Here is a 110911-nt window from a genome sequence, read left to right on the forward strand (position 1 = left end):
AACAAAGCAATCTTGCTATGCTACATATTTAACCAATGACTTGCAGGAACTCTCACAGTGTGAGAAGCACCACCAGGACCTGTGGGAGCAACTTATTCCAGCCTGTATCTAATCAGTCACTGGTGCTGGGAAGCACTCAAGGGAGCAGTTCACTGCTAGTAGGTTTAAACAGGATTCCAACAGGAACAGAAGCTGGCTGGCTGCAGGAGAGTTGTTTTTAATCGCAAGAGGTTTTCTCTGAGATCACACTGTCACTGCAAGGCTGCCTGACCTTCAGGCATGTACAGCAGTTTACTGTATTTGTTTGCTGAATGAGCAAACTGACCTTGCATTTACTTTGGGATTACATTTTGCTTGAGAGATTAACTGGGGAGCTGTGGCCTTCTTTATCCTGGCCTGAAAAGAGGTAAAATTGACTATATCACACAACTTTGGACCACAACTTTGGGAAAAAAAGTGAATCTATATTCAAAGTTTTTGCTCAAAATTTTGTGTTAATTTTACTATCATGACTCAGTGTGTTTAATTCATCAACTACCTGCTTGGTAGCTGAGTTATCTCCTTGACAAGGTAACCTTACCCTAATCCAAAGATGAACTGGGAACAAGAAATACATGCTCAGGTCCCATTTACTCCAGCCTACAATTTCAGCTCAAGTCCACTATAATGAACAGTGTACCAGACAGCTGGCAACACTTACCTGAAAGATGGCTGGCATAGGGATAGAAAAACTTCAAGCTGTAGCAGGATCATCTCAAATGCATTAGGTGAGGTTTTTACAGGGACAGACACTTTGTCATGCTCATGAAGGTGGATACCTCCAAATTCCAGACGTGGAAGGCACTAGTACATTAAGGGGTGCTTCTTTCCTAACAGGTAACAGGAAGCCTCTATCAGGTGCTGGTTGAGATGAGGCTGGAATGCTAATTCCACATTTATTAACCACCAGTGCTTGCTTAAACAACTTTTTACTTGCTCCTCTTCTCCCTCTCCCTTTATTCTTTCAGCTGGATTAGTTCCCCCATTCCATTTACATGTGGCTGTATAAGCAGCAGAGTAATGTGCCAAAAAAACCTCCTGCAGTAAGAAACAAGACAGGGACAGTAAGAAATGTCAGGTGAAAGAATGGAGCACAGACTCTACAGAGCAGTGTAAGTGGTGTTGCTGGACATGGCCACACGCATAAAAATTAGATTCCCAGAGTTTTGGGGGGGGAAAGAAAAAAAGTAAAAATGTTTTAAAATCTGATCTATGTGTGGTATAATTTTACACTCGCATCTGACTTTACAAATACTGAATAGCAACTATTAACAAGTTAAATACAGCTAAATGCCTTGTTACATAACATGTAACTTAATTTTCTAGTATCAATTTTAATTTATCAATTTAGAGATTATGTATCTTGCATTATTTTTTGTTGATTTTTAAAAAAACAGTAAAACTGTACATCTGCTTCATACATTCACTTCCTAGACAGATCAACACTTTTCCCTTAAGCATTTGGCATCAACTACCTGTCAAAAATAGTATGATTAATAAGACAGGCCTTGAGGTTTCTTTAATATGGCAGTTCCTGAATTTCTGTGTGCTACGCTACAGACGAACCACATTCCACCTTAAAAAAAAATCAAAGTTAACTATTCAAAAAAGTGTCAAAACAATATTCCAATTTATTTTTTCATTATTTCCTAATTTTTTGTTAGGTAAAATTTTCAATTTTTGAGTTTTCAGGATGGCAAATATTTTAACCTGTAAAAAATGCTAAAAGATTATAAATACTATTTCTTCTCTAGCTGTAAGAGTGATTGACAGATATGAGTGAAATCAAAGAGGTTTGGGTAAAAGTATTAGATAAACTCCTGAAAATTGAATTCACAAATTCCTAATTCAGTTTAAATTTCTTCCCTTGACAGATACAAAATTCAATCCTGGAACTGGAAAGCAAAAGTAAAGACCATGGAGAAATGTCTTATACCTTTCCAGATCACAGTGTTCAGATTACTGAACATTTTCAGTCCCAGTGTCACTGTGGAAGAGTAAGTCAATTCACAGAGAAATAGTCTTATGTCCCAGTTTGAAAGGAAAACCAAAAGAAAAAAATAGTGAACAAATAAGAATCATGTAAGAAAATTTACAGAATAAATTAGCTTAATTGCAGGGGATACAAATAATCAAATGCAAGAAATACATTTTGTTACAGATTGTAAAGGAGATGATTTAGCGTAAAAGAGAACAAAACCCCCAACCATTGGCCATCTACCATATTCTACTGGATCCCCAAGTGAAGCTCTACTGCCTGATGTGCGACAGGATACCAAATGATTGTTTAGATATAAATTAAGGGCTGAATATATTTGGGAAATGCTTCCTTAAATCTCTAACTTCCTGCTTGCCTTAGTACTTTATTGTTACTCATCTACAGAAAAGGTAAAGACAATATGCTGAAAAATATTCAAGAAGGAGTGCATTGTATGCATTGATTACATTAGTGGAGAAAGTAGCTTTGAAAAACTCAGGTAATGTTTGTTGAGCCTCTATGTCCATCTGACAAGTGTCTTCACAGACACATATATTTTCATATATTTTCAGTCCTTGAGACCAATGCTGTTTCAAAGAATAATACTGGCTATTCAAACATGGATAATTCCAAAATACAGGTCTTCATTCAAATTAAAATAGCTATTGATATGGTATGAATTTAGGTGACTTCTAGGTTAGGTTGTACAGATTTTATAAGTGCCTACATTTCAATGTACATTTCAATCCAGATAAAAACAATGAACGAATGTTGCTGAATGTTGCTAGTGTTAAGGGGAAAAAAAAAAAAAAAAAAGAAAAAAAAAAAAAGAGAAAGGCAGCCTTCCCACCAAGCTCAAAAATGGAAAATCCATCTCGTGCTGTCCATCTGGGACCAGAGAGATGGTATTATTGCAGGTTTGTCACGTTTATTTCCACTTGGATTGCTCCATCAAAGTGCTAATTCCAGTATTTGTCACCAGATGGCACTGCAACGACACGATCCCGGAACCTCTCCTCCTGCTCCCTCAGTAGCGCCATGATCTCCTCCGCAGGCAGGCACAAAGAACGCATCGCTACTTCAGGTTGCATTAGGCCCTTCCTCCTCCACTCCCTTACGTTTACCCCATCAGGCCTGCTGGCACAGCTGTGACAGTTTTTAATATTCCTAGCCAACTTGGTAAGTAAAGCTCGGTAGTGGAGGCCCATACCTGCCTAAAGTAAATTTGCCCGGATATTGCCATGAGCAATACTGAAGGCAAACGCTGTCTCTAATGGCAAGAGATGAAGGTCCCACATGTGTCAGGTCATGCACAGAGGTTTGCTTCAGTTCCCTGGCCTTGCAGTTCTGAGTAGGATCCCAGCCTCAGGCTGCCAGCTTATCTGCCTGTCTCATTCCCTACTTTTTCAGTGCACAATTTTGTGTTTTCCCTTGTTTCCTTTCTCCTCTCAAACTGAGCATCCTGTTCCATGCCCTAATTTGCCTCTCAGTTCTAGTGCTCCCTAATACATTCTGTCATGGCCAATCTCTGCAGCTGGAATTACAAGTACTGATTCTGTGACTCAACGCAGATTTTAGGAAGTAAAAGGAAATAAACCTGGGAGTGCAGAGATGTATTGAGCACTAAGCTACAGCTGTCTTTTGAGAAGTCAGTTTCAGCACTGTCACAGCTGTCATCACTGGAGTGCTGGCATCTGACCAGTCACATTGAAGTTGTGCAAAGTTAGCTACAAATAGTACTAGATCTTTATTTGCACATCAAGATGTGTAGCATTTTCAAGTTTGCAGCATAAAAAGCTCTCAAGGCTTCCTTTTAGAGGTCTGATGCATTCCTGGTATTCAGCAGGCTGCTGATATTTGGTAGGAAAGTAATGCTATGATACCGAAAATTAAAGGCTAGGACAGTTCCTTCTGACAGTCTAATATGACATAACCTGTCTCTGTAGCAGACAAAATGAAAAATACTGCTGATTTTCACCCCTATTTTTTTTTTTGCTAATAAATGTTCTTCTCAATAGGGCAATAGTGATTGTACTAGACTCATGCATATGCAGAATATTATAGATATGCTAGTAAATTTAAATGTAAAACCATCTGTGAGATGATAGTCCAAAACAATAAATGAGCAAGAAACAGTACATGTAAAGACAGAAATGAAATGAAATGAAATTAAATTAAATTAAAAGACAGGAAAGTAAATATAATGACATTAAATGAAATTGAAAAACCCCAAAATTCCTAAATGAAGTGAAAACAATTAAATGGAATTGGAATTACAGGAATGAGCCGAAACTTCACAACAAGATTTGTCATTGATATCTAGAGATTTCATTTATTTTCATAAAATGAATGATTTTCATCACGTCAGGGTACCAAGATTGCTCACTTCTCACTTTTTGAATGCGGGCCAGCCACGGTGTGTGGATCTCAGCAGCAGCGACAGGCGGGGTTCAGGTTAGGGCTCAGAGAGCTGCAGAGCCTACAGCTGCTGGGACAGGGACACTCAAAAAGGCAGTGCAAGGGCATCACGGCAGGGTGGCAGCATTGCTGACTCAACACTTTTTAGTCTGTGCCGCCTGTGGAGATGAGGATCTCAGCCACAGTGCCAAGCTGCCATCAGGGTTAGGGCTGCTGTTAGGGCTAGGATTGAGAGAGTAAGAAAGCCGACAGCTTCAGGAACACAGGCTGGAGAAGTTCTGCCAGGCCTGTTCCGGCACGGCCCCACCAATGCTGCTCTTACATCTTTCTAATCTGGACCACCCGCAGTGATGGGCATCTCAGCTCCTGCAACCAGACACCATCAGGATTGGAGTTAGGGTTGAGAGACAAGAGCCTCCAGCTCCAGGAACACTGGGATGGAAAACACATGCCAAGAGGATCAGGCAGAGCCACATTTCTGCCTCAACAACTTTTAGCTTAGGGCCATGGACGGGGATGGGCACCTCAGCTGCAGCCCCAAGCTTGTTAAAAGGTTTGTGTGAAAAAAAAATAAAAAAGAAAAAAAAAGAAAATTCTGAAACAAAGTATTAACAAATAAATAGAATACAATGAAATGAAGTGCAAATGAGCCAGAATGTCATTAAATTATATTGCTTGAAATCTTGAGATTTCATTTCCTTTCATGAAATGAAGGATTTTCATTTCATGAAAAGAAATTAAATGAGAAATCAAGGAATGATGGGAAATTAAAAGACAGGAAAGGAAATCTAATGACATGAAATGGAATTGAAAAAACAAAAAATTCTGAAATTAGGTGAAAACAATTAACTGGAATGGAAAGAAAGGTAGTGCAATGAAATAGATTGAAACTTGTCACAATGATTTTCATTGAAATCTTGAGATTTCATTTCCTTTCATGAAATTAAGAAGTCATGACTGCTTTAAGGTCTTAAAATAAATTCCAAGTCAAAATAAATTTTGTTAGACAAAATCAGGGCTGTCTGTTGTGGCCTTTTGAATGCCAAGTTGAGTATATTCAGGCTTCCATAAAACCCCTCAAGACAGAATGAATGTAAATTACCATGTGATTATAACTGTTTCTCCCCCACTCTTCTGAAATCACTTCCATGTAGTTCAACTACATTCAAAATATTAATTATAACAATACCAGACTAAGGAAGAGTGGCTGGAATAGCCTAGGATACCTCTTTCAATGATATGAATTTGACTTAGTAAGCCATAAAGATTTCAGTGGATGTTTATAGCTAAAGGAAAACATTGGAACAAGAACATTAAGAGACCCTTTTTTTTCCTTTCAAAATATTTTTTGGTTAACTGGTGTCCGTGGCAAGGTGTAGAAGTCACCAAGCCACCAAGACTCTGGGCACTTGGGGAGATAAACTGTCTGGGGCTTTTCTAATAGTGAGTAAATTATTGTGAAGTGATGTGTAAATGAAGGTGAGGAAGTGACTGAACAGAGCAGATATAAGGTTCTTTTTGCATGTTACCTTTAAATGTTTGACTGTAATGCATGTGCAAATAGCTCCTTCTCAAAAAAGCAAAACCAAGTGCAAGCATTATGGTTATACTGTGAATCTGACTAATTAAGATAATGTATGGATTCACAAGCACATTAAGTACGTATATTTTTTCAGATATATTTCCTTGTTTCTGGAAGGTGGAATTTTATTGCTCTATTTTAGTGAACTATAATTTTTTTTTATTGAGGTATTGCTATAGTTAAGGAAAAGTAAGAATAGTATGGAATTTGTAAACAGTCCTTTCTCTTCCTATTGACATTTGTATAGTACACAGGTGTTGGGAACTCTCCATGTGTGGAGACACAAGGCTTGACTCCATGTTTCTCAGGAGGCTGGTCTATTATATTATGATATATATTATATTAAAATACTACATTAAAACTATACTAAAAGAACAGAGAGAAAAATCAGAAGGCTTGAAAGAACAAGAATAGAATGCATAACAAAATCTTGTGACTGCTAACAGCCTTAACACAGGTGGCTGTGATTGGTCATCAATTGAAAACAATCCACATGGACCAATGGAAGATGTGCCTGTTGCATTCCACAGCAGCAGATAGTTATTGTTTACATTTCTTTCCTGAGGCTCCTCAGGAGAAAAATCCTAGCAAAAAGATTTTTCAGAAAATATCATAACTACACACAGGAAATTGTGGTTGCAATTTAAATGGTTGCAGCTTTTACTACTAACCTGATTTGGAAATCTCTATTTGAAAACCATGACAATTTTATTATACCACATTGCTAAAAACAGCCAGACTACCTTGCGTCTCCTTTTTTCCATCTACTGATGAGTACACATCTACAGTGTATAGTCACATAATTTCTAACATATATTTCACTCCCTTTTCATGCTTTATTTATAAAGTTATTGGTTTGGTGTAAGGTGGTTCCTTTTTTAAACACTTGTGTCTTAACACTTGCTCTTGAATCCTAAATATACTTCAAAGAATTGTTCTTTGGACAGTCAAGATGATTAGGCTTTAAGGATTCCACACTGCCCTTCCTCTATCATCTGTATTTTCTGAATTTCAGAGGTTAAAATCTGCATTTAGCTCGATGCCCTAAACCCACAAGTCTGCTTCAGATAGAGGTGGACTGAGAAAGCTGGGAGCTTGTGTCTTCTCAAGGTCCTTGAACAAGCTCAGAGATAGGAAGAAAGGGACAGATCTTTGTTTTACCTCAAGTGGTACAACAAGACAGAGGAACTTAAAATATTCTTCAATAGACAAAGTAACCCCCAAGCAACACATTCATGCCTGTTGTAGAATTATTTTGTTCTTGAATATCATGCTTGACATTGCTTTTTCCAAACAACAGTTATGCCACACACTAGCTGAAGTAACTACTGACCTCATAAGATGGTCTGGACTTTTTCAGTGCTAGAGTTCTATTAATGAAACAAATAATTCTGAGAAACCATGCACTAGTTTTACTACTGGCCGAAGCACACGAACCAAGCCAAGCAGCTAAAAATCTGGTGGGAGAGCAAACCACAGTCTGGTGCTGCAGATGAGGGACATCCACAGTCTTTGCTAGAAGAAGGCATGCCTGAGGAAGGAAACATTTGACTTCACACGTCTCAGAAGAAAGTTGCCCCCTTTATAATGAAAGCTGTTGCTCTGTAAGAAGTTGTCCTGGAAGGAGTGTAACAAGGCCTCTCTTCATTCAGATGTCTCCCACATCTGCCTCGGTGAATGCTTTTTGTGCCCTGTCTGTCCACAGGTACTCCACTGCTGCACAGCAGTGCCCGGACAGCCCTTCCTGGCCTGGATCAGCCCTGGTGTGGCAGCAGGAGCAGGGCAGTGACCGCCCCCCTGTACTCAGCACTGCTGAGGCCACACCTCAAGTGCTGTGTCAAGTTTTGGGCCTCTCAATTCAGGAATTACACTGAGAAGCTGAAACTAGTCCAGAGAAGAGCAATGGAGCTGGAGAAAGGTCTGGAGAGCAAGTCTTGTGAGGTGTGGCTGAGGGAGCTGGGGTTGTTTATCCTGGAGGAAAGAAGTCTTGGGAGAAACCTCATCACTCTGCAAGTGCCTGAAAGGAGGGTGCAGCCAGGTTGGGGTTGGCCTCTTCTCCCAGGCAACAGGTCATAGGACAAGAGGACATGGCCTTGAGCTGCATCAGAGCAGGTTTACGTTGGACATCAGGAAAAATCTCTTCACAGAAAGGGGAATTAGACATTGGAATGGGCTGCCCAGCATGGTGATGGAATTTTTTTCCCTGGAGGTATTTGAGGAAAGACTGGACGTGGCACTCAGTGCCGTGGTCTGGGTGACATGGCGGCGTTCAGCCACAGGTTGGATTCGATGACCACAAGAGGTGTTTTCCAACCTGATGGATTATGTGGTTCTGTGGCTCCCTCAGCTGTCCCCGCTGCCACCGCCTCAGCGTCTCTTGTGTCACGCCTGCCTCCCTCTCTCTCCCGCAGCGACCAGACACCCCCAGGGCATCCCGCCCGGCCGCCTTTCCCTCGGGAGAGACCCCAGCAAGGGGCTCCTCTGCCTGGGGACGGGCTGAGGAGACCACTGCTCTAACACAACACAGGGCAGCCGCGAACACACATCTGTCTTTAGTGGGGGAAAGACGGCTCTCCGTGGGCCCGGGGCAGGTCCGACCGTGCACCGGAGCTGAGGGGGAGGAGCGGCGGCGGCGGGGCCGTGAGGGGGAGCGGGGCCGGGGCGGGGCTTCCCGCGGGGACGGCTCAACTCGCCGGGGTTGGCGGCGGCGCCATTTTGAATTGGCTGAGGGTCGGAGGCGGCGGCTGCCGAGCAGGGTTCCGTGTCCCCCGAGGGAGAACCCGCGAGGAAGGAGCGGATATGGCCGCGAATAGGAACTTGAAGCAAGTGCGGATCGAAAACAGCTCCCCAGCGGTGCCGATGGGCATGGTGGGGGGCGGCGGCGGCGGTAACCTGAAAGGTTTGCGCGGCCTAGAAGCGGAGAGTGAGGCGGCGGCGGCCATGGCTCTGGTGCCGAGCAAAGAAGGTGGCGGAGATGAGGAGCCGGAGGTTGGGTTCACCATCGATATCAAGAGCTTTCTCAAACCTGGCGAGAAGAGCTACACGCAGCGTTGTCGGCTGTTCGTGGGGAATCTGCCTACTGATATCACCGAGGAGGATTTCAAGCGCCTTTTCGAGCGCTACGGGGAGCCCAGCGAGGTCTTCATCAATCGGGACCGTGGCTTCGGCTTCATCCGCCTGGTGAGGATCCGGGCGGGCCCCTGGGGCTGCCCCGTCACCCTGGGGATGGCTCTGAAAGCGAGAGGCTTCGGTCCCTTGCCCCCCACCCCCTTCACCTCCATTGCGGCGGGTGTAAAAATAAGCAGCATCTGCCACTCTTCCTCCTCGCTGGTAGCGCAGGTCCCCCCGCCTCTTCTTCCTTCTCTCCCCTCCCCGTTCGCCTCTACACATCAAAGCCAGACCCCTGCATTCAGAGTAGTCCTCCCAGCCCCTGGCGTTTCGGTCCCCGCCTCACCCCATGGCACTTATTACGGTTCATTTTAAAGAATGGGCAGGATTGTTTCGAAATACAGCTGCTCGCACGTCGTGAACACGGAACGTAAAATCACGGAGTTGAAAAGGTTGCGGTCCGCGGATTGTTTAAATTACTTTTGCCCAGATAAGGCTAGATTTTTAGGGGTAATGCAGTATTTGGTTAAACATACTCGAGTTAAGCATGCAAAAACCGAATAATTCGAAAAGTTTATGATACTGTATTTAAATGGTAATTTAGTATGCGAGATTCGTTTTCACGATTGCTGTGCTTAAAATGCACAGATTTGTATCATTCTGGGAATAGCTTTAGAGTGCTTTAGGTGTCTAATCTTATTTTTCCATATATTTTACTGCTTAGGGTTTTGGGTTTTGTTGGGGTTTTTTTTGGTTTTTTTTTTTTGGTTGTCATCTTAAAATACTTGTGCCATTCTGCCATGCATCTTTTACCCTGAGAATTTCCCAGCCTGAAATAGCAATTTTATGGAGGAAGCGAGATATTCTTACATCTCGTTACTCATTTTTGTGTGTAATAGAAATTAGATAGAGCTTTCTGTGTGAACTTTCCTTTTCCATTGCGTTTAGGGAATATATATATATATATATATATATATATATATTTTAAGAGCTTTCCTAGCCAGTTGAACTGTGTAGAAATATATAAAGAATTTTTTTAAATGTCAGGGATTGCAGGTATCTAACCTGGTGAAGATTTTTGTAGTGAGAAAAAAGGTAGTTGTTGATTTACACTCTCTCACGAATGTGGGTGCAGAAAGCCCAATAATGTGAGACGAATGAATAGAAGAGCAAAGAAGGTAATTTCACCATTTGTTGATGAAACTTGAGTTGGACATCCATTGAGAGCAAATGCGATATTTTTACTTATTTAAAAGCAAAACAAAAACCCAACCCAAAATACCTTAGATCCACCGTTTCCTGCTGCGCGGAGCCAGAGATGCAGAATATAAACATTTGAGTAGGTAAACGTGAAAGTATCAACTTTCCAACTCTACTCAAGACCTTTATAGAGCAGTGGCATCATAGTGAAAATCTGTTAAATCCTCTAATGTGCAAGAAAAAAATTTGCATCTGTGTTGTTTTTAGAATAAACAGTAAGGGGTAATGAATGCCAATTTTTCAATCAGAGGACAGAGACTTTGTTGGTTTGTTTGCTGGGTTTTTTGTTGTTGGTTGGTTTTTTGATTGGAGGAAACAAGTTGAATGATCCTGGTGCCAATATGCTCAAGTGAAGGAAAACAACTTGGCTACTTTTCGGCGGGGGGGGGGGGGGGGGCACACAAAAGTGGTACTTGCTGTCTTTGAAAATAAAAGCTATAAAATATTTAATATCTTTGTAAAGGAATCTAGGACCTTGGCTGAAATAGCAAAGGCAGAACTTGATGGTACTATTTTGAAGAGCAGACCACTTCGAATTCGATTTGCTACCCATGGAGCTGCCTTAACGGTGAAGAATCTGTCGCCTGTGGTTTCCAATGAGCTGCTGGAACAAGCGTTCTCGCAATTCGGGCCAGTGGAAAGAGCGGTTGTTGTAGTAGATGATCGCGGCAGAGCCACAGGGAAAGGTTTTGTAGAGTTTGCAGCAAAACCTCCAGCACGGAAAGCTCTGGAAAGATGCAATGATGGGGCATTCTTGCTTACAACGTAAGTTCACAGGTTTTTGTTTGAAGTTGTCAGTATATCTTCCCAATGTGAGCAAAAATTGCATTCATGGTATTCCCTAGTTCTTATTTTGTTTGAAATTCTGAAAGCCACGAGGTTAGAAATTTAACTGTTTTGCATGAATACCACAAATACTCTTGGGTTTTTTTTTAAAGAAAACCATATTTCTCTGCTTACTGTTTATAAGACTTCTTATTACCATATGAGAGTCTAAGAGCAAAATTCTAGTTTTTTCCTTGTTCATATGTAATACTAGTTTTCCTTCTCTATATAATAAGGCATTTTCTTTTGAGACTTTATTCATTGGTTGCACTCTTGCTGATCCCAGTTAACAAAGTGAGAAAATAATATTCCTATTCCTTTGTTTCTTAACAAATCAGTGCACGACATTGCTGATATTTCTGTAGACTAAAGAAAGTGTTTATACCCCAAAAATTACCTGTGGCTTGTAAGGCCAGGATTTTCTCACTGTTTCAAAATGAGGACAGATTCTGAAGAGATTTATACTAGTGATGTTTGGAAAACAATCTATTTCAAGGACAAGCAAGCTTGCAAATAGCAGCACTTCTCTTGCATCTCCTATTTCTGTACTTGCCAAAGAGAGTTGTTAATTGCTGCACTTTACGCAGTCACAAGTGACATTTTTAAATGCTTTCTTAAAAACGGTGTGAAATGATACATATTTATGATTTCTTTTTATTTCTGTGATTCTCATTGGGAAAATAAGGCTGTGATTTCACAGCATGAAAACTTGCTGCTGTTGAATTGGGCTTGGAGTTCTTTTCCTGCCCTGGCTGTGCTATTCTTGAGCTTCATGACACTTCCATAAGCCACTTGTGCTTGCTAAAACAACAGAAAAACATTCATTTGTATCAGGGTCCATTGCAGTCTGTTCAAGCACGGGAAGGTGCTTGCTGATGTCAAGTCCAGCAGAGAATAAGGCAGGACAAAATGTTGCCAGGAGGAGCTGGCAGGTGAGTAAGGGGTCTTTAACTCCCAAATCTTATGTGCTACTGAACTGATTTGATGGTTACATAGTAAATTTAATCTGAGTACATCTTTACTGTTAGCGGGAGGTGCCAGCAATTTGTTCTTATTCCTTGGGTTTTCTTGGCATTAGTAACTGAATGGAAGCGTGGTGAGCCAAACAAGGGAAGTAATGTAGTTCAAGTGTTACATTAGTGCTATTCTTGGCATGAGAGATGAGCAGGGAAAAAGAAGGTGAGATATGAGGGGAGGGTATTCTTGTTTTGCCAGCTGGATAGATCAGTTGAATTGAAATGACCATTTAACCATATCCTGAGTGAATAAAAAGCACTTGATCGTTTTCTTGTTTACGTGACATGTTCCCTTATGCACAGTTGCAAAGACAATTAGCATGAATCTGCTGCCATCTACTTTGATGTTTTGCTTCAAAGTCTAAAGTTTTACTTTTTCGTAACTGAAAACTCTTTGCCTAAATAGAACATGTTTCAGTTCCTGTGTAAATATATCAAAACTAGTCATTCAAAACATTAGTGTTTTAACATTGTTGTTTTACATCATAACTTGTTAGCACCACAGTTTAGTTGCGTTTGAGTAGCAGAGCTGTCAGCAATTTTTCTGATGCAGATGGCATCAGAAAAAACAGTTGCTGAGTTGTGGCCTTTGATTCCAGACTTCATCTTTTTAATGCGAACTTGATGCACAGAGTAAAATATATTGGGGTTCATTGGTTTTGATTGGTGGTGGTTTTTTTTTTTTCCTGGTGAGGGACTGGGGCAGTAGGGGAAGATCTGCAAAGTGAAATAAAGGCATGGAATACAATAAACGAGTGCTGCTGTTTTGAAAATCATGTCTTTAGTGCTATGTGTTTTGTAAGCTCTGCTCCCAACACTGATGCAAAGAGCTTTTTATACAATTCACAGTTTTTACACTGCTCTCTTTGGCTCATGCTTGCCTCTCGTTACTACATATCAAGGAAGCTGTTTTCAGCTTTTCAGTTAGGATTCTAATTCGTGAATTGTAGTTGTTCAAAGAATGGATTTTAAATAACTTAAAACAGAAATGTTTTTCTATTTATTGTTGTAATATTAATACCAAATTATCGAGCTGTTTTCAGTTCTAGAGTCACTTGTAGAACTAAGTTGTAAATGTCAGTAGAAATAAGAATAGGTTGTGCTGCTCTGTTTTGGGTTTGTTGCTTTCCCAGTACCATCACAGCCTCTGTGGTGCCTCACTGATAAGAACAGAAATGTAGTTCCTTCCTATATATGTTGTAATTAGTGGTAGATGGTTATAGTATTTTAAAAAAGCAAACACAGCTGTGTCAAGTAAGTTGTTTCTAGGCAGAATAGCTGGATTTGGGCATAAAACCAATTATTTTCCGAAGGTGATTCTTAAGATTGGGATTCATTGGAATTCTGTGATTTAAGACAAGACACGGGAATTACATGTTAGCTTTCTGGAGTGTTTTTTCAAAATGCTGAAATAAGTTGTAACTGCTTCTTTAATGATTCACTTATTAAATTGAAAATGTTTTCCAGAACACCTCGACCTGTTGTTGTAGAACCAATGGAGCAATTTGATGATGAGGATGGACTCCCTGAGAAGCTAATGCAAAAAACACAACAGTACCACAAGTAAGTTGTGGTTAGCCTTTCTTTATAAAACATTATTACATACTTAGTTACCTTTGTAAATATGCACTGATTTTTACTTTTGAATTTGTGTGGCAGGAAGTAGGGCTTTTGTATGTTGTGCAGTTTTGTGTCAAAGGATTAAACAGGACCTTCCCAAATTTCCTAATCATGGTTAAATTGAGACTTGGCTTGTTAGTTTAACATTCTGTGCATTTAGTGTAGTAGAGAGATTCTTGGCCTACACTGCCGTCAATAGGAGCTTGTTGCCAGCAAACTATAGTCTTTTATGGATTAGGGATGTGGTCTAAACCTATAGAGATTTTGAATACCCACAGATCTTTGTGTTCTCTGAATAGCCCCTTAACTGTTTGCAGTCTCCCTGGCATGTAAATCTTTGCAGTTTCCACAGCTGAGGTAAAACTTTGAGCATGACATGAGAAAGTGAATAATGAGATAAAAGTCCCCTAATCTGAAAATACTACTTTTTAATATTGTAATTTGCCATTCATGTTGCTTGAATCGAAAATGTTTATTTTTATAAGAGTGTAGAATACCACTTCTTAAAAATTTGTCACTGTTAGGTACAATATTAGTGTTAGAATGGGAAATGTGGGCTCATTTTAATGGTTACAGATTCTGGCTAATATTCTGGGCTGTCTAGTAAGCATTGATACTTATTTAAATAACTGGTTTAGTGAATTGACTGCTTGATTTAGAAGGCTGAATACTGTTAATCTAGTGTTGCACCTTAGTATTTTGTACTGATGTCAATACAAATTTTTATCTTAAATAAATTGAATCTTTATTTGGGCAATTTTTGGAAAATTGTCTTTTTACTTATCTTAATTTCTGATTTAAGCTTTGCCTGGTTTAGAATGCAGCTGACAGGTTGATAGAAAGTGAGATCTACGTTTGAAGTGACTGTGTATACGTTCTGTGGCTGTTACAACTGTTGATCTAAATGTGTCCTTCTGTACATTTTTACTGCACAATTTTCATTAGGGAAAGAGAACAGCCTCCCCGCTTTGCTCAGCCTGGAACATTTGAGTTTGAATATGCTTCACGGTGGAAAGCTCTTGATGAGATGGAAAAGCAGCAGCGTGAGCAGGTTGACAGGAACATTAGAGAAGCCAAAGAGAAACTTGAGGCAGAAATGGAAGCAGCTAGACATGAGCATCAGCTAATGCTGATGAGGCAAGGTAAAAGCAGATCATCTACCAGTATTAAATTTGTTTTGTCACAGATTTGGGGTTTTTTTTTGTGTAGCATATTGAGCTATATACTTGGACATTTTGCTGGTCACCATTTAATTAAATGCATTTAACTGAGAAAAAGGAAGGAATACTTCTCTGTGCACATATTCCTTGATGATGTGTAGAAATTCATTAGTAATCTGATGAAGAGGTGATTATCTAACTCTGTTTTCTTTGCCTCCTAAATTTATCTTTAGAAAAAAGTTTACTTAGCCTGTTTTTCCTGAATAGGCACATGTGCTCCCATTGTGGAGCCATGCTGTTTTTATAAGGTCTTGTACAGAGCAGAAGGTCTTATGCAGAAGATAATAACATAAAAGCATACCTATATAATAAGATGAAAAGCATAAGGTCTTATACAGAGTGTAATAACGTAGAAGATGTTTTGCAATGCCAGATAGTTGCTGCAGCACCTGGAATAGCAACTGTTTCTTGGTTACTTTTCCAAGAATGATGTTGAAGCAAGTTTCCTTGTAAGCACAGGTGTATATTAGAGGTGAGGAATGCACATGTTAATATGATCCAAGAATGCTGCTGACAATACACAGTACAGCCCTCCCTCGGACACACATTGTAATTTTGTGGGTATGCGTGACTGAGATTTGTAAAGGTGCTTCAGTGCTTAAGATACAGGCTGGATAAATCTACTGTTGATTTATCTAATTGTTAATATTTAACAGTACTACTAGTCCAGTTCCAGGACTCATGCTCTTTAATTTCCTTTGGATTTATTCGCCTGTTGCCTGGACTTGAGGGCAAGATTAGAGATTACTTTGTCTTAAATTCATGTCTTAATTATGTGTTAAACTGAGACAAGATTACAGTGGCCTCTTCATTAAGATAGAAAAAATGATAAAACATGGTAAAACATCTTTGGTGTGTTTTTGGCTATTAGGGTTTCTTTTAAGGACAACATGAAGGAAAAGATATTCTGCTTTTTGAATATTTGTTAAATACTAGTTTTGTATTAAAAAAGAGAGAATTATTCCTTCTGTTAGAGAGCCACTAAAACATGAAAGCATGTGGTGCTACTATTCCAGTGAGAAAATATGTTTCTTTTAGTGTAGGAGGAGGGCTTTTCCCCCTCACAGGTTGGTTAGCAGAGTACCTCTTTGGTACCAGGTAACTCAGAATTTTGTTAAGCTAGTTAGGTTTCTCCTTAGTTACCTGCCAACATTTAATTTTCAGAGCTCTAGAGATTAGTATGTATTCCTTCTGTTTAATCTTCTTGATTCTTCAGCTTCAGTATGCATGAAAATAAAGTGTTTTTTCACTTGTATTTATTTTCAAAGACATCTTCTTCTTGTTGCTCTGAACAGTGTGGGTCTAAGTCCGTGTCGTGCCAAGAATATTGATTATATTAATTGCATCACAGGATTGCAATCCTGTCATTGCATCACAGAAAGATGCAATGACGTTTCTAAGGCACCAGAACCTAGAATTAGTAGTTTTGTATCCCTGGTGCATGAAGTCAAATTTAAAGATGTGTTGAAGTCATTATGAAATAGGAAATAAAATGGAAAATATCATGTTTTAGTTGTGTAGGAGTTAAAAAGATGACAGGAAGGATGAGCTTACTGGTCCATATACTCTAGCAGGTGAAGGTTGTGTTGAAACTGCTCCACAAGATCTAGCAGGACTGGAACTCTACAACATGTTGGTTTGTGTACTCAGGTTTTGGTGGTGTGGTATTAATTCTGAAGGTAGATTTAATTCTTTTGATATGTGTAATTTTTCACTTTGAAGTGTCGTATTTTGACAGACTGAGTCAGAAGTAATTTGTAAAGCAGAATACGTGTTTCCATGTGTAAGTAAATTGCGTGGTATTTCTAATCTATATACTGGTGGTGCATCAAACATTTGTAAATATTCTCTCATAATGATGGTTAAATAGGTTATGAAAATACTGGGAAACGTGACTGAATTTAACCAGAAGCTTAATTTTTATATGAATTATATGGAAGCTTGGCATTTATTTTCCATCTTGAGTATTTTCCATCTATAGAAATATCAGCAGCTAAAATCGCTTAAAGTCTTTGTGGAGTTGATATTCCAGCTTGTAGGAATTACTTCTGATGTGAGAGAACCTTCATCTTCTGCTTTTTGCTGTGTAGAAGGTTGAAGGTAAAATTAAGCCCTTGCTCTTTTATAAGCACAAGAAAGTGCAGAGGCTAATAATAATGCTCTCTGTTTGTTTTCTTTTTTACCCACAGCTGCTTTAGTGCAGATTTTTTTCTGCTCAGAGAAAGGACCTGTCAATCAAGAATTACCATCATTACAGGTCTTTCAATATCAATGGCTCTTGTGCAGAGTTTGAACCTCCAGATCTGTGTTTTCATCCGGCTTAGTAAGGCTTTCTGCCAAGATTTGGCAGCTGTCAAATGATACTGAATCATAATTTGCTATGTTAAACTAACAATTTCAGGAAAGGCAATAAACTATGCTATGGAGAAAAATTAGGAGAACAATGAGAAAAGTAGAGTGCACAAAGGACAGTAAATTATAGTGGTAGAGAGAAAGTAGGAAATCCTGGTCCTGTGTGCACAAGAAATAGGGAACACTGTATAAATTTGGAAGACCAAAGAACTGAAAAGGAAGCATATTTTCCCATAGTGGACAGTGTTGTGTACAAGTTTGAGGAAACTGATTTGCATAACTAAAAAGATATTTTAATTAGTGTAGTGAAGAAATGTGTAGAGAAAATGTGCAGAACAGTTGAACTAAAGCATGAAAGGCATGTAATGGATAGGATGGGAAAATGTAACTTGTGGTATCTGTAAATAGTATCATGTGGCCAATATCCTATGTTAAAAAATAAAAAAAAAACCTGCTTTCTAACAAATGGTAAAATTATTATTCATTGAAGACAGCATAGATTTCCTGGCAGAAATCAATAATGTGACTGGTCAGCAAAAGTAATTACTGTGAGTTATGCTGTACTTCTTAAGGGCATTTTAAGTGCTTCATAGGAGGCTATGGCTGTGCCTTTTATGTGGGGTTAAAAGACTAGTAATTTGTAAGTTGCAGTAAGCAGAGTCATGATAGATCTTCATGGAGGTTCAGACTTCCTTCATGCACCTGAAGTTCTTATGACTTCTCTTGTTCTGATGTGTGCCATGCAGGGGCCTGCAGTAGGTAGTGGAGAACATAAAAGTCCATACATTTTGTGATGGTTTTCTTAGTAGTGTGACTTCAGCAGTATGCAGCGTTGTGAGAAAATTGATGCCCTGTCCTAGATGCAAAACCAGGATGTGATTTAAGGGATTGAGAGAGTTTTTTTTCCTTTGAGAACTCAAAGCTTCTGTTCCCACAGCCTGCTCTAGGGGCTTTGCCCATTTTGTATCTTTCTATGTCTGTATGCCACGGATCCAGTGTTTTTTTCAAGTACTAGACTTAGCTTTATGGAAAGAGATGAGTTAAATGCATTGAAAATTTGGTTTAAAAACTTGGATGTTAGCACTATAATCTGATGGTAATAACAATTTTTTTGTTGTCACATGATTGATTGACAGCTTTTCTATTTAAATGCACTTTTAATCCTGTTAGATCTCATGCGTCGTCAGGAAGAATTGAGGCGTTTGGAAGAGCTTCGAAACCAAGAACTTCAAAAACGCAAGCAGATCCAATTGAGGTATTTTGTCTTCTACTGTGCAGAGGTGTGGCGTGCAGCCTTGTAGGCTTGCATGAATTTAGATATGTTAGCTAAACTTCTCACAAGCATCATGTGTGATGTTTCTGATAATATCATACAATATAAAATATTGGTTTTGAGTGTTGCTTGATTTTTTTTCACTTCAACTCTGCTAATTTTGTTGTAAATTTATGAGATTTCTAATTAGCATAGAAATGTCTTAGCCTATTTTTTTGTTTCATATTTATTTTAACATGACCAGAGCATTGGTGTAATAGATAGGAACTTGCTTCTAAATTTTATGGGCAGGTGATCTGCATGTAGAATCATAGCATTGCAATCTTATAGTCTGACATTGGATTTTGGAAGTTTTTCACTTGATATTCTAGTATGCTGAGAACAATTTTTCTTTTAGGATTTGATTCATGCAAATAATTGTTTTAATGCCTCTTCCAAAGCTTAAGAAAATAGACATGGTCTCATCATACTGATTTATACTTTTTGTTAAATATCATAATAAATGTCAATAAGATAAAAAGAACAGAACAAACACATCTCAGAATTAAAAGTTGTGTCTTTTGGCACTGTTGAAATGTTTTAATCCATAGTGGCTTCTTAAAAACTGGTATATTTTAACCTGCTTACTGATCTATAGCTGAAAGAGCAGGTATAGAATGTATTGGTATTGAAATTACTTGTATTCCAGTAAAAAAAATAAAACAAACCAAAACTTCAAAAGTACTCAAACTCATCAAGCTGAGTAGATTAGTGCCTTTTACTGTGTAAAAAATAAATAATGGCCAGTTTTGTTTATGTGCTTGATCTTATCTCTGAAGCTGAGTGCAAGCCTGAACAGGTCAAGAGACTAAGCTGACATAATTTTGAAAAATATCCTAGGCATGAAGAAGAGCACAGACGTCGGGAAGAAGAGATGCTACGCCAGAGGGAACAGGAGGAGTTGCGACGACAGCAGGAGGGAGGATTTAAGCCAAATTTCATGGACAATGTAAGTACAATTCTATGGTGAAAGTCCAAATCACAAAAGAATTTTTTCATTACATTATTTTTATACTAGTTATTGAATTGCCATCTTCTTTTTGGCTGTTTTTGCTTCAGTATTTCACTGTTCCCCTGAGTGAATTGCTACATATTCAGTAGTGTAGTTACTCTTTTGTATGATGACATCACTCTTAATTTTCCAACAAGCTAGTGATGTAACACCTCCATCAAATGAAGGTGTTCAGATACTAATTTTTTTTTTCACTTGGGAATTGAAATGTTTCAGTAAAATAGTTTTTCTAAGTGGAAGGTGATAGGAATCACCCATCCTGATGTGCCTTACTCTGCCTGAAGGTATAAATTTTAAACCAGTTCATTCTGCTAAGCTTGTTTGAATTACTGGTTTTGGTTTATGCTTAACTTACTAAGCAAGTTTTCAGAAACAAAAAGGGCAATATTAATTTCATATGGAGCTTAAAATCACTCCCCCTATTGACCCTGTGTAAAACTAGATGAGAACATCCAAATCATTACAAAGGAGACTGAAAGATTTTAATGGTGAGGGAACATTTGTCCTTGCTGTAATCTGTACATTATTTATATTAGTAATTTAGGTGTGCTCTTCCTCTGAAGACTCATCCTGCAGGACTAACAAAATGGTGCTATCAGAGGAGTCAGATTCTAAATTTTTTTGGTCAAAGGGTATGACTTTTTTTCTACCAACCAGATCAGTTCAGTGAATGCAAACTGTGTTGCAAATGCTTCAGTTTCTCTTGAATCGGATGCGTTTTACTATTACAGCTATTCCTAGTGAGGAAATAATGAATAAGCAATTCACACAATTGCTCTTTTACATTATTAAAACAGCTGTAGTCTGCAGAAGGGGATTTTGCTCCCCTTGATAGGTGTGACTTCATACATCAATCAGAAATGAACTGCTGGTTTCTCAGCTACTTTCTGTGAAAGAAAAACCTGGTTTACATTCTATACCATGAAATTTTCTGTAAGGTTGCAAAGAATTTATTATGTATGTTCTGAGACATCCTGAGAGATGTTAGAAAATAAATTATTTCCTGTTCTCAGCAGGGCATTTTCCCCCTCGTCTGCTCCTTAGTGTTTTTAGTAAAGATGGGGAGGAAGCAAAATAGTTCCTTTGATTTTATTAAGAGGTGTAATTTGTTTTTGCTCACTGTGTTTTGAGGGACTCACATCCAAAAGCAGATGCTAATTTATTTCCATATGTTCTCACTGTAAAAGAAAACTGCTTTCAGTACCTCTTTTCTTCAGAGAAATGAAGACCAAGGATTCAGAACTCATGCTGTCCTTTAGCGTGTTCCAAATATTATAAAACATAACTGGGGAAATAGCATGTAATAGTCGTCTCATGTAATTTAGAAATAGCACTTACTGATGACTTGTGTAGTGCCAAATGTGAAATGTCATATCACTGTAACATCCTAATGTAGCATCTTTTGGGGTTGCCTGACTTTCTGACCCTGTAAGCTACTTGTCAAAACCTCCTGGCTCCTCTGTGAGACCCATGCTTCTTGCTGCAGAGAGCTGCAGTAACAGCAAGCTGGGGAGCCAACCCACAGCCCTGGGATGGCAGTATCTCCCTCAGATTCCATTGCTGTTTGGAAGTTGTGGCCTGTATTCTGCAGCTTGGTGTGGGGAAAACTAGATAATGTTGGCCACCGCAGCATTTACTGGTTTATTCATATATCTGTCTTGAGATAAGAGTATTTAGTCTCTGTGCTTAAATTGCTTACCACAGTTTGTCCATCCTTGTTGCCTATCTACATTTTTAGATTCAAAACACTATATGAATAGAAACTGTTAAAGTTCTTGTGCTGGACTTGGCAAAAATGTAGGATAAAAAGGGAAGAAGAGTGGTTCAAATGGAAACCACTTAATCACTATGCATAATTTTTATGGCTTTTATACATCAGATTTTTTGGAGGTGAAGGGTGGAAGACTGCTTTGGAAGGCCGTAGCTTTCCCACTCTCATGCGTTACTGAAATTGTTTGTTCATCTGGACCTAATTAATACACTGCAAGAATATATAGATGTAGTTTTGCAGTAACAGCCATACCAAAAGATTTTTAACTTGTATATAACTCATATGAAATCAAAGTGTTGTACAATGATACATGAAAAAATGTGTTCTCAAGAATAGTCTTTAGTATTCTGGTTATGTCTTGACTTAGGTCTTACTTCTAATGCTCTTGAAACTTTAAAAGAGGAAAAATTGAAACAAAATAGCAAGTGATGTGTTTGCTTTCTTTAGCAACAGTTTCTAATCAGGGCAGCTGTGTGACTAAGCATGCCTATCATTTTATAGATGCTTGTTTTAAGATGTTTTTAGATAACTAGTTGTATAGTGTGGGAATTTAAAAAGCCTTGCATTTTCAAGCAGAGGAAAACTGTAAGCCTTTTCTGGAGATTGCAAAATAACACATGAAATCTGATTTCAACTTAGAATTTCTTATACAACTAATTAGTTTTTATTTGTTCTTACTAATGCTCATTTACTGTGAACATATTCCATCTTGCACTTACTTCTACTCTCAGATTACTACTGTACATGTACTGAGAAAGTTATTATCTATTTTCAGAGGTTAGAGTTGACTCTTGATGAGAATTGCTTTTTTTGATACTGTTGGATAGTTTTTTTACCATATCAGCTCTTGATAAACTCTTCTGGCATTATACTTAGAACATACTGAAGTCTTCTGCCAACAAGGTATTTAGCAGGACAATAATAATTGTTTCTAATAATTGTTTTTGTTTCTTAAAAGCTTTGAAAAGTAAGCTTCCTTGACTTATATCCTATCACTTTTTACTGGTCAGTCTAAAACAGGAAGATAAACGGTAAGTGCAATGGCAACCAGAATTGGACCTTCTCATGTAAGGCTGCAGTATTAGATTTTCCTGTTGAAAGTTTCTATCTGTGTCTTTTCCCTAACTCATTAAACTAGGATTTTTTAAAAAATAGAACTATTTCTGAAAAATATCTTGTTATCAAGTTTAATGCAGCTAGCAGTTACTCGATTTTGTTACAGATGATAAAAATATTTTCTGTAAGAGGATTTCTTTTCCTGGAGCATTCTTGTTGCTGGTGATGATGAACATTAGAAATTTGATTGCATTGATTGTTAGTCTAATGGCAGCCTGATGATGCCTAGACAATCTGTAAATCTAGTTGTGTGATCTCTACTAGATAAATTATGAATAAACACTTTCATATTGGTTAGGGTTTTCCCCTTCCTTTCTAAAAGTCAGTTAGTTGAAATGTGTTGTTATAGCTCAATAATTTATATACATTCTGGTTTCACAGTAGCTTAATTGGGAAACTAATTTTCCAGTAATATTCTGCTAATTTTTATTTTGCATACATTCTTCTGGCTGAAAGAGGAACTTGATGATGGTGATTTATTTTGCAACAGCACAAATAATTTTTTAAATAGAAAATACTTCTGAGTGCCAGTAATGCATTAATTACTCAAACATGCAGTGGTTATTATCCAGTTATGGATGGCTCGCTTCAATTTACATTGTTGAATCTCAATCAGAGGCATTCTATAAAATAATTCCTGTTCCAAAACCTGCTTTTATTTGTGTCACCAACTCAGTGTTTACGATTTACTGTATTAAAATAGTTTCTGTATGTCTAAAACAGAGACCAAAAATATGTAGGAGTTGTAGTCCTAGTTTTGTGTGAGCAGATTTACTTCTGTAGTAACACTGTGAAGTAGTGTTGGGTGGGTATTGTACTTAGTGAAACAACAGCTGCAATACCAGCCTTAAACTTACCTCTCTTCTTACTGGTAGTTTAAAGAGGGAATTGAGATTTTTGGACATCTTGCCCACTTCCCTTCAAGGAAATTCCCTTTTTGAATGTGTGTGGGACTGTTTCCTGAGAATTCATCAGTTTCAATTTCTGAATGCTTGCTGGTTTTTTTCATGTAAGACTTCGTATATAAATAGTTTCCTTTTGTATCTCATAGTATTTTCAGGAATTATTTCTAGATGTTGTTTTGCTTTCCTTTAATTTTTTTGCAGAAGCGCTGTTGTCAAGAATGTTGAGTAATTATCAGCATAAAGTGTCAGCTGCTAAAGCAGTGGAGATGCTTCAACAGCAGGGATTGTAGTGGACTTGGATCAAAAGCTGTAAGACAGATGAGAACAAGAAAGTAAAAAGGCACATTGCAAAACAGCAATGACATTCATAGCTTCAGGAATGCCATCACAACATAGTTTTTGTTCTATGAGTTTGGTCCTTCAGAGCAGTTTGTAAATAGTTTTCCATTTCTTACTGTATGGAGGCATGTCTTATCCCTCACTTCTAAGTTTACTTGCAAGTTAAGCATTAGGCATGTTTTAAACAAGACTGTCAGTTAGATTTCCTTGAACTTCAGTAATTCAGGACTAGATTTTTGCAATTCATGCCTGTTTAAGAATAGAACTGTATTTTGATCCTATCTTCTCATTGCATTGTGCTCAAAAGCTCCAGTAATGTAAGCAGTTAGAATTTTCACTGAATGATGAATTGTTTCTTACCTCATGCAAAACTAAACTAAGGCAGATGCCCAATAATAAAATAATGAAACATTTCTAAGAATCTTTTCAAATTTGATAAGTTTTCTAACAATTAATATTGTTTATTTTATCGTGACAGCCTTGTATACTTAACGAAGCTAATGGTAATGAAGCAGTGTGAGTTCATATGAATAAAATCTCAGTTTCTTGCTGCTTCATAAAAATTTTTCTGTAGAGCAGGATTGGGCGAGATGAATTGCATCCTTACTGCAGTCCAGCATACACAGTTCATGTGTGACACCTTAAAGTTTTTTTAAGGGAAAACTAGCTTGGAAAAAGACAAATCATTTAAATGTAGAACTAAAACACACCAACCTGACAAAACACTGCTTTTCTTGGCGGTGGTTTTACTTTAGTGATCAAGTTTCTTCCTATGCATAAGTCAACATAGGATAGACCTTTAAGCAAGCATTTTATAAATACACAGTTTGAGTTTTTGTGGGCAGTCCTAGTTTTGGCAGTAGCACTAAATGATATTTATTTTTTCATGAGTGATATACATCAGTAGACAGATTCTTAAATCATGCATTTCTTCCGTTCCTTGGTGTTTCAGATACTAAATTTATTGCTTTAGGCAAAAATATTACTTCCTTAACAAGCCTTAAAATATTCAATTTATATTGTTTTCAGCAACGAAATCAATTAATTTCAGCCTTTAATTGCATTGTCAGGTAGAAAAAACTATTTAGCTATCATATCTGCTTTTAGTATGAAAAGACATTACATGAAAATCATTGCAGATCTTCAGGTATCTTTTTGTAACGTATTGTGTGCTTATATGCATTAAATGAAGGTGTTTGTGGAATAAGTTCTTTTGGTTGTAAGTATTTCATGACCATTTTAGGGTGGTTCATAAATGATTTTCTAGGTCATGTTTTTATGTATGTCAAGGATGCTACTTAAAGTAATTTTTCAGTAACGGAGCAAATAATTGTTACAATCATATATTTCATTTATATCTATATTTCTGTATGTGTGAACTGTGAGTGTTTAGGCAATGTGATATTTTTGTATTATATTTAGGAGACTAATCTTTTGCTCTGTTGCAGTTGTCTTCTAATGTTTGCACAAAGTGCTTTGGAAAATACTAATGTACTTTATGTGTACTCTCAAATAGAACAAGTGACTATTCACAAGTAATTTTTATAGTTTATTGTGCTGTCAAATGTGCAGTAATCTCCAATATGAATTTAGGTGTTGTGGTACTGCTTTTAAGCCTCCCCAAATTTGTTCTTTTCTACAGTAATTGATAGAGAATTTTCTGTCCATATTCTTTAGATTATCTGGTTTTGTTTATAACTTTACTTTCTCTTAGTAAGAGTGATGATTATGATGCTAAAATAACACTGTCCAGATGCTGCTTATGTAATGGCAAAATGACATTAGTTGTCATCAGTCTCGGTGTTTCATGAGGCCTCAGCTGTAGTAGATGCCATTTTTATTAAATTATTGTTAGAAAGACCTCAAATGCATCTGTACTTGTTTACAAAATACTCCATTTGCTACTTAACTTTTGCTGTTTGATGGATAAAAATGAAAAAATCTAATCAAGAGCAGATTTTATACATCTATAATCTATATTTCACTATTATTTCTGAAAGTTGTTGCTGCTCACAATTTGAAATAAATGATAAATGAAATGATCTTGTTCAACTTAAGTTACTTCAACAGAGTTCTTCAGTTTTTCATATTCTGACAAGAGTCCTTAGAAATTATATATATATATTAAAAAAATTATTTATTGATGTGTTTGATAAATGCCGTATATATTTGAAGAAGCTAAAATTTATGTTTGACTTAATAACTTTAATTTTTTCTTCCTCAGCTACTGGAGTTAAGTTTGACTTGGAGTTTGTACACGTATTTACCCAGACTAAGAAGAAACTAACTTTCAGTTTCAGTTGTCTGCTTGGTACCTATTTCAGACTCATCCACCTCTCTAAATCCTGAGATGTTGCTTGGTGGCACTGAGACTTGCAACTAAAATAACTTCCTCTGCTTAGAACAGTTTGTCTTTGCTCAAGGATCCATGTTAAAAGAAAGAACAAAACTCCCAAGAAGCAATAAATGAGATTTCTGTAGAAATAGTATTTTTGCATGTGAGGAAGACTGTTAATAGGTCTGTTGCATAGTGTGAAGGAAGACTGTTTAGTGACCTGGTTTCTGTCTCTCAAGCCAGTGCCTTCCACATAGTTTTTTTTTCTTAAATGTGACCTTTTGATTAGCCTCCAGCATTTTGCTTCAGTAGCTTTCACAGAGCAGAAAATGTTAATACTGGTAATGCAGTAAACTGATAGAAATAAATATAAATTAACTTAGTGCTGTTACCTGTCTATTGAAACCAGGATGTTATTTTAAAAATTAAAATATTCATTATTTTTCTCATTAATATTTCACAAGCATCCTTGTCAAAGTATTTTTTTCTTATTACTGGAGGTGGTGCTTGTTTTGGGTTATTAGATCATCCATGAGGAAAATGGAGTTTAAATCTGATACTTCTGTCTTCCATCAAGTACACTTTAATTGTGCAAAGATTGGGTATTACTTTCCAATTAATTAGCACTTTTAATAAATAGTGGGTTTTGGTAAGAAGATGAGTTTCAGTAGAGCTGTTTTGTTCAGATGAGGAGTTCAGTAGAAACTGAAACCTAAAGAGTCAATTAAATGTATTTGAGGTTTGCTATTCAAAGATGTTTCTACCTGAACATAATGTTAAATCATAGCACAGTTTGGTTTGGAAGGGGCCATTAAAGGCCATCTAGTTAATTGTCTCCTCCAATGAGCAGGGGCATCTTAAGCTACTTAGGTTGCTCAGAGCCTCACCCCATCCTTAATGTTTCCAGGGATGGGGCATCCACCATCTGTCTGGGCAACTTGTTCCAGCATTTGTTTGCTCTCTTTGTAAATTTTTTTTTTAAATTCCTTTCACCTAGTTGGCATACCCACTCTTAGTTTAAGGTTGTCACCCCATGTCATGTCACAACAGGCCCTACTAAAACATTTGTCACCGTTATGATTTCCTACAGTGGCTAATGGCTTGTTAGTTTAGGCCTAGAATTGTGTAGGATGTAAGAGTGTTTGCATTACTTTTGTTCTGTACGTGACACGAAGCCCTTGCTACAGGTCTCAAATGCAGTTTGGGTTATCTGCTTGTGATAGGATAGCTAGTAGTTGTCTGTTCTAAGAAAAAGACAATATGATGTTGAAACTAGGCTTTGTTTATCTTCAGATTTTGTTTATCTTCCTACATGCTTCTGGGTTTTATAATACTTTAAAAATGCTATTTACTTATGGAGTCTTCCTGTTTGTTTCCCCCACCATTTCTGAATTATTAAACATTTGTTTTAACTATAGGGGAACTTCTGAGTTTAGGTAAGAACCAGCTATTCGTGTTTGTCTCTATTGATTGGGTGGTCCCCATTGAGTCCCTGTCATAATTCTGACCTTTGGGTCTATTGTACATAAATAAAATTCTAGTTTTTGTTGGATATTTTTGATGAAACCAGCCAGTGTAGCTTAAGAGTGTGTGAGCTTGGGTTAAAGTGTTTAGCTAGAAAACAATCTTTCTCAATCTGTTTGGATTTATTCAGATGACCATTTTTTTACACTTTTGATGGAAATACTAGAATTGCCTGATGGAATGTATTATTTTCATCAGTCAGAACTTTGTGCAAATGACAAGCATCTTCCTCATTCATGTCAGCCTCATTGCTCCAGTTTTACAGAAAAGTTGTGTAAAGTAACTGTGGAGCTTGGCTGAAACTGCAGAAAGTTTCACTGATGCTTCTCTGTTTATATTTTCTTATGTTTTAGTGTGCTGTGTGTGTGGGCAGGCCATAAGTTAATTCAAGAAATCTTAAACATTGAACTATTCTGGTTATAAGCTGTTGTGATAAGACACGAAATGATGACACAGACACTGCTGCTCTCGAGGGGAACAAAAAAAAAAAAAAAGAAGACTAACTTTATTTTTTGACTCCAACATTTATAGTTTTCCAAAGGTGACAGTGGATTGGAGGGTGACAGTGCCACCTCTCCAATGCCACTGGACAGACCAAGGGTCCATCAATTCTCTCCACCTCCATGAAAGAATGCAAAACATAGGTTATTTACAGAACTATGTGTGAGAAAGTTTGTTGAAAGAATGTAAACATCAGAAGGCTTAACAAAGTCTTACAAAATCAGGGCGACAAGCAACATCCATAATATCTGTAAAAGACACTGTATGGGAGCTAAAAGTTTCTCCTACAGGACCTCTTTGTAGGATTGAAAGACTTCAGCTTTCAGCTTCCTTTTAACAAATACTTGCAAATTCTATTTACTTGGTAACTCAAATTAATTATGAATTAACAACTACAATTGGACTGGTTTTTATGTTATGGTTTATTTGGCATATATAGTATCTACTTGGTGAGGAAAAGTTGATAATAGAGAGGTCTGGCAGAGTCATATTTAGTGTACTGTAGCTATAACTAGTGGTGTTCTTAAGTTGATTTTGCAGTCTTATAGTTGGCACTTCTACTAAGAAGTAGATTTTCACATAAACATTCCATGATAATGGGTATTCTTGGCTGATTAATTTCTCTTCTAAGTAAACATTGATGACTTTACTACATCTTATTGGATCTTGCATTTGGGGAAAACTCTTTTTTTTTGACTCTTTTAAATATTAGTATAGATTTCGGATCTGTGCAGGGAAAACATAACAATTTGGGAAATCTAAAATGCAGCATTGTTCTATAACACCTGATTTTCAGTTTAGTATTTTAGTGCATTTCTGTATGAAGGTAGAGTTAGCCCAGTCTTTCTTACCAGTTAAGCAGTCCTTCAAGTCCACTCCCACCATGGTAAATAGTGAAGTGCATCTTAAATAATTTGCAGCCTGCCAGGTTGTCTGTTTTGATACTTATCCACTCTTTTGACATTTCTTCAGCTCATATAAAACTAGAATAATTCTAATATTAAATTCTCTAATATGCCTCTGAAGATGTGAATATATTGTGAATGTAGTGTAATTGTTACATGTCTCAGTCATGAACTTGGTGATATGCTGTATATTTCTTCTAGAAAGTACTTTTGTGGGTAAGTAAACAGTAAAGTGCCTTTGAAAAAATATTTGTACTATGTTCAGCTGTTGATCTGTATTTAATTTATATTTTTAATTTTTCTACTGTTACTGAAAAAAGCCAACAGAAATGGGAGAATTTTTTTTATATTTTGGTTCCATTAATCTAAGGTTCTGCTAAGGTTCTGCTCCTAATTCCAGCAGAACCAGATTAATTGATAGAATTGAAAAAGTTGCTATTAAGGGAATTGATATAATGGGATCTCATTTTTCAAAGGATTTCCAAATCTGTTGAAGGTGGTTATCTTCTCTAAGCACCTTTGTCTTGTGAAAATTATTTCTGAATTTTAGCTTAGAATATTTGACAAGCAGATTTTTACCTCTCTTGTGAGTCTTAGTTGTTAAATCAAGGGGAGAATTTGCCAGAATACCTCTATGCTTGTTTTCTCTCAAATCATCAACAACAAAGGCATTTTGGAAAAAGTATGCTTCTTTGCAGTTACATCCTCAGAGAGTGCTTCATATACAGTGAAGGGATATGGTAGGATTTTTTTTTACCTGAACAGATGATGTAATGATGATTGCATGCATGGAATTAAAATATTTTGATTTTGGTCCTAGCTACTGTATATATATACAGTTTGTTTAGGGCCTGATTTTGCCCTCTGTGTACCTTTTTTTTTTTTGATTATGAATAACTTTTATCTCAGGTTACAAGAAAACGAAACAAATTTTTTGTCAGTTTTGTAGATCTTGTGTATATGTTTTACTGTATTTTAACAAATGGAAATAAGAGAGGTGGGAGAAAAGCTCACAAATTATGTTAAAGCAGTGGTTTAAATGCAATATTAAAATTCAGTGAAGGAGCAAGTAACTACAAGACAAAACAATGAAGCAGAAAAGGTATAAATTGCAATATGGAACCAAGTTCTGTTATCAACAGAATAGGTTCCATGGTATAGCTTGGCTTCTTTTAGACCATTTTCTTTCTTGTTAACAAGTTAGGTTGTAATTTGAATTTTGAGCTGTAATACATTCTGAAAGTATGAGTTCTTGTGTAAAATAAAGCTGTTACTTTGGTGTGTATTAAATAGTATTGTCTTTACCCTTTAGAATTAACCTTTTCTTTAATCTTTAGGACTATTAAATGTTGCTGGTTAATGATGTATCCCCTAAAGATCTTTGTATTGAGAGTCACGTTAGTGCAATTAAACTGCTTTCTTTTCCAAAACTGTCAGTTTAGACCTGGTTTAAACATCCTGTGAGGACTGATATATTGAAAGGAAGCTAACTTTAGTTCAGACTGCATTTTGCATCCAGCTGTAAGAGAATGACAAAACCAAAACATTCTGGGAGGTTCACAGCTGTTTAACAGTTTACTGTAAAAGTATTTTAAATAATAACTTCTATTTACAATGCTAAATAGTTTTGAGGAGTTTTAATTGCATTTGTTTAATTGGGTGTTTTTTCTCTGTGGGCTTTAGCTATCAAGGACTGTCCTTAGCAGCTGATGCAGAAGGAAAATGAGATCCCATAGGAGTTGAAGACTTCTTGTTCTCAGAACTAAAAGAAGAGAACAAATATGTAGTGCATAGAGGTTTTTCACAAATACGTCCCTACACTTTTGCTGTTAGTTTTGAAAGAAATTCCCTTCTTCAAGTAAAATTGATACTTCCTTTGTAATCTTATTGAAATGACAGGAATACTTAAAAAATATGCAGGACTAGTGATAATTTTTCTTTTCTGTAATTGTAGTTTTTACTATCATTAGGAGTGGTTTTCCAGTTTGTAGCATTTACTGGAATATGTCTATCTGATTGTATTTCATGCAATATATATTCCTGATTTTACCTGTGTGATACTTTTTTAATGTCGAGGGTTTTTAGTGTTGGAACATAATGAGTCATCTCCATCAGCTTTATTCATGACTCCAGTAAGAAAACAGTAAATTGCCTTTGTCTCCTCCAGCCTTCTTAGTATGTTTTTTTGAAGATTGAGTCCTGGTGACAGCTATTAAACCTAATGGAAATTATTTTCATTAGAATTCCTGTTTGAAAACAGGACTATATAGTTTACTGCATGCTATATGTTTTATAGCTACAGTTACTATAGTATTTGTGTACTACAGTACTACTACTACAGTACTACAGTTACTATAGTATTTGTGTAGATTTGTGTGAAGTAAGAGAGATTATATTTTTTTAGACTCTTAGATGAGCACTGTCACTCAGTGCCTAGAGTTTTGAATAGTTTAGGCTGGAAGATATTTTTGGACTCATCTAGTATGATGCCCAGCTTGGAGTAGGGATCAGCTCTGAATTTAGACTTCAGTGCTCAACACATACAAATCTTGGATTTTGAAATATCAATACTTTTCATGTAAAATTACTTACTGCTATTGTATATGAACTCTGTGGAGATATTGTAACTTTTGGATTTTACATAGAGATCTTAATTGAGGAACAAACCGAAGAGGGAAGGGTGACAAGAAGGGGTGGATGGAAGAGAAATCTTTTATTACTTTATAACTTCTTACTGCCACTTCCAGTGCACTTGTCAGTGCAGTGAAATAGTGGACTATTCTGAGGAAAAGACAAATCACGCATAATCAGAAGTATCCCCCAGATTCTAGTTTTGATTGCTAACTAGTAGCTTTAATAACTTGCATGATTTATGCCATTAAAATATAGGTGTCTTTCAGTAAGTTACAATTTAAATAAGGTTTAAGGGCCTTATGCCTCATTAAGAGGTCTTTGGAAATAATTTTTCTTTTCCGGAAGGAACTTAATGAAATAAACCACACTAGAAGGGAGTAATGAATTCTAGTAAGAGGTACAGAAATGTCATACCTGTTTTGACAAATATATAGTCTGTTAGAGAATAAAATTCAGTTTTCATGTTAATGAAAAAAAATTAGAATCAGCAGCACTGTTAATTACATTTTGCTCTACATACACAGCTTAGATAAAGTGCTAACTATTAGTTTCACGTTTATGGGGAAAGTGTTCTTTTCTTGTTAAGGCATTTTTTGGATGCCATGTCTTAACACTATTGTGGTTACTGTACTATGAAAGGTAAGTAAATAGTTGCATGTTCTTCTGGCCACAAACCATTGAAATCTGTGTGTTCTGTCATCATAATGTTTCTGAGATGTCTTGCTTTTTTGCTGTTCTGAAATTTCCCCTGCCATATTTTGTTCATACCATAATTTCTGACAGTTTTGTTACCATGAATATTGCATCACTTGGAGACAAGATTAATTTTTGCTGGGTTGCTGCAGTTGCAAGGTCTATTTTTAAGGAAAAAAAGTAGCACTGGTTTGTCAGTTAAAAAAGTCATGTTTATGACTTCATGACTTTGTATTTTTACTTGCAGTTTGACCTGTATCAATTCCTAGATGTTTTTCCAAAGATGTAGTTTCATGGTTTTGTAGAACACTTAAAAATAGTGTAATACATTTAACAAATTCAGAAGAATTATCTTGGCTGTTCTCTGTATGTTTAGACTGCTGTATCAGTGGTGATAAGAGGTGTAAGAACATAGCACATGATATACCTCAGATACTTTGGAAAACTGGTTTCAAGTACTTGGTAAAAAGGAGAGATTCCATACTATATTAAATGTTAAATACATATTTTGAAAACTGAGTATATCAATACTTTGGTGTAGATCTACTTTTTACATTTGATGTTAAAATTAGTTGGCATTGTGAGAAATACAATTTTTAATACTTCTGTCTAAAGTAATTAATAAGTATAATCCTATAGTTGCCATCATAGCAGTTTTTCTAAAAGATTAATCAGATGAATTGGACTTTATTGAAGGTTGTCTGCATTAGTGAGTTCTGAAGTATTTTACAAAAATTCTGGCAACAAATAATTTGGAAAGGTTTGAGTTGTGTAAACAGTGCTTTTAGAATAGGATATTTTTTATTTGCTGACTTAGTCTTTTTGATAATGTTTTTTTCTGATTTTCACAAAGTTTAACTTTTGCTTTCCTGCACATTTTTTGTCTTATGGCTTTCTTTTCTCCCTGTAACAGCATATCATCCATTTTTCTTATTCTCTTCCTGTTAAGATCGATTTCCCAGGTACTGGTGACTTCAGAGGTTCTTAATCACCCCAGGTATTTCTCTCTTGAGAGTTTAGTCCTGTTCTCATGCTGCTCAGCTTTAACTCCCTGTTGTGGGTGGCTTTGGGGAAGGGGCTGAAGCAGGCTGCTACTGAACAGAAGAATGGGAAGTCATATAGTGAGGAAAAGAAGCTTTGAGAAGGTAACACTATCACTGTTAAGCTCTGCATATTGAGTATCTGAAAATGAACCTCTCACGTGGGCTGGAATTACCAACTAGCAGTGGTTCAGCTATTGTGTCAAACTGCCTGTTGGTATTGCTTTCTCTTCCATTTTGGGCAAAACCCATGGACTAGTTGACTTAACTTACCTGTAGTAACATATTTGTGCTCACATAGTAAAGAGCTGTCTGGGACCTGATTTGTATGTGACAGGACTGAATTTTTGTTCCATCCAGGACTCCTCCAGATAGAATTTTTGAATACATCAAACATCTAATGACATAAATGATATGTACTGCTTGTTAATGTTTGAAATTGAGTATTTTCTCTGACAGTAAGTGTAAAGTTGCTAATTCTGTGTTACAAGTATGGAAGAATTTTTCCTGTGCTGAAAAGTCAAGGGAGCATGATATGTTTTGTACATGCAACAGTAGGAAGAATTATAAGCAGCAGCAGCATCTTAATCTTGTGTTTGTAAAGTAATAGGCAGCAGAGACCTTAAGGCACATTTATTTATTATTGGGGTCTTGATTCTATACCTGAAATGTTGTTTATGGTGTAATAATTCAACACTGAAGTTAAAGCTTAAAAAATGGCAAATAATTACTTCATGGTTTTTCTTACAAATGTTAAACTAGACTAAACAAAAGTAGGTTCTACCCATGTTTGCTGTACTTCAGTTAACCAAAGACTGGTAGCATTTTAAGACAGGGAAAAAATGGTTGATTTCTAGGAGGAAGACTAATGTGTTTTTTAAAGAAAGTGTACGTCAGAGCTTGCCTATGCTTCTGTCCTTTACAAAGAAAGCAAATTCTAGTAAGTAGTGCAGCTTTACAACTCTGTACTGAACATCCTTATCTAGCCAGTATTGTACTTAGCCATGCCTCATGGCACTTGTCACATTAAAAAAACAAATACCAGCCAGCTTGCAGTATAACCTGAGATGAATTAAGGTTTGTGCCTACTGTAAAGTCTGGTGCTTTGGTTTGCAGTGAAAGTTTGTCACAACTGTTCATGGTGTGTCTGGTTTTCACACAAGCGTATAGGCATGCATGGGTGGGTGCACACAATCTGACTAGTGTGAACTGATATCCACGGTGTTTCCCTATCCTTTTGGGCGAGGGGTGATACACCACTTTCCCTTCTGCTTCCTGATGTCAAGACTGAGGTGTACAAGCAGACTAATAATCGACATGGCTGTCTGCTGATTTGTGACTAACTGATGTCAGTTTATGGATATGGTTGATCCCAATGGGGCTGCTGATTTTACTTAAAATGTCAATTGATGTTACTGTGGAAGGTCTGTCAGAGTAGCTGCATGTTCTCTGATAGATTTTTAACATGAGTTCTAGGGTCAGAAGAAGAGATCCTCCTTAGTTTCCATCAATGGCCTTTTCTAGCTGGACTTGAAAACCTGCCTGTCTTTTACTTAACAGACCTTATTTTTCCACTCCACATTAATGCATAATCTTTTGAAAGCAATGTGTACTCTTCTTATGTTAAGTACTTTTTCTAGGTTAATATGAGTTACTACAAACAAAGTTCTTGACTTGAGAGCTCTTTATCATATATCTCATGGCAGTTTCCTATAGCAGGATATTTTACAAAACTGTTCGTTCTGTTCTGTCAAATAGTGGTGTCTGCTGCTTCAAGTGGCTGAAGATAGAAGACTCATGTTTGGCATTCCAAATACAATTGACCAAACCAGACTTTGTGAACCTGTACAAATACAATGAATGTATTTTGATTTATTAATATTTCCATGTAAAAGTCACTTACAGACTGATTTAGTCGCCTAGTATGTGGATTTCTTTTCAAAGTATATCTGAACTTAGGCTCTTAAATCATAAGTGGAATGTTTTTTCAGAATGAGGTAATTTAAAAAAAAAAAATTTCTTATTCTCAGCATGTGTGTGTTTGTTTACTCAGGAGCAGAATACTTGTTAATATTCCTGTAGAAAATTAAGGAGAATTTTTTTTAGAAATTTCATTTGGTTTTGTTTTGAACTGTGAATTAGTTCTTTTTGATGTAAACGGTAATCCTAAAATGCCTTGGAATTGTCTCTGATAGAGTATTTTGTTTTCCCATAAGTGATGATTTTTTTGCCACTCTGGGTACTACCTTTTGAGTATTGTTTCACAGCAGGCGGGGTTCATGTTTAGTAGTGTTGGAAATCTTTTGCTGTCGCGTGACTGACCATCAATTGAATCTGGATCAATTTGATATGTTACTTGACTGTTTAGTGTAAATGTATGTTACAGTTTCTGGTGACACTACAGTTTTATGCTGGTTTTGAAAGGATGGTCAGTATCTGAACTAGCATCAATAGCAAAGTATAATTAATTTTAAAAAAATACCACCACCAAGTTAAGTCAAAACTATTTGAACAATGATGAATTGGTAGGTTGAATTTATATATCATAATATATACATCAGAACTTGGTTTTCAATCAACACAAGTATTTTTTGAGTCGTGAAATCAGTTTGAGTATTATTGAACCATGGCCTTTAGGCGAGTATTTTAATAAGACCTGTTTGTTTACAGGTAAAATAGAAATATTTATTAATTAAAAGAACTCTGTAAAGATGGATTCATTTGTGGTTGATCACATAACTATTGGGAGCTTTAGATTGCTGCATCTGATAAATGAAACTCTTGGGATATTTAATCTTTATTATGCAAAAATGTACAGCATTGTTACATTGAACTTATTAATTCTTTGATGTTATAAAAAACAGGAGTGTAATTAATGTCTTTCTTTACACTGTTTTTGATCAATGGAAACTTTTGAAGCTTTAACATTTTTATTTTTATGGAGTAAATGGGAATGTTTTAAGTTCTGAGAATGATAGGTTGACCGTGAAAACTATGTTTACTTTCAGAGAGAACAGGAAATGAGAATGGGTGATATGGGTCCTCGTGGAGCAATAAACATGGGAGGTAGGGATCTGAAGGAAAAAGGCTTCTGTTTATAATTTTTTTTTTCTTTGGGACTGTACATATTACTCAAGCACTATTAATTAGTGAGAACTGGTAAAAAAGGAGTAAGCAATATTAGGAAATAAAAAAGCCCCAACATATATATTGCTTTCAAGCAGCTTTTCCCACCTATTCCAGGTGTATCTTTATTTTACTGCTTTGACATGGCAAAAAAATGATGTGCAAGTTAAGAGAAACAAAAATTAGGGACAAGTGATGATCTGGGAGTTATCTGATACAAAAGAGGAATTTTATGTTAAAAAGTATTTGGCATTGTTTTGGAGGGACTGCCTTTTCAAAGAAATTATGACTGTAATTGCATGCAGTGAAATGATGTAGAGGTTAAAATTGGCAAGTTCTTCTTGATGTACTTGGTGTGGTAAATGAATAATGTGCTTGGTGTTCTACCAATTTCCTCCGAGTCTCTTATTTTCAAATATTCTCTGTTAGCTCCTGCAACTTAAAATACTGTCACTGCTAAAATCTATTACTGTGTAATCTACTACTAAAAACCAGTACCGTGTAATAGAAAAGTATAATAATTAGTGCTTGCTCCATGTATGCAGACTGATACAGTTTGGAATCTTACCCAGAATATCTGCTTTTAAACAAGAATGAAACTTAAAATATTTCTTCTAAACCACCAAATCTAACTAAACTGTGTGAACTGTTAATCTATTGGAAGCTTCCTAATGGTAGTTGAAAATAAATTAAGGTGGTAATTAAGGGAAAAGTAATAAACCTATTTTCCCATATGTTTTGAAATTGAAAGTGCATACAAAACTCAGTAATTTCACTTGACCTTTTGAGTAATGTGAATTTATAGAGTAAGAAATCTGCTTCAGATTTTGAAACATATTATTCATGATTTCCTTGCATTTATTGAGACATATTTATAGCTGAAATAGGCTTGGGCTTTCAGGGATGATGAAAATTGTTAACAGATAAATCTGAATAAGGGCATTGTAAAGTTATCTACAAATACTAAACTAAAGCATAAACTGAGGCTAAATTTCTTTATTTTATAGTTGTACTTTTGCATATGATTGCATCATACTTGAAAATTTCGTTTAATTAGAAGACTTTGTAAATATTGATACTCTGCCAGTTGTCCAGATCCACAAAATACACTTTCTACGTGCAGACATAAAATGTGTATTTACTGCAGTTCTTAACAGTGATTATTGGTCTTTCTTTCTATGTTTTATGTTACAACTTGATTTGAAACTTAATACTTTTAGAAAAAAAGTTATAGTAACACTGAACTGCTACTTTAAATATCCATAGCAAATAAGTGTAGCATTTATTTCTGCAGAGGCTGGATTTTAAGTTCACTCTTTATAGAGATTTTGGGGTTTTTTCCCCAGCATATTAACTCTGTTAGTACAACCAAAATAATTGATCCCACAACCTTACAGTAGACCTTTAAATAGTAGAACTTTAGTTGTTGACTGTAGAATCCTTTCTTAATATTTCTATTGGAATTGTAATTTTATTTTTAACTTACCTTTACCTGTGCCATTTGTGACTTTTTATAATGTGGGACAGAGGGAGCTGGAATATCTACAAAAACTGAAATATCTGAATAATAATTTTCTTAGAAAGCAGAGTACCTCTATGACAGTTTTAATAAGTGCTGCCTTGTGCAGAACTGCTCATTTTTACAGCTTTCTGTGACAAACAGTTTCTGAGAGAGTATGTATACCTCATCAAAGCATTTAATTGGATGTGTAGTGCTAAGTGCAGATTATAAACTTAAATGTGGAAAAAGGGGCTTTTTTGGGGAGCCATCTCTGCATTGATGAAGATTATGGACTTTGTTGCTGTTGCTTTGTTGCATTTCAGACATTTAGAGTGGACTTTTTCAGCCCTTCAGTTTGCAGAAAAGGACTTTTTTTTTAGTGTCTGCATTGTAGCATGAACATTAATGACTGCTTTCCATCTGTTGCTGAACATGGTCCTGTAAATTAACTCCTCACATCAGTGTCCCACCAAAAAGAATGGACAATTAAGTGGTTAGCTCTTAGGGTCTGCTTTGGAGATGGGAAGATTTTGGAGAACCTCTGGGTTACAGCTAATTTTTTGTAGTGGCCTCTTGCTGAAAGTAGGCAGGGCCCACTCTCTCCTTGCATTATACTTCACGGTTTTGCTCCTTTCGGATCTGACTCTGCCTGAAACAGCATCAGAATTGTAGAGGTTGGATAGTAGGAGTTGCTGTCTGCCACCCTGGGTATGTTTATGTGATGCAGAGCATGAGAACTTTGTGGCAGTTGACAGATAAGTGACAGTACCTGTGAGTGGCCACCTGGCTCAGTTTAATTAGGCTGATAAGCAAACCAATAGCAAGTAATTAAGCATTTAGTTAATGGCACTACTGCATGCGCTAAGTGCTGTTACCATCATGATAGTCCTGCAGAGTGCCTCTAGCCTCTGAGAATAAAGGTTTCTCCTTACATTGGCTGTCTAGACTTCTTTTCCTTCTGTATCTAACTGAATAGGTGACAATAAAAAAACATTCTAGAGCATATGCTACTGTAATTTTCTTGAATTGTAGCCCAGTCTTCTACCTGCTGCATGAACTGACCATATGTATGGGTAGGTAAGAAGCAGCCAACATGAGGGTACCTTTGCTTTGACTTAAATGTTATAGGGAGAGGTCTAGGAGTTATTTTATTACTAAACTCAAAGACTTCTGCTTTTCAAAATTACAGGATTTCTCTCACTTGTAGTCAACTTGTTTAGCACTTCTTATGTGCCACTGTGTAGCATGAATTGGGTTTGCTAAGGAGTTTGTGATTGGCCTAATGGTCAAACCCAGGTCTTCAATTTTAGCAGCAGTATCTTGAATGCCATGGTTTCACTGGCTGCTGTGACATGATGTTCTCAAGGCAAATAGAGATGCAATTGTGCACACCTGCAGATGGTCACAGTACTGTATCTGTGTGAAGTGGCCTCCTTTGAATGATGTGTATTTATAGATTTGTTATTAAAAAAGTGCAGTTGTGGTGAGAAGTGAGAGAGTTTATTTTTAAGATATGAACAACAGGCTTATTAGTTTAGCAACGTATCAGATTTCTTTATATTATGAAAAAGTATACTTAAAGTATACACTAAATGCCAAAGGTATACTTTCTTCCATTATCAAATTTTTGATGCATACTTTGGGCTGAAGAGGATGGATTTTTGTGGGGAATGGGAGGAATGCATCACCACCAGCCTTGAAGTTGATATTTCGTAAGGTGGGAGGTAGATAATCAGACTGTTTTCTTATAGCAACACATGAAAATACAATGCAGGCATTTTTACCTATGTGTTCAGTATATTAGTGAGTACTGGTGGAGTGATACTTCTTAGTGTAATATTACAGCTAAGTGATCTCCTCAGAATATGTTTTCAAGATTTTCATCTACCTTTTTGATTTAGACTTTTGGAGGAGATTGTTCTGTCATTTCAAGTTCTAACAAAACTACTTATTTTTCTGGTACTTATACTGTAAAAAATTACAACTAAACGTAAGATTTTATTTATTCTGTGTTGCAAATAATTTATTGTGAAGTTGAGTACCATCTCTGTTTTTGCTGTTAGACCATAGACTAATCTATTGTGCACTATATTAATTAACATACTACTGGTAGAAGATTTCTTGCAAATGTACATTTCATCTGTTAAGATCCCTAAAGAGCCAAGTTGCCTTATAGCTGCCAATATTTGTAAAATCACTTGAGATTTTTACAAATTTGTGATATGCATACTCCATATAGATGCAATATGAACGTTTTGGTTCCTGTACAGAAACTGTGCAGCTATATTTAGCTGTAAAGGTTGAGATTTTCAATACATGAGACAAATTATGTAATGCGGAATAATAGAGATTATATGAAATCTGTTTAAAAGCAGATGATTGAGATAAATGTACAGTCTCAAAGAATATATTTTTTTCCAAGTATTTGAAGTCTTGTACATTTGGCTTTTTAAGTATTGTAAATTGTTTGTTTGTTTTTGTAAAATTAAGATAGGACAGCTCTAAGTATAGATTGTTTTGCATAGATGCGTTTAGCCCAGCACCTGCTGGTAACCAAGGCCCTCCTCCAATGATGGGTATGAATATGAACAACAGAGGAACTTTACCTGGCCCTGCAATGGGTCCTGGTCCTTCCATGGGACCAGAAGGAGCTGCAAATATGGGAACACCAATGATGCCAGATAATGGAACAGTGGTAATGTATCACAAATTTAATTCCTTTGAATACCTGTCATGTCTCATGGCCCATTTTTCTTACCAAAGGTATTTTCACGCTGATTAAGAATTTGTTACGTTTTGGATCTGTTAAAAGTAATTGGTAAAACCTTTTCATGCAAATAATGTACAACCGGAAAGAGAAATATTTTTTTTTAATATTGCTGTGAAAATCCTACTTCCCTTAGGAACAAAAATCTGTAAGTTTAGACTTTTGCTGTTCTTTTCTTTAGTAAAACTAAATTCTGTGAATTAGCTTGTTGGGGTTTTTGATGAACAGTTAAATGTTGGAGAGTGCAAAGTGTGAAGATATCTTTGTGTAAACTATTTAATTTTTTAAAGAGACTTTAGTGTTCTTTGTATTTCTGCTCTAACCTGTTAAACACACGAGATTGACAGTAATTGTGCCACTTAGAAAATCGGTAGCCAACAGCTGTTGATAACTGTTATATCAATACAGGAGAAATAATATTGCCCAATCACCTTGGGTAATAGGAATGTCTTTTATATGCCTGGGATTTTTAATCAAGAGCAGATAGGCCATTGGGATGCAGTTAAAGCACTAGCCGTTCTTGCTTTATTCTCATAGCCAGTCACTTTTCCTAGCTGTAATGTCTTATGTAGAGAAACAACTATATAATTTGAAATCTGACTTTTACATATTTTTCTGTGCTGTTCTGATACTAGATTAGTGATGGTGTGATATAAAAGAATACATAGTATTAACAGTTATTCTGTTACAGGTATATTGGAACACAGAAGCATTTTGTAGCTGTGTTTTTTTAGATATACCTTCTCAACAGTATCTCTCTGTGATTGAGCAATCTGTATAATGAAGTTAGAACAAAATCCTTTGTTCCACAGAAGAAAATGAGATTTTGATTTTGCACAAAATACATTGTAGGTCTGGTCTTTACCAAATAAAAAGGAGAGGGTCTTATTTCACATCATAGGAGCCAGCTCATTTTATCAGTTCTGTCGTTTCTCACAAAATGAAGAGGATGCTATTCACAAAATACTGGATTTGGGAATGCTTTTGCTGGAGACCACTGTGTTACTGGTCACCTTGAGAACTATCTCTTGTGATTATATAGACACTGAAAAAGAGGCGTGTGGAAAAGAATGTAGTATCATAAATCACAGTATCTAACTTAAACTGTTGTTTTTCTACAAAAAGTCATTCCAGGCATGGAAATGTAGGAAATATACTGACACTTCAAAATGCATGTTTAAAAAAAAATCTTTTTCCCTTCATTTTCTTATGCATGCTTCTGAAGGACAAATAAGATTTCATTTTTTCTCTTCATTTTGGTCTTTGAAAGTTTTTAACTTGGGGGGTGAGGCCCCTACAGAAAGGTGTAGCCTTATTGTATTTTTGCCGTTGTTAGAAAGACGCTTAAAGATCCTTTGAGGGCTATCTACTAAAATACTGTAACAGTTATTTTCCACTGAGGGAAACAAAGAATATGCTGTATAAATTACAAATTTAATGTTTTTAATTGGATGTTTGTCTGAAGCCTTGAAGGGAAAGTTGTAGCAATCTCCCTTTTGTTTCACTGCAGTCTTTTGAAACCTGGATTGTCTTTAAATGTAACATTTTAAAAGTAGCTTCCCCCACTTACTAATGTAGGTAGTTAATTACAGCAGTTTTCTTGTTAGCTGGGAAGAGGGGTCCTTATTGGAAAGAGGACTTTTTGTCCAAAAGTCAGATGGTAAAAGGGATCAGGAGTATGTGATAACTTACTTCTTGAAATTCATATCCATTGCTAACAAGTTTGCATGCATTAAAACAGTTTTTACCCAGTGCTACAGATTTAAAGGTGCTTTAGCTCAGTAGTAGATCTTTATGCAGGTGTTGTGTATCTCATACACAATGTTACACTTGAAATAATGCACATATATACAACCATGATCTAAGTTGCATGTACTTTTATCTGTCTAGATAAAATGCTGGGATTTTAGTTATGTATGTATATATATATATGAATTAGCAGACTCCAGAGCTGCTGAGCTCTAGTACTGTTACTGGAGTTAGGCTTTCAGAAGAATTCTATTCTGATTCAGGCATACAAATAAAGTGCTGGTCTTTAATGTCCTTATTGAACTCTGAATACCTGGGGAGTTGATGTAGGTCTCTGTACAGAAGGAATTTCTTCTGAAAGCATAACTGTCCTTAGCTGGTGAATGATGAGTTATTTCTGATTGTACCATGTATCTATGCTTTTAATAGTTTGAGTTTAAATTTCTCCATGTGGAGTTCTATTTTTAAAGACTTAAATACTGAACTGTTAAATGCTCCGATAGATGTTTTTTCACTTAGAAATTAAGCAAATAAATCCATATAAGGATATATACCCTTATTAATATTAACCATAGAGCCAAGTAAAGTAAATATGGAATATTAATTGGATTTTTATCTCACACTGATATTTCAGAATTAGCCTTAGTTACATACAGAGTTTTTAATAAACTAAGAATAATCCAAAATTACACATTTTGTCACTAATGTAGTTTTGTTTGGACAGAATTTCAGAATTTTAAAAGCCTTAACCAAAGATCTCCTAAGTGCCATACAAAAGGCTAACTCCAGCTAGCATGGACTTGAAATATCCATATGTATGTGGGTATAGAAGTCTTAAGGCTATTAAAAGAATAAGTGCAGTGTCTAGAAGTACAAAAGCTGATGTTCTCCCCTCCTAGTTTGACAATGTTTTTCTGTCTTATTTATTTAAGGGAGAAGCTTTGTAGTTGGTATGTAAGGCACAGCAGGGCTCAGATGTAAAACTGTTTGCTTTCTCCTCTGTTACATAGAGAATATGTATTGCTTCAGATGTGCCTGTAAGGATGAAGTTACATTCAGCACCACAGTCGATCTTAAGGATTGTTTTTAATTTTTAATTTACTTTACAAAGTTGGAGCATAACATTAGCACTCTTTAATTTCCAGCTCTTTTTCCATAATAACTAATTGAATTGCTCCTTTCTTCCTTCTATGTGTGATCCTGATTCTGCTGGACTATCTGCTGAACTCCATGACAACATCACTTGTGGTTTTTGTTGTAACTCACATTTGGCATGTTCCAAATGGACTTGTGCTAGCATAATGAGAGATTCCCTCAAGGAGGCCCCTCCCAGATGGGTTCACCTCTGGTTAATAGAACGGGCTCTGAAACTCCTCAGCCTCCAATGAGTGGTGTAGGTGCCGTGAGTGGTGGACCTGGTGGCTTTGGTAGAGGAAACCCAGGGGGCAACTTTGAAGGACCTAACAAGCGTCGCAGATACTAAACCTCAATTCATTCCTTACTGTTTTAGAAATTCCAGTAAAATTATACAGTGATATGCCTTTATAATTTTAGCTGTTATCTGGAAACGATTCTATTGTTATTGTAGTCTTTGAAACGGTTTCTTTTGTAAAACTTTTTTTGTATTCAGTCATAGGCTATGTAGTATAGAGCAGAAACGATGCGGATCATTATGTAAGGCAATGTGTTTGTGATTCTAGCAAAATGCAATGTGTGACTATGCTGTAAAACGTGCAGTTATCTGATTACAATAAAACAAAAATCACTGGAAAGGATTTTGGGAATGTTATTACTGAGTAAGAATAATTTTATGCTTAATTTTAAGTGGCTTCATTTTCATTTTTACATAGTCTCTACTATGTGTCAAGAGAGTTCCATTCTTAATAGTGTTTAGCTGAACTGCATGGTGCAGTACATACTGTGAAAAACTTAAAACACAATTGCTTTTGTTTTGACTTTCAAGGAGCATAAAATTTTATACAAAGTGTTCTCAAAGATGCTGTGTCCTTGCATCTCAATCCACCATTGCAAACTTGGTCACGGTAGGCTTATCAACAGAGGTTATCTTTCAGACGAATTATTAGAAAATTTAACTTGGGGAGGAGAAAAAAAACAACTTTGGAAAGGGAATCTCTGTGTATGCTTTATTCATAACAGTATGAGTGAATTTACCTAAACCATATTTATAGAGGAGAAAATTGGTTGTGACATCTGTGTGTTCTGCTGATGGTTAAAGTATCTCCCATTGCAAGGAAGGAGACATTTCTGCACACCGCTCGAAAGCTTTCCTCTGTGTTTGCACATGGTTATTAATAAGTATACATTTTCCCTAGTGGTTGGTTTGAATAAAAACATATCTGTTATCAATGAGTAACTGTTTAATTAGGAAGCAAATACATGTTTTCCAGCGAAAATAAGTGTTCATTTATAGTTCAGTAATACGCATTTGGAAAGATTGCACATGAGTATTCTTCAAAAAGGTTTTACAGAACAAGGAATTTCGAAAATCCCATTTACAGCACAGCTCAGGGTAGATTTGCTGATTGAGTTTTAAGATAAAACTGGTGGTAAAGCTATTAGGAAGCTTATTATGGTTTTGTTTTGTCAGTCGTGGAAGATGATGGAAAAGACCTATTGGTTCTATTCCTGTAATGGCAAGTAAGTAGGGATATTGGTTGGTTACTGTTACTCTTTCTTGTGCAAAATATTTGTAAAATAGTAGTGTTCTTTTTTATTAGTTCATGTACATTTTCAGAGGTAAACATAACTAAATTTTATCTGCATGAATTGTGATGCTATATTGGTTAAAAACTGAAATAACCTGGTGCCCTAATAGCACCCAGATGATATATGCATAGCTCAGCATGGGATGCAAACAGCAGAGAGGGCTTGTCTGTTACTTGTTAATGTCGCAGTGATTGGCTTGGTGGATTCAATTTTGAGCTTAATAACAAAAGCAATATTGCTGGCATTGTGAAATACACTGTTACTTAAATTGCTCATGTTATATGGCTTAAGATACTGTTTTCTTACAATTCAGGAGTTACCTTAGTATAACTAAGTATGTAGGTCCTCACTTGTGACATCTGTACCTGCTAAGCATTTTCCTTTAGATTGTCTTTAATGTTGCCATTTTTTTGCTTGACTTAATACATGCCACACTTTGTAATACAATACTGAGTTACCTTTAGTCTGGAATACTCTTTCCCCTTGGTATGTGTATCACATTATAGCACTCATTTTTAAAATAAACCTCAACCAAACTGCAAATGGTTTTCCTGGTCCTAAACCTAAAGATCTAGGAAAATTACTGTTTTTTCACTGCTATAAACTAGTGCTTGCATGTGGCAACTAGTTAAGCTCTCTGCTCTAGTGTCCTTTATGCAGTTGAAAATGCAGTTTACATTGGTATCTAGGAAGATGTCTAAATATGAGATTACTTTTTTTCTAATATTTTCTGCCCTTGTATGTGACTTTTTTTAGGGGATTGAGGAAGTATTGGTGTGTGTTGGTAGTTCTCAACTGTAAAGCTGTACAGGGAACATGTTTTAAGTACTAATTAAACTGGATTCAAAAGGTTGGTTAATTTTCTTTAAAGGAAAAGTCTGTGTTGTTCAGGCCTTTTAGCTAGCTCCTGTATATTTGTTTAGCTATGTAAACCCTCCTCCTTATAATATCTGAGTATGTTTCTGAAGAACATTAAATATACTGAATCTACAGAAGTCGTTCATACTTTCTGTGCCAGCTTCATGCTATTTTAAGTACATGTTTGTTGCACTGTGGTTGTTGGTAGCAAGTGGAGGTATGCATGTATTTGAAAGTTATTGTAGATTTTATTTAACATTAGTGATTGTCATTCCACAGTTGTGACCTGCCCTTCCTGTAAACCTCTGACTTCGATGGCTCTGCTGCATGGTAGCAGTGGATTTGTCAGCTGTCCTTACTGCAGAAAATAATTTAATCTATTTTTAAATGTCTGTGAACCACGTCCTAACAAAAAAATACTGAAAAGTTTTTTTGGGGCAGATTGTAAGGAGTTAACGAAGAATGCCTTTTATGATGCTGATGACATGCTGCCATGTTCAGCTCTTTAAAGTTTTCTTTGGGCTGCTTAGCTTGACTCTAAAGGCAGTGCTTCTCATTTTGCCAAATGTGGTAGTAACTGATCCTAGCTATACAATAAACACCTAATTTTATTGAAAAAGGAATGGTCCCAAATTTTTTCTTAAAAATGTGTAGATGTGGCCAACCAGTGTTTTTGCATGAAGGTTCTGCCCTTCTGCTAAAGTGGTTAATTTTTTTTGATCCTCATCTGGTGGAGCAGTTTATCATTTTTTCTGTATACACAGGTACTCAAATTTTTAACTACATTTGTGCTGTTTGACTGGAAAGTACAGTGAATTCCTGACACTCTGCTATAAGCTATGCTAAAACAAGTAGGCTTGGAATATATGTGAATCTGCCAACTACAGTGCACTTACTTTTATAATGTACTTACTGAGCTTTTACACTATTCCTGAAGTTTCATATTCCTAAACTACATAATTTTCCAGTGAGATACAATTACTTACAGATACAGTACTTACAGATAACAAAGCTTTACTATTCCTTTTAAGTTATATACTGTTCTGACCAATGTGTTCATTAGATAAAGCACATTGATATCTTGGGAAACTTCGTGGCAATCCTAATGTACTTTACTGTATTAATTTCCTAAGAGAATCACGAACTACTGTGGATTACCTAGAAAGAAAATTCCTGACTTGCAGTTGTTTTATTTGTTGGTCACATTTTTTTTTAATGCAATTGTACATAAAGATATAATAAGCTGGAGATTTTTACCAGAATAAAATTTAAAATAGATGGCAAGAAGACAGTATGAACTAAATAAATAATTTAATTTTAAGCATAAGCCAGTAGGATTTTATAGTATAGCTCCATTCTTTGAGGAGCATTCTGATATAAAGTATGCTGCCACATTCACCAAATTAATTTCCCTCTTTTCCACTCTTGATTTCAGATATAGAGTAACTTGTAACTGCAAATACTTTGAAAGGTACTAAACACAAACACAGTGACATTTATGAACTGTGTCTTGCTAAACAGTTGCAATCTACCTTGAGATAACTTGGCTCAAAAATGCTAAAATAACCAATCTAAAGGTAGATTCTCAAATTAAAACCAAAACCCTGTAGGCCTTTTTGAAGGGAGAAAATATGATCGGAGGTGAGATGTTCAGCAATTGTCTGGTGTGCTCTGGTGGCATGAAGTTCATTTTACTTAAGTATGTTGCAGAAACAAATTTTTTGTGTACTTCCTAATTTATCTATTTTTTATAAGAAGTTGGATCATGATTTTTCCCTTCCTAAGTCAAACTAAAGCATAATCGAACAACTAAATTAGCACAGAATGCAGGGTAGCAACTAGAGTCAGTTTATGTTGGACCATGGATGTGAAGGGGTTCTAAATCCCACTCCTGAGACTTGAAGTGTTGCATATCCATGGGTAGTTTGAGTCTGCACGCAGCATCTTTTCTCAGCTCGTGCTTGTGGCCGGGAGTGGGGGACTTCAGAGAGTGCATACTTGCAATGCAATCTTGATTGTCTTCTCAGGAGCCCTCAAATTATTAATATGGGCACTGTGTTGTTATTAAGATGGAGTTTGGTGCTTTCCATGGCCTGTTAGCTCACTCCTGCCATGAGGGAATATCAGCTCAAACTTTCCTGACTCATCAGTGGTAAGGAGGGAGTGAGTATGTCCTATGAGAAATGCAGAGGTTAGACATTACTACTTTAGATTATTGGCTATTCAGTGCTAATTTGGTGGCAAATGTTGAACTGTAGTAACCTGAAAGCATTTGCTTTCTTAAAAATTCACTTACTGAAATGTAAGAACTTAGTAACAATAAAAGGATTGACTAAAAATTTGGAATACCTAGTGTCAGATATAATTTTTCCCATTCCGTTGTTTTTATGTTACCTTTTGTTACCTTTCCAAATATACTGTAAAGTAGTTTTAGCAATCTCACCCGTTTAGTGTTTTGTTGATAGTTTTGGGTGCTTCCCCATGAAGTATTTTAAAAATCTTAGCTGTAGGCATTTCAGGTGTGTTTTCACAGTAATCCATGAAATACTGAAGCTAGTTATAAAATTGTCTAAAATATTACTTGTAGAATAAATAAACTGAACATTAAATTTTAATGAAAACAGTACTTTTAATGTTTTTAAATGCATGGAAACAAACCCTCAATGTGTTCATATTCAGTGGGATAGATTTTAATAGGTCTTTTCCATCTTGAACTTCCTTAAGATATTCTGAAAGTTAATATAAGTGCAATTTTGGAGGCATCCTTATTAATGACCTCAGCCTGACTTTTAAAAGCAGTGTGAGAAGTTTCTTCTGGTTGGAACGGCAGCGCTTTTTTACTAATTGAAGGAGCTATTCGGAAAACTATTCAGAGATAAGCACAGCATACTTACAGGTAAAACTATTAAAAAAACCTTCTGCTCTAATGTAAAGATGATTATACACCCAAGTCACATTGAAAGAAAAAAAGCAACTTTGTAAACGTGGGTAAAAATTCAAGTGATTTGTATGTGGTCCCTTGGGTGGAGAATAAAATGCTCATAACAAGAGGTATGGGATTCAAAAGGAACTGGATTGTGTTACTACATACACATGTGGATAAAGTTTTTCCATTTGTTTGGGTGAATGATTTGTCTAGAGCTTCCGTTGTTCCTAGATTTACTAGTGTGCTTTTATGTCTCAATTTCTGTAGAGTAAAGCATAGCTGTATAATTTGATTGAATTACATGCTAATTGTATGCGGGACGTTAAGTGCTGGACTTGAAAGAATGGCAGTGAGAATAAAGATAATGTTCTTGACTTTAAGTAAAAACTGCGTAGATCCTTGAACAGGAATAAGTGTGGAGGGTCCTGTATGTAAATTGAAAAATAAAATGGGAGAGAGGGAATAAAGTAACGTAATAAAATAAAACGTAAAGAAAAGTGTGGTTTAATTTTATATCTACAGCAGATTTACAGAAATAACTTTTAAGTCTTGTTCTACATGAAAACCACAAACCAACTAATTTTTAATAGAAGAGGTGGAAATACCAGTTACATTCATGTCTTGGATTTTTTGAACTGAATTTAGTTTTGTGCAGATGGTCAAAGAATAGCAGAAAAACCAAAATGAATTAATGTTTTAAAAATACTTTAAAATTCTTGGGTTGTAGGGTGGGATCACTGCAGTTGGATCTAATTCTTCTGTGTTGTTTTTATGAAGTTGATGTGTAGGACTGCATATTGTGGCTGAATACAGCAACTGTATACAGTGTACACACACCATGTAAGTATGTAACAACTGGTTTTAAGGTTGTTAGCCTCTCATCAAGCCAGTGAGAATCCAGTCTTAAACCTGAGTGCATCATAGACAGAGAAGCACCAAACAGAAGACCATGGTAAAGGAAAATGAAATACTGCATATCTATTAGTAGTGATGGGATGGGATTTAGGTATTTTCATTAATATTTTTGCCTTAATTCACTGTAATGAACTTTTTTCTGTGACAGGGAAACTAATTTTATTATCAGTTAAAGATAAAGAAAGAAAGAAAAAAGTACCCTACAAAACCAAAACACCTCTCCCAAAGAAATCCCCAAACCCTAAATACCTCGGTGTACAGCCCAACCCCAAGCACAATGTGTTTTCCCACTTTTCCCGTACTTAAGCAAGGTGGAAAAGAAAATAAATATAAAAAGATGTAAAAAACAAAACAGTTTTCTGTAATTTTTTTGCCTGTTAGCACTTGATGTTCTGGTCATTTTAAAGTGTTGCTATTTTTAAAGAAAAAGTTCCATTACTATTCGTTATTTGTTATAAAAGGATTTATTCTACTAAATTTATTTATTGTTACTGAGTTGACAATATTTTTATATAGTGTAAAATTACATGAAAAAACACTGCATAAACCAGCTATTGCAGTAGTGTAGAACACAGTCTTTGACCTGCCAGCTGAATTGATCTTCCAGGCTGCTTACAAATGTTTAAAATATTTGTATGCTAGTGGGAATTTGAGATATTTGTGTGCATATTTAAAATAATCCAGTAGATGCCTTTTGCCCTCCTTGCTGCTTGGTCCTGCTCCCTCTGTGTCCCCAGGCTGTGAGCAGGAGACCCAGGTAAAGGAGACTGAGTGAGAATTATCGGTTCTGCTCATTTCAGTGTGGAAGGAAAGAAAAGCAAGAAGGGGCAGTAGAGCAAGACTCTTCATACCTGTGCATACATAGGGTAATTTGTGCTGCAGACACAGAAAGTAGTTCAATAAATATTCTCATTAAGTGAGTTTGGAAGAAATACATAGCCTAGAACAAACGGGTAAGAAGTGTGTTGAGGGCTTTAGATGTCTGAATAACATGGTTATGGTTACATTCTTTATGAGAGTTGGGCCAAGAGGGTGAGTGTTTAAAGCTGTGAAGAAAAAAAATGTCCACTAAAATGCTAAAACAAATTTTATGTGAGCTTGATCTGTCTGTTCACTTTCTGCAGTTACCAAGAAGGTTACATGCAAGCCAGTAAAAAAATGGAAAATAGTGTTCTCCATGATTTCTCCAGGAGAGATGATATACACAGTTGCTTTAAAAAGAAGGAAGACTATTCACATGTACTTTCTCTTGGAAGAAAATATAAAAACTGCCATTACAAAGATGGGAGAAATGGTCTTTTAAAATGCTAACATTCTTCATCCTTTGACATGATAGCCCTGTGTTCCCTATATTATGTTCTGCTTTTAAGGGAGAGAGCATGTGAAAGGTAAGCCACAGCTGCAGTTTTAATCAACTTCAAATAAAAAGCTTTTCCCAGAAGACACACCTGTAATAATGAAACAATAGTTCATCTTCAGTTTTGTTTCAGTGTGGAACATTGTGCTTCTAGAACTTAGCATTGTACCAGTACCAGTTCCACATCTGACATTTTCAGAAGCAGAGCTGTGCCAAATCATACAAATAAAGTTTTTGCCTTGGTGTGTGAAGAGTGCAATTACTGCAATTCAAAAACTGAATGTTCAAGACTTTTGAAAGAAAATGTATGGAAGAATTGCCATCTATTGAATTGCTGGTTTGAAAGTGAAAATTGTCAACTTGGCAGCAGGGATGGCTGTATGTCTGAAATTATTTTAGGCTCTGTGTCAGTTTATTATTGCCATGTTTTTGTTTAGTTTTTGTAATACCACTTAATCCATGTTTGACATTTTTCGTGCATCACACTTGTGTAGTTTTATATATTATTCACACTGATTAATAGAACTGTCTATAGATGGGGAGTACCAGAGCATTTGTTTAGTATTATGTAATTTGTTTAGGAAGGTTTTTCATTGATAAGCTTGTTTTCTGACTTGTATTTACTCTGGATGTTCTGGAAGTTTCCCCACTTTTTTCTACTTTTTGTGGGGGAAAAGTAGCAAGTTATGAAAAAGTGGTTATTAAGAAAGTAAATGGAAGTCCTGGATGCTTCTTACTGTTTCTAAAATGACAGCTGACTCAGGAGAATAAAATCACTTGGTATACTTTCTGCATGATTATTCTAGACTTTTCCCTGCTTACAGCACACTTAAGGATCATTATTCAAGGTTAAAAACAAAACCTTGAATAATGTTTCCTTTAGTTTTATTACTGTCTGGTTTTAATCCTAAGTGTGTTTACAAGACAGTAAATTAAACACAAATGTCTCGATGTTTGCTCTGAACAGTACTCTTAACTCCCCAAGTTGCATTACACATAAGGAAAAATAATTTGTTCGAGTTTCGTACTTTTTAAGTACTGAATTAGCCAGTCCCCTGGGGGTGCGGTGGGGATGGAGGAAACACAGATTTGTGAAGCAATCATACTCTTGTTTCCAGTTCCATTATGTTCCTGGACATGCATTTTTTACTCTTTACATTGGGCCCATTTGTTACAAAGATTTAAAAAGAAATATAATTTATCATATTTCATCCAGTTTTAAGTTCATTGATAAATTGTAAAAATAGAATTGGTTTGTTTCGGCACATTTACTTTGCTGAAGATCATGGCGTGTAGTATAAATAGCAGAAATAGGGTACTTCAAGTGTTGGTGTTTACTGGTGGTGTGTTGCTGTGCCTTTAAGACTGGTTGGATAAAAGCTGATACATATTGAGCATAACAATGTCTTAAAACTCGGTGCCAAGAACCTTGATGCTGAACTTGCATTTCTGCTTTGTTGCTGTGGTAATCACAGAAATACTGGTTTGAAAGTTTTCATCTAGATATATATGGAGGAGGGTAAAGGATTGATTATTTGTATGTTGCTTGGTTTTGAAGTCCTGTGTGGGAAAACTGGTGTTGTAGAATCTACTTTATATGATTGCTTAAAAATCTACTGGTTTTTTTAAACTGTCATGTATGTTTAAAACTGTCCAGTGTGAAGGAAGCCAAATGATGTACCTTTAAAGCATGTGGGAAAACGATTTCACTAGAGGTCTTACTTGAGCTCTAAATCATTTACTGGTTAGACACTGAGGACATGGTGTCTTAACTCTAACCTTAAACTACAATATATTGAAAATTGTGCAAGCTTCTGTCAAGCTTTAGAAGTGATGTGAGGATGTAAGGTGACATACTGACTGTAGGATCCAGGGGGCCAAATTTTTGATATTTGATACTTGTCACTGGCCTGCTCTGGTTATCCTAATACATTCCTTTTAGAATTTTGTTTCCTTTTCTTTACTTTAGGTTTTCTTTTGTTGTAAAAGGCTTTATGTTTTCCTGATGATGTGGAAGATATGAGCTGTATGAAACTTTATTTGGGGGTTCTAACGCTAAACTTGGAAATGGTTTAAAGCAAGGGAAAGATGTCAGATGCACAGTAAAAACCAGTTCTTTCTGTGATTTGACATGTTGTTACATACCTCTTCATATGTGTTTTCTAAGTGTATATCATGTATGTATTCTTAAACTGTTGTGCCTTTAAAAAGGATTTATGTCTCTTTCTAACGGGGGCAAAAATTTTTGTTCTGGACTAATTTCATTTCATAACTTCTCTTTTGTGTAATTACACAATAATGAAGTGGCAGAGAGTACATGAGAACTTAATAGATAGTTACTCTTTCTGAACTCACAGATGTGTGCAAATACTAATACAGAAAGTTAAAAGTAGATAAGTGCTCTGCTCTTCATGGATTTACAGATGGGGGAGATACTATTGTGGAAGAGCAGGAAAATGTGGCTTTATCTCATCTTTCACTTTGCAGCTTTTAATAATTTGGGAACTACCATAGAATTAAAAACCCCAAATACGACTCTTATAAACTTCATCTAAAATTCTTATATGTTGTTTCAGAGTTCTGCTATAAAGAAAACTAATTCAGTGTAAACATTCAAATAAAATACATGCTTTAATTTAAAAAAGTAATTCTGTAAGCCTGTGTTTTATTAAGTTGAGAAGAGTAATGTTATTGGGGAGTTAGGTGTATGTTCTTGTATCTTTACTTCTTGACTACATAACCTTCAAGGAATAGAGGTGAAATTAATGGCATGCAGGGAAATGCTAAATATACAGGACAAAATTTCCTGGGAAAGGACTGAAGTTCAAATATGTATAACTTAAGTACCAGTGCTCCCAGTAGAGGACTTCTGTCACAAGTTTAGAGAGCTCCTGCTTGGAAACAGGTACTGCCAAATCTGGTCCTGCTCTTATGGCAGGAAAATGTCATCCTTGATTGTGACAAACCAAGAACAGGATTATCAGGATTTAAGTTTATGAAGAACTAGTTATCTTGCCACAGTGATAAATCTGAATGGCTGAAGAGTCAGCATCTTAGGCAAGTTTGTCTGCTGAGTTGGTATATGTACATCTGTATGATTGTCACAGCCTTCCCAGGACTTGGAATATAGTAGTGCCTTTGGTTGTTTCAGCAGTTGCTTCATGTGCCTCAGTTAATGAAGTTCATTTATGGCTGCACAGATGCTTTTTCAAAGTCATCTTTTCTGCTTAGCAAATTCTCTCAGGTAGTGACAGCCATCGCAGTTGTGGGTTGAGAGTGGTGCCATCATGGGGTGCTTAAATCACCATTTGCTCCTATCAGCTGCAGTCAGCTTAGTTTATACCTGTTCAGTCATTACAGTGCACTTCCACGTATTACTTTTCATTAATGAAAGTTGTGTTCTCAATGAGGTATTGATCTGAGCAAGTTTGAGTAGACACTTAAGAAAATACAGAAAATACAAACTAGTTACATTTGTACTGTCAATGAGACAAATTCCTTTAATAATTGCGGGTGTGTTTCAGAAAATTAATCTTTTGGATTTTGTTCTAATTCCCTAAGTTGGTAATAAAGATACTTGGATTTTGTTCTACCTCCATTTTCTGAGGTTCATCTTTAAACTGTTTGGACATCTGCATTTATTTTAGCTTTCACAGCTGATGTAAACTAGAGTCCTTCAAACTTTAGGCATAAATATACGCTGTCAGGGCATACTCATCAGTCAGGTGCTGATCAGATACGAGATTTTGCAGAGTCCAGATTGAAAGAAAGTGTAAAAGTTGTTAAATAAGATGGAAGTAAAGTTATAAGAAGACCAGAACAATATTGAGCAGAATAGGAAAGCAAACTGCTTTGAAGGTGGTCTGTAAAAAGTAGTGTGAAAGAATCTGATAACAAGTACATGTTCTGTTAATCTTTCAAAGAAATGGATGCATCAGGATGCAGAACTTCAGTTTGAAATGCAGACTTCTTTGGAGAAGCTGCTGCTTGCTTAAGTGGAGTTTCTTTTTCAAGACATTGCAAGTAATGTTTGTAGTGTATTAGAATGGATGTTTTTTACTTGTGTACATCAAAAGACACAAACAGGTAACTGAAGTAACAGCTTTTGCGTTTTAGTCTCTGTGTGTAACCATTTTCTCATTAATGTGTTGATATTTACAAACTTGGCACCCAAGATAATTTTGATAGCTTGTTTGTAAATTAGTATTTTTAATGTGAGAATTATAGTGCAAGCTTGCATCTTGAAATCTGAATGAGTTATGATGAAAAACAGTACCAGCAATCAGTCTCTTTGATTAAAAATATTTAGTTTTGAATATGATGCCAAGTTACTGCCTTTGTATATAAGATGATATCAAAACGGAGTTCCTCACTTCTTACACTGTGGTCTTGGCCTAGTCCTATGCAAAGGAATGTCATCACTGAGGTCTTTACTTTGCTCTCAGTTGGAGGAAATGGTAACCAACTGGAGTGACTTTATGGGGGATATATGGTGGAATGGTTAATAGTATTCCTAACACTCACTAAGATGCCTAATCTGTTATTCGGACTTGAAATTATTTATAATATAGTGCTTTTCAGTCCTCTTTGTCACAAGTTAGTAGGTGTTCACTTTGCTCTACATATGACAGCTGAGCTTAAACTTTTTAAAAGTGTTTGATATTAACTTAGAAAGCTACTTCATTTTGGGTAGGAAGAATAGTTTTTTTCTTGCAGGTAGTAGTGACTTCTCCTAAAATAAGGAATGCTGTACATTGAATTTACAGCATTCTATGGTGCTATAAAGCTGAAATAAATCCTGATAATGCAGCATCAGCAATATGTCCAGTTGTGCAAGGAAAGGACAAAGAGCCAAGTTTGAGTCCCAGCTTGCCAGGCAGAGAGTAGCAAATAGAGAAATGGTTCCTTTATTCAACATTGCTTTGTGGGTGTTATCAGAAACAGGTAAGTCTATGTCAGTACAACCAGTACAGGGTAGAACATTTGTAGGATACCCTGCAGTTTATTAATGCTGTTTGTTGTCTTTGTCTTGAAATACAGATTCCATTTCCTGTGTATTTAAAATCTAATGTAAGATTTTCTGTTTCCTACCAAATATGATTTTATTATGGTGGAAACCAGAAGTTGATATTCTGCATTTGTTATAGAGTAATCTGTGATGGAAGTTGTCACCAGTAGAGTTAGTGCAGGAAGGAAATTACTCAATTGCACAAAGAATCACAGATCTTTTGACAGGACCAGAGATAATGGGTACACACAAAACACAGGGGGTTATTTCTGACCATCAGGAAACATTTTTACTGTGAGGGGTGACCAAACACTGGCACAAGCTGCCCAGAGAGGTTGTGGAGTCTCCATTCTTGGAGATGCCACAAGCCATCTGGATGTAGTCCTGGGCACTGGCTCTAGGTGGCCCTGCCTAAGCTGAGGAGTTGGACCAGGTGATCTCTAGAGATCCCTTCTGATATTAACATGTCCATGATTCTGTCATCTAAGCAAAACTTGAAATTATTAGACTTTATATGAATAAATTAACAGTGAAACCCTACTACATGCTTAGATATTTGAATCTTTCCTTACTAGGTTTCATTTCAATGTAGATTTATGTACTGGGTAGTATTGTTAAATTTTATGTTTTCAAATGAAGCATGTCAAAGATGAAAGCTGTTGGAGTGAATGAGTTGTTGTTAATAAAGACTGTGTGACCACGTCTTGCCCTGCCCTTCCCCCAGCACAGTCTTACGGCTTCAGAGATTTTAGCCCCACAAAGATAATCAGTTCTGCTGTCATTATTTTGGAAGAGGAGGTTAGGAGACTGGCCTAACTTGGCACCTGCTGCAAAAATGACAGGTAAGGAACCTTACAGGAGGGAATGGGGAGCATTGTGCGAAGTTCTGTAAAGCAGAATTGCAAACACTTCAGAAGCTGTGTATTAGTGAGTTTCACAATTCCTTAGGAATACTGTTGGCTTTTAATTTTTAGTTAAAGAAAATTGGACTATGCACAGTATAGGAAGTTTTGTGTGAAACTAGATTCCCCCTTAGGTTTTGCAAGATAGAAAACATCCTCAAACTAGTGAGGTCATTACTATTATATATAAGAATTTTTATGTAATACAAAGCTTATGCTGATTTTCTGTAATCTTAAAACTAAGATATGAGAAGTTAAGAGTAGATATGAGAAAGTCTCTTAGGCTTTGCATGTGAACATTTTTGCTACTTTAAAACAATTTTAAGTATTTTTGAAATAAAAAATGAGTCTTAAGAGAAGTATGCCTATTTAAACATCTCTAAAATCTTAGTGGTTCTCTTAACTCCTTGCATAAGTTTATATTTGTTTGCATTGTATGTAGCACAATGGTATCCTGACTTATGTTAAAGTAGTAGAGCTGTACTGATCCTACTTAACTCTGTGCTAGCTGTGCTGGTTTAATGATATCTTGTTTACAGCAGACTTTTCTAAATCTGTTTCTCTGATAGGTGACCTCAGAGTTTCCAGAACCTGGCAGAACTATCTAGTGGAATTTTAACTCTAGCTTCCAGTGCCAAGTGCAGCATTTTCAGATGCTTTTCATCTGTCAGGTTTCTTAAGTTTTCTTTGTGAAGTCACATCTATACATCATTATTTCTAGGTGAAAGAGATAATGAGGGTTAAAGGTTATTCTCTTGTTCCTTCAACAGTTTTGTACTTTTTAGCTGTTCATGACAAAATGCTCAGGACTTCACATCTGTGTAACCTGTCATGTGAGTTCTGAATGGAGAAAATAACACCATTACTTGGACATTTTTTTCAAGTTGCTCAGCATGAACACAGTCATTGAAAGTAAAAATCTAAACATTGAAAGATATTTCTGTTGCTTCAATGACAACATTTGTAAAATGGGTAATTATGAAAATCAGTGATGAGCCAGCTATTCTGGTGCTGCAGGTTTCTCAACTTGAAATGGGAGTGTCATAGAGAGGAAGGGGCTGTATTAAAAAATACAGGACTTAGTTGCTATTTCATACAGGATTATCGTAATGACTTGGACTACTGTCTCACAATGCACGAAATTTTGCAAAAAATATAATGTGTGTGTATATATATATATATATATATAAATCCCACTTGGTGCTATTGTGTCTTGTATCTAGGAATGTAATAGCTTGCAAATGAACAATTTTATTAGTTTTACGAAGTGTTTACAAATTTTAGTATCTTTGAATTCAGACCTTGCTGAAGCTGTACAGATGAAAACTTTTGTGTCTTCTGTTTAAATGCTTTCAGACATGCTCATCATTCCCTAAATACTGAAGAAATCATCTAATTTCTATATGGTGAAGATCTGCAATCCAAGCAAAACAGAAACAAATGTCCCTTGATCGCAGATTGTCACTGGCATGTGTTCATTGCCTGGCCACTAGTAACTGCCACCATTTGTTCTTTTTTGAAATCTGATCCCAGAAGAGGAATATTACTGCATTCACATTCCTCATTCTGTGTAAGATGCTAACTTCAGGTACCCTACACCTTGTAACTTGAAAGTTGTGAAATGGATGTAAAATATTTTTAATGAACTTGCAAAGGAAAATGAACGCCTTATTGGCTTAGCTCAAGTAGTATTTTTATTTCTAGGAACTTAATTTTTCCTTTTAGCCGTAATTTGGTAAATTTTTTTCCCCTTAAATGCTTGCTTGCTTCTACTCCTCTGCCAGTATATGCACTTATTAAGAGAATTTGACAAACACAAGATTTGGAAAAATTGTGTTGCAGTGTGTCTCCTATAATCCCTGGCAGCTATGTAGTGATGCCAGGTAACAATTGCTTTAGTCTCTAATGGTTTTGTTGTCCTCAGCAGGCACTACTCATAATTAAGATGAGCAGGTTTGGCCAGACTAGTTAAAATTAAGAGAAGAACAGGGAGGATAAGGTTGCCTGACCATTTAAGAATGTCTAGCACTGTATCTTCATTTAGTATGTCAGCAGCCAACATTGTTATCTGTTACCTTTTGATAGGTAAGCATGAACAAATGCAAACATGAACACAGCTCTGCGGATCATCTCGGGTTCCCTTTGGAAACCCCAAATAAGTGGCCACACGGGGTTGTGTGTTTTCCTGAGAACAGCTCGGCACTGGAGTTCTTCTTTCTGTGTGCTGGATAGTGGTTCTGCTACTCTCAAAATGATATCTGTGTCTGCTGGTGCAAAATGCCATATGGTCACTTCAGTGGAAGTCAAAATTTGCCTGTGCTGCTGTTGTGTGTTGCTAGGTAATTTTTAAAGTAGACCTAAAATAAAGGGGGAAACTTAGGGGGGGTTTTGTTACAGCAGCCACCAAAAATCCTATTAAAAAAAATTGAAAACCAAAAAAACCCTGAACCAAACCACAAAACTGTTCTGTCAGTCAAGCCAGCAAAGCTGCCACGCATCTGTGTGTGCAAGGTAAATGTGCTTTGGTGTTGTAGTGTCACAGCTGTTCCTGCTCTGAATTGGTGTCGGCAGCCTGGAGCTCCTCCCACACAGCCGGCCTCTGCTGGAGGTATCCTGCTGAGCTGAGTATGAGATAGGTGCGCTTAGGAGTTGGGTTTCAGTTTTCCTTCATAATGGCACAATTTATGCGCAGTATCACTCTGTGTGATGCCTCTCTTCTCTCCAGAACAGGCATGTTTATCATGCTCTTAGCCTTTTAGACTAGTTCAGATTCATTTTCCTTACCATACTGCTTTGAGCTTTAATTTAAAGAAGAGCTCTATCATATGAATGAAAATTCAATCTCTTACTTGGAAAACAACTTTCTCTTGTGTTCCAGCTCACTCTTAGAAATCACTTTTTTCATCACTGGCTGCTTGGATACATTCAGCCCTAACAAAGTAATTACTGCTAATCATAAACAGTAGAGTTTATGTAGGGTAGAGAGGTTGGAATGATCTTAGAAGAGGGAGAATTGTGAATAAATCGTGCAGAGGCACATTCCTAGTAAAAACTATAGACATTTTAACACTCCCAGCAATCTTACTAGGTGGTTTTAGAGCCTGTAATCAAAAACAGGCGATATTTATTTGGCTACAGCTTTGTCACTAATATCACTGCTGGTTGCCAAGAATATGGCTCACTGCTTTCTCTTCAGTAAATCTGGGTGGCCAAGGAAGAGAAAGTAATATTTAATGTCAGTTACAGAAACTGGAGAGACTGTGTTAGGCCTTGATGCTTTAGCTTTCTTGATGGGGGGGAAAGGGAGAAAGTAATTATTGGAGTTTTTAATAATAAAATACAGACTGAAAACTGTGCAGTCCATAATTTTAGCCTTCCTGTTAGATGGGTACATACCTATCAATAGCTACATTAATTGCACCATGTTGAGGTAATGTCTCAGGACACTAACACTTGTCCAGAGACAGTTCCAGCCAGCTCCCTATGACTGACTGTTCATCACTACAGCTATTACTGCATTTGACTTGCTAAATGATTGTAGTATCAACACAGAAAGGGTTAGTGGGCTGAGCTCTGTCATTTTCTCTTTAGAAAGAAAGTATCTATCTTCCTGAATGTCTGGTACAGAATAGATAACTGAACTTCTGAAATCTGATAGACAGCAATCTTCACTATGGCATGGGATGGGACATAAAAAGGAACCAAATGGGAGAATTGATTTAATAGGACTCAGACATTAAGTCATGCCAACTTTAAAATGGTATTTATTCTGAGCTGCAAGTCTCAGCCTGTTTTCACCTGTGTCTGATAAGGTAAATGTTACCTTTATTGTAAATGTTTGTGGTTGTGTGTTGTAATTTACACGTATGTCAGTTCTTGAGTTGCTTTTTGGTACTGCTCCTAAAGTGAAGATAGCCTGAAAGGTGCAACCTGTGTGTGGCTTTCCAAAGGAATTCTTTCCGTGATAAATACTTTGCAGGGTGTGCTAAGTTTTATGGTCATCAAAACAGGACCTCAAGATGTTGGAAAATAATTTTAACAAGTCTTTATGTGAGAGTATGGGGAGTTCTGCACCCCTTTGTGCTGTTGTAATGAGACCTTTCCAGGCATTCTTCTCCCTAGATATTTCATTAGAGCTGTTAGGTTCTGCAACACATTTCTGTGCCTGAGTAAGGGATTATGCTAAGCCTGTCAAACATTGCAGTGCTCAGATCTTACTTTTAAGTCTGAGGAATTTATGGAGGAGAGGCGATTTTAATTCTGGGAGGAGGGAATGTGTCTACAGGTGAGAGCTCTTTTGAAGCCTGAATGGCTGGGGCATGGAGCTGTAGAATTTTAAACACTTTGGATAGTTGTTCTGCATGTGTACTCTATGAGAAGACGCTGTGCAAGGTGGATACAACTTACTGCAAATACAAGCCAATCGATTGCAGAAGTTGTAAAGTAAAATTACAGTCCTAAACTTTTGCATCAATTTCTAATGCTTGCAGTATTACACTGTATTTTAATGATACATTATGCAGTTCTGTTGTGAGATGATTTTTTACTCCAGCTCAGTTCAGGTATATTATTTTGATAGATAACTTTGCCCCTAATTAATAATGTCTGTACAACTACACGCTGCAGAAAGAGGAGGAGAATGCAGTGAGAGCTGTTAGTTCTCAAGTGTCACTAATGACTCAGTGTTGTGTGCAGGGATCCCGATCATTTTAGTGGCACTAATATTACAAGGATGAAATGCCACTTTCGCCACGTGCCTTGGCAGGCCTAGAATGTCTTCTGTCACGTGAAATACGTATGTTTTAGAAAACCTCCAAAGGGAAATGTCTTGGGGCTCTTTGGAGAAGAACTGCAGTTCATCTACTCCAAGCAGAAATATGAAAATCTAGGAACTTGTTAATGTTCTTGGAACAGCTGTTGTTTAACTGCTGAGGTAGTAAAAATTTAAATATAATCTGTGGAGACACAACTAAGTGGTAAGAATGGGTGGAGAATAAATGGGTTTTTTTCTGGTAATCGGAAGTTTTATTATGATTTACTACTCCATATATAATGGGTTTTTGAAAAGAGAAGCTACTGTGTTTTCCCTTTTGCTTGAAATGTCAGTTATTTACTGTCTCTTTTATTTTTTTAGGTTACTATTAAAATCTTAAAAATGCAGATGAAGACTGGCTTGTGCAGAATCCTTCTGCTATCTTATGCAGACAAAAGGGAATCCTAAACCAGGTTTTAGTACAAGGTACGTATTAAGGTATATGGCTATATCCAGCAGTTCCTGAAACCAGTACCCCACTTTTTGTTCAGATTTGTGATTTGATGTAGTTGTGCTTCTACACTTCAACTAATACTTGATTTCAGATAATGTAATTCCTGGCATAATTCCTGCCATGTGTTATGTTTTTAAAGGACTTCAAGCATATGCACGCAGCCTCTAGCAGTCAGCTCAAGCTCTGGCCAGCCATCCAAACCCCATAGTGCCACATTAGTGTGATGCCATGTCTGAGCTGCTGGATGTTACTGATACATTGCATTCAGACTCCTGATTGTTTGTACAACCAACACAGTAGTTACTGATTCTGAACAGTCTTTGGCATTAATCAGAGGGCTGTGGTCTGGAAGGAGATGTCCATGCACTCTGGGAAGCCTGGGCCACACAGGTGTGTAGTGCCATCTGCCCTGACTGTAGACAGCATCTCAATGGGGCTGACAGATAACAAGGTTTTAAAGGGAGTTCTATGCAGCGAAGTTCGATAGTAGTTCTGGTAGTTCCAAAATACCAGTTATTTTTAAAAAGTAAAAGTAAATTTAAACACTGGTGGATTTGACCAAGATGTGCAAGTTCTACTGGTAAAGCAAGAAAAACTTAATTCTTCTGCGTTTGTTTGGCTTAGCAAAAGGACTCAGAGCTGTCTCTGTAGTTGTGTTAAAAGTAAGTAAGAGAACTGGAAATATAAAGGACCAGAACAACTTATCTGTTTTGTAATCACATGTAAACGGTGTCCCTGTCTATAGCAGGGGTTCAGACCAGATGATCATCTCTCTCCATGTGTTGGCATCTTTCCAGGATGCTATTTGGATGCCTTTGTGGTCAGGTTGCACTCTTTGCTCTGGGTTCTTTGACTTGGTGTTCACTAGGGCCACCATGTCCTTACCTGCAAAGGGGCACTTGAGCCAGCTGGCCTCCAGCCTGTCCTGGTGTCTGGGATTATTTCTCCCCAGGTGCAGGATTTGGCATTTCCTTCTGTTGAATTTCATGAGATCCTGAAAGCCCGTTTCTCCAGCCTGTCGAGGAATCACGGGATGGTGGCATGACACTATGGCCTTAGTAGCCACTCCTCTCAGCTTTGTGTCACCTGGAGACTTGCTGAGGACATGTTGTCCTATCAACCAGGGTAGAAATTAACATCCTGCAAAGGATTGGCCTCAGTACAGGGGTACTCTGCTATTCACTCAAGTCCAAGAGGACTTCATGTCACTGACAACTTTCTAAGCCCATGTCTTCAGCTGGTTTTTAGTCCACCTCAAGGTCCACTGAGTAGTCTGTCAGTATCATGACAGATGACATGATAATTGGAGATACTATGGCAGTGTCAAAAGATTTCCTAAGCCAAGGCAGACAATATCCACTGAACTGGTCACCTCACCAGAGAGGCTCTCCAGTTGGGATCCTTAAGAATTTGCAAATGACCTCATTGTAAATCCATGCTGACTGCTGCCACTTACCTTCTTGCCCTTCTTGGTCTGGAAATTGTTTTTTTGGAGTAGTTGTTCCATCACCTTCTGTGGGCTTGTAGTTCCCCGGGTCCTCTTTCCTGCCATTCTTGAAGATTGAGTGACTTTTGCTTTCCCCTGGTCCATGCACAGCTCTCCTAGTTGCCACACTGTCAGCAATGCAGAGTGGTTTTGCAAGGCCAGCAGCCAGCTCCTTCAGCGCTCATGGGAGCATCCCATCAAGCTCAGCACTTGTCACTTGTCCAGTCTGTGTTCCCCAGCCTGGACCCTGTCATGTTCTTTGCACTGGAAGGGGCACTGACGAGGTGGGAAAGTTGTTGCACACCTCTTTTTGTGGTTCTGCTTTTGCCCTTAACCAAGGAGTCCCATTATTTTGTAGTTTAAGTAAAATCGCAGTATAAAAATTATCACACAACAATTTGCAATATAAACCAGACTACTGAAATAAGCAAGCTACAAGCACTTGCTCACAAAATCTAAAAAAGACAAGCAGCTAAAGCTTTTTGTCAGAAAAGTAGTAGTAAAACAGAAAATGCCTAATTTTTTTCAGAGTTTGATTCAGATTTTTTTTTTTTTAATCCAGAGGACATTTTGTATTGACCATGTAGCCATTGGAATTCAGTCTTGCTTGTCATTACATACGAGAGTACTGCTGTGCACGAGAGCCATTTGGGAAGCTCAGTGTTTGGCAGGTTTCCCAGGCATCTCCAAATTTTTCTGTCAGTCTACAGTTTCCTTCCTGTGAAGGGAAAAAGGGGTGGTCAAGGTTCCTTGGAGATACAAGTGTTCCTTTTACTGGCTAAATAACAACTCCTTGTCTCAGTGAAGTGATAAGAACCTCTCTTCCTCTTCCCCATTCATGTGTGTGGACCTCAGATTGTGAATCTGGCTGACCAAGTATAACGGCCTCAGGAATTTCTGTTAAGTATTGTGCCAGGCTGCCTGCTCCTGGGCTTCCTGAACAGAGGGAGATCCAGCTGCCTCAGCCGGAGCATGGAATTTCTCAGCTCTTTATCTGACTATATTTGCTGATGTGTTGCTCTGTTATTTGCCATTTGAGTCTTAAGTGCTCTAGTTTGATGACAAATGCACACTTGCAAGGAAGATATCACTCAAGTGTCTCTTGTAACTCCTCAGCCTGAAATCATACTAACTTCTCGGAAATGCTCCTCTCCATTGAATGCATTAGGTTTCAAGGGAAGCTGCTGGTGGCCGCCCACCCTCAGAACTGAGGCTGTTACATTGTCGTGACATGCAAAATGCTGCTCTACACCTTGGAGTTACAAGGATCATCAGGGTGAGAATATAATCGTGTTGTCACTTGTTAAAACTCCTGTAATGGTACACTTTGTACTCAGTTTTCAGTTTGTTAGTATTGTATTTGTGCTTGATGCATGATTTATTTTTTTCCCTCCTTGTAGCTCTCAGTGCTCTTGGGCAAACAAATAATGCTGTTATCTAATAAAATAGTAACTAAATCTATCACACATGGCTGAAGGTAGGAGGACAAACTGATCATTCTCAGTTAAGCTGTTTTCTCTCTGCTTGCAGACAAGCTGGACGGACCTGTGAGACCTGAGGGAAAAGGGCTGTTTGAAATGACAAAAAAGAACCCAGCCTGGAGGTGGCGTGTCCCCCATCAATACCTCAGCTCAGAAAAGACATGAGAAGAAGGTGAATACATCTGCTTGTGAGCTCCAAGTCCTCTTCCTACATGAGGAGACAAGTTACAGCTTTTGTGATGCTACTGTCTTCAGCCTCTGGCACAGAAGGTGGTGCCAGCCCAGCATTTCATAGTAAAGCTGGTGTTGGCCTACTTTGATGTGCAACTGAGGTACTGATGCCCTTTTCAGAGAGACTGCACTCTAGCAGATTTTCTTTCTAGAAACAGCACTGTTAAGGGAGATGGGTGTAACTAAAAGGATTAAAGTTTGTATGTTCTACAAGAATAATAAGAGTAAATGATATATTCAATGACTGCTCCTTGGTTTAACTGACTGATGTTGGATTTTAAAAAAGCCTTTTAAAAAGTAAGAAAAAATTTTCAAGCCCTATAATATATGACAAAAAATAGGAAAGTGGTAGGGTTTAAGAAAAAGCAGTAATGTGGATTGTTTATGCTGCGGTAGTTTAGAAGAATATGAAAGTATTAATTACCAAGAGAAAAATGGTATGAGCCAGTGACAGTTGAAAAGAACTGGAAGGAAATGCTTGCTAATCATAGGGGAGTAAGTCATCTGTGATGTTGAGTAGGGAGTTGTGCTACAAATGCCTGCTGTCTTAATGTAGCTCAATAATAAGATGAAAAAACATGAAGAAAGAAATATTAATTTTATGTGATGTGATTTGAACACTGGCCTGTAACATACCACGAGGGTTTTCTTCAAATTTCTATAGCTAGTCTAAAACTGTTTCAAATTAAATGAGTAACAGGATGTTTATTTTTTATTTCCTGAAATCAGCAATTCAGTGGACATGAACTGAATACTTGACAGGAACCTGACACAGTTAAATCCTGCAGTGGGAGCTGAACTAAGCTGATGCAGTTGTAGATCCTGGTGGCGAAGCAGTTTTGCAGAGGCTGATCTGGGGTCCTGAGGGACAAGAGAAGTTGAAGGTGTCCACCCCCACGCTGGGCTCCATTAGAAAATCATGGCTGAGCAGGGGCCAGAAGAGCAATCTCTCCGTTCAGCACTTCTGAGACTGCAGCTGAAATACTGTACCCAGTTCTGGGCTCTTGAAGACAAGAAGATGTGGGAGCAAACCCTGTGGAAGCCATTGGGCAGTCAGAAGGCTGTGGAGCACAGGAGCCATGGGCCCAGGCAGCAGGGGTTTTTCCAGCTGGAGAACAGGAGGTGAGGGTGGTTAAGAGATCCTGTTAATCTGGCTGTGTAAGACAAGTGTGTAGAGAAGATGGAGCCAGGCTCATGGCAGTGGTGCACAGTACGGTGGCAGTTTTGTACCATTGTTTCAGTGCATGGAAGTATTGCACCATACCACTAACAAAAACAGTGCAAAGCAGTATTGTGTGGCTGTACTTACCTGCACTCTCCTCAGTGTGGAACCATTGGGGGCTTCCTGCTAATCATTTGGTTTCAGGAAGGGTGGACGCAGGGGACCTGGTTTGGAGGTTCACCTGTGGTTTTAGGGAACTTAATCCTGCTATTCACTGAAAGAACTACTCTGATACTGACACAGCAGAGCTGACAGATGTAGAAAGGTGAGGGAACATCCAAAGCCTTTAAATCTCCTGTGCAAGCTTTTCCATCTGGGTTGTCTCACGTGACCTCATAAAGCCTTTTTGAGAAAGATGTCAGCACAACCTTTACAGGTGGGAGGGGCCAGGACAGCACCTTCCCCCCTCCCCCTGAGTGCTGTATTCAGTGTAAGGCATGCAGCTGCTGTAACAGGCCTAAACAGGGCTTTCTTCCCAAATTCATCAAACTGTTCTTGGCTAGGAAAGGTCCATACAAGTAACAGCTTCACGGTGGAAGACTTCTCATCAGGAAGTAGGAGTCTGTGCTACAGATTGAGATGTCACCAGATGGGTAATCCTGTCCCCTCAAGCTCTGCTGGCCCATGCCCACACAGTTGCAGTGAGTCCAGTTTTGGAAGAGGCCCTCATCTCCCTGGGTGTGTGACAATGTCTTCAGTTCCCATACACATGGTTTGGGTGTCTCAGCAGCAGAGCAGTGCCTTCCCTTAAGAGCAAGAGGCACAGCAGCAGAGGGAGACAAAGGGAAGGTCTGACTCCTACTATAACTGCACCAGTGCCACCAGTAACTGATCAGAGGAGTTCCTTACACTTTGGATCAGTAGGAAGTATTACAGACAGACATTCTGGAAAAAGATTCCTTTGTAGCTACCACGCATGACTGGTTTGCTGTGGAAAAACAGGTGACCTAAAATCAGAAAGAACCATTTTCTGCCTGGTCCCTTACTGCTGGCTGCTATACTTGAGGTATCTGAAATTTGAGACACCCTTTTAAAGCTTAATTTTTCCTGCTGCCTCAGTTCTGCTCAGATTTGTAGTGTGTGGTGTCTTTTTCAGGTAGTTTTTTTCCAAACTTGTCTTTGTCCCTCCCTCAAACACTTTAAGACATGTTCAGAAGGTGAAAAGTACACAGCTTTCTTAAATTCAGACTGATCAAAACCCATCTTGTTTTTGCAAATGGGTGCAGAAAGCACAGAAGACCTGTGACATGGTCAGCTGCATCACCCACCAACCTTCAGCACCGGTGAAAGAAGCCAGGAACAGCAGTTCTGGTGCTGGAGCACTGAAGGTAAGAACCCTGAGCCTTCAGAACCATCTGCTACCACTGCACATCATGGGAACTGCAGCTGCAGCCCTTGCTGGTGGCAGCAAGAAGAAACTGAGCAAGTACTTCACAGGTATTTCTTCACAGTGCCTAAATAATTGTTTTTTATTGTAGCTACTTTCTCTTCATCCTTTGTCAACCAAAACGTTTTTCAGCAATCGGACAAAACCCATACAATAAAAACGGACAAAACCCAGCTTCAAACAGCTTTTCATACACTTCTTATGCATCTTCAACAGGGATTCTGAATTTATACTGCCAACTAAAAGAGAAAGATGGCTGCAAAATATCCATCCCTAATAAAAGCATTATGAAACCCAGATTTCATTCCCATATTCTATAGAACTCCTCCCTCTCTCCCAAGTGCCTCAAGATAAAAAACAACTCCCCAAATCAACAGCCTTTGACAAACTACTTGCTCCATCACCTCTTGGAGCATTACTAGACATTTTTAGGTTAGACTGTACAACAGTTTCTAAATAGCATCTCTATCATTTGGACATTTGTTCAAAACACCTTTTATCCCCGCCTGGAGCAGCTCCAGCATTTCCCATTGGCAGGTGCTGTACAGAGCTTGTCGCACACACACTGTGCTGCCACACGTCCTGCACCACAGTGACTGCGAGGGGCAGCCATGGAGATGAAACCTGGCACTCCAGCATAAGGAAACACGAGCATCCCTTTCCTTATGCATCATCCAGGGTTATGCACAGTGACTAAAATTTCAGCTACACAAAGTCCCAAGTGTTGGCAGTGACGTACCTGATTCTCAGCCAGTGCTTTTCATGCATCTCAGGTGTTCACACTTAGCAAAGTGAGGTATCTAACATATTTCAGAGAGGTGGAGGTATAAAGTCTGTTCAAAACCCAAATTTGTTAAGATTTCATCAATACTGTGCAAAAACATAAGCAACTATTCTAAATCAAAACAGAAATGAGTATTCCTATGTCATGCTGCTGTTCTAGTTTTATATAGCTTAATGTGACATTCCGCAAAAATTGTGTCCTTTGTTACTCATTTGGCATCTCTTAAATATGAAAGATTTAAAACTTTAAGAACCAAAAATTAAAAACTGGTTAACTGAACTTTATATTAAAAAAATCACAGTTCTTAAAAGGATACTTCATACAGCTGCACCATTTTGATGGCAAGCAGTCAAAATCATCAAGAATTTATGCACAATAGTTTTGCTAATAATATAGGCACATAGTGGCATGTAAACTACACATGACAACTAGAACAGCAAAGGCACGATCTGGTTTGGTTCTTCCTACCTTTCAAGATGTTGGTTAATTTACAAAGAAAAATATTCTATACTCCATGCAGAAGTATTACATTTATATTTTACAGCATGGGACCATTACAAAACTGCTGTCATCTGATAAAATGGGTCATTTAAATAAAACAATAATATAATAATAATAATAAAATAAAAAGATAGCAGCTTTTTGCACTGAGGAACTGAATTTCTGAAGTAAAGGACAACATGTGTTCTGTCATCTGTCAGGCTGAGCACATCTGAAATTCTCTGTGTATCTTCTTGTCTACAAAAAGCAGTGCCTGGACACTGAAGGTAGCCACAAGTTTTCTGGTTTGCTATTTTCAGCTTGTGGTTGTTGTTCCCGATGTCAACTAAGACCTGAAAAGTTAAGATGTCTGTAAAACTACCAGTTGCTTCTCTAATACCAAAGCAGGTTTAAGCAGAGATTTAACTGGGAACCTGACTGTGACCCTTCTGTGAATGGAGCCTGTTCGGGTGTCTGTTCATGCCTGCAGACTGAACTCTGTTAGTTCAAAGGGAATCACTCTAAGCATAACTGGTGTCTCATTGAGAGACAGGAACAGGAGCAGTTTTAAAACAGAACACAGCCCTCAGCAACTTAAAAGTTAAACCTAATACAGTCATTTTAAAGTGTAATTTCTGCACATGGCTCCAATAATATGACAGTTCTGCATTTCACATAGAAACGTTAGAGTAAGTAGAAAACTTTAGCTTACAAATGAAGATCTTTAAAAAAGACATTTCATGTAATTACCTTAAATAGTTCTTATATGCACCATTCCACATTGTGGAAAAGCGGAAATGTGCAGTCTGGACTCCACGAGTTAAAGAAAAACAGAGTTATATGTATTGGCACAAATACTTACATCTACATCTGTACAAAGTAAAAAAAGCTGACAACCCTGTCCCACCAGTGCAGCGTATTCAACTGCTCTCCAACACACACTCGCTGTGACTGCCAACAAGCGGGCGAGCTGGGAACTGAGTCTTCAGAGTGTGGTGCCAAAAAGTTCCAAACTGCTTTGTCAGTCTCTGAAGAGAGGAATCAGAAGTATATCCAAAAAAGTGTCAGTCCACTCGGCATGCTCAGAGGTCACTGCACTGCACCCTGTAAGCTCCTATGAGCAGCTTTACCTGTAAAAGAAAACAAAGGTTTCCATATCAGTGCTGGCCACAGGTGATTACTGTGTTAAGCAGTCCCAACGTGGCACAAGAAAAGGCACACAATTGCTACGGACTAAGAAAGGAAAAAAGAGGAATTACAAAGTCCTTAATAAAATCAGTTTATAGTAGCCCTACTGAGTTATAGATGACTTGTTAAAGGACTCCAGTAGAATACTGCAGCACCAGGTGGTGTTTGAACAAGTTAGCCCCAAATCTGAACCACACAAACATATACTTCCATCTGAATACGCTTTTTTCCACTTAAAAAAGAAATTAAAAGAAAAGTACAATAAAACATTTAAGAGTATAACTTCAGTGCAACTTTTAAATCTAAAGATCTGGAAAATATACTACTATGTCTTTCTAGGATAAAATAAATGCTACCAGAACAGGATTCATCTTGCAACATGTAGTGGGGAATATTGCCCCAAACCACCCGTAAAATGCAACAGACTATTTAAAAGCAGAGTGCATACCCCAGTAAATATTTCCAACACACAAGCAAAAACATCTGTATGCACAAAAAAAAGGTGGCCACTCCATGTGTCTTTCAGTCATCAAATACACAATATAGATGGAGAAGATGTTTAGCTGGAACACTAGTTTATCCTAGTGTATGAATTATTCTGACAGCAACATAAAAATGTTTAATTATAACAGAACTAACACATGGCAATGTTCCCAAGTTCTGACTATGTCACAGGATGTAACTGTAACTGATAAACTGGGATGAGGAGACAGAGGAAAATCTTTACGTTTTGCATTTGCAATATACAGCTAGAAGCATTCAGACCATGGAAGAGTACAACAAATGAACACACACATTTAATTTTGAGAACATTTTGTACCTTGGCAGTAGGAGATTCTGCCAACCGTATGAAAAGCTTGTTAAGGCCTGCAGTAGGGCTGAAGGAATAAATAAAGTGACTATCCTACAAGGAAAAAGAAAATGGACAAAGTTAATGGTAGGTTATGGCTGAAAGAGCTGTGTAAGAGGACTAACAATATAACATTTTCACTATGCTTTTTTTGAAAGAACATTGTGTATGAACCTTTGATGCAACAACTGAGAAAGCAAGAGGACTTCAACATTGTGCAGAGTGATGCATTTAATGGATTAAAGAAAACAAACTAGAAATTAATTATAAGAACTTTGAGGTAGGTTGTTAAGAAAATATTTAAGAATTTACTTGGGTCAAAAATATGAGAGGCTTCTCAAAAATTAGAGATGAAGCCTCAGCTGCAGAATCACAGAAGGTTGGAGGCTGGAGAAGATCTCTCCAGGGCATCTAATCCAACCCCCTGCTCAAGCAGGGCCACCAAGAATCAGGTTCTCCAGCACTGTGTCCCTAACTTTTAAGTCATAAATTTTTATGGAACTTAGTACAACCAAACTTTATAGTTCTCTCCATATCCAAAGAAAATTAAGGTTCATTTTAGAAAAACATCATCATTATAAAAAGTATGTTTCATCTCAAATACAAATTACGGCACTGAGATATCCCAGGCTGCTCTATAAAGACTTTATGAAGTAGTTTTACAGTCAAGTGGCTATATGAAAAGATTTACCAAAAATACAGGGAGCTGGAATTTGTCATTTAAAACCACAGCTTGTACACTGCATGGTCCACAGAGCCGAGCAACAACATCTTTACCGATGAAATTTGAATGGAAAATAAAGAGAAGAATTCCAGATCCTGAAAGGGAAGACAATTCAGTTACATGAATTTGAAGTTAGATCCATTATCTAGAACTGTGTACACTGGACCTTTGAAGACAGGTGCAAATACATATAAATAAAAACCATTATATGGTGTGTGTATATATATATAAAAACAAACCAACATGCAAAAATCCCATTTCCCAAACCAGTGGATCCAGAAAACAACTGGCTTGGTCACCAAGTTAAGGACTTCTCACAGCAGAAAAAAATTTATATGGCTAATAGAAAGGAATGTAAAATGGAAACAGCAATCCTCAGCACAGATCACTTCTCTGGTTTCAGGTTTACCCAAAGAGTGTTACAGAATTTAGTGTGGTTTGGGTCTACTCAAGAGAACAGACAACTGAGCCTAGACATTATGGATATTTATGAACCGCACTGGAATTCAATAATCAGCAACTTTAACTACCCACAGATGTTTCATTTTAATACACCAACTTACATTAAGTTTCTTAATTCTAAAAGATGGGATATCTGTAGTAAGAACTGGAAGACTTACCCAACAACTCTGAAAACTGAGCAGACATACCCACTTTCAATCTCAGTTTAAATGGATTCTAATAGTCACACTGATTTATCACTTTAAGAAAAGTCAGTATCAGTAGCTATTTCCCTGATATACTCATAAAAAATTACTCAGATAAGCCAAGCAGCAGAGAATAGCGTCTGAATTCCTGGAAGAATAATGAAACATTCCCAAATACCTTCGGAATTTGATTTCCATCTTTTTCAAAGGGTTTGTAGGCAAAACAAAGTTGACTGCAGCTGCTTCCTTTTCCTAGTATTTCTAGACTGCAATTGTCTCAGGGCACTGCTGGGAATACATTCCAAGCCTTCAGCACATGACCTACTGTCCATGAAACAAAAGGATCCACTACAAGATCTTCTCTGGTAATCTAGTAAGCCTAGATCTTCCTGAACCATTAATTCTAAGGTAAAGGTAAACCACTCCTTTCCTATAATGCCTGTCACTGAGCTAATGTAACCCATGAACAGAAAGAAGTTGACACTCTGCACGTGGCAATTAAAAAGTCTCAAAAAAATAATACACACAAACCCTACCCATAATACATCAAAATATAATTTCTCTCCCTATGTTCCATAATCAGAGCATTCTTAATGTGTTGTACTGCAAAATCATACAAAAATAATTTTGCATAGAGATAATTTAAGACATGCTTTAAACATTTTTTTTTACCTTTTTTAAACAAACAAAACCCCCACCACAACAACAAACCCCTCCCTACCTTCTGGAACATTTTGTGGAGGTTTATAGTTAAAATCCAATGAAAAGTCTGGCCCTTCGCAGAGACAATGACACGCAATTGGGAACACTGGCTCCAGCAAAGCAAGGCGAGTTTCAAAATAATTCCTGATGGTATCTTCTGCTACTTTTGAAAGCCTGAAAGACCAAACAAGTGAGGCCTGTGCTTCACACAGTGAATTATTTTACCAGACACAAGCTTGGTGAGAGCCTTCCTCACTGGTATTTATGCATAGATGAACCAATACTTTGTTAATAAAATATTTTCTCAGCAATCTGTTTGTGCAATTCAACTACTGGGTCCCAAAAAAAAAAAAAAAGTTAATACAAATGCACTGCAGTAGATCAAAAAAAAAAGGATCTTACTAGCCACATATTTTGAAGGCTTTATATACAGAAAGATATCCCACAGACATCAATGTATACCTGGTGGCTAAACAGACATCCCCACTTTCCCAGCCTGACTGAATTATCAGTCTGCCTGCAAGTAAAAATAAAGTACATCCCTGTGTAATTTTACTGACAATACTACTAGAAAAATGCAGTTCCAAATTGAACTCTGTGAATAAAACATTGCAAAGGTAGCCATTCTACCACTAAAAGGCAGGCAAAGTGGAGGTTTTGTTTGTTTTTTTGGGAGGTTAGGAGTGGCAGCCCAGCCTTCAAAGAGAGACCACATAACTGAGTGGTGCCTAGCACCTTTGCAGGCAGATTGCTCAGTAATCCCCTTCAGAAAGCTGCTTGGTCAGAAATGGGTGTTAAGTGCTTTAGCACAGCAGAGGTCCCGCCTCTGGCAGCTCTGTGGCTTTCCAGTTATTATTCAGAACACATTTCCCCATCCTGCTAACTGAGACTATCATCTGCAGAATCTAAAACTTCAGTGTTTCACTGGAACAAAACCACAAGAACTACCATGCCTAAGCAAGCCCCAAAGCCCATGTAGCCTATTTTCCAGATGCTTGACAAAGCCATATTAAATATGAGAAATTAAACAGTAGTTCTTTTTTGGTACACTGTCCTATTTTCTAGCAATCTGATTAAGAGCCATCCAAAACTAGAAACTGCAGCCAAATCCCATCTCCTTAGATCTACTTAATCCCTTCTAAAATCCCATGTATTTGTGACCACAGAATTCTGCAACAATGAGATCCATGGTTCAGTTTTGCTGTGCAAAAATATTCTCCCAATTCAAACCTCTCACTAGATCATTTAGTAGGATGGCCTGCAGAACCTGTCTCATGGCTTTGGGTTATTTTCTGTTGTTATTTTCTGATTTTACATTTTGACCTTTTAATAATTTTATTTTCAGCTTCACTACTACTATACTGTTCTCCTTTCTGACTGACAAAAATCACTGAACTGGTATTTTCAGGTAGTGAGTCTAAAGGCTTCCCAAATTATCAAGAGCTGTGTTACTCCCTGTACAGTTCACATCGGCACAGTGACACCCCCAGACATCACTTTGCAATCATCAATATTTAATTTGCTACTTCACTGGCAAAACTTCATGGTCAAGATCTTCCAAAACTCATTATTTAGATTAGCCAAAACTGAAGGTGGCAGATGTCAAAGAGGAAACAAACTGGAAAGGCATCAAATAGTAAGACTGCTGGTTATAATTTTCTGCCCATATACATTTTCCTTGACTTAAACCAGAATTATGACATGCCTAGCACTGCAAACTTCAGCAGAACAAACTTCCAAGTACATTTTACTCACGTTTCCAAGTGGCTCCTGAGCTGCTCATACACCAGTACATTATTGCACTGTTTAGCAAAATGCATGGCGCTGTTCTGATGCTTGGACAAAATGTTGCAGTCTGCTCCACTTTCAATCATGAGCCGCACTATATCAGAGTTCCCTCTTTTACAAGCCTGGGTGGGAAGGGAGAAGATGGAAGGACAGAAAACAATGAGAAACCCATCAGAACAGAGCATGACAGTAAGCAGAACTGCACAAGTGAATTAAAATCCAAAATTAGTTACAACTCAGAACTTTAATTATTTGGTCTGTGAATGGTAACACAGCTTGCAACTCAGGAACACACTCCATAAATATTTTATCTTTATCCGGGCAATACTACAGACCCAATCCTACAGAAGCAGCAACAGTCAGGATTACCAAGCAGACATAATTAGAAAAGCAAAAACAGAGAAAGCAAATCCCAGAAGTTCTGTGAAAACATCTGATCTGCTGGAGTTCAGTAACTGCAAATTTTCTTGCAATTGTTTACCTGAGTAAATATGTTTCTGTAGAACTATTTATTGAAGTAAATTTTTCAAGTGCCTGTTTTTCTATGCGTCTCAGTTTAAAATGGTACTTTGGGTATGCAGTAAATTTACAAAATTTGTCTCAGACTGGTATGTAGCTATGTCAGAAAGCCACTGTTATCCTCAGCACAAATGTTCAAGGCTGTTCACTATTACTTATAGCAAGAATTTCAGGGCATATCAACCATAAACTTAACAAAAGCACAGGAAAATCTAAAAAAAGTTTTACTTTGAAGAAAGCAAACACATGCTCTTGGTCACTTGTTTTCAAACACTTCACTCAGATAAATTAGGAAAAGACACAAGAGATACAACATTTTTATCACTGTAAAACCTTTCAGAAGACAGCTTCTGAAACTTCTCTCTGCTCTGAACTTGGATCTGTGTGTCCAATTCATCATCTTCCATAAAGAGAACAACCCACCTGCCTTCCTCAAACCAAAAAACCCAGAAACATCTCACACCACCTGACAGAAAGGAATTGAGTGCTAAGATCTTTCTTCTCTCCTAGAAAAAGTATGATCAAACTCCTGAGGTTAAACAAGAGTGACTTATCAAATCAGTAACTGCTAATTGCTAACTGGTTTGTACAGCTGTGCATCAAAGACTAATAAAAACTTTAAAAAAGGTCAAGACTGAGGTTCATGGAAGTAGCCAAATTTTGAAGAGATTTTGGATTGAAGTGGCTGAGCAAACCACAAGTGAGTTGTTGTCTTCAGAGAAAATGCAAAATCCCCACTTGTTAAGCCTCACAGAGTGCAGAACAGAAACAATACCACATTGTCTGGGCAGGAAAGCTTCTGTAACCTCTTTGGCAAACAAACTACACAAACAGCCCACACATAAATACAGCAACTTCATCCAAAGGGGAACTTTGGTGAAATTCATCCACATTAAAAAAAAAAAAAACCATATAAAAAGCACAGACTTCTTTAAGAGTATTAGAATTTTCCCATTACAAAAAAAAAATGTTTAAAAAAATCAAGATTTCCTTTGTGACTGAGGGAATAATGGTGCAGAAGAGGCACTGGGAATGAGACTGTAAATTGGATATTTTATTTCTGGCCTTCAATAAAGCAGCAAGTGCCAATCACAGCAGCACCCAAGTGAAAGATTTTCCTTTCTGGATTTTTTCTCTTCCTGCTGACAATCTGATTATCTCAGCTGGAAGACCACATCTGCATTTCTTTGAACCAAACAACAGAAGAGGATGATGAGCCTCATTTAGTGCTGCATGCTGAAGGCATCCATGTTTCTTGTTTGGATATTACAGTACATTAAAGAAAGGGATTAGAACTCTGCTTAGACTAACTATGAATGCTATTTTTATTTCAAATATGGGATGTGTTCCTGAAATGAATTCTACAAATAGGTTTTTATGTTTTACTAGCTTGACAAAACTATTCCTATTATATCATCTAAGGACAAACACAGAATTTACCTTCATTAAGGCAGTCTCACCACTGCTCTGCTGCATGTTCACATATGCTCCAGCTTCCAGAAGAATAGCTACTGTTGTCAGAAAATTCTAGGGGAAAAAACCAAATCAAACCCACAACACAAGTAAGTAAAAAATATTCTGGTTTTGTTTCAGAATATAAAATGACATTTACTTAAAATTCATCCATAGAATTCAAAACATGAGTCATGGCACAATAATTAACACTGTTCTCTCCCATGGCTAATAAAGAGCATTTCAGACTTAGGCAAGTGGATAGTCTTAATTATTTACAGTTCCTACTTTTTTTTTTTTTTTCCTACATCCTGCAATAATAAACATCACAGGAAGGAAGCAGTGTATTTGCATCTGCCACCAAACTGGAATGAGGCTCCCTGCTGGCTTTCTATCTACTGTACATGGGAAAGCACACGGACCCACCTGGACAGAAGAGTGCACCCATGAAACCCTGACTTGCTCTAACTTGCTGCTTTAGCTGGTCTTAGTTTGGGAAGAGCTTGCCACTGTGTCCATAGCCCAATTGCTTTAAAATACCAAATCCTGTTTAATCGGAGATTTTTTTTAAGTGTCTCCAGTTTGGATCCTGTGTAGCCAGATATCATAACAAGCAATTCTACCACAAGAACGTCAACTCTCAGACAAAAAAATTCAGAGATACCCTCTGCCTCCACTTTTCCTCCTATGATATTCTCTGCTCAGGGCAGGGTTTGTGATCAGAACTTATTTATACTACAATAACCACAGCTGCTGAAATTATTATTAGTCACCCTGCTGTATCTCGCTAACTACTTTTGAGGCATCATTCAAAGATAAAAAATTGTGTACCACCTTTAAACCTAAGTTAAAGAGCTCAGAACCAGAAACAGAACAATAACCAAGCCAACCTTTTCAGCTGCATGTATCAATGCAGTTGTTCCATTTTTCTGTCTACCATTAACTTTAGCTCCTTTCCTGATCAGCACCCGCAGGAGGTCGTCGTGCCCTCCAGCAGCAGCAAGCATTACCAAGGTCATTCCACTTGGGTCCTGGAAAAAAAATCATTGCCATTACAGAAAAATAACAATTAAAAAAAAAAAAAAAAAACCAACCCAAAAACCTTCAAGATAAATCGAAGCTGCAAGACAAAAATTTCAAGTGCATCAACATGTTTCACAAAGATTTCCCTCCCTGGCAGAAGAATTCACACATACATGGCTGCCAGATACCAGCAAACTATCACCTCCCACTTCTCTGGTCCGCAGGTCTCACACTCTGAGCTCCATAATCTGCAAAATCCACAACATTCTGAGGATCAGAACAAGAAGCAGAAAAACCAGAATGAACCAGGAAGAAAGGCTGTAAGGTATTTGAGGGTGGGGAAGACAGCAAGACTGTCAGCACCCATGGAGAAAAACCACTATGGCTCAAGTCAGCTGCTCCCACAACACTGCTTTTTGATTTTATCAGAGTGTAAGTACAAGGACACTACAACCAGCCAGTCTCCTCATTCATTCCTGCACTTTTCACCAAAACTTACAACTCACAGAACACATGCTGGCCTCAGTAGTTCAGTTCTCATCTTCCCCATGACACCTCAGAAATCTTAGGATAATGTGGAGATCTCAAAATGCTACATTACAAAACTATACAAGATCACCAGTAAAAATATCAATACTGGAGATTTTAAAACTCAAAAATGGAACTACAATCCTATTCAACAAGACGACAGATCCTTGAAAGTAAACCCAGTAAGAACACAGCTGATGACAAACTGGCAGGAAACTAATTACAAAGTGAAGTGGTTCCAGTGTGTCAAACAACTTCCAGGTTTTTGGGGCTTTTCAGAGTTTTGTTTCCCATGTACAATGTTTTACACAGTTCAGTCACTTGTACTGATGGTTATTGTTCCTAATAGCATGCAAAGTTCCACATGCAGTCAGTTCAATATACTGGGCAAGTTGGCTTGAAAGCTACTGAGATGGTTCTATCAAACTTCATTTTTTCTTGGAAGAAATGGATAACAAATACTGAAACTTCCAAGCCTGTACTCCTTTTTGACACCCTGTGCTTTTTTTACTTAGGTGAGATGGAAATCTGCTACAACATAGGAGGGGGAAGCTTCTCAAACAAATCAAAATTTGTATTCTTCCCTGCTACTGTCTTCCAATACTTCTACTACACAAAAATTACCTCTTGATCCAAATTATATTCCTCATTTGAAGAAAGCGCCATTTTCACTGTCATGTAGTCTCCACTTTTAACAGCATCTCTCAGGAGAGCTAGAAAATAAATTCAATGTTGTTATAGGATATTTCCCTTTGAAATGTCAGCTAAGAAATACCCCTTCTTGCCAGAAAATACTCACCACTGGATATTGGTTCTGTTGACACATGATTCTCATCTTCTCCATCAAGATGCTTCTGGAATTCTTCTAGTGTCAGCCATTCTAACTGCATGTCCATACCCAAACTCAGGACTTGCTGCTTGCCATCTATCATGTGTTTAATTTTGTGGAAGGAAAAAAAAAAGTAAAATAAGTAACAAATTGTAAATTTTCAAGCTAATGAATGTTTGCCCTTGCTTCAATGATCATCAGCTTAACAAACGACTACTGCTACTTTTCATTCAAATAAACCTTGGCAGTCAGCATGGAATGGCTCTCAGCAGCAAAGGCTACATTACAAACAAACATAAAAAGCTTTTACTTGAAATAAACTAATTTGTTGTAATAAATAAGACTGAAGTGATTAGGGAAAGGTGAACACTCCGTCACTGTAGCAGCAGAAGCACTGGAAACACACTGAAAAGGTATCAGTGAGTTTCAAAAGAAAACTTCATTTCAGGCCCCTGCAGAGACAAGAACTAGAGCACTAGAGATGCAAGCAGGAATGCAGAAAATCTCAGCTACCAGTGTTCTCCATTGGACACACATCCACTACTTCTCTATCACCTTCTGCAGCAATGCAAGTCCATCTCTTTGCTTCATCTCTTATATTTCTCCTTTCCTTGTACACCTTGCTCTTTTAATTCTCATATACATTTCTATCCTAGCAAAGATTCTTCTCTTTTGCAGTTATTCTCATAATATTCACTTCTTTTTCTTCTGAAGCTACATTAAACAACTAAAATGCACTTTTGATGACCTTAAAGCCTAGAATATTAAGACAGTTACCAGGAGTGACTACTTGAGCCAGTAAAGACTGTTACATAACAAAATTTAAGTACATGACCAGCACCAATTTAGAAAAGATCTGCTCTTTTTCTGTAAAGCATTCGAGCACAGGAGCAAGTTTAACATCAGACAAAAGTCAGGGAGAGCCAGTCCACCTCCACCTACCCTGCCAGCTCTGAGTTCTGACTGCTTTCAACATGGTACCATCTTCCTTTTAAGAAATGCAGTTTAGAATTGTGCATAAATTACTACTTCTGAAGTATGGCTCAGTATCTGTGATGATGAGACAAAGGACAAATGCTGCACAGAAACAATCATTAATCATTCTGCTTCTTACTACTTTTCTTAAGCACTGTGAGCATCTATGCTACTTTCAGAAAAAAGTGCTTCTCCAGTGAAGGAATTTATCCTGAAAAAAGTAATCCAGAGCTGTTCTGAGATGAAGAGCAATAATACTAATAATCCATTATACTATTAGGAATAAGAACAGAACCTAGACATTCTTTGTTGTGTATCTAATCATCCAGGGTTGTATAACACAACTTGTCTCTGTGGCTAAAGCAGGAGGCAAGATATTTGTCTGACGGGACCCCCTACTAATTTTTCTAACTATAAAAAGTATATGTGCATAATATCATGAGAACACTTCTGAAAACAGCCAATAGTTGGATGAATTCCTCTAAAAAAAGTTACTATTACGTGCCAGAGAAGCACAGTTGTCAATCTTATATTAAAAAGAGCAAAATCTTGACTTGTCTAAAAACTGTCAGACTTCCATATAGTTCTGTGCTTCATACATGAAGCATACATTAACATTCTCATGAAGCATGGATTAGCAAAGCCATAAACCACAAGACTTTTGCTTCCTAAAACAAACATAGAATTCCTTACTTCTTCTTGTGTGCGTGTGTGTGTGTGTGTTACTTGTAGAAATACCTGCCCTTGTAGAAATACAAAGAGAATGCCCTGAAGGGTCAGTCATTCCCTTTCTCTGTTTCAAGAAGTTAGCACTTACTTTTTATGACCTTCTGTTCTTTTCTGGTTTTTTCTTCTTTTTCAGGCTCCTTTTTTTGAGATTTTTCTTTAATTTCAGTTTTCTTTATTTCTTTTTCCTAAAATTGAAAACATAGATCAAATTTTAGTGGAGAAAAAAACAGAAAATAAACTCCTTTCACCACTCCAACAATAACGTATATTTACAATTAATACTACTGAAACCTATATGCAACAGATTTTTAGACATTCCTAAGAATTAAACAGGTGAGTCAGGAGTTAAGTCTGTGGAGGCTTCTTCCCTAACAGTGGAGGTGTTATTTCCCGAACATAGTAACTTCAATTCATGATTTTACTGCATCCCAGCCATCCAAGTTGCCTTATGGAAGAGCTGCAGATAGGACAAACCAGCCTTCTGAAGGAAATTCAAAATTAGGAACTTTTTATTTGTTCCAAATTGATTAAGCCTGAACAGAATGTAATTATTTCAGAGTATTTAACAATTTTGTAGCACCATATTTGAAGCATTATGATATCACTGAGTTGAACTTCAACTGAGAAAACTTGACAGCTGGACACAAAAGGTTCCAAGCTTTGCAATTTACACAGACAGTGTTATGGCAACAGTTATTTGTGAAAAACAGACACTCAGCAAAATCCACCCAAATTCATGATATCCCTGCAGAAGTCCGAGCTTAGCAGTATCTAATATCACAGAAAAAACTTATTGTAGATGTAGATATATAATCATATTTGCCAAAATGGAATGAAGCTTTCTTTACCAAAGTTTGCCTTTCTCCTCCTGTAATCCTCTCTCTCCACTCACCAAATTAACTGCAGAGAGTTGGACAAGGATCTTTGGCATGGCCTTGTATCAGTCTCTGACACTAACCTGGCACAGGGAGTAGCACTGTCTTTCTGAAAAACTGTCCCAAAATAAGTGCTCACAAAAATTTATATATATGCTACCATGTGACAGAGCAAAAACCTTAATTAAACCAGATTAATTTGGTGTGTCATTATGTATTAGCAGAGCTGAGAGATTTAATTGCTTTCCTCATCACGCCCCTTCCCTCCACAAACCTTGGCTTTTGATCACTGACGTGATTAATGCCAGCACAGGCAGCTGTTCATCCTGCCAGATGTTTGGTATTTAAGAGGAAATCCATAATTTACTAAAGGGAGTACCAGATACGTGCTACAGTGGGGCTGTTAAACTCAGTAACCCTGAATTCTGTGCCAGATTTCTAATGCTGATCAGATGCAGAACATACCCATTTTTTTTGGAGGCAAATGAAATGGAAGGAATGGGTCAGCATGCAAACTGACCCCAATCAGAAAATACTGTGTTGTCAATAAATTGACATGGCTGGTGCTCCATAAGCAGAGTTACTTAAGGAAAGGCAGGTACCTAAATACACATGATGACTTTCTCTGAAAAGTATCATCTGTTTGGGCCAACAATTCAGTGAACAGAAGAACCTCTGCAGAACTCTCCACCAAACCCACCAATGCAAGTCCACAGCTGCTCCAGAGAATAACCAACCAGTTACAGGAAACACTGGTTAAGCCTTCTACACTCAAAAGAAGCAAGGAGCAGAACACCTTCCATACTTTGCTGGTACCTCAAAGCATGACAAAAGCATAGAGACAACTCACTGAGGATGCTGACTGAAGAGCCACAAGCAAACCACTGTCCTCTGCTGCTCATTTATTCATGGTCAAGGTGACAGGATTTTTATACTACTGGTAAATAGAACAGAATTCCAAAGATCTTTTCTATTCTTGTCTCTCTCACACAAACACTATAGCCTTGAACTACAAGTAAAATATTTGGGTAATAAAGGACCATACCACTTCAACTAATTAAACAGCCTTCTGAAATTGGCCTATGCCTCGTAATTCCTTCTTTTCCAGAACTTCCAGCACTAAGATTCTGCAAACATACTCTGCTGTGTAGCTTTACTCTGAGATTATGCCACATAATTCTCTATCCCCAGAATATGGGGGATGGAGAGTAGGTCACCCTTATTTAAGGTGACCTACTCCATACACAGAACAATCACAATCTTCTGCTTAACCTGCAGAAGAAACTTTCCACCATGGAATTATGGTCACAGAAGTGGGATATAGTCCAGTAAGTATCAATGTGTTTTGGCTGCAATTCTGTAAAATCAGAACATGGCTGCTCTGAGCAGACAATGTTTTATGAACTGCAAACTGTATCAGAACAGGCTGAAGCAGATGAAAGAAATTATATTCCCAGAAACATTACAAAAAATATTTTTGTCATAATTTTCTTCTTTTGCCTTTACTATACTGCTTTTCTTAAAGCACTGCTGTATTAAATAAGGAAAAATAAATATCCTGGTATTTGCTTGGCTCATTTCTTACAATAGGTACAGCATTTCTATTTCTATTTAATATGAAACCATGTCAGGAAACTAAGCATTTGCTGTAAGCACTGCAGGAATTCTAACAAGACAAGCCTGCTACACAATTATCTGGGAGACCTGGGATTCAGAAGTGATTTCAGCATTCCAGTTCTCAGGTAGGTGCCACCACATGTAAGCCCTGATGGAATGGCCAGTGTCTGAGAGAGCAAGTGTTGCTCAACCCTGTTCTGCCTTACTACACAAGCAGAAAAAAGTCAGATGAGGAAACTCTTGAAGGTGGGCATAAACAAAGCTAAAAACAATAGCATGCCTTGCAAGAACAGGAAATGTCATTCTAAGAAGACATAGTAAAAGGGATAAATTTATCCTTTCACATTTGTGCTGTCCTCTCCTAAAGCATTCCCCCCCTTTAGAGTGTTCAGAATCCAGAAATTTCCCAGTCTGTTATACATTGTGCAGTGCGTGTTTCTTTAACTTCATGCAGCTCAGTACCTTTCCAATTTGTACTTTTCTCTTTGCCATCATGAACAGTCATGGTGTGAGGTATCTGTACGTTGAAGATGAGTGATTTTACCCCCAGCCCAACCCTGCTTACCTCCCCGGGGGAATCCATGGGCTTGCACACCCTTTCATCAGCGCTCAATTTCAAACCCTTCTGCACTGGTGAAGGAGCAGGTGACACTTTCTCCAACTCTCCTGGTACTTTTTCTTGACCTGTTTGCTTTTTGTGCATGCTCTTCTTCTCTATATGAGTATCCTCAATTTCTACTCTTCCAACTTCTTCTCTACAGTCTTCTGCTTTCTGAATTTTTTTCTTCTTTCTTTTAGCCCTAGTATCAATACCATCATCTTCATTACTTGTTGATCCATCAAGACATTTATCAGTAATGGCATCTTTTTCATCAATTTCTTGTTCCAATCTCTCTTCTTCACTTATTATCTTTTGTTTCTCATCTTTATTTTCAGAATTTATGTCTGAATTTTCATTATCAGTTCCTTGAGAAATTGAATCATCCACAGTGCTTGAGTCCAACTGAACATCTCCATGCCTCTCCTTCTGTGATTTTTTATTTTCTTTAGAATCTTCTTTAGATTTTACTTTTAAATCTTCTCCCTTCTTTTTCTTGATTTCTTTAGTATCTTCTTTCCTTTGCTTCTTTGGGTCCTTTGAATCCTCCCTGGTTTCTAAAGTCCTTTTTTTTGGCTTTGAATCTAAAACCAAAGTATCTGAGGAATCTTCACATTCTGTTCTGGGTTTTTCCTTGAGTTTTGCAGACTTAGATTTCTTCTTCTTCAGGTCATCTGAACTTTTATCCTCTCCCTCTTTTGACTTCTTCTTTTTCTTCTTTGGTGAAACATCATCTTTTGTTTCACTTTGCCAGTCGCTGTCAGACTCTGCTTCAAATATATCATCATTTAGAGGTGGTTTCTAAAAGGTAAAGAAAAAAAATTGTAAGCTTTTCCTTCCCCAATAAACTATCACTTTGGTACCAAGTATACAAAAATGTTAGTGATTGTGCTTGGGAAAAAAAAAAATTTAAGCACTTTAATCTTTTGATCCCTGCCAAGATCATTCCTCATTGCCAAACTGCAAAATGTGATAATACAATTCTAGCTTACTTACCTAAATTACATTACTAACTGCTTGGATGAGAATCAATACACAAACAATTCAAGCAAACCAATTACACACCCGACAACCACATTCTAGAACATAACTAAATCTGAGCTATTTTACACCAAAAACAATTGATTTGATTTTGTAGGATTTACCTACAGGTTTCAAAGAAGCAGGGTACCAGATTTCAAAAAGGATCCTTACACTGCTTCTTCAGGCTAACTGAGCTGTTAAAAAGAAGAAAATAAAAAGCTATATTCTGCCCTCTGGCATCTAATCTTTCCGTATTCCTCTCTTACCAAACTTAATGATTCCATAAAACTCACTGATCTCCTGCAGAAAGCAGAAGGATGATTGGAACACTGTGCCCTGCTTCAGTGACAAGACAATATGCATGTGGACAGGGAAACAGGGCTATTTATGTCATCAAAACAAACCTAAAATGACCATACATTACTTACACAGTCCCATTAGAAATTAAATTGAAGTTTAGATGGATTCAGTCTACAAGCAAACTTGTCAACAAAAAAAATCCCTACCAGAGAACAGCAATGATATTAAGTTTCACAAGGAACAAAAGTTTTGGATGAGATTTTTAAATTCCACATTCCAAATGCCTTTCCTTCTTCCCTCCTCTCATTAGTAGAGTTTAAATAGGGATTATGTCTCCAGTGTAACATACTGGAAGTTGAAACACACCTGTATGTCTTTTTTAACAGGTTTAGGCTTATTATCCACAATCTTTTTTCTAAATTCAAGAAGCACTTCTTTGCAATCTTCCAAGTGAGCCTCTGGTTCCCAGGTATCATCATCAGAGGTGTATCCTTTCCACCGGACTTTATAGAGAGTCTTACCCTGTAAGAAAAACCACAACATTTAATACAATATAGCACAGTACTGCATCAGCTAGTCAGTTCTTGAGGATGTCAGTGGATATACAACTCCGTGTATATAAAAATCAGCATTTCTGTAGTTGGAATAGCTTTATCCAAAATACTTCCAGTATCTAACATTTTTTCAGAACCACAACTACAATGTACATATCATAAATTCCCAGTCATTTTATCAAAATGGGTTTTCTGACACTTATGAAACGATTTTTTAAAAAGTTTTAGTTTTTTTTTCCATAAAAATTTCAAGCTTGACAGTCTTCTCTTTGCTGAATAACTTGATATAAACCCTTAAGACTTCTAATGAATTAACACCATTCACCAAATTTCATACTGGAATTTATAATTTATGCTATATTTATAATAAATTTTGTTTTTTATAAACTGAAATGCCAACAATTAAGAAAAAAACCTCACCAATGAAATCAAGTTAAACTTAAGACAAAAATCTGAGTGTGTGCATCTCAGTGGAGTTAGTTACAAAGATTTTGGTAGACTACATACAAGAATTTGAGACCAATTGTTTCAACAGTATTGAACTTTACTGAGGAATAAAATTGCACCTTGGAGTCTCTAGCTGGTTTTTTCTACTAAATTACAAAGTTCTTTACCATTAAAAAAATGATTTTTTGGCAAATGTACTTAGGAAAGCATCTATGGAGAGGCAAAATAGTACCTCTCACTTTCAAACATGGACTGATAATGCTCTGAAACACCTTAGAGTGCTAACCAAGCCTGGAGAAAGAAAGCTTCAAAAATAATTGCCAATTGGTACTTACTGTTAAATGTCTATGATAAATTTTTGCCTGAGCATAATTAACCTGTGACCAAGTGCCTAAACATGCCACTAAACTTCAGCAACCAACTAACCAACTCTGCTTATAATCTTCTGTATTTTGCTTCACAGAAGCAAAATGTCTGCTTCACAGACATCTAAATAAATAAACAGCCTATATTCAAAAACCTTAGTTTAACATTTCTCTTAGAATTTGGCTTAACCCATCTCTCTTGATTTAGGAGTTAAGTTTCCAAAATCATATTCCCCTCTCCTCTTTCTTCTGTTGGGGTTACTTACAAAACAAGCAACCAGTGACTTCCTTGTTACATCACAGAGCGTTAGGTTATAAAAGATCTCCAGAGCTAATAAGTAAAATGTCCTCTCAGAGCAGGACTGCCTACATCAGGCTGCTCAGGTACCTGCCCAGTCAGTGTATCCATGCAGGTTTCCCTGTCTTCCAGCTTGTGTCCTCTGTCTGTCTCATCCCTTCCCTGTGCACCCCCAAGAAACATCTGATTCTGTCCTCTCTACATCCCCCTGTCAGACACAGATATTACTTTGATCTCCGCTGATTCTTCTTCTCTTAAGGCAAAGCAAATCCAGCTCTCAGCTTCCTGTTTTCCTTGCCCTTCTCGCTGGTATGTACACGTCCTTCTGTCCTGGGGAGCTCAGAACCTAACACGGTACTCGGGATGCTCCTCAGCAGTCTGAGAAGAGAGCGGGAAGCATCTCTTGATCTTCTGGCTACACTCTTGGATGCTGCTGGCCTTCTCTGCTGCAAGAACTGCTGACTCATGTTCACCTTACTTGCCTGTGGGGACTCCCAGCTCCTTTCCTGCAAATCCGTGTCCTAGCCAGCTGGACTCTCACCTGCCTGGTGGCACAAGGTTTTACCCTTTCAGATGCAGGACTTCCGCTAGCTCCAGAGTTAGGAACATCCTTGTAACTCAGGTACTAAATAAACTATATGTCTTTGTCTTTTTTTCATTAATTGAGAAAGTTACATGAAGTCTAATGCAAACACAAAACCATCTGGCTGCTGAACGACTCCATCCTGTACATGGAGAGTGACAGAAAAATGCAGCTTGGGATAGTTTTACAAAATTCAGCTTAAGTGAAGGCAGAAGATTGATTCTCACAGAGACACAGTCTCACACTTACCTATCAATACTCTCTCACTCAATATTGTTTTTTTCCCCCTCTGTTATCACTTAGAAAAAACAGAATGCTTCCAAGCATTTTTATACTGCTCTTGCTTCTGTGAGAACTAGTGATGAGCTAGAACCATCTTATATGGAAAAGGGTACCACCATGTCATCAAACAGCAGTTAAAATTTCCCACTTCCACTGGGGAGCACCAGAATTTGCACCAGAGCCTGTTTTAGTATAACTGAGGTGCAGTATGAAAAGCTTTATTGATACACTGAGAGACTACATTTCCAAACTTTCACTGCTTGTCCTCTTAAGTAGGTCACGTTAATGTTTTATTTATCCAACTCCCCAGCCCAATCCCAAGCCAGGAGTGCTGTCTTTCATCCCATCACTACTGCCAGGCCCAGCAACAGCAGTACTGCGTGCGGGAAGAGCATCTCGGCGCAGGGCTCTCCAGCTGTGACACTTCTGTGACACACAGCACCCGAGCCGCCTCACGCCACGCTGCCCCGTGGCCGGCTCCCTCTGCGGTGACACATGGCCCTCCCCAGCCCTGCTGGAAGCCACAGCTGAGTGTGAGCTCCTGCCTCGCCCCGCACTTGTGGAGCCCAGGCACCGCAGCAGAGCAACTGAGAGGGCACCTGGGGCTCAGGGCACAAAGCCACAACCAGCGAGCGCTGGCTACACCCACCCCTGGAGCTCAGACTGCAGAACTCAGGCACACGGAGCTCAGAGCTGCGGAGCGGGCTGCTGGCAGCCGTGGCAAAGAGACACCCTGGACAGCAGGGCCAAGCCCATTTTTAAGAGATGGTACCTGACATATCCCAGTACTCTTTAATGTCTCACCACCACGACCACCTACGGATTCCAGGTTCCATCACTGGGGATGGGTGGGAAGAATTAAAAAAAAAAAAAAAAAAAAGAAAAGGAATCCTCTTGTTTTCCAGCCTGACTTATGTTGACCAACACTTCATACGGGCAAAGCCATAAATACTGCATCACCCTGAAAGCATAAGATAATCTTAAGACGTCGACATATTTCAGCTAAGGTGCAATTTAATAACATAACAAATACTGAAGAAAATGCTGATCTTTCCAGCCTAAGTGTTTCAAGACTCTGATCTTTTACATGGAATTGACAGAATTCTATAATGTCATGTAGCTGACTGAAGCCTAAAATAAAAAACATCAATTAGTTAAAGTAAAAATCTTTCCAGTACAAAATAATTTTAAAAACCTCTGTGTTAATTATTTTTTCTATTTGAGGTTTAGGAAAATTGTTTAAGAACTTCAACCAGTCTAGGTTGTACAAATCAAGGTCTGCTATTTCAGTTTAAACAATGCAAGATGACTATTATGTTTATTATTTTAATTAGAAGAAGACTCTTATTTCAGAAGGTCTTCCCCCGTTTTGTCTGAACATGGTCCCTGGCAACGCACCTTGAAAACACCTCTAAGTGTTCAACCCTGCCCATCCCTGCACTAAAACATTTCCCACCAAAATAGTACCGCAGTTCAACGCCAAGAGCAGTTTAACAATGCAGACAAAAACCAACAACTTACTAAAGACTTATCTTTGGCTGAGGAGACTGAATCCGGAACAAGGCACAAAGAGCCTCCTTGCACAGCGCGGTTCACACTGCAATTTAAGGGGATTCCTATTTTCCCGTGCCCCTCGCCCGCTGTAAGAGACCAGCGCACTCACCCCCTCGTTCTTCACGTCAAGGATCTTCTCCACCTCGAACACGTCCTCCCCGTCCTCCCCCTCCTCCTCGTCCTCCTCGCTCTCGCCGCCGCCAGCCTTCCCGCCGGCTGCTGCCGCAGCGCCCGTCGCTTTGCCCGCCCTGCCGCCGTCTTCCTCCCCGTCCTCCTCATCCTCCGCCGCCGCGGCCGCCGCCGTCTCCTCCTCTCCCTGCGCCCCCTCCAGCCTGGCCGCCGCCGCCGCCTCGGCCCCGCTCCCGGCCGCCGCCGCCATCTTGGGCCGAGTTTCGAACGACAAGGGCGCAGAGCCGCTGCGACATCCGCGGCAGGGCGCGGGGGGCGGGGCAGCGGCCGCCCCAGCCAATGGCCGCGCGCGCAGCCCGTGACGCACGGGGCCGCGTGCCCTCCGCGCGGCCGCCGCTGGGCGGGGCTTGGGAGGCGCCTCAGGGACCGTCCCGGCGCAGCCTCGCCCGTGGACGGGGACAGCTCCGCCCGGGAATGGGGACAGCTCCCGCCGGAACGGCGGGCTCGGAGCCACGGCCGACCTGGCCCTGGGCACCTCCAGGCATGGGGCAGCCACGGCTTCCCTGTGGCCTTGGACGCTTCCACTCGTGGGGCATCCACAGCTTCTCTGAGCAACCCGTGCTAGCGCCTCACCGCCCTCACAGGGAAGAATTCCTTCCTAACATCTAATCTGAATTACTTCTCTGTAGTTTAAAAGCACCCCCCGCTTGCCCTATCGCTATCTGCCCGTCACTCTTCATCTTTTTTGTAATCCCTCTCTAGGTATGGAAGGTGCTGTGAGCTCTCCCGGGAACCTTCTCCAGGCTGAAAATCCCAACCCCCTCAGCCTGTCTTCCTCCATCCCTCAGACCATCCCAGTGTCCCTCTCTACTCGCTCCAGCAGGTCCCTGTCCTCCCTGTGCTGGGACCCCAGAGCTGAAGCAGCCCTGCAGGTGGGGTCTGAGCAGAGCAGAGGGGCAGAATCCCCTCCCTGGCCCTGCTGCCCACCGCTGGGTGCAGCCCAGGACACGTTTGGCTCTCTGGGCTGTGAGAGCACACTGACAGCTCATGGCCAGCCTCTCACCCTCCAGCACCTGCAAATCCTTCTTGGCAGGGCTGCTCTCAGTGTGTTCTTCTCCCATGCTTGGGATCGCCCCAATCCAAATGCAGCATCTTTCACGTGGACTTGTTGGATCAAAGGTATTCTTTGCCCTCAGGTGGATGAGGTTTTGGAGAAATGCACAAGAAAGATGTGCATGGACATCTCAGGACATGGTCCTGTTGTGGCATTGATAGGTTTTCTTACTAAGGAAAAAAATTTTAATTTCATAGTATTTTGCACGTTAAAGTACTTGGCAAGTGCAGCTTTTTTATGTAACATGTAGACGGAAGAAAAAAGTGTTGTAAAATAAAGCAAATAAATCACACCCTATATGCCCATTCCACTGCCTTTTGCTAGAGCCAGTGTTAGTATGTTGGATCTCAGAAAGAGATCCTTAGGGAACACACATCACTGAATCAGAACTCGGGTTTTAGCGTGAATGTGTATCTTCCAAACACACATACCCATGTGGGATGTATGGCTGCAAGAGTGACAGATGTACTGAAGAAAAAAACAATTGTTCCTATTTTTGCCAGCACTTGCTTTCTAAGGTAACTCTAGTAATGGAGCAATTGACCATGCAAAGACTGAAGAGCAGATTTGGAAGATAGTTTATCATTGTCTCTTTTAAGGAGTCCTTCTAGTTTTTAAGAAACCCATACCCAAGCTCTTCTCATAGTGTAGTACAACTATTTCCTTTGTATTTTTAATAAAAAAAGAGCCAGTGTCTTCCACCTTGAGAACAAGGATTCAGAGCACCTTAGAAACGGAAGGACATTGGGATATCCCTCCTGGCAAGGTCCTCTACATAGTCAAGTGTATCTACTCCACCCTTAACCTGTCTGCTTAAATTCTCAGGAAAGCCTCTATGGAAAAGATTCTGCAGTTTTCCTTAGTAACCTCTTAGTTCTGTATAACTGCTGGGGAGCATTCTTCATTTGCAAGGGCAGTATCAGGCATTACCTATGGTACTGTTGAATCCCCTGCTTCTGAATATTTTCAAAGGATGGACAAATAAGTAAGGCCTATGCTCCATACCCACTTGATCCCTCAGTGCAAGCCATTGTGCTGTCTCCAACTACATCAGATCAGATCACAAAGTACCAAAGCATTGTTCTGTGCAGCTCCTTAAATTGGAAGATGTAGTGTGTTCATTACACACATGTGAAAAGCCCATTAAATTAAAATAAATGTTAGTCTGGTTTTGTTATTAGGCTACAGTGTTTGGTCTGGTATAAAATAAAATTAATTAATCAGCATAAAATCAGAATACAGATAACAACAGGAAAGAAAGAGAGAACTCTTTCCTCCTAACAAAACTGACCTATGCATTCACAAATAAACCTATGATCAGTAAGAAAAGCAGTGCAGTAGAAAAATATCTATTCTGCTGTTTGCATTTCGAGGCACACTGTAGGAATTACAAAACCACCCAGTTAGGAACACTGATATATTATAGAGCATTTATTAGTTCCTTGTTAATCACACTCTTGTATCTGCCAAAACATCTCCTGCCATACTTCACTCAATTGCTACATTATGCTTTCTTTACCGTGCCATCTAAGTACGTGAGATTTTAGCAGAAATCAATACAAAGATATTATAAAAGTAATTTAAAATGTGCAGTAAACCAGAAATTAGCATGAAAAATTAAATATTAAGGTATTTTAAACAGTTACAGGTAAGCAAAATATGACATATATGTAAAAACAACATTTAATAACTGTAAGACCCTTTGTTTCCATACCTTAAAGTGTGTGACTTTGAAAGTTAACATTTAGTAACAATATAAGATCAAATGTCCTCAACTTAAACTCGTATGTAAAACTGCAAGGAAAGCTAACTCTGTTATTATCTTAAAGAATGATGGCATTAAATATTTTATGCAGAAGGATAATTCATGTTAGATAAAGTTGATATCCATTATCTCCTTCAATCCCAGTCTTTCCCAAGTTCAGCTTGATAGTAAATAGATGGAAATTGCCTTCTTACCAACTCTATTGCTTTCTTCATCAACACAAAAGCCCAGTGAACATCACTGTGAGTAGAAATGAGGTTTCATTATAATAAAATCTTATAAGTCCACCAAAGGAGCAAGAAAAAAAAAAATTCTTCTAAGGATAACTATTTTAAAGACAAAATTTTCTATAGTATGATGATCCAGTGTGTATAAAATATCATCTGGTGCAGAATGAGTAATATAATTCCTCAAAAGAGGAAGGAAGGTTTCCAGTGCTCTCCTGACTGTTTCTGTATCCTTTTCCTACATGCCCAGTAGAGTATGAAGTGTATACATCTTCCTCTTTTGGCACATGGAATCTATTATATATTGGTTATAAAATTCTTTAATATAGCCATTGAATCTCCATGAGGATATTAGACTTTGTCTGTTGAGAGGATTTATAGATGAGATTTTTTTTTAAATGCACACCTTCAATTAGATGAATCTTCCAATTTCATTAGTGTTTTGAAAACTATCCCTTTCAATTCCTTTGTGCATCCTATGAACTGTGGCACAAGAACAGTAGCAATCAATGGCAGTAGCTTTTCTTTTCCATTTGGAACCAAGGAAGAAGAAAAGGGAAGCAACATTACTGTTTAAATGATTTCTTGACAACAATAAAGGCACTTTCTGCCAAGGCCTTTAAACAGTATTTGCCTAATGCCAGTAAATTGTTTCACCATGCAATCACTACTAGGGAGAGAATTCACATTAGGGGTTTGTTAAGCATGCTCCTGGGTTTCACACTAACCTTGATAATGGGTTGTTGGGAATTCTGCCGTTTGTGTTTGCTTAGGTTCTAATCTACTTCTGGCACAGACAAAATACAGCACTAACCAAAACCTCGTGCCCTAAGTAGTCTACATCTGATCCTTTTGTGGCAAAAGCATTTTCCTTTTCACCGAATGTTCTTTGGTCTCACTGCAGCCTTCATTTACAAATTACAGATTTCAGAAAAAAAAGCAAGTAATTTCTGCTATGAGCAAGCAATGAGAGGTGTAAGACTCCAAAATATATATTTAGGGCGAAATAATAATCAGATGTGACTGTACTTGTTATTAGGGCAAATTTACTTCAAGTAGACTAAATTGCAGAAAAATCTTAAAATCTGGCCTAAAGAAAAAAAAAATAAAAAAGAAAAGAAAAATTGTGTGTTAGAGTCTTGCAATGGAAAAGCATTCCATACAAAAAGCATTCTTTAGAATATAACCAAAATGATTTACTTACTTTGGGGTAGTAAACCCCTTCAGTAATGCCAAATCATGTATGATGTCCACTGAAAATGAAGAAAATTCAGTGAAATCTGTGAGTAAAGATTGATTTTAAGACCATTAAAATATTAAGCATGGAGCAACAATATGGAAACACAAGATTAAGATTTATGACTGGAATATCAGAATAGAAGTATTACAAACTGCCACACATTCCTGGTCATGGTTCAGTGTGTTTTGCTGGTTTGATAATGACAATTTGCATAAAATTAAGCCATGACAAGAAAGTAACAGCTGGCTCTTGGGTAAAAAGGAAATAGAGGAACTCTGTTTCAAGAGGAACTTCTATTTCAAGCCAAATTTGACTGTATTCATTCTTTCTCTGGAAAAAAAAAATTCCAAAACATGTAAAGCAATTGGCTTTGCTTGGTGTAGAGCTGAACCTGCCATAGAATTTGAGCAATATATTAAAATAATAATTGGACAACTTTTCAAATGCTGTTTTGAACTCTGCTTGAAACAGAAGCATGCAAGCTTACAGAAGGAGAAGAAAAATCATTAGGGCAGTGGACAAACATTATTTCATTACAAGTGTACCTAAACATCTTCATTATTATTTTGGAATAAGAGCAGAATACAGCTATATTTTAGAGTTTTAACAAATATATGTATCATTTACTTCTAATGCCTGGAAAGTGAATATTCCCTGTCCTTTACCTATATGTCAGGTATCACACGAAAAACTGAAAAAGGGATTTTGTGGTTTCATGTTCTTATCCAATTTACTCTTCTGCAAAGAGCACTGATTCTAAATCTTAAAAAAAAAAAATCACAGATATAATCTTTTAGTCATCACTGCCACCATCAGTTTTTGAGAAGTACTAGAATTAAAAAGAATGTGTAAACCAGAAGTGCATACTGTCCTTGCTAAGAACTGAGATGCTATAAAAAACAAAGGTTTTCAAAAATGGAACAATGAAACACTTGAAGAATGAAAGTGTTTCCACTAGGTAAGGAAAGATTTGCAGAAATAGGAATCACTTTCTCCTTTCCTTGAGGGAATCACTGTATTATTGCAGCCATCACAAAGAAACCCCAAAACTGATATGTTTAAACTAAGCAACACTGATGAAAAGGAAGAATAAGAAAAGACATCATGGTTGGAAAGAAAATATCTTACTTATTTTAATCATCTTACTTATTTTAATCAATTTAAACAGTGGATGGATAGATTAGTCATGTGAACATTTTGCCTTTTACCTCTGCAGCATTTTATCTTATGTAAGGAAAAAAATATATAAAAAGGAGCTGAAAATAACTAAAAGTGTCAGGGACTTCATAAATGTGTGGGACAATAATAACCTGGAATCACATATTTTAAGATATTCTCTTGAGTTTTAAGTGTATTTCTCAGGCAAGGAATTTTTGTGAGTGAAAGTAAGAGGGGTTGAATTGATTCCTCCTTTCCTACCTAACCTTTTATTAATGTTTTCCAGTGGTGATAATGAGCTTTTCTGTGACACAGCCATACCTGGATTCTGTTTGTGGGTGCTTCAGAGTGCTAGAAGTGCCACTTATGTCCTTTTCACTTTTTTAGTGAAAAAAATTCAAATACCTTTGAGAAAAATCACTGCAGCAGCAAAAACTAGAGCAGAATGCAAAATCTAGGAAGGCCAGATGCCCTAGAATAAAATACTGGCAGATTCTATAAATATTTGCATGTAAATTGTAAACACAGTCCTAAAAATGTAATGGCTTAATAATTTGTTTATATTTAATTAGTACAGCAATTACATGACTCATAGATGCCACTTAGTTCCAGGCTCAGCAGTGACTTGTTTGTTCACATCCACTGCTCCAAATGCGACATCTGTATCAAACACTGTAGTCACATTTCTAGGAAATACAAACAGCAGCACAACAGTTGGGAAAAGACTGTGATTTAACAGAAATGATTGGACACTGTGTTGAAACATTTTACTTGTATGAGGCAAAAGATAAAAAAACTGCAAAAGATTCTGTGAGACTGAAAAGAAAATTAATTTCTGGAGAATGCTCAGCTTAGGAAAATGAATGAAAATGCATTCTCTTCCATGGTGTGAAATACTCATCAAAACAAAGCTGTTTGTGTTTATGATGTTTTGGCATATTCATTATTACATCATGAACAGTAAAAGTTATGCATTGTGTCTCATTTGTTGGGATGCTTCTCTACCCACTTTTGAGGCAGGTACACCTGAGAAATCTAGATATTTAGAACAAAACCTCATTAACAAATTTAATTACAGCCTGGCAGTTTGTCTTCTAGAAGAGGAAAAAACCCCACTTAAATATTTATTTAACAGCAAGACAGCGAATATTAATTATTTTGTAAGGACACAGAATGACAACAGTAGATTTAATAGAGGTAGTTCCCAAGGCCTGTTCCTAAAGAGGTTATAGAAATTCTACAAGGTACAGTTTCCATTTACATTTTATGTTCTTTAAATATCATTCACTTTCCCTAATGTGTTTTTAGATAAGAAGACAAACCAGAAAGGCTTCAAGCACAACAGAAATTTTCAGCTGGGAAGAACAGAGAACCAAGCTGCTTGCAGAATGAACAGTAAAGCCAAAGAGATGAGACACAAGTGTTTTCTAGGATAAAACTTCCATTTTAAATATACTACAGGACTTCCAAGGCAGAAGCCTGGCTACAGTGAAATTAATTTACCTTTATCTGCACAGCTATGTATGTTTTTAATATTGGATAGTGTGTCAATATCCATATCCATGGAAAATCCACTCAATAAAGAGAAAAGGAAAAAAAAAAAAAAAAAAAACCCATAAATGGCACTCCAGGGAAGTTGTTGTTTAATGTGCATGCCATGACATATCCATGAGAATGAGCTATGTTTTCTGTCCTTTTTAACTCTTTAAACGAAAGTGGGGAATACCAAACTTGTTAGACAAATTTTTCTCCCCAGGCTACCCAAAGGATAACCACATCAATTCATTATGGATATTCATAGCTTAAAAGGCTAGAAAGGATCAAGAGGTCATTTGATCTCCTCTACAACACATCACATTTATTTTCTAAAGCAAAGCTTTAGAACAGCCAGCCAGACTGGATTTCAGAGAAGGCGCGTTCCTAATTTTCCCTCGCCAACTGTTCCAAACCTCACTGGTAAAACTGCATGTCTTTTTTTTCGTTTTTAGCTTTAATTTGCAGATCTTGCTTCTTAGTTTACTTCTGCAATAGCATAAAAAAAGCAATTTGCTAGGTTCAATAATACAATCACGATAAAAAAAGACTCAAGATACCACATGATGTTGTAGAATCAACTCCCATTTTGCAGACAGAGGTCAATATGTGCAGGCCAAAGGAGAAAGAGCAGCACAGACACAGCAGATATCTCAAAAAGGAGATGTGCCAACAGAAGTCAACTTTCCAAGTCCTAGAGGAGCAAATACATCCCCAGAGATAGCTACAAGGCCTTCTACCAATCACAGCAAGCCTAAGTTTATGGTTTAGTTGCTTTATGACAAGAATGATTCCAAACAATTATCCTCTAACAAAAGAGGAGAAATTGAAAGGCAAACAATCATAAGCTTATTTAAGTCTCTTGTGTAACTACATCCCTCCAGGCATGGAACTTTTGCTTCTTAACAAGAGGTTATTTTAAGACTGTGTTTTAATAAACTTGTGTGCTTTCTTTCAACGCTGTGTCCTGTTGCCATAGTGACACAGAAGCTGACACATGGAAGGAGCTACAGCCATTCTGAAAACTCAGTGCAGTGACATAGGTGATTAGATCACAACTGTAGAACATGAAGATTAACTTCCAACATTTATTACAAAAATATCATAAGAAAACCCCAAAACAAAAACCAGAAACAAGATTTAATGATCTTATTAAAGCTTATGTTTTCCAAAACAATAATCTAATTAGTGTTTAGAGGCACTGAAACTAAAAGCTAAACCAGAAATTACTACTTGTTTTTGATGAAGTATTGAATTGATAATGAATTGATAATAATAATATGAAATGTCAAACTTTTCATAATTCCTTCATTTCTGGCAAAACCCGATGAATGGTATCAAATGTGTGGTCTAAATAAGTCCTCTTCCCATGAAGACCTGACTCAGCAAGGAATCTGTAACTGGACAATTGCAAATTTTTTGGTAGGCACTAAGCTACAATATTGAACATACTGGTGCATCTTCGTCCATTTGCTAAGCTCCATCTAATAGCTTTTTGATATTTTGATACCTATTCTTTTGATTCACCACTCTTCTTTAACCTATGAAAGATTTTTCCAAAATAAAAAATTTAATCTCTATAGACAGAAAACTTAGCCAATATTTTCTTAAATGACATGACTACATTGAAATACTGCTAAGTGGCAACAACAAAAGACATGAGAGAAACTAAGATTAGCATTGTACATTTTCATTACTATTTAAATGGTTTCACATCTTGAGATTGAAGGAACTACATCGAAGGCAAAGTACAATAATATTTTATCTCTCCAGCTATGAGTTTTCCATTGATAAAAGTGTCAAATCCACAAACAGCAGCTTTATAATCCAAAGGAAAGATATATTTATCTTCAATTGATTTACGGTTTTAATTGGTGTAAGGCTGTAACATCACTACCTGAAATGAATATTTTCTTGTGCAATATTTGAATTGTCATTAAAACATCAACACTTTCAGTGTAATGCTGCTTTTCACTACAAAATGTCAATCAGCATGCCACAATTAGAACTTTTATTTATACTTTAGAAATGAAGATATAATATTCATCAGTGCTTGAAAAATAGACATCTCCAGAAATATATAAGGAGCTGTAGAATTTTAATCTCTAAATCATCAATCAAATCTCTTCCAGAAGAAGAGGAAAACATGGCCTTCTAAAGGTCATTTGATACACTGGCAGAGCTGAGGTGTCAAGCTATTGCCTGCAAAAGAAATCACTACTGCAGTATGTCTGCAATAGTACAAAAACCATTATGTGCTTTTACGAGCTGCTTTGGCACTGAAACCCCTTGAACAGAGATCCTTATGCAGAGACACATGTGACAGATTTGGTGAAGCTACAGCTCCAGCATGATGAGACTGCTTGGGGCAGGATGTAGCTGAAAGAGGAGGAGATTGTGGAATTATGTCACAGGACTGGAAAAGACTTGTGACTTGACAGAATGTGTTCATAGGGAATATGTACTAAAAACCAAGTTAGCCTGCTTGGCCAACTTTTATTGGCTTATTTTCAGGTTAGAATAGCAACTTCTTCTGGAGTGATTGATGTTTTACTTGTAACAGCTAACTTAGGTTGTCTAACCGAAGCCAAAACCAAAACACGAATACATTTCCAGAAACCTTTTATCACCCGAGGTATTCCTCATGGTTTACAGTTCAGCCAAGGAGGTCTTTTAAAGAGGACAGAATGTGTATGCTACTGCAGAAAGCTTCTCACCAATAGTCACTTGATTACACACAGGCAGAAGACAGACTTAAAAATAGAGCTAAGCCTTTCACAGACCAAAGAGTTATTTGTTTGACTATGCATCTCTAAAAATAAAAACTAGTTCTACTCAAATTGTCTTCATTTAGAGACTGAATTGCATCCCCCTTTTAAAAATAAATAAATAAATAATTAACTGAATACTAAATAGCATTTTTACTAAAAAATAGCTTAACAAATAGATTATTTTTTCAGGGTTGGGTTATGGAAAAGGACAATAAATAGCATACTCTACCTGGGCCACAAAGCCTATTATCCTTGCCATAAAATAAACACTTTCCAGAGGGAATGCATTTCCCAATCTGTCCTGAATACCAGTTTTTAGAGGATTTGAAAGATTTGCATTTGGTAATGCATAGGCTAGATAAAGAGTTTATGAAAGATTAAAAAGCTATTTTTTGAAATATACACTTGGGAAGAATGATTGAAATGAATCCTTTATCAATGGCCCACATTCATTTAGGAGGTTCAGAACACAAAGGTAACACTGTTCCTGTAATGAAAACCTGTGTTGTGCCCTGCTGAGCTGTAGGCTGTCTATCTGTGGGATCATGAGCTCAGGATAGCTCTTTAAGCTTTACAAGGTCTTTGTTTAGAACTCATATTTGAATTATTTAAAGACCATTTGATGATTTATGTAGAAGTACTTCCTTTGCTTCTCTTGAAACATACTGTGGCAGGATTGCAACTGCTGTCGGTAATTGTGCCTGCAGGAAATCTGTTCATCAGATGCTACACAGATGTCACATGGTAACCACTAATTTGGTAACATCTGCAAACAAATGACAAATTACTTTTTATTATGTCAGCTTCAAACAAATACTTAAAAAGGGTTCTGATAAGCATTTATGAAACTCAAGGGGCAAGTCAATATGCAAACAGGAAAAAATGTCTTAATTGCATACTTACAAATTACATTGTAAATGTAAAATGACAGTGACTGTGTCATTGCTCTCTTGCACTCTTGCACCAGTTTCATTCCAGTTGTAGGCTGATATGGTTTTATTTGATTGTCAGCAAGGCAAGACTTCTGGATATCCTTTGCCAAAAATAAATCCTCTGGCAGGATCTATGGAATTTATATTATAATTGCATTAAAAGAGGGAAACTTCTGTTTGCTCTGTACTTACAAGAACGATGTAGCTGTCACCTCTCCAGAGGGCCTGGTGGCTTGGGCTCAGTGCCAGCTTTGTCAGCACAGCTGTGGAGCCTTGAAAGATTGCTGTGAGAAGACTGAAAATCCCTGCCTCTCCTTTGCTCACGTGCCTTTGAGCTTAGGTTCTCACCCACGGTCTTTCAGCTGAACTATGCTGCCAGTATGTCTGCATCCAGCCTTGCACCTCTCTGGTTCCATCCCATATCCTCATGGACTCAAGCTCCTGGTTTGACCTGGACCTGCAGACGAGCCACCATGAGGAAGCCAAAGAGACTGACCGTGGTTACTATCAGCAGCAGTGACAGCCTCCTGCTCTGACCTTCCTGTCTGGGTCCTGCCCGACCAGAGCTGCTGCCAGGCCCCACAGCAGGCTGAGCACTTCCCCACTGGTTTCTGCAAAGAGGAGGCAATGACTGACTTGCAGCACAGCAACTGATCTGACTGACTGAACTCCTACCCAGCTTAAAAAGGAAGGAATTGACACAGGAGCTTAGGGGGAGTTCCTTGGAGACTGCCCTAGGCAGACCAGCTGTGCTTCAGCTAGGTGTTACCTGTCTAGCCGTGCTGGCTGACTTCTTACTCTGACAATCCAGGCAGTCTAAGGAACTCCCCTGAGCAGTTTATGCTGTAGGTGAAGGAGGAGACCAAGCTGTACATGGATTGGTAATTTTAAATAATCTCTGGAAAATGTTCTGGCGTATGCAGGAAAGGAAAAGGTACACAGAACAGTCTATGCATGTAGTTATAACAGCTCAGATATATTTTTGCATATGGGTGAAGATAACAAAGAGAAATTTATTATGTATAATAATAAATTATTACTGGAGTAATAATTTTTACAGGAGTAATACTGGAGTATTTGTTAGTGTCCCTGATTCTCCTTTGATCCAGCTGAAGATGCCCTCACAATGATTACAATGATTACAATGTCACCATTTAGAGAGCAACTGGTCTTCCTGATGAAAGCACTGAATTCCCCCCATGAGTGTTACTCGAATAATAAGATTCCAAGAAATTAATTTGTTTTAAACATACAGCCTGTGACTTTGCCAGTTACAGAAAGTATCCTATCAATTTATCTACTAAGTATGTTCAGAACTGGTGTGTAGCACAGTGTTTACAAGCAATACTGAGAAGTTATCTGCCACAGGTCCTATTTTCCAGACAACAACTTTTTGGAAACTGTGTACTCTATTTCAGTTTGGTGATGTCTAACTTGATAGAACTCCATCAGCATCTTTTATAGTGCCTCATCTCCAGTTCATTCATCCAAGTGCATTTTTAACTTGGAGTAAAATACCTTCTGCTTTGCTCCCCTTTAAAAGAAGAGACTGTTAAACTGAAAGCTATTACAAAATTGCAGGAAGAGCAACCAATATGAAAAATGGATCATTTAATTCCACACTGAAATAAAACTTTAACTCTTGTTAGTGCAATATCCATGAAATGTATTATTGCAGCTAGAATAGGAAAACAGTATTTAACAGTTGGATATGATTCTGCCCTCATCCTGGGCTACTTGCGAAGTACCTCAAGCAGAGTTAAGAGACAGTAAAATAACCTCCCTGAAATAAAATGGAATATAAATCAGATTGAAAGAGACCAACATTGTGTTGATGCATATTGCCAGCTTTAATATATCGATGAAATAACATAAAGTAGATAATAAATTTCTTATTAAATATTTAAGTGCATCACATTGTCCTAAAGCACACAGTAGAAATCTTATAAAGTGCAACCTACAGATGAAATTACAGTGATGAATGTTCTATTATTTTGTCCTCTCAAGGCAAGAGGAAAAAGGCAAAATGCTCTTTAATTTACATGAACTACGGGCAATAGGTAGTAAAATGTTGACATAAGAGGCTGCATAGCAATGTCTTACTGCAGTTCAATATTGATCCAAGAACTAGTCTCTGTCCTCAAATGCCCTTGGGACAAAATGAAAGGTTAATCTAACTGATCAACATCCCACTTCTTGATTATTGTGTGAATTTTTTTTACTGAGATTTTTTTTTCCTTCAATACAAATGCTATTTCTCTTGTAAATTAATCACAAGTGGGAGGAGTTAATGAAAACTGTTTTATTGTATTCTTACAGATAGATGCATTGAGATTCAGAATCTGTTATGTCTCTGTGGTTCAGTTCCTACAAAAGCTACCAATGACTGAACATTATTTACCAAATACTTATCAAATTTCACCTACCTGAAATATGTCAGGAATCCTAATATCCAAATAATTGCATATCATAAAAAGCATTCACCACAAATAGCATTTCCTCGTGTCTTTGCTGATTTATGCAATGTAGTCATTACGGTTTCTTAGTGCATTTATACAATATTGCTAATGTACTCCTTACTCACCAGATCCAATAGAAATATGCATTATTTCCACATCTAAAAGTGAGAGGAATACTCTTCTGCCATATAAAAATTGAGGAAGAGCATCAAAAGTGAGTTTCATGTAATGAGATTTAAGCAAAGTCATTCCAGAATTGGAGAACATTCTGCTGGCAAAGCTCTTAAAATGTAACATAATTTTGCCTTCAGTTATAACAGAGATTAACAAAATTCTTGCCTTAAACAGTGATTTCTTTCTTGTTCTTAAGTCATAGTTTTTTGCTAGGTCATAGGAACTCAAATTACATGAAGATTATCCTCTTCAACATTTAGACAACAAAGTAAAAGAATTGAGGTATGTGGGGAAGTGAAATTAAATGAGCCATAGGCTTAACAAAAGGGTGGATAGGCACTTACTCTTAATAAGAGCTGTAATATCCAAAGGCCTTCAGCAGTAGCTGTGCATTAATTACATGTCACCTGATAATGCAACAAGGACTATAATTACAACTCTTTTTCCATTACAAGAGAATGGCTGACTGAAGGATGGTTGAAATCTGCTACATGCTCTGCCTTCTGTGACTATCTTCTTACATGACTTGATTTATCTCATGAAATGGATCCTAAGAATTGTGTAAATTGCTATAAAATAGAAAAGTCATCTGTCCTGGGGAAGTACAGCATGGTTTTAGTGTTCTGACTCTAGAGCAGAATTTGAGATAAAAGTCTCTGAAGCAAGGATTGGAACAGACTGCATAGGAACTGGTTGAGTCACCATCCCTGGAAGTATTTAGATATGCAGATGTGACACTTAGGGACATGGTTTAGTGGCAGACCTGTCAGAGTTAGGATGGTTGGACTTGATGAGCTCAAAGGTCTCCTCCAAACAATTTTATAAATCTATGGATTTGCTGAAGTACAGAAGTGCCAAAAGTGTAATTACCAATCCCAGTCTGAAGCACAAGATACATGTTTGCCGGCAAAAAACTACTTCTAACAGCCTTTATTTACATACTGACCCTCACAGAGTAACAAGAATTAACTTACATCATTTAGGCTTATGTTGTTTTCAATTAGTAAATCATCCAGGCCTTTTATAGAATTATCGGCTACATGGACATAAGAGTCTGCAGTCCCAAATTCTTACATTAACAATAACATAACTAAAACCCAGTTCAGTGATGTGTTTTTTATTCAGTTTCCTCCAACAATGAGAGAAGAACAACAGCATGGTAATTTTAGCCAGGGGAAAAAACCCTCCCTGGTTCTTTTGTGGAGAAAGAATATTGCTCTTCATTTCTCTGTATAACATTTCACTACTACAGCGTCACATGCATTAAAAATATAAGTGGAATATTTTAATTTAAATATTGTATCAAGATACAATCTCTACAGTTTTTGTTTCTGTACATGAAGGCAAAACTCTACAACACTTGCACCACTTGGTATTTTCCTTCTGAAATCTCAGAAATAAGTATGGCACTTGTTATTCAGCACAAAATTAATGACACTACTGTTTTCCTTTATGGATGCTTTCAACTTGCTCTTCTGCTGAATAGGCAAGAATTTCAGTTTAATAAAGAGCACAGTTTGCAAAGATTGCCATTGCTGTTGTGTCAAAAGAGAAAATATTTTTTTTTGGCTGAGAAAACTTCTGTTCCCAATATCCATCTAAATAATCTCTCATATTCTTGCAATTCCAGGGAGTTCCAAAACAAATCCCATTTTATCAGCATACTATTCAAAGCTACTTGGAACATATCTTAATCAGTTTTATTCATTTTGTTTAATTATGTGGAAAATTTAGTGTGACCTACATTTTCAGTAAAAGCATGGCTTTAACTAAGTGCAAACACTTTTATTAATCTCTTGCTGCTAATACATGCTATTAGTAATGTGGAATTACCTTAATTTGGACTGGAACAACCTCGCCTTCAGTTCTCCTTTCACACAGAACCATTATAAAATAACTTTTTTTTCAATAATGTAAATTGCATTTCATGTTTCCATTCACTGATTTATAATCTGAAAATATTAAAAAAAAAAAAAAAACAGAAAAAACAAAACCAAAACAAAAACTCCACTGCACAACACCTAAAAAAAAACCCAAAAACTTTGGAAAACTGATCCAGACTAAACCCAGTGCAGAAGACACACATCTCAACTACAACAAAACCCCCAGACCAAGAGGACAGTATTAATCCAGACCTGTTTTCAGATAGAATTCACCTATGGCAGTGGAAGTGAGGCTGAGGCAGGAGAGAGATGGAAGTAGGAGTGCTGCCTTTCACAGCAGTCTCAATCTAAATAATCTGTAAAACAACTTGAGTGAAAATCGGCTGCATGTTATTTGTGACAAACTGTGTTAAGATATGAGAGACTGGGAAAGTTTCATTTAAACAGGAGTAGAGTTTATGACAACAAAATGTTAGTATTTGGCTTAAGTGGTTAAAATATATCATCAGCGTATATTTGTTTTCCTGGACACCTATGAGTGTAAAGTTATTTTAAAAGCTGATTTTAAAAGAATGATAAACGCTGTGTAAATGAGCACACTGCACAGAGCACTGACCTCTTTATATAGCATATGAGCTCCTCAGCATGTCATGGGGCTTTCTAGGGTTTCAGAGCCCATCAGTGGTAAATAAGGCTTAAGTGCAAGCTAGCTGGTCTCATGACTGGGTGGGTTCAGACAGAACAAAGCCAAAAACAATGCCCCCATTAAGCTTATTTGAAGCACAGGGCACAGTTTAATTTTCTCTGAAAGGCATTCAGAGGGTATGCTTCAAAACTACTCTGAGAACTTAATCAACCTTAGGCAGCTCTTGATTTGGCTGAAAACTGCATTAGTGCTCCAAGCCAAGCTAATGCAGACACCCTGCTAATGCTTCAGTAACTAGTATGAAGAGAACACATGCTTGTAAAACAAAACATTCAAGTCACAAAGTTTTTCACCAAGGAATGTTTGGATCCCAGTGCACTGTGTCCATGCCTCATCCAGAGGGTTTGTATCAGTCACTGAGAAAGACTTTTACTCTATTTATATTTCTGAAAAGGCTACTTGATGATGCAAATTTTCCACAGTGACCTAAGGCCAAGTAATTTTGTGAGATAATTGGACAGAGCTGACACTCTAGAATACTTGGCCCCTCTAAATTCATCCTACACTTGCATGAAGAGGCAGAAGAAATCACAAACTTCTTGTTCAAAGGTAAAGTGAAAGGAATGCAGTTCTTGTGCTTTGCAAAAACATCTAATGTTAAACTTCCCTCTTTCTTGGAGAGTCCCTTTAGAACAAAAATGCCTTTTCTCTATCTTAAATGAGAGCTCCACATAGACTGCAAATTCTGATTAAGCTTCTATCCTTCTATAAATAAACCTACGCTAAGGACTGAAAAAAAAAAGGAAAGCAGATGCTATTTGAAGTACTTGTGTTCATTTCTTAATTCACATTTTTCTGCCCTATGCATATACAAATGGGGAAACATTTATTAGAAAATTTTCTTTAGACTAAACCCAAATAAATTAATTACCCAATAAGTCCTTTTGGCATTAAAATTATTGGTCAAATTGTGCCAAAGCCTTTACAAGGTCAATAAAACCTTTGCACCATCTTTGCAGAAAGATTCTGCTTTAGTGCAGAGAAAGAACAAATCAAGAGACAGTGACAATGCAGAGGAAATGTTTAAATGGCACTGAAATCAGCACTTGACAATCTGATATAAGATTAAGGTTTGATTAATTTATCAAGGGCCAAGTTGAGAGGAGATGATTAGGATAAAGTTTCAGATTAAAAAAACTCCAACAAAACACATTGCCCTGAGATAATGTTAGAGACTGAGAGCATGTTACCTACACTACATTTAAGGAATACATTTATTTTCTTACTCTCTGACCTACTTGATTTTCAATGTGTTATGAATAAAAAGTTACCTATTTTTGTTTAAGGTTACAGAGCTAAAACCGGTTGGACCAGTTGCTGTTAATGTATGCATTGTTTCTGCAGCACAGTAAAAAGGAAATCAGATGGCCAGCTACTGTGGAATAATATAAATTATTAGCTAAAAAATAAGTAGTTAGTCAAGGAGAGGGAGCATCATAATCCGTTTTGTTATACATGAAAATTGCGAGTCAGCCAATTTTAATAAAAATATGAAAAATAAAATTTATTTCGCGACCGTAATAACAGTCCGATAGCCACCACCAAAAACGGACAGCGTATCACCCCCGGTCGATGATACGGGTGAACGAGAGGAAAGCACCCCCTCACTGGTGCCTTGACCTCCCCGTCCACACCAACTGCTTCGAGGTAGCAGTTCTTATACAGTTTATTTCGCCCGCGGCAGAAAGTCTTTGTTTCTTTCGGAGTTCTTCATATTCATGTTGGTATCTTTCTCTGGCTTGGGCTGCACAAAGCCTTCGTCTGGGAATAGAACGATGCACTTCCCTGGTTCCCGGAATCTGGCATTCGGATTCAGGGTGATGATGATCCTGGCCCCCCCCTCAGATAGGCATCTGGTCTGGGCCATCAGCACCTGGCGTCTTTCTTTGGGCGTAGGTGCTGTTGAATGCTCATCCTTGGTGCAGCTGGAGTCCTCTTTGGATGCAAATACCGTGATATCCATCTGCTGTGGGTCATCTGGCCAAGAATTCCCAACCTGAAGGAAAAAGGGATTCTTCCCCCCCCTTCCACAGTTTATTTCATACACTTAATATTTTGTACAGCGTTTATTTCCACGAATTACTAATTACATTCCTAACACGTTTGAATTTGGGTTTTTTATTAAAACATGGAAAATCAACACTATGAGATGCAATTTTACCCACGTCTGTATACACTATACACCTGATGGAACTGGCTACTCTATAATGGTAGTGGGTGCATTTAGGCCAGGTAGATAACAGATCAAAGGGCACATGAGGCCAATATATACCTAAATATTGTGGTTCTTGTTTTTGGCTTGTTGTTTTTGCATTAGCAGTGGTTTTGGCATAAAAGTACTCTCTGCTCACACACACACACACCCCCACAAAATGGGACAATGCAGTCATCAATCACAGCCAGCTCAGGCACACGAGGAAAAAGTCCTGCTTGGCAAACTTAATTTCTTTTTATGACAAGGTAACTCACCTAGCTGATCAAGGGAAGCCAGCTGATGTAATTTTTTTGGATTTCAGTAAAGCTTTCAGAACTGTCTCTCTCAGTGTTGTCTGGCTGAGGGGAGACTGTGCTGCTCTGCTTTGAGCTGGTGTGGCCTCACCCTGAGTCCCTTGTGCGGTTCTGGGTGCCACCATACAAGAAAGACAATAAACTGTTAGAGAGCATCCAAGGAGGGCCACAGGGATGGGGAAGGGACCTGAGGGGAAGCATGAGGAGGAGCAGCTGAGGTCACTTGGTGTGCTCAGCCTGGAGAGGAGGAGACTGAGGAGAGACTCACTGCAGTCTGCAGCTTCCTTGTGAGGGGACGAGGAGGGGCAGGCACTGATCTGTTCTCTGTGGTGAGCAGTGCCAGACCTGAGGGAACGGCCTGAAGCTGTGTCACAGGAGGTTTAGGGTGGACATTAGTAAAAGGTTCTTCACCCAGAGGGTGTTTGGGCACTGGAACGGGCTCCCCAGGGAAGCGGTCACAGCACCAGTCTGGCAGAGCTCAAGGACAATGCTGCCAGGCACATGGTGTGACTTTTGGTCCTGTTGAAACACAGGCCACAATTGACACAAGTGACATAAGCACTTTAGCACACGTATGAATTAGCAAAAGATTTAAATGTAACTGCTGTGTCTGACTGTAACCACTTTTGCAAGCAGAGGCCTAGCCCTAGCAGGCTGAGGTGGTAAGAAGGAAGAGGCATGTTGGCTGTCACAGAAGCCTGGAAAAATGCAAAGTCATAAGGTTTGTTTTCATAGACAGAAGAATGTAATCAATAAAGCACAGAAACGCATAACAGCAGTAAGGTGAATGTGATGAACATGTTAGATAGGAACTATGTACTGTGTTTGTAGCCCTAGGATAAAGAAACCACACGTTAGGTAAGACCCCAACCCTTAAAATGGCAGCTTTTAGATAAACAAACAAACAAGGGTGGATGCTGGAACTGTGAAGTATAAATGCCTGTGCAAAATGAACCCCAGTCAGACATGCACATGGAGTGCTAACCCCTGCATGATCTCTTGGCTCCAATAAAAATGTGCTTTACTTTAGAGTACCTGCTGTGGAGTAGATTCCTTTGAATCACTGTGCAGGGCCAGGAGCTGGACTTCACAGTCCTTGTAGGTCCCTTCCAAGTCAGGATATTCTATGAGTCTATGAACTTTGTAATATCTGACAGAGATCAAAAATTTGAATTAAAACCTGTTCAAAGCATGTACTCAGCATCTTTTCTCTCCCTTGAATGAGATTCTCCCTGATCTCTCTCATTATTGATTAATGCTGTCACTGGATTGTTGGCCCTTTTCTCCTATTCCCTAGAGAATGAAACTTCTTAAAAATTTTAGCAGTGTTTGGCTTTACTAGTTTTGAATGGCAAAATTTACAAAATTCAAAATCAGAATTTGTATTTATATTTATTGTATTGCATTTAATCTGTGTGTTCAGGATTGATTAGCTGATAATAAAAACTTTTATAACTGGAATACTGTGTCGTTGCAGCATCTAATAAGGAAGTCATGCAAAGTCTAACTGCTGACAATTTTCCCTGTTTTAATTTTTACAGTTTTATATTGGTGGAGATCCTTAAGGTCCTCACAGCCTCAAAAGTATTTCACACAAGCACTCAAGCTTGTAGTTCATGATCAAACCACAAACTCAACACCGCTGTCAGTAATGGATTATATTTTTAGCACACAGAAGGAGCCAAAAATAAATTTCCATCATTCAGCCCTGGGATTACTTTGAGGAAGCAGGATTGAGCAGCCTGGCTCCTGTTGCCACACTGTCACCGGCAGCAGTTTTGTCTTTTTCTTCCTAAGTGAGGAAATCACTTTGGGTCTCCTTCCTACGTGAATTTATTCATGTTTTATGGCACTTGTAGGATTTGTTGCTGTATCTAAAATTTTGTCTGGATGGATTTTAAAGAAGCTTTTTGGGAGAAGGAAGACAACAGGCAGCATAGTTGCAGCGTTTCCTTGAGAAACTAAAGAAGATGTGAAAATGATAAGTGTTGCATTGAAATACATGCAGTAAAGTGTTTGTATTTAGATGGACATATCTGAAACTTTGCATTAATATGAAGTTCACGTGGTGGAGATCTCTCAGCTCATCAAATCACTTCTTTTGTTGCAGGTGTTTAAAAAACATTCGGAATCCCTCTCAGTACTACTGAAGAAAATATTACGTACATCTTTATGGCATTTGA

At 37.6% G+C, this 110911-nt stretch overlaps 2 protein-coding genes across 8 annotated transcripts; one reads left to right on the top strand and one right to left on the bottom strand.

The window, feature by feature from the left end:
• Positions 1 to 8653: 8653 nt before the first annotated feature.
• PSPC1 (paraspeckle component 1) lies at positions 8654 to 66928 on the top strand. 7 transcript variants are annotated; one of them, XR_005953405.1, is made up of 12 exons: positions 8654 to 9197; positions 10849 to 11150; positions 13694 to 13789; positions 14792 to 14988; positions 18589 to 18673; positions 19571 to 19679; positions 36514 to 36571; positions 40658 to 40827; positions 62476 to 62580; positions 65263 to 65370; positions 65625 to 65907; positions 66536 to 66928. XR_005953405.1 is itself a non-coding variant. In XM_041414634.1 (9 exons), exons 1-9 carry the CDS (start codon positions 8817 to 8819, stop codon positions 44129 to 44131), a joined length of 1584 nt encoding a protein of 527 aa, XP_041270568.1. In that variant the 5' UTR covers positions 8681 to 8816; the 3' UTR covers positions 44132 to 44423. The 7 variants fall into 7 exon arrangements, 4 of the variants coding, with proteins under 4 accessions (XP_041270598.1, XP_041270589.1, XP_041270607.1 ...); XR_005953406.1 differs by having other exon boundaries at positions 65625 to 65747; XR_005953407.1 differs by lacking the exons at positions 36514 to 36571; positions 40658 to 40827.
• Positions 66929 to 68468: 1540 nt separating this feature from the next.
• Positions 68469 to 90544, bottom strand: MPHOSPH8 (M-phase phosphoprotein 8). The gene is made up of 13 exons (XM_041414623.1): positions 90239 to 90544; positions 86413 to 86568; positions 84691 to 85524; positions 81722 to 81818; positions 79900 to 80025; positions 79725 to 79813; positions 78440 to 78580; positions 77538 to 77624; positions 75546 to 75700; positions 73810 to 73964; positions 72409 to 72536; positions 71688 to 71771; positions 68469 to 70809 (listed from the first exon to the last, which is right to left on the bottom strand). Exons 1-13 carry the CDS (start codon positions 90506 to 90508, stop codon positions 70762 to 70764), a joined length of 2370 nt encoding a protein of 789 aa, XP_041270557.1. The 5' UTR covers positions 90509 to 90544; the 3' UTR covers positions 68469 to 70761.
• Positions 90545 to 110911: the final 20367 nt, after the last annotated feature.

Source organism: Onychostruthus taczanowskii, unplaced genomic scaffold, assembly GCF_017590055.1.
Source record: "Onychostruthus taczanowskii isolate IOZ18803 unplaced genomic scaffold, ASM1759005v1 scaffold105, whole genome shotgun sequence".
Classification (NCBI taxonomy): Eukaryota; Metazoa; Chordata; class Aves; order Passeriformes; family Passeridae; genus Onychostruthus; species Onychostruthus taczanowskii.

Coding starts and splice junctions, on each gene's coding strand:
- PSPC1 (XM_041414634.1), top strand. CDS start 8,817: ATGGCCGCGAATAGGAACTTGAAGCAAGTGCGGATCGAAAACAGCTCC. Junction 11,151..13,693: donor GGGGCATTCTTGCTTACAAC/GTAAGTTCACAG, acceptor AATGTTTTCCAG/AACACCTCGACCTGTTGTTG. Junction 36,572..40,657: donor TGGAGCAATAAACATGGGAG/GTAGGGATCTGA, acceptor TGTTTTGCATAG/ATGCGTTTAGCCCAGCACCT.
- MPHOSPH8 (XM_041414623.1), bottom strand. CDS start 90,508: ATGGCGGCGGCGGCCGGGAGCGGGGCCGAGGCGGCGGCGGCGGCCAGG. Junction 81,819..84,690: donor CCATGGATTCCCCCGGGGAG/GTAAGCAGGGTT, acceptor TTTCAATTTTAG/GAAAAAGAAATAAAGAAAAC. Junction 73,965..75,545: donor CTCAGGAGCCACTTGGAAAC/GTGAGTAAAATG, acceptor TTGGTCTTTCAG/GCTTTCAAAAGTAGCAGAAG.